The 121,397-nt window shown below is 52.9% G+C and overlaps 10 protein-coding genes and 1 pseudogene across 12 annotated transcripts; 8 read left to right on the forward strand and 3 right to left on the reverse strand.

Moving 5' to 3' along the window:
- The first annotated feature begins 3,463 nt into the window (after positions 1–3,463).
- On the forward strand, positions 3,464–8,370 carry LOC132416407 (sialic acid-binding Ig-like lectin 14). The gene is made up of 8 exons (XM_069540204.1): positions 3,464–3,557; positions 4,476–4,536; positions 4,603–4,986; positions 5,204–5,482; positions 5,685–5,732; positions 6,812–7,063; positions 7,306–7,444; positions 7,559–8,370. The coding sequence occupies exons 1-8, from the start codon at positions 3,537–3,539 to the stop codon at positions 7,599–7,601; spliced, it is 1,227 nt and encodes a 408-aa protein (XP_069396305.1). The 5' UTR covers positions 3,464–3,536; the 3' UTR covers positions 7,602–8,370.
- A 10,468-nt stretch (positions 8,371–18,838) lies between these two features.
- SIGLEC10 (sialic acid binding Ig like lectin 10) lies at positions 18,839–25,508 on the forward strand. The gene is made up of 12 exons (XM_059999830.1): positions 18,839–18,905; positions 19,009–19,133; positions 19,211–19,591; positions 19,761–20,045; positions 20,366–20,413; positions 20,503–20,766; positions 21,910–21,957; positions 22,071–22,328; positions 22,411–22,695; positions 23,015–23,108; positions 23,208–23,355; positions 24,754–25,508. Exons 2-12 carry the CDS (start codon positions 19,097–19,099, stop codon positions 25,018–25,020), a joined length of 2,115 nt encoding a protein of 704 aa, XP_059855813.1. The 5' UTR covers positions 18,839–18,905; positions 19,009–19,096; the 3' UTR covers positions 25,021–25,508.
- C20H19orf84 (chromosome 20 C19orf84 homolog) lies at positions 22,858–33,038 on the forward strand. The gene is made up of 3 exons (XM_059999819.1): positions 22,858–23,108; positions 31,061–31,167; positions 31,830–33,038. Exons 2-3 carry the CDS (start codon positions 31,136–31,138, stop codon positions 32,341–32,343), a joined length of 546 nt encoding a protein of 181 aa, XP_059855802.1. The 5' UTR covers positions 22,858–23,108; positions 31,061–31,135; the 3' UTR covers positions 32,344–33,038.
- An 881-nt stretch (positions 33,039–33,919) lies between these two features.
- On the forward strand, positions 33,920–39,434 carry LIM2 (lens intrinsic membrane protein 2). The gene is made up of 4 exons (XM_059999820.1): positions 33,920–34,094; positions 37,793–37,942; positions 39,024–39,158; positions 39,373–39,434. The coding sequence occupies exons 1-4, from the start codon at positions 33,920–33,922 to the stop codon at positions 39,432–39,434; spliced, it is 522 nt and encodes a 173-aa protein (XP_059855803.1).
- Positions 39,435–45,914: 6,480 nt separating this feature from the next.
- Positions 45,915–47,040, forward strand: NKG7 (natural killer cell granule protein 7). Of its 3 annotated transcripts, none has more exons than XM_059999808.1 (4): positions 45,915–46,223; positions 46,297–46,443; positions 46,531–46,665; positions 46,769–47,040. In XM_059999808.1, the coding sequence occupies exons 1-4, from the start codon at positions 46,067–46,069 to the stop codon at positions 46,825–46,827; spliced, it is 498 nt and encodes a 165-aa protein (XP_059855791.1). In that variant the 5' UTR covers positions 45,915–46,066; the 3' UTR covers positions 46,828–47,040. The 3 variants fall into 3 exon arrangements, with proteins under 3 accessions (XP_059855791.1, XP_069396309.1, XP_059855790.1); XM_069540208.1 differs by having other exon boundaries at positions 46,317–46,443; XM_059999807.1 differs by having other exon boundaries at positions 46,297–47,040.
- Positions 47,041–47,434: 394 nt separating this feature from the next.
- CLDND2 (claudin domain containing 2) lies at positions 47,435–50,303 on the forward strand. Its single transcript, XM_059999821.1, has 5 exons — positions 47,435–47,473; positions 48,971–49,152; positions 49,503–49,640; positions 49,858–49,974; positions 50,230–50,303. Exons 2-5 carry the CDS (start codon positions 48,984–48,986, stop codon positions 50,301–50,303), a joined length of 498 nt encoding a protein of 165 aa, XP_059855804.1. The 5' UTR covers positions 47,435–47,473; positions 48,971–48,983.
- Positions 50,304–51,014: 711 nt separating this feature from the next.
- ETFB (electron transfer flavoprotein subunit beta) lies at positions 51,015–63,060 on the forward strand. The gene is made up of 6 exons (XM_059999798.1): positions 51,015–51,165; positions 58,253–58,411; positions 58,573–58,731; positions 59,474–59,536; positions 61,465–61,623; positions 62,843–63,060. Exons 1-6 carry the CDS (start codon positions 51,109–51,111, stop codon positions 63,011–63,013), a joined length of 768 nt encoding a protein of 255 aa, XP_059855781.1. The 5' UTR covers positions 51,015–51,108; the 3' UTR covers positions 63,014–63,060.
- A 2,867-nt stretch (positions 63,061–65,927) lies between these two features.
- Positions 65,928–74,242, forward strand: VSIG10L (V-set and immunoglobulin domain containing 10 like). The gene is made up of 10 exons (XM_060000617.1): positions 65,928–65,967; positions 66,049–66,834; positions 67,257–67,550; positions 67,709–67,993; positions 68,962–69,216; positions 69,636–69,914; positions 70,331–70,624; positions 73,109–73,222; positions 73,447–73,601; positions 74,103–74,242. The coding sequence occupies exons 1-10, from the start codon at positions 65,928–65,930 to the stop codon at positions 74,172–74,174; spliced, it is 2,574 nt and encodes an 857-aa protein (XP_059856600.1). The 3' UTR covers positions 74,175–74,242.
- A 2,387-nt stretch (positions 74,243–76,629) lies between these two features.
- On the reverse strand, positions 76,630–92,895 carry IGLON5 (IgLON family member 5). The gene is made up of 8 exons (XM_059999777.1): positions 92,752–92,895; positions 84,071–84,149; positions 83,170–83,402; positions 81,362–81,481; positions 79,914–80,048; positions 79,568–79,688; positions 78,833–78,987; positions 76,630–78,109 (listed from the first exon to the last, which is right to left on the reverse strand). The coding sequence occupies exons 1-8, from the start codon at positions 92,828–92,830 to the stop codon at positions 78,021–78,023; spliced, it is 1,011 nt and encodes a 336-aa protein (XP_059855760.1). The 5' UTR covers positions 92,831–92,895; the 3' UTR covers positions 76,630–78,020.
- Positions 92,896–107,403: 14,508 nt separating this feature from the next.
- Positions 107,404–109,287, reverse strand: SIGLECL1 (SIGLEC family like 1). The gene is made up of 3 exons (XM_060000618.1): positions 109,251–109,287; positions 107,654–107,935; positions 107,404–107,507 (listed from the first exon to the last, which is right to left on the reverse strand). The coding sequence occupies exons 1-3, from the start codon at positions 109,285–109,287 to the stop codon at positions 107,404–107,406; spliced, it is 423 nt and encodes a 140-aa protein (XP_059856601.1).
- Positions 109,288–115,637: 6,350 nt separating this feature from the next.
- LOC132416436 (UPF0193 protein EVG1 pseudogene) lies at positions 115,638–116,290 on the reverse strand (annotated as a pseudogene).
- Positions 116,291–121,397: the final 5,107 nt, after the last annotated feature.

Raw genomic sequence — 121,397 nt, forward strand, 5'->3', positions numbered from 1 at the left:
CTTCAGCTTGTTACCAGATACCCCAAACCTACATCCCTTTAACCTGAAGTACAACCATTTTGGAGTCTGAACAGCCCAAAGTCCAGTAGGAGGATGCTTCTCTCCTCCATGGGGCCCAGGGTCCCCCATTCCTTATGATTCACCCATATGTTCGGGTCTCAAGATCATGACGCCAGGATATGTGTCTATGTGTAACTGAGTCACTTTGCCGTACACCTGAAACTAACACAACACTGTAAATCAACTAAACTCCAATAAAAATATTTTTAAAAATAAATAAAATTTTTAAAAAGGATCATGACACCAGCCCTACGTTGTCAGGAGACCTTCCTAGGAGGTGATAGGTCTATGTATAGAGCCATCCGAGGAGTTCAGCTCATGGCTACAAACCTATACGTGATTTTTCAGGCCTGATCATAGGCAAATGCAAAAGCTTTCCTTGGCTGGCCTCACGGGCGTGCTGCACTGTAGTCTCTGAAAGGAGTTGCAGCGAAGGACTCAGACTGCCCTGGCCCATCGTGCTGTTCACATTTTTGCATTCCTAGCTCAGATGACTTTATTCTTTGGTCTGTTTATCTGAAGCCTTGGGCAGAGGTCTTCAGGCATCTCCACCGAAGCCTCCTCGTAGAGGAGAAGCAGGAAAAATTGGAGACACTTTTCCCCACTCCGATTCAGGACTCAGTACATTTCCATTCCCAACGCCACCCCCAACCCAGGGTCCTTAGACCCACTAGAGCTTTTTGTTCTGGGTCCCGCGTCCGCGAGACGACCCCCATGTCTGTGCTGGTCACCCTGACCATCGGCAAAGGTTCTCTCCTTGGATAATTTTAGCCAGGCTCTTGAAGCTCTTTTTCAACAAGTTCTTGAGTTCTGCATCTATCTTTGCATCATCCATTTTTTTCCCAAGAATCCTGGTAAGACAGTTTAACCAAAATCCCTTACCCTCAATGTCTGATGGGGTTCCTCACCCTTCACTAGCCCCCAGCTGATATCTGATCACCCTGGCCGACCTTCAGCAAGAAGCCTGGTAGGTCGGTTTAGCCAGAATCCCCCTTTGCCCCTATGTTTCCTCTTAGCAATTTTCCATCCGCTGACCCCTCACCCCGCTCCTTGGCAATAAATTCCCACTTTTCCTCGTTGTATTCAGAATTGAGCCTGATCCCTTTCCCCTGCTGCAAAGCCCCACTGCAGGGGTCCCTGCACCTGTGACAGTGGTCCTGAATAAAGTCGGCTTCACTGTTCTATAACAAGTAAGTGATTAAAGGCTTAATTGTTATTTTCATGTTGACTCATCGCTTTAATCAGGTACTTGACACTAGCAGCTCAGGCTCTCTCTCCCCGCTTGGCTAAGCTCCTGGTCCCATCAGGCTTGGCATCCTCTGTGGGGGGTGGTTAGGACACCTGGGTCCCTGAGGAGGGACCCAGCTGCAGAGCCTGTGGGACCTGATGTGTGGCCAGAAGCCCGGCCTGAGAACGGAGAAGAAAGCACAACCGTCCCCACCTCGCCACCCTTTTGTGGATCCAACCAAAGAAGTTAAGCCACCGTATCTTCCCATGATGGAAGTAGAAAATATTTTCTTTCTCTATCCCGAATGCTCCCAGAACCTGGCTTTTGGCCCCATCCAAGGAAATGGCACAGGTAGGAAGGAAGCTCTCCTCTGTGGCACTGACGGAGGTGGCAACTAGGAGAGGGCTAAAGGCGGTCAGTGCAACGCCTCCCGTTCGCATCACCGCTCTGCTCCCGGCCATCTGGCTGCCGCCCTCTCCCACCCCTGCCCGGCAAAACTCTCACCTGGGTCACCAGTAACCACCTTGTTCTCTTCCTATCTCCCCGGCCGGGCTATCTCAGTCACAACTACCACCTCCCCGTCCAACCCGCAATTAAGCTTAAGCCCGTGCGCACCGCGCCTGAGAGCGTGCGTGTTCTCACGACTCCGCCCAGGGCCCTCTCCTCCCCCTCGGTGAATGTGTCCACGTGTCCACCTCCAGGGACAACTCTGCTCTCTTCTCAACCCCTGTCGTCCCAGCCCAGACCCGCACATGTATACCGCAAGCTGTTAACTCAAATATTCATTACGTAGCATACTTGATAATTTTTTAATTTATTTTATTTATTTATTTTGCGGGGCGACGGATCTTCGTTGCTGAAAAGAGCATGGGCTCAGACAGATAACTTCCATGCCATTGTTCATAGCAGCAAGATTCCCAGCAGTGGTGGAACCAGTCCCAGCGCCCAGCAACTGAATGGATGAACCAAATGTGGTAACACAATCAAGTATCATTCAGCCTTTCAAAGCAGCGCAAATTCTGACACACGCTGCAACGCCGGTGACTCTGGAAAACAGTGTGCTACCTGAAAGGAGCAGACACAAAGGGACAGATATCGTTTGATTCTACTTATACGAGCTCCCTACGAGGCACATTCACCGAAACAGAAAGTAGAATGGCGTTGCTTGCAGCTAGGGGATGGGGATGTCGAGAAGTTATTGCGTAACTGCAGCAGAGTTTCTGTTTGGGATGATGAGAACATGCTGGAGATAGAGGGATGACGGTTGCACTAACGTTGTGTATGTACTTAGTGCCATTGAATCGTACCGTATACAATGTTTCAAATTGTGTTTTGTTTTATGGTGATTTTAGAAACGAGAAGTACTTCTGTCCTCATGGGGATGTCGTTATGCGGACAAGAACTTTTCAAAGAAATGATAAGTAAAATGAGAGCATGTCAGCTCTTGACAGGTTTGGAGGAAAATCACACGAGGACAGGAGCATGTGACATATTGGTGTGGGGAGGCAAAGGGATTGGGGGGAAGATGGGAGGATGCTGCGGACCCCGTGCAAGGCGACTGCAGGCCAATGCAGGATTCTGGAAGCCTTTGAGGAGAGCGGACATAGGATTAGACCCTCATTGAGGTAGGATCCTCAGGCTGTTGTGTTCAGAATCAGCCAGAGTGGGTCCAGGGCAGCAAGAAAGAGATGTGGCAGGACCCTGCTGGGGACTCCAGGCAGGAGGTGATGGTGCAGTGGACCGAGGAGATCGTGTAGATAGAGAGGATATGTTTTGAATATGTTGTGAAGGTCAAGCTAACAGAATTTTCTAATGGATGTGGTAGGTGAGGGGAAATGAGGATCAAATATGATGCAGAAATGTATGTAGAGAGCTGGATATGAAAGTCTGGGGATCAGAGGAGGGGTCCAGGGTAGAGACCTTAAATTGTAGAGTTAGTGTAAGATGACAGTGGATGAGCTTAAAAAAAGTGGGTGGGGTGGGATGATAAGAGTATGATACTTCCTCAAAAACTTAAATATAGAATTAACACATGATCCTGACTTTCACTTCTGGATATCTCTCAAAGGGAACCGAGAGCAGGGACTCCAGGAGACATCTGCACACTCGTGTTCCTAGTAGCGTTATTCACTATAGCCAAGTGATGGAAGCGACCCAGCTTGCCCTCAACAGATGAGGGATAAGGAAAACCATGGAATATTATTCAGCCTGAAAAAGGAGGGAATTTCTGACACTTGCTACCACACGGATGAACTCTGAGGACATTACGGTAAGTTCAACAACCTAGTGAAAAAAAGACGAACACTACGTGATTACGCTTATATGGGGTAGACACAGGAGTCAAATTCCTCGAGAGAGAACATAGAACTGTGGTTGCCAGGAGCTGGCAGGAAGAAGGAAGAAGGATTGGTTGTTTAGTAGGTACAGAATTTCAAGGTTTTCAACTTGAAAAGAGTTCTTTTTTTACTAGATTAAAAATAAGTCATACTCATTAAAAGAAAATACCCAGTATGCTGCCGGACACTCGGCAATCTCACCACTGATGCAGCTCTAAAGCCCGACAGTGCTGCCTGTTTGGGGAGGAAGTGATGGGCCCGGGTGGGAGCATCTCCTGGGCAGGGACCGGGCCAGCCGTAGCCCTTCCGGTCTCCAGGTCACCAGCCCAAGATGCTCAGTGTTGGGGGAAGGAGTGAAGGCATGATTGGCGGCTGCCTTCACGTCACCCAGGAGCCCCTTCTTGTCTTCTGCCCCAGACGCTCACACAGACCCTAAAGAACCCGACATCTTGCGGGACCGACCACCCGAGGGTCTAGGTGAGACTGGGACCCTCCAGGTCGAGACAGGAGCTGAGCGGCTCCCTGGTGTAGACAGCGGTGCTCAGACGGGAGGACCTTAGGAGGCTCACCGTGTCCTACGCCTCCGTGTCCTCAGAGGCTCTGGTGCTGGAAGGACCCACCCGAGATGGGGGGCAGGGCAGGGCTCTCCTCCTTGCCTGCTCCTCTCAGGGCAGGTCTCCAGGGTCTCTGGACTGAGGGGTGTCCGTCCGCTCTGTGCGGAGGGGGGCCGAGCTCTGGCTCTGCAGTTCCTCTTCTGTGAACACCTGGGTCTCGTGTTCCTCCCCGGCTTCCCGTGGGTCTCCCCGCAGCCTTACCTCCCTCTCTCCTTCCCCTTCTCTTTTCACACACAGGACGCCCAGAAGCCCTCCGTCTCAGAGATGCTGCCGCTGCTGCTGTCCCTGCTGTGGGCAGGTGGGTGGGCTGCGGGGAGAGGGCTGGGCAGGGCAGGGGCTGTGGCTGACCCTCGTTTCCCCGCAGGGTCCCTGGCTCAGGACAGAGAATACCGGCTGGAAGTGCAGGAGTCCGTGACGGTGCAGGAGGGCCTGTGTGTCCACGTGCCCTGCTTCTTCCACCATCCCTGGGTCTACTGGCACGACTCTGTCCCATCTTTCGGCTACTGGTTCCAGGAAGGGGCCAGAACCCACCAGGATCGTCTAGTGGCCACAAACGACCCAGGTCGTGGGGTGCTGATGGACACCCAGGGCCGATTCCACCTCCTTGGAGACCCCCGGACCTACAGCTGCTCCCTGGACATCAGAGATGCACGGCAGACAGACACGGGGACATACTTCTTTAGGGTGGAGAGAGGGCCTTTGGTGAAATATAGTTATTTAGAGAACAAGCTCCACCTGCATGTAACAGGTAAGGATGGTGTCAAGGAGAGGACACACAGACACAGGGGCCCTGAGGGCCCCCAGGGCAGGGCTGGGAGGGGACCCCCTGTCTTCTCATCCTGGGAGGGGCCCAAGGGGACCTAGGAGGACAGGCCGCTGCGGCTGGCCTGGGGCAGAGACAGCTCTGAGGGGCACACTCGGGGCCCCCCATCCAGGGCCTGGGTCTGTTTCTCTCTCCTCTTCAGCTCTGACACAGACACCCGACATCCACGTCCAGGGGACCCTAGAATCTGGCCTCCCCAGGAATATCACCTGTGCAGTGCCATGGGCCTGTGAGAGGGGGACACCCCACACCTTCTCCTGGACCGGGGTTGCCCTCCCTTCCCTGCACCCCAAGGGCCCCCACTCCTCGGTGCTCACGCTCACCCTGGGGCCCCAGGACCACGGCACCAACCTCACCTGTCGAGTGACCTTCCCCGGAGCTGGCGTGAGCACAGACAGAACCATCAGGCTCAACGTGTCCTGTGAGCGCGGGGCCGGGACGCCGGGGCCCTGAGGGTGGAGGGCGTTGGGGACGGGAGGCCTGGGTGGGATACTTGGGGACTCTTCTTGGAGGCAGGCTGGGAGGAGAACGAGGAGAATGCTGAGACCCCCCCCCCCATGGTGTCATGTTACTCATGACACCTCATCATGCTGCAGGAGGACATTTCTTTCTTTCTGTTCCAGATGCTCCACAGAACCTGGACATTCGTGTCTTCCGGGGAAATAGCACAGGTGGGAGAAAAGTACCTGGGTGGAATGGAGGTCAGATGCAGGGATGTTGTGAAGATGGACAGAATCAAGCCCATCACTCATCCCCTCTCTGCTCCTACGTCTGCCCTCTGCCTCCCAACCCTGTCCCCTGGCAGGACTCACTTTAGGGCCACTGTGGATTCCTAGTGACAACTCACTGTCACCTCCGCTTGCCCCCTCCCTTCCCACCTCTTCTCCCTCCTCACTTTCCCAGGACATCCCTTCGCGGATTCCCTGCCTCCTCCCTGTCTCCGTCTCTCCCGCAAGGAGACTGAGTTCCCAAGCTGGGTTCTGCAGGATTCCAAGGGGAAGCTCGTCTACTCCGGGGTTCCAATCCTACCTCTGCCCTGAAGACTCTCCCAAACCTCTGTCCTGAGTGCCCTCCACTCCCCCGGCAAGGGACCCTCCGATATGAGTAACCCGAGCCTGGATCTCGGCAATTCCTTTAGGCTCCGTGTCTCACCCAATCGTCCCCGGGACTCAGGGAGTTTTGCGACGTTGACTTTCTGAGAATGACTCACGTCAGTCCCCTCGTCCATCCCCGTGACCGCAGCTCCAACTCAGGCCTCCATCCTCTCTCTGGCCTGGATCCGGACCAGCCTCCCCTCTGGCCTGTCAGCCTCTAGTCTTGGCCCTGTCCAGCCTGCAAGAATGGGGACCCCAAAGGGATCTCTACATGCCCCAGATCTGACCCTACGACTTTCTTGCTCAGAACCCTCCCATGGCTCCCTGGGGCTCTCATCACCTGCGTGCAGGCCTCCAAGTGGCCAGACCCACGGATGTCAGTGCCCTGCACAGTTTCACACATCAAGGGCCACGTCCTGGGATGTTCTCTCCCAGGCCTAGATCTGGCCGACTCTTCCTCAAGCGTCCACAGCCCCCTGTCCTGGGATCAGCAGGTTGCCTCTCCTTCCCCCGCCTCACCTCATAGACTGCCCCCCGTCCTTGGCCTTGCCTGCAGTGCCTGTCTCAGAGCCGCTGTTCCCGTGTCTGGGAGGACAGAGGGAGAGAAGGGCCTCTCAGCCTTGCCCTTCTAGCTCTCTCTGTCTCTCTAATCCCAGAGATCCTGGGCAACGCCACCTCCCTTCGAGTCGTGGAGGGCCAGTCCCTGCGCCTGGTCTGTGTTGTCGACAGCAACCCACCCACCAGGATAAGCTGGGCCCGTGGGTGCCTGACAGTGAGCCCCTCACAGCCTTTGGACCCTGGGGTCCTGGAGCTGCCCCACGTGGTCTTAGGGGATGGAGGAGAATTAACCTGCCAAGCTCAGCACCCCAGGGGCTCCCTCCGTGTCTCCCTGAACCTAGTTGTACAAGGTGAGTATAAGCAAGGATGCCTGAGTTCTGAGCTAGGGTGGAAAGCAGGGTTAAGGTGTGGACTTACAGGGACTTCCCTGGTGGTCCAGTGGTTAAGACTCCATGCTTCCAATGCAGAGGACGTGGGTTTGATCCCTGGTCGCAGAACTAAAATCCCATATGGCAAGCAGCGTGGCCAAAATAAAAATAATGGTGTGGACTTACACCTATCATCCACCTTCCTCTCTCTTTTCGTCCTCCAGGTGTCTCTTCTTCCTTCCCCCAAGTCTCTGGGGAGCAGAGAGAGGGCTCCTGGCCCCTGGTCCTCACGTTGCTCAGGGGGGCCCTGATGGGGGCTGGTTTCCTTCTCACCTATGGCCTCACCTGGATCTACTATACCAGGTGAGAAGCCCTTCTTAAGGTGTCCCTGATTTGGGGACACCTCCGTCTTGTCCTTTCCAGAGCAGACCTTCCACGAAACTGGTCCCTTGTTTCAGAACTGTGTTTCCCTTACAGGTGCAGAAACTCACAAGGGAATAGGGTTGAGAGGTGCGACTGAGTTCCCTTCTTCACAGCGGTGCTTCAGAGGTCTATGAACAAGGAGGTCCCGGATGACTTGAACCTGCTTCCTTTCCAGAAATAACATCTCTTCACATCTGGCCTCCAGGTTTCTTCCTGATAGTTCTACATGAGTGGTTGTGAGGGCAAGGAGGAAATAGATATTTTTATTATTAAATTGAACTATGCTCCATGTAACATGTTTTCTTCTCTGTGCTTATACCTTAGCATGGTTTTGATATGCCCATAGCGCGACCCATAATATATTGTTCTAAATCCCATGATATGGTATTTTTTAAAGTTAATTTTAAAGAGATTTTTTTAATTAGAAAAATGAACTATTTTGTATTTATCCACATATGAACCATTTCAATTGCTCTTCATCCCTTTGTTGTAAAAATAAAATCCCCTAAGGAAAAGTAAAAATAAGAGGGATTCCCTGTGGAAAGAACATATTTAGAAAATGGACCTGGTGTGGCTAACAGGTACCCCCAATAAAATGGAGCCAGGCAATCGTGACAGACCTAGGGTTCAGTCACGTACTCTGAGTTCTTAGAAAAACCACGAACGAAAACTATAAGGACTTCTGATTGTGCTAAGGGTCCTACCTGAAAAACCCCTAAGGAGATGCTCCAGTGACAGCCATCATTGGAAACTTCTGGTCAGGCTGCAGTGACTTGCGGTCAGGCTGCAAGGGCCATCCAGTCCCCTTTTATAAGTCTCCCAACTGTGGCTTCTTCGGCTTGTGCTTTCAAACACCCCTCACCCCTTCACCTCCAAGGAACGTACTTTTGGTTACAGCCAAAGGCTTCTTATCCCTGGTTTGCAAACCTTGCAAACAATAAAGCTGTCCTTTTGCATTAAGATAACGCTGCCTCTTTTCTCAGATTTATTTCTAATTTAAGATGACAGTATAGTTTCTCTAGAGTATCATTTTCCTTTTACCTGAAGATCTTTTCATATATTTTTGTAGTGTAGGTATGCTGGTGATGAATTCTCTCAGCCACAGTTTGTCTGGAAAAGTTTCCATGTACATTAGCTTTGGAAGGATATTTTTGTTGGATTAGGAATTCTAGGTTAAACTTTTCCCCGTTCTGTTGTTTAAATTCTTTTGGCTTGCCTAGTTTCGCCTTATTTTCATCTTTCTTTCTTTGTAGTTTATATTTTTCTGTAGCTGGTTTTAATATTTTCTCTTTTTCACTGGGTTTTAATAATCGAATAATATGTGTCTTGGCGTGTAAATGTGTGTGTGTGACAGAGACAGAGAGACAGAGAGAGAGACAGAGATTATCCTACTTGGAGGGTGTTGAGTATCTTGAATCTGAAATTTTATAGTAGTGATCAAATTTAAAAAAATTGAAGCCAGTGTTTATATATATATATGTATTTTTTTTTTCTATTCCCCTCTGGGTCTCCAATTTTACATATGTGATAATGCCCAGTATTATCTCATTATCAGCTCTGAGCATCTGTTCACCATTTCCAACCTTTTTTCTCTATATTCTTCAGTTTGAATAGGATCTGATGCTACATCTTCAAGTTTACTGATTATTCTTCCACAATATTGAATCTGCTGTTAGTCTCATTCAGTGAAATTCTCACTTCAGATAATTTATTTTTTTCTCTAGAAGTTAATTTCCTTGGTTTTTAATCTTACGTTTCTTCTTTTATTATGTTGATGTTTTCCTTTACATCCTCGAGTATATGGATAATGTTTGTAATCAATGTTTTCATGTTTTTGTCTGCTAGGTCTGTCTCCTCTGTCATGTCTAGGCCTGACTCCACTGAAGGATTTTTCTCTCACCGAGTGTCACATGTTCCTGCTTCTTTATGTGTCTAGTAATGTTTCACTGACTGCTGAACGTTGTCAATTTTTTGTGGCTGATGACTTGGTCTTGTCTTTCTTTAAATAATACTGGTCTTTTTCTTTTTCTTTTTTTTTTTTTAATACTGGTCTTTTTCTTGACGGTAGTTATTTGTGTGTTGGGTCAATACTTTAAAGGTTCTTTGATTTTTATTGAAGTAGTGTTGGTGTACGATACTGTGTTAGTTTCAGGTGTACTACGTAGTGAGCTGACATTTGTATACATTATGAACTGATCACCATGATAAGTCTAGTAACCATTTGTCCCAACACAGAGCTATTAGAATATCACTGACCGTTATTCCTTCTGCTGTATATTACTTCCCTATGGCTTATTTATTTTATAACTGGTGATTTACACTCCTTAATCCCCTTCACCTATTTTGCCCACCACCCCCTCCCCACTGGCAACCACCCATTTGTTCTCTGTATCTGTGGGTCTGTTTTCATTTTGTTTTGTTTGTAGGCGTTCTTTTTTTAATTTATTTTTAAATATTTTTTTATTCTTTTATTTTTTGCGGTACGCGGACCTCTCACTGTTGTGGCCTCTCCCGTTGCGGAGCACAGGCTCCGGACGCGCAGGCTCAGCGGCCGTGGCTCACGGGCCCAGCCACTCTGCAGCATGTGGGATCCTCCCAGACCGGGGCATGAACCCGTGTCCCCTGCATCGGCAGGCGGACTCTCAACCACTGCGCCACCAGGGAAGCCCCGTTCTTTTTTTTAGATTCCACGTATGAGATCATATGGTATTTGTCTCTCTGTCTGACTTATTTCACTTAGCATAATACTCTCTAAATTCATCCATGTTGTCAAAAATGGCAAGATTTCATTTTTTATTGTCTGAGTAATATCATATATTATATATTCATTCATCTATCATGGACAATTAGGTAGATTTCATATCTTGACTATTGTAAATAATGCTGCAGTGAACATTGGTGTGCATATACCTTTTGTTTTCTGTTTTTTGTGGGTTTTTTTTGCGGTACACGGGCCTCTCACTGTTGTGGCCTCTCCCGTTGCGGAGCACAGGCTCTGGACGCGCAGGCTCAGCAGCCATGGCTCACGGGCCCAGCCGCTCCGCGGCATGTGGGATCTTCCCAGACCGGGGCACGAACCCGTGTCGCCTGCATGGGCAGGCGGACTCTCAACCACTGCGCCACCAGGGAAGCCCCCCCCCCCTTTTTTATATATATAAATGTATTTATTTATTTTTATTTATTTTTGGCTGCGTTGGGTCTTTGTTGCTATGCACGGGCTTTCTCTGGTTGTGGCGAGCGGGGGCTACTCTTTGTTTCGGTGCGCGGGCTTCTCATTGCGGTGGCTTCTCTTGTTGCGGAGCACGGGCTCCAGGTGCGCAGGCTACAGTAGTTGTGGTGCGCGGGCTCAGTAGCTGTGGCTCGCGGGCTCTAGAGCGCAGGCTCAGTAGTTGTGGTGCATAGACTTAGTTGCTCTGTGGCATGTGCGATCTTCCCAGACCAGGGCTCGAACCTGTGTCCCTGTGTTGGCAGGCGGGTTCTCAGCCACTGCGCCACCAGGGAAGCCCCCATATATCTTTTCAAATTAGTGTTTTTGTTTTCTTTGAGTAAATACCCAAAAGTGAAATTGCTGGATCATATGGCAATTCTATTTTAAATTTTTTGAGGAACCTCTGTACCGTTTTCCACAGTGGCTGCACCAATTTACAATCCCACCAAAGGTGCACGAGGGTTCCCTTTTATCCACATCCTCGCCGACACTTGTTATGTGTTGTCTTTTTTATCATAGCCATTCTGACAGGTGTGAGGTGCTATCTCATTGTGGTTTTGAGGTGCATTTCTCTGAAGATTAGCGATATTGAGCATCATTTCTTGTGTCTGTTGGCCATCTGTTTGCCTTCTTTGGAAAAATGTCTATTCAGGTCCCCTGCCCATTTTTAGTCAGGTTGTTTGGTGTTTTTGATGTTGGGTTGCATGAGTGTTTTGTATATTTTGAATATTAACACCTTATCGGATATACTGTTTGCAAATATTTTCTCCCACTTAGTAGGCTGTGTTTCTGTTTCGTTGATGGTTTCCTTCACTGTGCAAAAGCTTTTTAATTTTTTGTAGTTCCATTTATTTATTTTTGCTTTTGTCTCCCTTGCCTGAGGAGACAAAAAGATGTTGTGAAGACCAGTGTCAAAGAGCACACTGCCTATGTTTTCTTCTAAGAGTTTTATGGTTTCAGGTCTTACATTTGGTCTGTCTAGTATAGCAGCCGGAACAGACTGAGACACCACAGGAACATTTTCTTATGAGGACAGCGCATGTTTGGTGTGCCTGGGTAGACGTCATTTATTTGAGAATGACACTGTGAGAGATATTGAGGTGTTTTAAATTTCAGGAAAGGTGGGTTTGCAGTGAGGGAAGCGGATGGTTGTGGGGACTTAGTGTTTGCTTTGATATGCTCTCCCCCGGCAGAGACTCAGTTGTACTGAGGTGCAGTGAAAAGAGCAGAATCATTATTTGTAGGTTCAGTGAGAATGGATGCAGCCTTTTTGGATGAGCAACGTTTGCAAATGTGTCCAGAGCCTGAGAAATATTCCCTAAAGAGCTGCAGTTCTTCAGGACTCTGGACAGCAGAGATCCTGGTGACTGGGGCTCAAGGGTCAGTGTGTGCCAGGGAAAATGGAGCGCCCTCTGGGGGCAGCATCCTGAACTGCAGCACAAGCAGTATGGGCGGGAACTGGGACAGGTGTATCTGAATGACACAAAGATGCTAGCCAGGGGGTGTCTGAGATACTCCCTTCCCCCCAACAAAGGCTCCTTAGCACCCTCAGGGCCTCAACTACAGCCAGACCCAGACTCTTCATTCACCACTGGAATGCTTCCCTACATCTCCTTCATTCATCCCTCCTAATAAGTCCAGTCCTCAGGCCCACACCCAGCACCCTTCTAGGGCAGAATCCTGAACTACCTACCTACCTACCTCTCTTCCCCCTCCTCAGCTGCTCCCACCCCATACCTACCCACCCACCCCCAATCTCACTTCCTCTCAATATCTATCTTTGTCCCCGTTGTGACCTCAGGAACAGACAAAGCAGGTGTTCAACATCTGTTGAATTAGAGCAGGAAACCAGAGGCTTGTAGAGTTTTTTTCTTAAGGAATAGGCTCAGAGAAAAATCTGAACATTCTTAGGCAGAGAAGGCAGATAGGAGGATGACCGATAAAGATTCTTGTGGACTCAGGTAGCCCCTAGTCTGTGGTCTAGCCAAGGGTTGGGAGGGGGGAAGGCTGGCTTGGATGAGAAGGCAATTGCAAAGGGGGGAGGTGCTCTGGTCACACTGAGAAAAGGTGGAAAGTTCAGAGGAGGTCAAAGAAATGACCAAAAATCTGGAAAAGTGTACGGGTGGGGAAATGTTGGGGCAGGTTGGTTGTAAGGTCAGGAACAGCATTTCCGAAGAGATGGCCTTTGAGCAGAGAACAGTGAAAAGGGGGGCAGCCACGGGCAGCAGCTAGTGTCATGTTCTTGAGGCAGAAATGAATTTGGTAAATGTGAGAAACAGAGTGGGGATCGCCGGCGGGAGTGCAGAAGTAAAGTGGAGTGCGCTCCAAGTGAGTTTGCAGGGGTCACTGGGGGTTACCTCAGGTCGAGTTCTATAGGATATGGTGATGAGTTTGGGTTTTCTCCTACATATGGTAAGATGCCATTGAAATGTTTGGGCAAGAGGGTGACTTGATCTGATCTATGTTTTAAAAATAACTCTGGTTGTTGTGTTGAAACTGCCTTACGGAAGGGGCAAAAGTAGAAGCAGGGAACTGTATTCAGTAGTCTGGGACAGAGTCTGAAAAAGAATGGAAAAGAGTCTGAAAAAGAATGTCTATGTATGTATCACTGACTCACTTTGCTGTACAGCAGAAATTAACATAACAATGTAAGTCCACTATACTTCAATAAAATAATTTTTTTAATAAAGAAGCAGGAAGAATCATCAAGAGGTTTTTTTTTGGTTTTTTGGGGTTTTTTTTTGCGGTACGCGGGCCTCTCACTGTTGTGGCCTCTCCTGTTGCGGAGCACAGGCTCTGGACGCACAGGCTCAGCGGCCATGGCTCACGGGCCCAGCCGCTCCGCGGCATGTGGGATCTTCCCAGACCGGGGCACGAACCCGCGTCCCCTGCATCGGCAGGCGGACTGTCAACCACTGCGCCACCAGGGAAGCCCCTGGAGACATTTTTAATTGTCACAACTGTGATGGGGGGAGGGAGGCAAGTGGCATCTAGTGGGTGGAGGCCAGGGACGGTGCTCAACATCCTACAAAGCTCGGGGCGGCTTCTACTCCCCAAGAATTATCTGACTCAAAATGTCAATAGTGCTGAGATTGAGAAATCTTGGACTAGGGTAATGAATGGTAGTGGGGGTGGGCATAAGTGGATAGATTTTTTTTTTTTAATATTTAAAAATTTGAACTGACAGGTCTTGCAGGGACTGAGGCAAAGGAAGACATCAGAATGATGCTAGGATGTGGGCAGATGTTGGTACCACAAAACAATAACATTTAGACAACTGAAAAGGAGAGGGTTTGAGATGAGAAATAAGAGTGCTGTGTGAAAATTTAGATCCTAAGTTTGAGATGCCCATTATGTCTTCCTGAGTCCATGTCAGGTAGACAGGGAAGGATTGAAATATATACTTTAGGAGTCATCAGCGTGTTTCTTTATTGTTGTTGTTGTGTGTCTTGTGATCATTTATTTTAGTTTGTAGTTTAACTTCATTTGGAAGCAACCAGAGACTCACAGGAGGTTGCAGAGAAACGTACAGTGATGTGTCATGCATTCCAGTTACCCCCAGTGTTAACACCTTACACAACTGGAGGACAATATGAAAATCAAAAAATTGATATTGGTAGTACAATTCTGATTACCGATTTCAAAGTGTGGGCCCGGGGGGAAGCTCCCCACACCACCAGGCAATTCTCCACGCTAGCTGGGCATCCTACAACTCAACGCAACTCTGACACCACCTACCTGGAGATAGTGTCAGATCCCACGGGTTAAGGGCTCAGTCCCATAAGACTGCCCCCCCCCCCCCCGCTTCAGATGCCAATCACAAGTCCATGTTGTCACTCGTGCTTCTGACTGATGGAGTATAGATCGGAGGTTCTCATGACCCATTTCTTGGGTTCAGTTAATTTGCTAGAGTGGCACACACAACACAGAGAAACAGTCTACTTCTGAGATTACTGGCTTATTATAAAAGGATATAACTCAGGAACAGCCAGATGGAAATGAGGTGTAGGACAAAGTATGGGGAGAGGGCTTGGGGCTTCCATGCCCTCTCTTTGGGGAGGTGCACCACTCTCCCCAAATCTTCACATGTTCTCCAACCTGGAAACTCTCTGAACCCCATACTTCTGGTTTTTATGGAGGCTTCATTCCATAGGCATGTCTGATTAAATCATTGGCCATGGGCGACTGACTCAGCCTCTAGCCCCTCACCCCTTCTGGGAGGTCCGGGACTGGACTGAAATTTCCTACCTCCTAATCACATGGTTCGTTCCCCTGGCAACTAGCCCCCATCCTTATGTGCTTTCCAAAAGTCACCTCATTAACAAAAACTCAGGTGTGGTGGAAAGGGGTTTGTTATGAATAGCAAGACACTCATTTCTGGCTCTGACGTGTTTTCAGGAACTGAGGACAAGAGACCAATATTAGAACAAAAGATGCTCCCACTGCTCTTATCACTCAGGAAATTCCAAGGGTTTTGGGTGCTGTGAGCCAGGAACCATGAGCAAAGACCAAAATATATACTTACTCTAAATCACAATATCACATGTAGCATGCTTTTTTTTTTTTTTTTTTTTTTTTTTGCGGTACGCAAGCATGTGGGATCTTCCCGGACTGGGGCACGAACCCGTGTCCCTGCATCAGCAGGCGGACTCTCAATCACTGCGCCACCAGGGAAGCCCGTAGCATGCATTTTTAAAGTCATGGATGAAATAGGACATCTAGGGAGAGTGATCCTGATGCATTCTAAGATTTAGGAGTCAAGGGCAGAGGCGGAACCATGAAAGATGAAGACGAGTGTCTAGAAAGGTAGAAGGAAAAACCAAGGAAGTAATGGTGTCCTCTGTACGCTATGGGCAGCCCGACTCCGGCAGGTACCTTCGAGATGGCAGTTCTAGGTGACAGGGGAAGCCAGACTGAAGTGTTTCAAGAAGGAAGGGGTGGGGCTTCCCTGGTAGCGCAGTGGTTAAGCATCTGCCTGCCAGTGCAGGGGACACGGGTTCCAGCCCTGGTCCGGGAAGATCCCACATGCCGCGTGCCGCGGACCAGCCGGAGAAAGAGGATTTCACCGCCCAGGGTCAGAAGGGAAGGGGTAAGGAACTGAAGTAGCACCGACAAATGGGGTCAGAGGACCAAGACAACTGAGAGTTGCAAGGCAAATTTTATTATGCTACGGTTGCAAATTATGTAGACTAGAAAAAGGGAGGTTACCAGATGGTGGTTTACGTTATCTACAGACTGTCTCGGCTTCAAGGTTAACTTCCCTGGGAGAAAACCCATAAACCCAGAATCATCAAAAATAACCTGCACGTGCAGGGGGGAGACAGCTTTGCTTGTCTCATTTTGCATTCTTTCTGATCTCTGGGCCCTGGTGATTTATCTCCCATGGAATGGAACAAGGAGGGGAACAAGTAGGCACAGTCCCTTCGAGCGGCGGCGGCATGCCTGGCATGTCCGTAGCCTGCTCTCAAGGCTGACTGCTTCTCACAGCCGCGGAGCAACTAAGCCCGTGCGCCGCAACTAGTGAGCCTGTGCGCCGCAACTGCTGAGCCCGCATGCCACAACTACTGAAGCCCGCGTGCCTAGCGCCTGTGCTCTGCAACAAGAAGCCACCGCAATGAGAAGCGCATGCAACGCGACAAAGAGTAGCCCCCGCTCGCCGCAACTAGAGAAAGCCCGTGTGCAGCAACGAAGACCCAGTGCAGCCAAAAAATAAATAAACAAATAAATTTATAAAAAGAAAAAAGAAGGAAGGGGTGACTGAGCACACCAAATGCTGTGGAGCAGGCGGCATCCAAATGAGATGAGAATAGAAATTACCTATGGGTTTTAGCCATTTGAGATCTTTGGTGACCCTGACAAGAAGAGGTTGAGGGATGGAGGGATGGAGGCGAGACTGGACTCGGGTGAGCAGGGTGGACAGTAGACAAAGGGCAGTTCCTGTGACCTGAAGAACCTTTCCTGTGAAGAGAAGAGCGAACCCTCCGGGTTTCCGGGAACGCAGAGGAGGGGAGCTGGTGGTCTCAGGACCACCTCCAGGAACCTTGTGGCAGCTGCCTCCAGAAGGGGATGGGTTGGTCCACAAGTGGGGTTACTGGCTCCACTCTGTTTCCACCTCTCCCTGGCCGCTTGGCTATAGATATGAAGCTGCCCAACTGACCTCACCTGGTACAGGAGACCTCCTCACCTCCACATCTCAGGGATCAGCTCTGAGCTTTGAAGGCATATCTCACCCTGAGGGTGGCCCACATTCGTCGGTGGGGCGTATGAGACCTCTGGGTTGGCCTGGAGGAGCTGGGGAGTCACGGATTGGTATCCTTCAGCCCCAGGGTAGCAGACGGTCCTCTCTCCCTTTTCTGTCTGATGGAGTAGCACGGAATAGTGTGGAGACACCCACGGAAGGCCTGAGATGTTGCCACTGTCCTGGTTCCCACTCCCATTAGCCCCATGGAGGCATGGAGGTGCTCCAAGGCAGAGGTGAGGCTGGATCTAAGCTTTGGGGGTGGGGAACCTCAGTTCTCAGCTCCTTCAGGGCAAGCCCTCAGCAGGACCCAGACATCCTTCCCTCCCTCTCACTCCTCCCTCTGAGAGGCCCTTTCTCTGTGAACTTGACGGAAGGAAGGGTGTGATGTCCCTGGATGCAAGGGCTCCCCTGGGAGAAGGGAAACTGCTTCCCCCAGAGAAAGCCTAGGTTGGGCAGTGGGGACCCGGCAGCAGAGTGAATAGGAGGGTGGATGTTACGGGTTGAATTGCACTCCCTCTGCCCCCAAGTTCATATGTTGAAGTCTTAACCCCCAGTATCTCAGAATGTATATTTGTAGATAGAGTCTTTAAAGAGGCAATTCAGTTGAAATGAGGTCATAGGGCAGAGTCCCAGTCCAGTATGACTGGTGTCCTTGTGAAGAACACACGTACACACAAGGAAGACCAGGTGAAGACTGGAGGAGAAGACGGCCATCTCCAGGCCGAGGAAAAGAGACCTCAGAAGAAACAAAGCCTGCCGACACGTTGATCTTGAACTTGTAGCCTCCAGAGCTGTGAGGAGATACATTTCTGTTGTTTAAGCCGCTCATTCTGTGCTCTTTTATTATGGCAGCCTGAGCAGACTACTAGAGTGGATTCGAGGACAGGGATAGTTATGTGTCGCTTCCTCTGGGAAGCCCCTCTTGACTTTGCCAGGAAGTAGTGACCACCCTTTCCCCAGGGCCCAGCGTGAATGTCTGTCCCAGCATGTGGGGGGCAGGGCATTGATGAACACTTCAGTGCTCTTCTGTTTCTAAGGATCTTCGTTTACCAAGCTGGGTTCCCTTGAGGTCAGACACTGTCTCATTTACCTATGTGTGTCCGCCTCCCCCATATACAGCATGACACCTGCCACACGCAAGCTTCCAGAGCATGGAGGTCATATAGGCAAGCACAGTGTCTCCACGTGACCAAAACAGAGTCATCTCAAGGTGAGGGGAACGACAGTCCACATCTGGGGGAGTTTACCTGACTCAGTCCACAAATGCCACGCCCCTTACATTGCCTAAGTCTCCCAGCATCAGCATCGCCCCTGGGGGTCTGTGTTCTTATCACAGCAGGTGTTACAAATGTATGTCGTTCAGCTGTGTGGCAGAAGGGGAGACTGGGGAGCAGACAAAGACCTTGGCGTGGGTGCTCCTGGGGGACCGGGAGTCAGTGAGCCCATCAGGGAGGGTGAAGGGGTAGAGGCACTGAGACCAGCCTACGGTTGCCAGATTTAGCCAATAAAAAGGCAAAGTGCCCAGTTCAAGTTGAATTTCAGATCTCAGCAACGAATGATTTCAGTAGAAGTATATATATCACATGCGATCTCTGGGACATACTTCTACTAAAACAATTCATTTTTCGTCTGAAAGCCAGTTTTAACCGGGCATCCTGACTTTTTATCTGGCAAGACTAACCCTGCACTCCCACTCCTACCCTCTGCCCCAGAAATCCACCCTGCCCAGCACCCATCACCATCACCAGAGGCCCCTGTAAGAAGGGCTTACTGGGAACTTTCACTTCTGCTTCCCTAACGGCTCAGGGTCCAGCGGGAGAGTCCCCGGCCTCCACCCACCCAAAGCCAGGCCCCAAGTCTAGACACATGTCCTCCACTCCCTCCCCCAGAGATGACGCGGGAAGGTGACCAGCTCAGGGAGCCCAGACGCCAGGCGAGCCCCCCGGGAAAGAGTGAGTTCAAGTGGGTGACATGGGGGCGGGGAGAGTCCAGAAGAGGAAAATGAGTCGTGTGGGTCTGAGCATCAGAAGCTCATTTCATGCATCAATCCACCAGGGCTCAGCTTCCGCCTTCTGCCCTCACCCAGTGCGAGTCACAGTGTCTGGGGAATGAGCGTGTCCCAGGGCAGTTCCAAGTGCCTGAGATGCTCTTGCCGCTGCTCTTAGCCGTGCTGTGGGCCGGTGAGTGAACGAGGTGGGGGGCCAGGAGGGGCCCGGGACTGGGGGTGCAGCCTGAGCCTCTCTCTGTCTCCCCATAGGGTCATGGGCTCAGAATCCAGCTTTCCAGCTGCAGGTGCAGGAGTTGGTGAGGGTGCAGGAAGGCCTGTGCGTGGTCGTGCCCTGCTCCGTCTCCTATCCCGTAATAGGTTGGGTTCCCTCCACCCCAGCTTACGGCTTCTGGTTCAAAGACCCGACCGCCACAGACAGTGGTCTGCCAGTGGCCACAAACAAGCCGGATCGAGACGTGCAAACAGACACCCAAGGCCGATTCCAGCTCCTGGGCGATCCGAGACAGAATTGCTCTTTGCTCATCAGAGATGTACACATGGAGGACAGTGCATCGTACTTCTTTCGGTTGGAGAGAGGCTATTACGTGCGATATAATTTCGTGGAATACAAGTTCCGTCTGGAGGTGACAGGTACGGAACTGGCTCGAGCTGGAATGGGGTGGGACCCCCCGGGTGGGACCCCCCTCCCCTCCTCCCCCCTTCTCATACTGGGGAGGGGCTATGGGGAACGGACCATGGGGGACCCCCGGGAGTACCCCCATCAGGGTCTAGCATCCCACCCTCTCTCCCTCCATCCCAGCCCTGACTCAGAAGCCAGAGATCTACGTCCCAGAGACTCTGAAGCCTGGGCACCAGGTGACGCTCATCTGTATGTTTCACTGGACCTTTGAGGAATGTCCAGCCCCTACTCTCTCCTGGAGGGGGGCCACCGTCTCCTCCCACGAGGCCAGACCAAGAACTTCCTACCTCTCAGCCCTCACCTTCACACCCAGACCGCAGGACCACGGCACTGAGCTCACCTGTCGAGTGGACGTCTCCAGAAGGGGACTGAGCACAGAGGACACCGTCCTGCTGAGCGTGGCCTGTGAGTTTGGTGGCGGGAAGGACATCAGGGCGCGCAAACAGGCACGGGGGACGCGGAGGTGGAGAGAGGCAGCCGGGCAATGATGGTCAGCTCTCTGCGGATGCGTGGGTAGGAAGGCGTGGAGTCTAGCGACGCTTGCCTCGGCCCAGGGAGGGGGATGGGGATGCCGTCTGGACCTGCGTCCATAAGCGCATCTTTGGCACTCATCTGTCACTTGTCTTCCCAGAGGAAAGTCACACTTTCTTCTCCCCGAGGGGGTTCTCTCTGGCGGTGGGGAATCTCTCATTCCTACTCAAAGCCAGCACCCAATCCTGTTACAGATGCCCCCAAAGACGTGGTGATCAGCATTTCCCAGACCGATGTATCAGGTACTGAGGGCCACTTGGGGGTGTCAGGAGCGCGGGGGAGTGGTGTTCCCCCTTGCAGTCCTTCTCTTGCGCGCTCTCTCTCTCTGCAGCCCTGGAGCCGCAGGGAAACAGCCCCCATCTGGAAGTCCAGAAAGGCCAGTTCCTGCGGCTACTCTGTACAGCCGACAGCGTGCCGCTGGCCACACTGAGCTGGGCCCTGCAGGACAGAATCCTCTCTTGGTCCCACCCCTCGGGCTCCAAAACCCTGGAGCTGGTGCTGCCCCGGGTGAAGGCCGAGGACGCGGGTCGCTACACCTGCCGAGCTGAGAACGGGCTTGGCTCTCAGAGCCGCAGCCTGGAACTCTCCGTGCAGTGTGAGTGTGACCAGCGGGGGCCTGGGTTGGGGGGGGGGGGGGCGGGGAGGAGGGAGGGGGCTGAGGGCAGGGTCGCAGAGCTCTAAGGTGACCCGGAACCCCAGGCCTATGGGGCTGGGATTCTGCTTCCAGCTCCGACTGCGGTGGGCGCGGGGGCGGGGGATTTCCCCACGCCACCGAGCAGTTCTCCAGCATCAGTGGCGTGTGCTACAATTCAACTCAATTCTGACGCTATCTACCCGGAGATAGCGTCAGATCCCACAGGTTAAGGGATCAGTTTCTGGAAAGGGGCCCCGCCCCCGCTTCAGCCACCAATCACAAGTCCAGGTTGTCCCCTGTGCTTCTGACCGGCCAACGATAGATTGGAGGTTCCCATGACCTCCTCCTTGGGTTCAGTTAATTTGCTAGAGCTGCTCAGAGAAATATTTTACTCACTAGATGACCGGTTTATTATAAAAGAATATAACTCAGGAACAGCCCGATGGAAGCGATGCATAGGGCAAGGTATGGGGAAAGGAGCAGCTAACTTCCATGCCCTCTTCCTGGGCACAACTCTCCCCAAATCTCCAAGTGTTCACCAACCTGGAAGCTCTCCCAACCCCATTTGGTGGGGGGGGGCGTGTTATGGAGTCCTCCTTACATAGGCACGATTGATTAAATCATTGGCCATTGGTGACTGAACTCAATCTCCAGTCCCCTTTCCCTTCCTCAGAGGTCAGGGGGGTGGGACTGAAAGTTCTAACCCTCTGATCCGTGGTTGGTTCCCCCGGCAACAAGCCCTCATCCTCGGGCGCTTCTAAAAGTGACTTCATTAACATAAACTCAGGAGTGGTGGAAAGGGGTTTGTTACAAATAACAAGGCACGTTTATCACGCTTACCTAGCATTCAGGAAATCCAAGAGTTTTAGAAGCTCTGTGCCAGGAATAGGAACAAAGATCAAATACCTATTTCTGTTATAAATCACAGTATCTTAGGGACCTGCCCTTCTTACCAGTCTATTCCCTTGGGTCATTCATCTGCGAATCACTCAGTGGGTGATTCAACCCCCTCCGCCTCCCAGCCCTTCACCCCTAGGGACGTTCACTTTGCCCAGAAGGAAACCCCTGGCTTGTTTAGCGTCAAGTACCCTGTCTCTGTTTCAGATGCCCCAGAGAACCTGAAAGTGATGGTCTCCCAGGGAAATAGGACAGGTAGGAAAGGGGATCAGAGGAACCGAACTGGGAGCCCGGACGTCTGGAATGTCAGCAGGAAGAGGGTCCCTGTGCCCTCAGCTGTTCATCCCTCCTGGCCGTTCCCTCTCTAGTCCTGGAAAACTTCAGAGATGGCACATCTCTTCCGGTCCTGGAAGGCCAAAGCCTGCGTCTGCTCTGTGTCGCTCACAGCAACCCCCCGGCCCGGCTGAGCTGGGCCCGAGGGGGACAGACTCTGAGCCCCTCCCAGCCCTCAGATCCTGGGGTCCTGGAGCTGCCGCAGATACAAACAGAGCATGAAGGAGAATTCACCTGCCGAGCTCAGAACCCTCTGGGCTCCCAGAATACGTCTCTGAGCCTCTCGGTGGTCTGTGAGTGCGGGGACCCCTGGGGGCAGGACACCTGGGCCCACGTGAGGGGAGAGGCACCGCTGACTCTCCTCCCTCTGTACAGACCCCCCGCAGCTGCTGGGACCCTCCTGCTCCCAGGAGGAGGAGGGTCTGCACTGCGACTGTTCCTCCCGAGCCCAGCCGGCCCCCTCCCTGCGCTTGCGGCTGGGGGAGGGGCTGCTGGAGGGGAATTTCAGCAACGCCTCCTTCAAGGTCACCTCCAGCTCGGCTGGGCCCTGGGTCAACAGCTCCCTGAGCCTCCGCGAGGGGCTCAGCTCTGGCCTCAGACTCGGCTGCGAGGCCCAGAACGTCCACGGGGCCCAGAGCGCCACTGTCCTGCTGCTGCCAGGTCAGGGGCCAACTGGACGCCCCCTGGAGGCGGGGGCTGAGAACGACAGCGACAGGGTCCTGTGGTTGGGTCAGGAGCTGGGGAGCGGGGACACGGGGGCGCCTGTGGCTGGGGATGCGGAGGGGGAAATTAAGTCGGAGAGCCTGACGCTTGGGCCTGGGGTGTAGCGGTTTCCAAGAAGTCGATGGGAAGGGGCTCGAGGTAAAAACCTCTGGAAAAACCACTAGGCTCCGGAAGCCTGAGCGTCTAGTGGCGGGTGGACGTGAGGACGCACGGGGATGGGAAGGGCTCAGAGATGGCTGACCGTTTCCTCGTGCAGATGAGAAGGGATTCGCCTCCAAAGCGTTCTCCAGCGGAATATTTCTAGGAATCGGCCTCATGACCCTCCTTGTCCTCTGCTTCATCCTGATCGTGTGAGTTAGCAGGACCAGCGATGGAGGGAGCGTGGGATCTGGGACCCGTGGAGAGGGGGGCGGGGCCAGGGCGCACACCAAGGCGGGGTGTTCCCTCAGCGCGAGGGCTCTGAGGAAGAAGTGGACCCAAGCAGAGGTTCCGGCCCCGGCCCCGGCCCCGGCCCCGGGAGAGACTCCGAGGTCCAGGGTCTCACGGAGGAGCACGCTCCTGGATTACATCAACGTGGTCCCTAAAACTGGCCCCCTGGTGAGTGGTCCCAATCAGCTGTCTCTTCTTCCCCTTCTCTGACTCCTGTATACCCTCCTCCCCAGCCCCGCCCTCACCCTTTGCCCGAGAGACATCGCAGTGGAAGAGGCCCGGGCGCTGGATTCAAATCCTGATTCTGGCACGTAACCTCTATGAGACCTTGACCAAATCGCTCCCTCCACTGCGCCTCTATTGCTTCCTCCTTGAGAGTCGGTTTGAGGATTACAGCACATGTTATTGCCTAATAGGTAGCAGCTATTCCATTATTACTACTACCAACAACATTACTAAGCAAAATTAATGATGTCACCAATGATTAATATCACCGAGAGACGGCATGTCCTAGTGATGGTTAAGGGTAGGGCTCTGAAGCCAGCCTGCTTGGGTTCCTGTCCGCTTTCTTCACTGTGTGTTCTGGGATGAGTCACTTCACTTTTCTGTGCCTCGATTTCTTTAACTGTAAAATGGGGATAATAGTAGTGCCGACCACGTAGGCTCACTCTGGGTATTCAATATGCTCATTTTCTACTTGTAAAGCATTTACAACAGTACCAGGCGCCTAGTAAGTGTTGGGTAAATGCTGGATCTTTTCAGGAGAGAACATCTATATGCGGATGATTCCACAATTTACATTTCCCAGACTCATCCCTGAACTCTAGACTCATAGCCAACTATCTAGGCAGCATCTCCACGTGGATGTCTAATAGGCATCTCAAACTTAGCCTGTCCAAAACCAAACTCGTGACTAAGCACCACTTAAAACCCTTCTCCTCCATCCTCTGCATCTCAGCAAACAGCACCACATTTGCCCAGCTCCTCAAGCCTAGAGACTTTAAGTCATTTCTTACTCCTCTCTTTTTTATCGCCCCCACTATCAATCCATCTGCAAATCTCCTCCCAAATCCATCCAAACCACTTCTCCCCCCTCGGTTGGATAGAGCTTAGGGACGAAGAAAAAAAAAAGTGAAAAGTGCCAATTTCAGATGGTCACATACACAGGATTCCGTGTATATAACACTCTCAAATGATAAGATTGTAGAGACAGAGGGCAGGTTAGTAGTTGCGAGGGGTTCGGGATGGGAGGATGATGAGAAGGACAGCAGGAGGGAGACGTTTGTGATGATGGAGCAGTTCGACGTCTTGTGGTGATGGTTACACCAATGTATCTGCGTTAGTTTGCCAGGGCGGCCATAGCAGAGAACCACAGGCTGGGAGGCTTAACCACAGACTTGTCTTTATTGTGTGTTCCTGTCGCGAGATGGAAGGCGAGCTCAGCGAAGGCAGGGTCTTTGTTTTACTGCCTGATGTAACCCCAGTTCCTCAATCGGTGCCTAGCACGTGGTAGGGGCTCGAGTATCTGTTGAATGAATGAATGAAGGATGGTCATTTTTCCCTTAGGCTCAGAAACAGAAAACCAAACCAAGCAGTCCTTCCTGGGCCACTGTTCCAGATGCTCACCCCCCGGAACCCAGAAAGAACCAGAAGGAGCTCTATCTTGTTTCCCACAATTGCCCAGGACCCAAATCATCTCCTCAAGCCCCAGAATCAGAGAACAACCAGGAGGAGACCCATTATGCTGTCCTCAACTTCCCAGGCCTCAGACCATGGGACACCCAGAGGCCCAAGGGTACTCACTCAGAGTATGCTGAAATCCAGTTCCACTGAGCGTCTGTCTGCTGGGTTGGAGGACTTGGACCCAGGCCGGGGAGAAAGGCAGAACGATTGGGAAGAGGAGAACAGAGTGTAGTCTGTCTGTCTTTCTGTCTCCCTCTCTCTCTCATTTCATCGTCCAAGGATGGGATGATCCCATCCCAGATCCTAGCATCTTGGAACAGCCTGGTGAATGTCTCCAGAGCAGCCTTCTCCAAATACACTATTCTAAGCAAGGTAAAGCTTCTCCTCTGACACACCTAGGCACCACCCTGGCTGAATACTCAACAGTCTCAGTTTCTCAGCGGTGGGAGGGCCTTGAAAGATGACCGAGCGCTCATCTTCGCCGACCTCACAGGTCAAGTCTGGGCCGCTGCCTAGTTTGCTGCCACCTGTGAGCCAAGAGTGTGTTTTACATTTTAAATGGTTAAGGGGAAAATCAAAAGAAGGATGCTTTATGATGCGTGGAAATGACTTGAGATTCCAATTTCAGTGTCCATAAATAAAACTTTATTGGAATGCAGCCATGCCCATTTTTTTCTGGATCGCCTATGGCTGGTTTCAGGCAGAGTGGAGTCGTTGCCCTGCTAAGCCTAAGATAGCTAGCCTTCGGTTTAGGAAGAGTTGGTGGAATTTTCGTGTAATGTAAACTCACCCACTTATTTGTACAGAAGAGCTAACAGAAGCGGAGGTCCAGAGAGAGTTCAGGAGTAGCCAAGGTGACACTGACTAGCTCTGTGACTAGATGGAAGGTTTCTAGGGTGAGGACTTGTAGGGCGAGGAGACTTGAGTGGCAGTTTAATAGTGAGAGGGAGGAAATTAATATTTTTGAATACCTGCTGTGTATCACATTGTGAGCCAACTGTGGTGTAAGATTTAAGAGTATCTCCATTGGGAAGATATCTGAGACTCAGAGAGGTGAATTAACTTATCTAAAGACACACAGGAGAAATCGGCAATATCAGGGGTCCCACCCATGGCTGACTCCAAAACCACTGCTCTCCCCGCTTTTTCATAATCCCTCCTGAAGTGGCGCTCTCGAGTGAAAAGGACTCAAAACTCAGGGCAGAATGTGAGGATGGTCAATCATCTCAGATATAAAGAGAGGCTAGCTGGTCACCTCATCTCAGCAGGAAGTAGTGGTCAGGCTGTGTCCATGAAGCTGGCCTCTGTTGATCTTTCTTTTCCTTTCTAAGACCATGGTGGGGGAGTGGGGGTGCAGGGGATGTCTTTACTCCTTAGAAGGATAAATGCAATTAGATAAAGAGGGAAAGAAAAGAAAGAAAAAGATTTTGAGTTGGAATTTTCCAAGGGTTCCTTTATACAGATATTATCTCTATTATACAGTTGGGCAAACTGAGTCATGAAAAGGTTACAGACACATCCAAAGCCACAGGATTAGTAAGATTTGATTCCAGAGCCCAGGCTCTTGGTCATGACCTTATATTGGCCTCTTGGTGGCTTGTTGAGCAGAGGGGACCTGATAAGGAGGGGTGGCAGGTGCAGTATATAGAAAGGACAAAGGACCCAGATTCTACTACTTACTAATCAGAATAAGTGTAGGCAAGTGACTTTCTCTCTCTGAGCCTCATGTATTAAAATGAAGGTAACACCCTTACTTGGAAGGTTTGTTACAATGATTGAATAAGAGAGTACAGATGAGGGGGGTGGGGCAGTATAGGGGTAGGGGATTAAGAGATACAAACTCTTAGGTATAAGATAAGCTACAAGTACATATTGTACAACAGGGAATACAGCCAACATTTTACCTTGTGTAAGGTATTAACTGACTAGCCCAGTGGGCTGAGCCATGGAGCGCCAGTCTGCAGGTGGGATGCAAATAGCTTTGGAGAAGAAGGTAGCAAAAAAGAGCGCTGTGCTCACTGTGTCCTAAGTGCTCTCTGTCTTTCCTCCATAGTCACCCCCGGAGCCCGGATTTGGTAGTTACTGCATATGATGATATGGTAAGGAGGGCCACGCTGACATACTTTGCCTCCTAACTGTGCCAGTGCCTCTGTGTACTGAATAAAATAAAAAACTGAACTAGCTGCAAGCACTGAAGTTGGCCACCAGAAGCCAGTATACCCAGAGTAATTGAATTACCCATGGAGTAGGATCAACCAATGCAACTGCCTCATTTTTTTAAACTTTTTTTAAGAAATTGAGGTATAGTTGATGTACAGTATTATGTTTCAGGTGTAAACATAGTGATTCACAGATTTTAAAGGTTATACTCCGTTTACAGTTATTATAAAATATTGGCTTTATTTCCTGTGTTGTAAAACACATCCTTATAGCTTTTTTATTTTATACATGGTAGTTTGTACAACTGCCTCATTTTATAGGGGCTTCGAGAGGGACAGGTTCACACAACAAAATAGCAGAAGTGACATTGAAGCTCAGACAGGTCCTAAAAGGGATGACCACTGCAGGTCCTGAATTTGTTTTAATAAACTTAGAGGGGGCAGAATGCTGGAGGGGCCTCTGTTTCCCTCTCTCTGCCCCCAAATCCTGCCAAAGGACCCTTCAAAATTTGTTTGACCTGGGAAATTGCAAGATTATGTTGCTAGGACAACTGGTTTGACCAGGGGTCAGTAACTTTTTTTAAATTTATTTATTTTTGGCTGCATTGGGTCTTCTTTGCTGCGCGTGGACTTTCTCTAGTTGTGGCGAGGGGGGGTCTACTCTTCTTTGCGGTGCACGGGCTTCTCACGCTCAGACGCTCAGACGCGCTCAGAAACGTAGCCAATCAAAAAGCGAGGGTGCTAGCCCCGCCTCCCCCGGATTTGACGGACAGAGGGAGGAGACGCGGAAGTAACGTGATCATACCCGCCAATCAGAGCTGAGGATTACGTCTCGCGCTGTTCCAAGTAACAAGGAGTGGGAGGAGCTCAAACCTATTGCAGCAAGCGTTCCCCAACAAATCGGAACCTTCGTTCCGTCCCGACTCAGGAATTGATTGGTCGCTTTTCAGAACTTGCCTGTCAATTTTGAAAGCTGGGTAAAGGGCATTTTCTTAGAGGCGCAAGAACGCGCCTCCGCTCTCCCAGCTCGGGGAGGAGGGCCTTAAAGGGCCAGGTACATGGTAAGTGGCGAGGTCGGACCCTGACGGCAGAAACCGGAGGAACAGTAACAGAACAAAACACGAAGCAGTGCCGTTACGCTGGAATTGAGTTTTATGTCGCAAAAACCCAGAGACTTAGCTTACTTTAGGTCAAGAGCTAGTAAGAAGCGGAACGAGGATTCGAACCCTTATTTCGGAGCCCTGTTTGACATAAGCTTCCTAACCGGATGGATGAGACCTGCATGCTACTCATAGTCGCCAGAAAAGGAAAACCAGCCTTTTTGGTAAAAATCTTTAGATTCCAACCACCTAGGCTTTGCTCGCGCCGTTTCTTCTACATCAACTATCCATTCACCCTAGACCTAGCCCAAAGGCCACCTCCTCTAAAACAAAACAAAACAAAACACCAAAAAACCCAAAAACCTCTCCGACCTTCTCCCCCACGCCTTGCAAGCGAGCAACAATGTTTTCCTGGACCCCGACCTCCCTCTCCCCCTTGCCTCCAGGCAACGTTTAATCCGCTTCCGGCTCTCACTGTCCTGTTCCTCCCTGTGTCCCGGCTCCCATCACCCCAGAATGTTATTGTCCATCTCTGTGTCTGTCCCCCACCTCTCAAGACTGAGAGCCCTTCGAGAGCAGGTTCTGGTTCTGCGTCATCTCGGCGTCACCAGTATCATCCAGCACAGAACTCGAAAGCTAGTCTCGGATTTCTCATCCTTAAAGTGGGATGTTGTGAACTTCTTGTAAAAAAATTCATACTCAAAGGCGCCGCCCAGGTTGAGAACTTTGCATCATCCTTGATTCCCCATTACTCGTGTCCAGCAGCCCTGCAGCAAACCCCGATGGCTCTCCCTCCAAAACACATCTTAAATCTATTCACATCTTCCCATCCCCACTACCCCCACCCTCCTTGGAGCCGTCACCACCCGTGCCCGGAGGATGGCAGCATTCTCCCTAGGCGTCCTGCTTCCACTCTTGCGTTCCACCACAATCCACTCTCTAAACTGCAGGCACAGTGCTCTTCTTAAAACATAAATTATGTCACACTTCTGCTTACAAATGTTCAAAGTCATCTCAATGTTCCAGAATTAAAAAAAAAAAATTCCAAAGTCAGCCTAGAAGGTACTATACAGTCTGCCTCCTACTTGTGTCTCCATTAAGCACAGACTCTGGAGTCAGGGTTCAAATCCCAGTTGTGCTACTGACGAGCTCCGTGACCTTGAGTAACTTACTTAGCCTCTCTGAGGCACAGTTTGAACCTCTGTGAAATGAAGACTAAATAAATTGGAATTATTCATTAAAATAGACCTCTAGTTTGTTAAAAAGAAGAAACTGACCAGTAGTCCTCAAAGCTGTCAAAGTTGTGAAAAACAAGGAAAGACTGAGAGACTGCTGCAGAACAGAGGCGACTGAGGGGATGTGATGACTCAGTGGGATCCTGCCTTGGATTCTGGAACAGAAAAAAGAGGACATTCGGGTAAAAAGTGGCAAAATCCAAATGAAGTCTGGAGTTTAGTGAAGAGTCTTAAGAGTCATGTTGGTTTCTTAGTTGTGACAAATGTTCCACGATAATGTAAGAAGATAGCAAGAGGGGAATCGGGGTGAGTTACAAAGTTATCTTCGTAACTTTTCTGTAAATATGAAGGTATTCCAAAATTTTAAATATATATATATTTAAAAAATAGACCTGTCCCTCTCCTCCTAGCTTATTGCTTCCCAGTCCCTCAAACACTATGTTTGTTTCACCCTGAGGGACCTTTGCACCTGCTTGTCCCTCTGCTGGGAATAATCAACTCCCAGGTCAGCTGGCTGCATCCCACAGTATCCTTCTCTAACCCTCTTATCTAAAATAAGCCCATGGGGGACTTCCCTGGAAGTCCAGTGGTTAAGACTCTGAGCTTCCACTACAGGGGAACGCAGGTTCCATCCCTGGTCGGGGAACTAAGATCCCACATGCCCGGTGGCGTGGCCAAAAAATAAAATAACCCTCTGCCCCCTGTGCCTCTATATCACTTGTCCTGTCTTTACACCTTCACAGCCCTCCTGCATATAGAAACTGTACTGTGTCTTGTGTGTTTCTCTCCCAACATGTAAAGTTTCAGTAGCGTGCATGTATTTTGTCCCGGGCTAAATCCCAAGCCCCCAACCTGGAGCGTAGCATATAGCAGGCACTGAATAATATTTCTTAAATAAATAGATATGAGAATGACTATTGCTTCTCAATAAAATACTACCACGACCACCAGCAATAACAATAAGAAACTCTCATTGGTTGAGACTTATTGTAGTCCAGATCATGTGTGGACTACTTTACACACGTGATACATCCTTTAAACCTCACGAGGTCCTAGAAGGTAATGTTAGCCCAGAGCTTAGAGTGAAATCCAGCCTCTAAGGTTCCAGTCCATCTACTAACCCCTCTGCCCCCAGGAGTACCCAATGTCCAGATTTCCCTAAACGTCCCTTTAGTCCTAAAGAACACCATCGGGTCCCCTAAGGACACGGCCCAGGAATACAGGTGGAGAGAGGAGGGGGGTAGGGACTCCTGCGTCTGAGGGGGGAGGGGCTGGGGGCCTGGACTCCTGGGTCTGAGGGGGGAGGGGCCGGGGGCCTGGACTCCTACGTCTGAGGGGGGAGGGGCTGGGGGCCTGGACTCCTGGGTCTGAGGGGGGAGGGGCTGGGGGCCTGGACCCCTGGGTCTGAGGGAGGAGGGATTAGGGGCGGGGACTCCTGGGTCTGAAGGAGGAGGGGCCGGGGGCCTGGATCCTGGGTCTGAGGGAGGAGGGGCCGGGGCCTGGATCCTGGATCTGAGGGAGGAGCTGGCTCGAGCGCCCGGCTCCTGGGTCTCCGGAAGGCGGGGTCTGCGACCTGAGATACGTGGGGTTGACGCACTGGAACCCCGCGAACTCAGCCCTGCACGCTTTCCTGCAACTCTGCACGCCCCGCAAACCACGCCCCCTTTCTGACAAAGTCCCACCCATCTTCTTCCAGACGCTTCCCCGCTCACAGGGCCGTGGAGAAGTCGTGGCGAGGGTCCTAGAAAAGACTTGAAAGACCCCGGTGAAGATGGAACAGAAGGAAGGGACTGGGCCAGAGGGGTGAGAGACGCGAGACTTCCTGCGGGGAGCACAGACTCCCAGAAAGAGGGAGGGTAGAGAAAATCAGAGAGTTGAACAGACCCAGAGAGTATCAGGAAAAAAAAAAAAAAAAGTCTTGGGTATCATCACACAGAAACAGAATCTTCGACAATCTTGGTGACAGAGAGAGTTGAGCGAGATGCTTAGAAATAGGGAGAGAGCTAGAAACATATTTGTGGAACAGAGAAATTTCGAGAAGGAACCAGAATTGAAGATGCCAGACCCAGCCGTAGGGCTGGAGAAATAATAATTGTCCACATTTATTGAACACTTCCCAGACCCAGCCCTTTAATAAGCACCTTTGATACCGGCAGAAGCTATCTCTTGGTATGAAAACGTAAGGTTCGGAATGGGAAAATGATTTGCCCAAACACAACGCGAGGGACGCAGCCTGGAATGGGAGCCGCGTTCTGTGGGATGCTGGAGCTCCGGCAGAGCTGTCTGTCTGTCTGTCAAGAAAACGGGAAGAAACAGAGAGAAAGGGGCCTGGAAGTCAGAGGCGAGCTCAGTCCTGAGGATGGGGAGAAATGGACTCCTGGGAGAAGCCGGGAAGCAGAAAGGCTGCATCAGGGAAGGCGTATGCAGATGGGGAGACCCACTGACCTGTCCTTTTGTTATTCTAGGAACGACCTGCCTTCCCCAGGGACTGAGGCGTGGCCGCCTGCACCTTTCCCAGCCCTGTTCCCTTCTCTCCTGGGCACCCCAGATCCAGCCCACCTGGGGCTCCCTGAGAGCCTGGCCGCTGTCACTGTCCCCATCCGTCTGGATGCTCTCTCCTACCTCCTGCACAGCGCCCTGATGGGAGCCTACACGCTTCAGCAGTCCTTGCCCTCCTGCCCCTGCGCCCCACAGGCGTGCTGCACCCAGCCGGGCACCGCCAAGAGGCCGCCCAGGGGACGAGGGGGCAGGGACGCCCGACGCAGGCCAGGCCGGGGTCAGGGCCAGCGGCAGTGGGGACTTGGGAGGGCTGAGCAGGCAGAGAGTGGCTGGGTGGGGAACCCTGGGGCTGGCCCCAAGACCCCGCCGATGACGCTGCCATCACCAGCACCACCTGCCCAGGATGGGAGGAAGGACGCCCAGGGTCCGGAGCCGCCCCTGGAGACGCCGCCTGCTGATGACTGGGAGGCCGAGTACTAGGACCCTGAGGACCCTGCACCCTGGACTCCGGAGGGGGCCCTTGAGGGTCACCAGGAGGGTGTTCCTGGAGCCCAGGGTGACCTCAGCCCTGCCGGAGATACCCAAGAAACATCCTGCTCCCATCCCTCTTCCTCTCAAACCACAGCCTCAGGAGAGGATCCTGCGAGTCACCTGGTGAAACCCAGACCTGACATAGGATCCCAAGCCAGGGAAACAGCCCTGAACCTCATGCCCAAACCCAAGCCTCTTCCCATTTCTCACACTGTTCCCAGCTACAGCGACAACACTCACCTCGCTCTCAGTGCCCAGGGCTCCTCCAGCCATGCCCAGGCCCATTCCTAACCCCAAAGCCATTCCCACTTGCCTCTGCCAGCCCCATCCCACGGCCACACTGAATCCCACATCCCGCAGCCGTTCACCCCCATTCCATTCTCCATCTCCGCCCTGACCCATCCTCATTCCCATCCACCTGAAGGCCAACCAATCCTCATCCCTGATTTCTCCTGCACTCCAGCCCTGTCTTCAACCCCAGCCAGCCCCGCCTCGCCCTCAACCTCCTTCCTGTCCCAGCCCCAAACGTGACATGCCCTGTGACCCCACCTGCAAAGAACCCCATTGGCCCAACATATCCAGACACCTGCAGCCCCACCCCATCTCCTGCCTTTGGGGGAGCGGGGCGGGTTGAACAATAAATGGCTGAGTGACCCTACGTCTTGTGTCTGTGTGTGCTTACACAGCTTGGGCTAACCCCGAGGGTGCCGTGGAACGAGGCCCGTGACAGGGTGCTAGGGCGGCTGGGAGGGTCACAGAGAGAGGCCGGTGGGACCAGGGGCTGCGGGGAGGGAGGGCCTGGATTCCTGCTTCAGCGAATTCCATCTGGGGCGTCTGCCACCACTGCACTTCTGCCTGCTGGAAGCTGCTGGGCCATGGGGCCATTGTATGGGGAGGCTTAAGGGATTTGGGAGACCCTGGGAGCAGAGAGGCCAGCGACCTGACCGGGCTCAGTCTGCACAGAGGGTCCGAGGCAGACGGAGGGTTCAGGGCAGGCTCTGCCCCTCAGGTAGGGACCAGGTGTGGGAGCCATGGGCCCCTCCTCCCCCTAAATCTGGCGGCCAGGCCTCCTTTCTCTCGCAGGGACGTGGTAGGGTCCTAGCCCTAGCCCCCTCCTCACCTCGAACCTGGGAGTCCAGGGCCCCGGCCCCCTCCATCCCCCAAAGACTTGGTGTCCCACTGGCCAGCCCCTTCCTGGCTTAGGACCTGGAAGTCTAGGTCCCCAGCCCCTTTCTCCCCCCAGGACCCAAGGGTCTAGGTTCTCAGCCTCTCCTCCCCCAGACTCAGGAGTCCAGATCCCGAGCTCCCTCTGCCCCCCCAGACCCAGGGATCCAGGTGTCCAGTTCCTTCCTCTCCTTGGGACCTAATGTCCCAGCCCCCCAGCTCCCTCCTCACCTAGGATCTGGAAGTCTAGGGCCCCAGCTTCTCGTCCCTCAGACTAGGAATCTCGAGCCCCGGTCCCTTCTCCCTCAGGACATGGGAATCCAGCTCCCGACCCCGTCTCTCCTTTTACCCACAGATCACCATGTACAGCTTCATGGGCGGCGGCCTCTTCTGCGCCTGGGTGGGGACCATCCTCCTGGTGGCGGCCACGGCGACAGACCACTGGATGCAGTATCGGCTGTCGGGGGCCTTCGCCCACCAGGGCCTCTGGCGATACTGCCTGGGCAGCAAGTGCTACCTGCAGACGGAGAGCATCGGTGAGGCCCCGGGGCAGGGTCTGGGCTGTGCCTGGGGTCAGAGCCTCACGCGGGGCAGAACCTTACGGTGGAAAGGCCACCTGTTTGCAGGTGGAGAACCTTGTGGCTCGGGGAGGGAAAGCGTCCGGCCCAAGGTCACTCAGCGTGGAAGGGGCAGAACTGGGATTTCAGTATTTTTTTCTAGGACAATTACAGGATGTACCGATTTAGAGGTTAAGTAGAGAGGTGACATTTCCTGGCATGAAATAGAGGTCAGGTATAGCAGTTGGGGCTGGGGTTATCAGAAGAGCATTTTCTAAATATCTACTAGGTGTCAAGAACTATATTAGGTACCAGGAGGATACAGAAGCAATACGGACCGTCAGTTTGCTAACACTGGATGGGGTACTTTTTAATACTTGCTGTGAGGCAAGCCATGTAACATATGTGTATATGTATATATGTGTGTGTGTGTATATGTGTATATAGATATATACGTGTATATATTACACTATATATTGTAAACATGGAGATAAAAATAGTACTTACAGTATAGGATTCCTGCAATCTATATCATATAATACACATTATTATAATATACTATGTACCTCTACGTGCCTCTTTCCATATACATATATATTTGTATATATGCACAGTCTTCCCTCAGTCCCTCAGTAGCCACAGAGAATTGGTTCCAGGACCCGCCGTGGATACCAAAGCCTCCGGATGCTCGAGCCATGTAGTCGGCCCTCCGTATCCGCGGTTCCGTATCCACGGTGGTTCTGCATCTGGGGATTAAACCAACCGCGGATAGTGTAGTGCTGTATGTATTTATTGAAAACAATTCTCATGTAAGTGGACCTGCACAGTTCAAACCTGTGCCGTTCAAGGGTCAAATGTATATGCATGCATATATATGGAAAGAGAGACGCATAGAGATGTATAGTATATTGCATAATATATATTATACAATATACATTATATAATATATTAATAATACATAGTATATCACATGTTCTATATTATCTGTATCCAATCATAGTGTAGTAATAATAATAACAATAACTGGCATGTACTGTTACTGTGTCCTACCTGCTACTCTAAGCGCTTTGCCTGGATTAACTCCCTTCGGTGTCCCAACAACACTAAGAGGGCTGTTCCGTTGTGTCCGTGAATTAAGACACGATACTTGACCTCAAAAAGTCAATTCTTCTGGGGAGGGGGTTGGGAAGAGGAGCCAACCCTCACTGAGCCCTGTGAGATGACAGGCTTGTGGCAGATTTCACCTACCCCATCTTACCAAACCTACCCATTTGCTGGAGGGATAAACTGAGACAGGGAGAAGTGGAAAGGTTTGCCCTGGGCTACCAGTCTCAGAGCCCCATCTGGCTGACTTCGTACATCCTTTTCATTTCTGGCTGTGTCCTTTGTCACACTTCTACCATTCCTCCTGCTTCAGACTGGGAACACCACCAGACACTCTGAGTTCCCTCTGCTGGGGATGGGAGAGAGGGAGGCTGGATGGAGGTCTTCAGCTTCATTTGATATCTTCATGACCACAAGACTGAGAGCCTCAGGGACATACCTCACCCCGATTGATTCTTGGGTATTTGTCCAAACAGCAGGTTTAATTTGTTCATCCCTCGTATAGCTGACGTAATCCGATCACCAAAATTAGAGCAGGAGTCCTGGGTTTGCTTCCCAGAGGCCAAACCCAACCCAGGACGCGTATGCATAGCATTTTTAAAGTTTCCAGAGTCATTACCAGTATTTTAAAAATCTGGAGATTTTTACATTAAAATCTGGACTTGCAGCTCTTCTTGAATAATCCAGCTTTGCCTGTCTTTTCCAGGCCCGTGGTCAGCTGGTTATGAGAAGCAAATGCCCCCTTCAAATGGGGTACACCAGTCAGGGGCCCCTCAGGAGACAGAAACCACACTGTGATTCGAATAGGGAAGGTTTTATCTAAAGATGAAGCTGATCATTGATCGCTGGTACATACGTGTTCCCCATGCAGCCTGCTGTCTCCTGCCTTTATTCACAGCTGCAGCGAAGCCTCAGAGGCATCTGTGTTTTCCACCCCTGCATTAGCCCAACCATGGGAAAGAAATAGGCTATAACATCCCCCATAAGTCCTCCAGACTTTTAAATACCCAGAGGCACGTGTATTCCTTTTCTAAGGCTGCCGTAACAAAGTACCACAAACTGGGTGGCTTAACAGAAATCTATCGCCTCACAGATCTGGAGGCTGGAAGTCCAAAATCGAGGTCTCTGCAAGGTTGGTTCCTTCTGAGGGCTGTGAGGAAGAATCTGTTCCCTGCCTCTCTCTTAGCTTCTGGTGGCTGCCCGGCAATCTCTGGTTTTCCTCGGCTTGTAAGTGCACCAGCCCATCTCTGCCTTCATTTTTGCGTGATGCTCCCCTGGGTGTGTGCCTGTCTGTACCTGTCTCCAAATGTCCCCATTTTATGAGGACACCAATCATATTGCATTAGAAATCCACTCTACTCTGGTATGACCTCATCTTAACTACTTACAGCTGCAAAGACCCTATTTCCAAATAAGGTCATATTCCGAGGCAGTGGGGGGAGGGGGGAGCAGTTAGAACTTCAACATATGAACTTGAAAGGGGAGACACAACGCAACCCAGCAGCCCGTACCAACATCCGTGGAGAAGTATCCAGGAATTGTTCTCCCCTAGACTTTCACAAGACAAAAGACTGCATTTTGCAAAGATCTAAGGCTTTTTCAGTGGCAGGATCCCAGTTCTGCCCGGGGTGATAATTGTCAAGGGTTCTTGGAGAGACAGAATAACAACGCGGTTAAGACGGAGGGCGTGGAGCTTGGCTTTCAACTCCAGTCCTTTTGCGAATTACGGGACCTTGAGCAAATCGCTTCGCCTCTCTGAGCCTCCGTTCCTTCACTTGAAAAATGGTCATGAAAATGTTACTTAGAGCATAGGGCTCTTGGAAAGAATAGATAGGATCATATATGGGAAGAGAGCCTGGCGCGTACTTGAGAGTTGCCAAATGGGAGATGAGATCATGATGAGTGTTCCCAGGGCATCTCCATTCATTCAACATGTTTCTTGAACACCTATTACGGGCCAGGCACTAGGTGCTGGGGATACAGCAGTGAGTGAGAAAGCCGGGCCCTTGCCCTCGCAGAGCTGAGAACTCAGCGGAGAGAGATAGACATCATAAACAAGTTAGAAATAAATTAATGGGACATTTCTAAATATGGGTAAGTGGTAGGAAGGAAGGGAAAGGGAGCATGGGAGAGAGGATAGAGAGAGAGTAGCAGGAGGATATGGGAAATCGGCATTCACTCACTCATTCATTCATTGAACAAGCATTTCTCCAGGCCCATGTGCAAATCAAACCTCTGCTGGTGTCTGTGGTGTAGAGTCGACCAGGTCCCTGTCCTCAGGGAGCAATCAGGCTGGAGAGGGAAACAGGCAAAGAGAGTCTCAACCCAGAGCAGGGAGTGAGGATGGTGCCTTGAGGGGAGAAGGGATGCTTCCCAGAGGAGGGGATCTGGGAGCCGGGCTTTGGAGGATGAATAGGAGTCTGCCAGGTGAAGAGGAAGGGTTTTTCAGAGAGGTGAAGGAGGAGCTAGGTCAGGAATACAGAGAGGGGTGAGGCATTCCTGCCCTCAGAGGTAGCAGCCTTCACCACTGAGGGCAAGGAAGGCACAGGAGTGACTGTGGGGTGCTCCCACAGCATACTGGAATGCCACCCGGGCCTTCATGATCCTGTCCTCCCTGTGCGCCACCTCTGGCATCATCATGGGCATCATGGCGTTCGCTCAGCAGCCCACTTTCACCCGCTTCTCGCGGCCCTTCTCTGCGGGCATCGTGTTTTTCGCCTCCAGTGAGTGACTCACCCCCTACACCTGCCCCCTCCCAGCTCCCTCTCCAGCTCTACCCCCAACACCACTTCCATTCCCCACTGTTCCTCACTCCACTCCACCCGCACCCAAATCCCCCCTCCACCTTCGACGACAACTTCAGGACTATTTCTAATGCCGGTCAGTTCTGACACCAGCTCTGTGTACCGCCATTCAATTGTGGCACTAACCACAGGAGCTGGCATCAGACCCCACAGGTTTAAAGGCACGGTTCCCAACCAGACTGCCCCTACTTCAGCTGCAAGTGGGGTCCCCAGCTCACCTGTACTCTTGACCAATCGGCTACAGATTCAGGGGTTCCCGGGACCTGCTCAGGTTCAGAAATGTGCTAGAATAACTCACAGAACTCAGGAAAGAACAATACTTACAGTTTTATTATAAAGAGTACAACTCAAGACCGGCCAACTAAAGAGATGCATAGCGTGAAGCCGGAGAGGGGTCCTGAACATGGAGTTGCCATGCACTCTCCCTGCAGAATTAGGGCTCGTCAGCCCATCCGTGCATTCACCAAACAGGGAGCTCCAGTGACCGCCAGCATCCAGCATTTCTACTGGAGTTTCATTACAAGGGCATGAATCAGTGGCCATGGGATTGAACTCTTAACTCCAGCTCCCCTTTCCTCCCCAGAGGTTGGACTGATCCCAAGCGGCTCAAAGCCCCAACCCTCTATTCCCACGGCTGGTCTTTCTGCTGACCAGCTGCTATCCCTGAGTCATCTCTGATCATCAACATAAACTCAGGTGTGATCCAAGAACAACAAAGACACTCCTAGTACTCAGAAAATTCCAAGGATTTAGAGTTTCCCTCCCAGGAACCAGAGACAAAGACCAGTCAGATTCTTTATGACGCAACACAACCCCACACCATTCCCACCCTAACCCTACCCCTCATTCATTTTTACTCCCACTTTCAACTCAACCCCCATCCTCACCCTTATCCCTACCTGCACCCATACCCCCTTCTCAATTTATTCATTCCCACCCCCATCTCCAAACCCGCCCCCATCCCCATTCCCCCACCCCCACCCCCGACCTCTCTCTCCAGCATTTTTCGTCCTGCTGGCCTTGGCCATTTACACTGGAGTCACCGTCAGCTTCCTCGGTCGCCGCTTCGGGGATTGGCGCTTTTCCTGGTCCTACATCCTGGGCTGGGTAGCCCTGCTCATGACCTTCTTTGCAGGTACTGGGTTTGGGCGTGGAAAGGCCAGTGTCCGGGTGAGATGATGGGGGCGGTCCCACACAGGCGCCCCCGGCACTGAACCAGAAGGCAGACTCCAAGCCCTGTGGACACCAGGGAGAAAGGGGATGCTGTGTCGGTGTCTTGGGCTGGGAGCAGGGGCTGGGAGGGCTGATGGGGGGCTGGGCGGGGTCAACCGGGATCTCTTCTCGCGCAGGAATTTTCTACATGTGTGCCTACCGGATGAATGAATGTCGGCGCCTGTCCACTCCCCGCTGAACCCAAATGTGTGCCCCGACTTCATCTGGATGTCAAAGTCAGGTCACTGAAGAGGAGGCGGTGGGTCTAGAGGCCTGAAATCCTGGTTCCTGGGGCCTGGTGGAGGCAGTTGAGGAGACCCAAGGCCCCAGCCACCAGGGGGGTTGTTAGAGAAACGGAATATCCATTAGAGAGACTTTTTGGAGTTTAATAAAACTGACGGAAACTACTGAAGTGTGGTCCCTCAGGCGTTCGAGTGGAGAGAAAGAGGGGTGAAGTGTGGTGAATGGGCAGGGGTGGTGGCCTTATAGTAGGCCTGCCTGCTCAGTTCCTGTAGGAGAGATGGGCACAGAGATAAATTGCACAGTCCCCACCCTACTAGATTCAACTTTTTTTTTTTTGGCGGCACCCCTCGATGTGTGGGATCTTAGTTCTCCCACTAGGGATCGAACCTGGGCCCCCTGCAATAGAAGTGCAGAGTCCTAACCACTGGACCGTCAGGAAAGTCCCTGGGTTCAACTGCTAGAAAACCAACGTGTAGGTCCAATTCTGATGGGTGTGTTTCTTCCCCACACCACCAAGCGAATAACTCAATTCTGACACGATCTACCTAGAGAAAGTGTCAGATCACACAAGTTAAAGACACAGCCCTGGAAGACCGCGCCTCCCACTTCAGATGCCAATCACAAGCCCAGGTTGTCACTTGTGCTTCTGAGCAACCAGCAATAGACTAGAGGTCCCAACAACCCCCTCCTTGGGTTCCATTAATTTGCTAGAGCAGCTCACAGAACTCGGGGAAACATTTTACTTACTAGATCACCAGTTTTTTATAAAAGGATATAACTCAAAACAACCAGATGGGGCTTCCCTGGTGGCGCAGTGGTTGAGAGTCCGCCTACCGATGCAGGGGACATGGGTTCGTGCCCTGGTCCGGGAAGATCCCACATGCCGCGGAGAGGCTGGGCCCGTGAGCCATGGCCACTGAGCCTGCGCGTCCGGAGCCTGTGCTCTGCAAGGGGAGAGGCCGCAACAGTGAGAGGCCCGCGTATCGCAAAAAAACCCAACCAACCAAACAAACAAAAACCAGCCAGATGGAAGAGATTCACAGGTCAAGGTAAGTGAGAAGAGGTGTGGAGCGTCCATGCTCTCTCCAAGTAGGTCACTCTCCCCCAGAAAGCACGTGTTCACCAGCCCGGAAGCTCTCTGAATCCTCTCCTTCTGGGTTTTTCTGGAGACTTCATTACATAGTTATGATTGATTAAATCATTGGCCATTTGTGGTTGAACTCAATCTCCAATTTCTCTCCCCTCCCAGGAGGTCAAGGGGTGGGACTGCAATTTCTGACCCTCTAATCATGTGGTTGGTTCCCCTTCCTCTCACAACTTAGGAAATTCCAAGAGTTTTAGGATCCCTATGCCAGAAGTGGGGACAAAGACCCAATATATATTTATTATAAAACATAATATCACAGTAGGATAACACGATAAATGAAAAGATCTGTGGACCTTCCCCAGTGGTCCAGTGGTTAAGACTCCACACTCCCAATGCCGGGGGCATGGGTTCTATCCCTGGTCATGATAGGGACAGAATAAAGGGACAAAGTAGGTAATTAAATAGGGGATTAGTTAAATAGAAGATTTACTTACACTAGGGGACTGTAAGTAAAGAAAAAGTATGGGAGACCCCTATAAGTTAATGATCACTTAAGAAAGCAGGTTTGCTTAACCACAAAACCAAGCAGGTTTGCTTAGCAACAAAACCGTGCGACAGAAGCATGAGCCATGCCCCAAACAATAAAACAATGGTGGCGTGAGACCCACATCCTGCCCAGTGAGCTCAGTAACCCCCATGACATTCTCTCTGCACACATACAAGACAATAATTTATGGAAAGGTGATATTTCAAAGTGAAAGACCCTCATTGTACTGAGACCTGAAATAATTTTTCCGTAGTGCCATGACAGTCCTGGCTTGACCATGTAGGGACAAAAACACTCCCCTGCCCAACCTGGAGGCGGAGCTGACGATGGAAGCATGACGTCTACTCAAGAATGAGGAAGGAGGTGGTCCTCTCCCCCTCCCCACTTTTCCTTTGATTATAAAACAGGAGCCCCCTAAGTTCTGGGGGCGGCACCCTCTCGCCCACCCACCTGTAAGCCTCACAAGCGTCCTCTTCTCATAATCTAATAAATCGCTTCTTATCTCATCACTTTGCCTCTCACTGAATTCTTCCTGTGCTGAGACAACCAGAGCTCCTCGGAGCCCTCCAGAACGCCACTGAGCGAATTCAGCCTGGGAACTCAGATCCCACATGCTAACTGCCCAGCGCAGCCAAAAAAAAAAAAAAAAAAGGAACAACTGTGGAAAAACAACCTCCTTGCCCACTCGCGCCATCTCCAGTTGGCTCTCCCAACCTCCTGGCCCCTCCCTGGATGGACCCTTCCAAGGAGAAACACCAGAAGTCTGATCTGCACCTCGTCCTGCACTGCCTCTTCATCCATCATTCGTGACTTTGATCTTCTCTTCACTCACTCATTCATTAGTGCATTCAACAAACTCGTGCCAACTGCCATGAGATTTACTAAAGCTTATCATGAAATGATAAGGCTATTTAGGGAGGCTAATTCCAACAATAAGAATATTTATTACAGCCTAGGCTAGGAACTGTTATATTGATAGAGGCTTACTCCCTAGAAATATTTATTGGGACCTCCTCGAATAACCAAAATACTATATTTATAGAGGCTTCCTCTAGTAATAATAGCAACGGAAGCCTTCTTCTCTAATTATAATTTATTGAGGCCTATTTAAGTAGAAATATTTCCTGAGACTTATTCCAGGAATCATATTTATAGGGGCTGACTCTAGCAATAATAATGATGTTATAACTGCAGACTCGTATCTCCAACTACTTACTCAACATTTCCACCTGAAAAGAAGAGGCATCTCAGTTTTCACATATCTGAAGTTGAGCTCCTGAACTCTCTCACACCTCTCATCTGCTCCTCCCATGGTCTCCCCCAACTTAGTAAATGACAAGTCCATTTTTGTTTTAAATTTTTTTAAGGTCTTTTTTCTTTTTTTAAAAAAAATTAATTTATTTTATTTATTTTTGCTGTGTTGGGTCTTCGTTTCTGTGCGAGGGCTTTCTCTAGTTGTGGCAAGCGGGGGCCACTCTTCATCGCAGTGCGTGGGCCTCTCTTGTTGTGGAGCACAGGCTCCAGACATGCGGGCTCAGTAGTTGTGGCTCACGGGCCTAGTTGCTCCACGGCATGTGGGATCCTCCCAGACCAGGGCTCGAACCTGTGTCCCCTGCATCAGCAGGCAGATTCTCAACCACTGCGCCACCAGGGAAGCCCGACAAGTCCATTTTTATCTAGCTGCTCAAGCCAGAAACATTGGGATCACCCTCCATAGCTTTCCTTCTGTTACGTCTCACATCTGATTCATCAGCACATCGTTTTGGCTCCACCTTAAAAATGTATTCGGAATTGGACCCCTTCTTGGTCAACCATGGTTACCCCCTGATCCCAGCCACCATCATGTCTCACCTGGCTTATTGCCACAGACTTCTAACCAGCTCAGCCTCAACCCTTACCCACACCCCACCCAATCCCTGCCCCCGCAGTCCATTCTCTACACAGTATCTAAAGGATTTTTTTTTCATTTTTTCTTTTTCAAATTTAATTTTATATTGGAGTATAGTTGATTTACAATGTTCTGTTAGTTTCAGGTGTACAGCTAAGTGATTCAGTTATACATATACATATATCCATTCTTTTTCAGATTCTTTTCCCATATAGGTTATTACAGAATATTGAGTTCCCTGTGCTACACAGTACGTTCTTTTTTTTTCTTTTTGCGGTACGCGGGCCTCTCACTGTTGTGGCCTCTTCCATTTCCATTGCGGGGCACAGGCTCCGGACGCGCAGGCTCAGCGGCCATGGCTCACGGGCCCAGCCGGTCCGTGGCATGTGGGATCTTCCTGGACCGGGGCACGAACCCGTGTCCCCTGTATCGGCAGGCGGACTCTCAACCACTGCGCCACCAGGGAAGCGGGTTCTTTAGGTTTTTTTTTAGTTTTAGTTTTTTTTAGTTTTTTTCTTTTAGTTTTTTAAGGAACCTCCATGCTGTTCTCCATAGTGGTTGTACCAATTTACATACCCGCCAACAGTGTAGGAGGATTCCCTTTTCTCCACACCCTCCCCAGCATTTATTGTTTTTAGACTTTAAAGGAATTTTTATTAAAACATGATTCAAATCATGTCCCCCGCTCTGCTCTCAGTCCTCCAGTGGCTTGGACCTGGAGGTTGGATGAAGATAAAAAATGGAGGGGGTGTGCTGGGATTGAGGTAAGAATTACAGGGTCGGGGAGAAGTATGAAGAAGGAAGTGGGGGTGGGACTGGGGCTGGAGTTGAGACTGGAAATGCCATCTGGTGTGGGGATGGATGTGAGGAGAGGGTTAAGCGTCTGGGTGAGGATGGGTTTGGGTTTGGGGATGGGGTTGAGTTTGGAGTTGGGTTTGGGAATAAGAATGGGGTTAGGTGAGAAGATAGGGATGGGGTTAAATTCAGGGATGGAGTTGGGGTTGAGAAATGGGTTGTGTTTTGGGGTTAGGTTTGGCGTTTTTTTTGTTTTTGTTTTTTTTGTGGTACGCGGGCCTCTCACTGTTGTGGCCTCTCCCGTTGCGGAGCACAGGCTCCAGACGCGCAGGCTCAGCGGCCATGGCTCACGGGCCCAGCCGCTCCGCGGCATGTGGGATCTTCCCGGACCGGGGCACGAACCCGCGTCCCCTGCATCGGCAGGCGGACTCTCAACCACTGCGCCACCAGGGAAGCCCCTAGGTTTGGGGATTGGGATGGGTTGAATTTGGGGTTGGAGCTGGAGTTTGGAATTGGAACTGGGGTTAAGGATGAGACTGAGGGAATTCCCTGGCTGTCCAGTGGTTAGGACTCAGCGCTTTCACTGCTGGGGCTGGGGTTCAATCCCTGGTCAGGGAACTAAGACCCCGCACGCCATGCGGTGTGGCACACACACACACCCCAATAAATAAAATAAATAAAAGGATGGGATTGAATTTGTTGTTAGGAATGAGAATGGGGCTGGGTTGGAGGGTAGGGATGGGGCTAAGGATGGGATTGGAGCTGCCTGCGGTCAGGATGGTGTTGGGTTTGGGATGGGGTCAAGATGACAGATGGGGGGAATCCCCTGGCGGTCCAGTGGCTAGGACTCCGTTCTTTCGCTGCCGAGGGCCCGGGATCAATCCCTGGTTGGGGAACGAAGATCCCACAAGCCATGTAGTGAGGCCAGAAAAGAAAAAGAGAGAGAAAAAGATCTCAGATGGGTTCTGTGCGTGTGATCACCACGTGCCCTCAGCTGAGACTTCCCGAAGCTGGTCCGGCAGCTAATCACAGGAGCCGTTTTGGGAGTGGCACCCCAGCTGCTCAGGACCTGGATCCCCTTCTGGGAGCCTGTCCTCAGGAGCGGCCAGTTACCCCACTGGTGAGCATCTGGGAGAAGGATGGGGGCCTGCAAACTAGAGTCTCCAACCAAGGAAGAGGACAGAGCCTCCTGGGTCACTCTGGTTCTCCCCTTCGCCAGCTGTCCTGGGACTGTTAGCTCAGTTCATCTGCGGGACAGAAGTCCTCTCCCAGGTCATTCCTGCTTCGTAGAGGTCAAGTTTGTCTGGGCCTTCCACCTGGGCTGTGGTACCTTCACCTTCTATTTGAGGTGGGGCCCAGGACCTGATGCTGCTGTGAGGGGAGGGCCAGAAAGTCCTGCACTGACATCCTTGACCCCCAACTCCCACTCCCCGACCACAGAAACCCAGATCCCGTTGATGAAGCACACCAGACGGAAAGCCTTGCTCGAAACAGCACTAAGTGTGAACTCATGTATCAGATGAGGATGTGGGCGTGTCTTCCCGCCACAAACTTTCAGAATTGCCATCGCTGTTTACCTGCCCTGGGCATAAGCTCTAAGTAAGGAGCCGGGAGTCTGTGTCCCCACGCTCAGGACCTGGAGTCTAGGCTTCCTAGCAGCTTCCTCCTTCAGCCCCAAGCATCCTAGCCTCCTTCCCCCTCCTTTTATGGAGACCCTAGAATTGGGGCCCCCGTCTGCCAGAACGGAAGGTTGCAGAACCCACAGGAAAGAATGATGCATCCCCCAACGGTCCCCTCTGGCTACACCTCCCCCTCCCATTGAACTCACACCCTGGCCTCACTCACCACACCCCACCTCTGGGCCTCCCAAGCCTCTCTCTCACCTCTTACAGGAAGCCCCCTCTGGTGTGGAGGGCTCCGAGGGCAGGAGGTATGGAAACGTCTGTAGAGACACACTCTACCCACCCAAACCACTGACAATGTGACACCTCCAAGGCCCTCCCCCCACCATATACTGTGAGGAGAACCTCGAGGGGTGGGGGGCGGGTGCCGATGCAAGCCGGGAAGAGAGGATGTGTGACGAGTCAGCCGCCACGAACTGGGTGAGACCAAACTAGTCTGATCTGAAGGACCACAGGTCCCCCAGCTGCCCCAACTGCTTGACTCTCCCAGGAGTCCGGGGGGCAGAACTTCCTCCTTTCTCAGAGACCCAGGAATCTGGATCACCAGGCTTTTCATCACCCGGGACCCAGAAACCCAGCCTTCGCCCCCATGGAGCCCTGCCGGTCCCTGGCCCTGCTCACTAGCTCCCTGGGCCTGTTGTCTCTCTTGGTGGCTCTGAGCACGAATTTCTGGTTTGTGGCTGAGGGGCCCAGCTCCTCGTCTCACTCGGGCCTCTGGCCAAGGGGAGATCAGGGCTCAGTAGAAGGTAAGGGGGAGCGTGGGGAAGGGTGGGGAAGGGCCTGAGGGGACGGGCACTTAGCGGTCCCGTCTCTGAGCAGGCTATATCCGCGTGACACAGAGCTTCTGCATTCTGGCTGTCCTGTGGGGCCTGATCTCTGTGAGCTTTCTGGTCATGTCCTGCATCCCTTCACTGTCTGCCGCTGGACGCGGCCCCATTGTCTCGACCTTCATAGCCTTTGCCGCAGGTAAGGACTCCGGGCTGCGCTTGGGGCGCTGGGACCTGGTGAGTTTTCGCGGAGGGCCTGAGCCATCCTTCTTGTCTCCGTCCCCAGCCCTCTCCCTGCTAGTGGCCACGGTGGTCTACACTATCGAGCGGTGGAAGCAGCCTGGACACCCCCAGATCGACTCCTTCTTCTCCTGGTCCTTCTACCTGGGCTGGGTTTCAACTGTCCTCTTTCTCTGTGCAGGTGACTGCTGCCCTGGGGAGTTCCAGGGGTGGATAGGGGCCCAGCTGGGGGCTCTGAGGGAGCAGGGCAGGAGCCAGGGTTTAACTTCTCTCTGCCAACCCAGGTGGCCTGAGTCTGGGAGCTCACTACAGGGCCCACCGGCCTGGCTATGAGGCCGTGTGAACCACAGGACGGCTTTGGCGCTCCATTCTCTGAAGGCGTCATCAGGAACCATGAAGACAGCTGGCTCTCCTTCTTGCCCTGACTCCCAGCGTCTGCAAGCTCTTTCCTTTGTGTCTTCATTCATTCAATAAAAATTTGCTGGGATCTGGTTATTCTGAGGTTAATGCTACCACAACAGAAGCCAGCGACACTGCAGCTCCACGGCGGATGACACTGGGCACCCAGAGAGGAGTCAATCCTGCTACCTGCCCTGCCCTAGAGATGCTCCCACCAGAGTGGGAACCAGTGTGGGCTCGGGCCTGGCCCCAGGGCCCTTGTCTCTCCATCCTCTATCTCTTTTCTTCCCTTTGTCTTTCTCCCTTTAGCTCTTTTCTTTTGCCCCTTCTGATTTTGTCACCCTTAGCGCGCCTTCCTCATTTCATTAATAAATTCACTCTTGGGACTTCCCTGGTGGTCCAGAGGTTAAGAATCCGTGCTTCCACTGCAGGGGACACGGGTTCAATCCCTGGTCAGGGAACTAAGAACCCGCAAGCCGCGGGGTGCAGCCAAAAAATAAATAAAGAAAGAAAAAGAACAAATTCACTCTTTCAGCTGGCTTTTCCTGAGTGCATCCTTTCTGCTGGGCCTCCCACTGGGGACGCTGAAGGTGAGTCAGATCAGGCCCTGCCCGCCAGGGGCTCCAAGTCCGGTGGGGGCAGGCAGAGCCCAGGGCGGGTGTGGCAGGAAGACTGGCTGTGTCTGGAGGAGGGGTGTGGTGTGGAGGTGAGCTTTCTGGGGAGACTGTGTTTAGGGAACACCTAAATACCGAGGGAAGGTAATGCAGGCAGAGGGACCCTAAGGTGAAGGCGTGGAGAGGCTGGGAGTTCTCAGGGGATGGAGAATAGTGCTTTGTGGTCCACTGTAGAAGGTGAGCGGGAGGGGAAATGAGGATGGAGAGGCGGGTAGGAGGCAGCACCTCTAGCCCAGCAGTTGACTGTCTCTTGAGGGTGATGGAGAGCTAAGGGTGTGAGCAGGGGAGGGACAGCGTCTGGCCTGGGTGCCAGAAAGCTCCTTCTGGGGCCCATGGGGGAGGCTTGAAGGGGAGAGAAGAGCTTGGCAATCCAACAGGTGGGACATGAGACAGGACAAGGGTGCACTGGGGCCAGGGCATGAGAGGGAAAGGAGGAAAGGAGCCAGAAAGTTTCAGGGGGTGGGAGGAACTGGACTCAGGGATCCAAGGGCTTTGTAGGGTGAGGGGCAGGAAGAGGGCGAGGATAGTGCCCAGGGGTGTGGTCCAACTAGCTGGATGGGGTGATGGTGTCTTCCCTGGTTTGGTGGAAGATGCTGAGATCAGTGGGGATGTGGTTGGGTGTCAGGGTCTGGGAGGTGGTCAGAAGCAGGTGAGGACCTGGGCTGGAGATGCAGTGTGGGGTGCTCTCAGAGCATCAGTGGTCACTGGAGCTCACCTGGCAAGAAGATGCAGAATGGAGTTCTCCAGGAGAACCGGCCTTGAGAAGTGGAGGGAGGGGCAGGAGGCTGCATGGGGGCCTGGGAGGGCACAGAGAGCTGGGGACCAGGAGAGCTTATGGGGTCAAGGGAAGAGCAGCTTCTAGGACACGGGCTACCATGTCATGGCCCTCAGGGTCCCCCAGACTTGCCACCTGACTCTGAGCTGTCAGTTTGCCAGAAGAGCTGCTTCTGTGTGTGTGTGTGTGTGTGTGTGTGTGTGTGTGTGTGTGTGTATGGGTGGGTGGGTGGTTATCTCTTTAAATGGCCACTAGAGAAGGGGGTTCTGGAACTCCTGCTGCCTCACAGAGACCCAGTCTCCCTTCCCCCACCCTCTGGGCTCTGTCTGAGAAGCCCTGGGAGCTGTGGGTGAGTCATTTAGGTGGGTGTGTGGTGGGGAAGGCAAGGGACAGGCCAAAGTCACGTCTACTGGGGGATGGAGGTCTCTGGAAGGCAGAGGTTCCTAAGCAGTGATGCCTGAGGGGGCAGGTGGTCTTGGGTCTGGGAGGGGCCTGAGGGGGGTGGTCCCAGAAGTAGGGGCACCAGGCAGGGGTGCAGGGGTAGCCATCTGGGATATGGAGGGACATGCAGGAGGGGGTCTCAGGGACCTGGGGGTGGGAGGAGCGTTGGCCAATCCTGCATGTGTGGTCCTCGGCAGCAGCCTCCCTGGCATGGGGGTGAAGCGGAGCCTTCAAAGCGGGGGCACCTTGCTGGGCTTCTTGGCCAACATCCTCACCATTCTGTCCATGGCCACCAACTACTGGATCCGCTACTCTGGGGGCCACAGTGGCCTGTGGCAGGAGTGCAGCGGGGGCACCTGCTCCAACATCTCCTGCCAGAGTGAGGCCCCGCCGCCCAGCTGTCAGACCCTCCCCCCCTACTGGACAGACAGCCCCCCAGCACTGACCACAGCTGGCCCCCTCTCCTGACACTACAGCCGGGCACATCCTGCGGTGCCCCCGCCCCCAGGCCTTCCACTTCAGCCTAAGATCCAGCTGTCCCTCCGTGACCAGGCCACCAGGAACCCCAACTCGGGGACCTGCCTCCCTGTTGCAACATTAACCGCCGCTCACGATGTAACTTCCAAGTCCCCATCCAAAACCCTGACTCTGCTCCCAGCTCGGAGCCGGCGGATGGGGGTGGTGGCCAGGAGCGGCGCCAGCGGGGTTGATGCGGCCCGCTGTCCCCAGCCATGCTGGCGGTGACCGGGGCGTGCATGGTGCTGGCGGCGGGCTGCAGCATCGTGGGCTTGGTGATGGGGCTGCGGATTCTGTGCCAGGAGGGCGACTCGCGGGGCCGGACCACGAGTGCCATCTTCTTCCTCTGCGGTGAGATGGCATAGGGTGGGCCTGGTAGCTGGAGGAGGTAGGGGCCCCGAGGGGGAGAAGCTAAAGAGGCGGGGTCATGAGCGGGGCCAGGGAGAGGGGGTAGAGCAGGGACGGGAGGGCGGGCAAGAAGGGCGTGGTCTGAGGCGGTGGGCGCGGTCAGGGTGAGGCTGGGTGCAGCCCCCTGGCCACCCTCACCTGGCGGGTGGGCGGGGCCCAGGCCTGCTGCAGCTGATCGCCCTGACAGGCTACACAGTGAAGAATGCAGGGAAAAACGTCTTCTTCTCCTGGTCCTGTTTTTCGGGGTGGCTGGCTTTACCCTTCTCTGTTCTCGCGGGTAACCTGGATAACGGAAGAGGGTGGAGAGGAGACTGCCCCGAGGACCCCCCCCCTCCCTGCAGAGACTCCCCAGCTGTCCTCCCAAGAAACACCACAATGACCTCCCAGGGACTCCTGAACACACTCCACTCTGGGCTCCCGTGGACCCGACAGAAACGCCCTTGGAGCCCCAAACCCCAGTCCCCGGGGCCCTCCCGACCATCCGCCCTAGGACTCACCCTCCTCCACCCGCCCTCCGTTCCCTTCCCGCCAGGCTTCTGCTTTCTGCTGGCGGACATGATCATGCAGAGCACGGATGCCATCAGTGGATTCCCCGTGTGCTTATGACCGCAGCTGCCTGGGGCAGAATAAAGGAACTGCTTCCATTGCCGCGGCTCCACGTGCCTTTCTGGGGGACCTGAGGACGCGGACACGGGGGTACCTGGAGGCTCAGGGAGGAAGTAAGGACACGAACCTATAGGGAACGTGGAGACATGGGGGGACACGGGAACGGAGATTCGGTCATGGACAGGACAAGAGTTTTGATGGGAACAGGGACAGGGGGTAGTGGGGTCAGGAGGGGACAAGGGCTCGTGGAGAGGATGTAGGGACACAGACATGGAGGAAAAGTGGAGACAGGGACGGGGGAGGACGGATATGGGGGAACGTAGAGGCACGATCATAGAGGGGATGACGAACACGGGCATGGAGAGAATGGGGGGACTCGGACACATAGGCACCGCGACTCGGAGAGGCGAGTAAGAGGGGTGGAACTAGGGGAGAGGGCTAATCCTAGGGCACTGGGAAAAGCTTAGGACTACTCGTTGAAACTCCTCCCTGGCCGCGCTTCCCTCCCCCGCAAGACCTTTCCCCTAGTTCTCGGCCACGCCCCCTTCACAAAGCAGTTTTTCCCTTCCCCTCCGGGTTCCGCCTCCCTCCCCAGGATCCTCTCCCCATTGGCCCGCATCCGCTTGCCGCACCGCCCTCCCCTCAGGCCTCCTGATTGGTCCTCTGTCGGGGCGCGGAGGCGGGCACCGCAGCGGTTGACTGGCTGGTGGCGCGGGGCGCCGGCGCAGAGAAGGACAGGGGGCGGGGCGTCCGGACCGTGAGGCCGAGGGTGAGGACTGACCCGGCGGGTCGCCGCGGAGGGAAGATGGCGGAGCTGCGCGCGCTTGTGGCTGTCAAGAGGGTCATCGACTTCGCCGTGAAGGTGACCGGGCCCCCCTCTCCCTCCTCCCTGAGCCCCGCGGCCGTATACTTCCGGGGTCAAGAGCGCACACTGTATGAGGGTCTTCTGGTACCTCTGATCCTCTGCAGCTCTTCCCTCAAACGTCAAAGTCACACCTGAGGGCAAAGGTCAAGAACTGAGAGGTTCTGACGCCCGATCCCTCTTCATTCAAACCCAGCCCTTCTGGGTCATGACCCCGTTCCCCTTCCGCCAGTTCTGTACTCACTGTCTTGAGAACTGTGTGCAGGGCGAGTTACCTTCTCTTTTTCTTACCTGCTGGAGGAGCCGTGGTTCCTGTTTGACACACGCAGAAACTGAGGCGCAGAGGGGTCACTCAGCTGGGAAGGGGCACAGCCGGGATTCCGATCCAGGTCCCTCTGACTCCTCATCCCAGCTAGTGCTTTGCACACAATCCAGGCTTTCACCCACTCGGCTGCACTGCACACTCAGTTGACTGTTGAGCACAGAAAAAGTGCTGTCATGGAGGTCCTATGGGAACCCAGAAGCTATCACAGCCCCAGGGCAAGTGAGGAGACGCTGGGAAGGGAGAAGTGTGTTTGCTAGAGATGAAAACCAGTCTGACAAGTTGGTGGTATAGCTTATGGTAAGCTCCATGAGAGCATACCCTCCATGAGAGGGGTGGAGGGCAAGGTCTCTGAGGGCCTGACTTGTCCCCAGACAGAAGATGGTCCAGACAGAGATAAATCAGAGACAGTCCCTCAAGCCACTTTGTCTCAGTAGTTGGCCTAAACCAGACTGAAGGCAGTGACTGTCCATCCGTGTATGTCCCCACCCCGCAATGCCCATCAGACCAGGTGTCCACCTCTGTGTCCCCAGCATTGCCCAGTACGGGGCCTGGAGGCCTGACCCTCGCATGAAAACTTAAGCATCATTAACAACCCACATTTAGTGGGTCCTTACTGTGCACTAGGCAGCGTTCCGGGTCCTTGATGGAGATGAGCCTATTCAGTCCTTTCAATACCGTCTAGATTTTTATTTTATTTTTTTTGGTCATGCTGCGTGCCTTGTGGGATCTTAGTTCCCCAACTAGAGATTGAATCCTGGCCACGGCAGTGAAAGTGCAGAGTCTTAACCACTGGACCGCCAGGGAATTCCCCTGTTCAGATATTGTTAATCCTGTTGGACAGGTGAGGACACGCCTGTGGAGGTGCTGTTGGCTGCCGGATCACCCGGCTAGGCAGCTGTAGCCGCCGTCAGGTCAGAATGCAACCAAGTCCTGCTCTCACTCAGCAGCCACTTGGCCTAATGACAGCTCTGGCAGTGTGTGGCAGGGGGGTTGCTTGTTTGGGGGACAGGCTCGTCTTGGGGTCCTGGGACCCAATTCTTCTGGTTTCCTTCCCATTCTGACTGTCCCTTTGGGCTCCCATTGCCCCCCTCTGCCGTAGCCCTGGGCCCTGGCCTGAGATGTCTGGGGTCATATCTGTCTCCCCCGCCAGACAGGCTCACATGTGACTCAGCTCTGGGTCCCAGCATTGCGCCGCCCAGGACCTGGCCCATGGGTGCTTCTGGTGTTTGTGCCAAATGGGGAAGTGTGAACTCCTCCTGACATGAGCTCCTGTCCTTTTTCGCAGTGTTGGCAGGGCCGCCCCTCCCACGGTGCCCCAGGGCATCTCCCTGGATGTGTCTGAAACGAGTGATTCAAACGCTGCTAACTACCTTAATCACCAACCAGACGCCACCCCAGCCCTCCTTCCCTCGTCTCCCATAGCCTGTCGTTTCTCAGCCCCGTCCCCCCTGCCCTCTCCATCTCTCTGCCCTGCTCCCTCTTCTGCAGCAGTTCAGGCTTCATCTTCTTCTACCTGAACCCTCACCGCTGTCTCCTCCTGTTTCCCCAGTCTCTCCCCTCCAGTCCATCCCCTCCCAGCCTGCGTGTGGGGGGCTTCCTGCCCCCAGGGCTGACCATGGCCCCCTCCGCTCATCCCGCCACTCCCAGCACCCTGAGGACAAAGTCCCAGCCCCTCCGCCACGTGCTCGAGCCCCTTCGTGGTCCAGCCCTGGCCCCCTGGCCCTCCATCACCCCTTTGTGCCTCCCAGCTGCTCATACTTTCCTGACAAACCCGGCTGCTGCTTGCCTTGGGCCTTTGCCCCTGCTGTGCCTTCTGCCTGGGTGCCCTTACAGCTCCCCGCTTCCCCCCTCTGCTTCTCATCCCTCCTTTGTCCTGCCTAACTCTGATCCCACTGATTGTAATAGGGTGTAGGGATTACCTGGCATCGCCACGTCCAGGAAGCCGCCGCCCCCCCATCCCCTCAGGCTACCCTGATGTGTCCTTGGGCGCTCCTGCAGCCCCCTGGGCTTGCATCTCAGCCCTTCCCACACTGGATTGAGATCCTCTGTTTGCCCAGTTGTCACCCCCTGCCCCCAGACTGGCCGCTCCTTTCGGGAGGGGGTGGTGGTGGTGTGCAAGGTCTGACCCAACTCTGTGTTCCCAGCATTGCTGCCTCACTCCCTTCCAGACTTTCCTCAGAAGTCACCTTGTCGGGCTTCCCTGGTGGCGCAGTGGTTGAGAGTCCGCCTGCCGATGCAGGGGACACGGGTTCGTGCCCCGGTCCGGGAGGATCCCACATGCCGCGGAGCGGCTGGGCCCGTGAGCCATGGCCGCTGAGCCGGCGCGTCCGGAGCCTGTGCTCCGCAATGGGAGGGGCCACAACAGTGAGAGGCCCACGTACCGCAAAAAAAAAAAAAGTCACCTTGTCTATGAGGCCTTCCATGGTCACCTGCTTGGCCTCTCTGTGCCTGAGTTGACCCATCTAGCAAATGAGGGTGGCGGTGGCAGTCACCCACCTCCTGGGCTGTCCGGACGGTTAGATGAGTGACACCTGTAAAGCCCTTGGAGGTTGCCTGCCTCCTGTTTCTGGCTGTTTCTTTCTTTCCTTCTTTCGTTTTTTCTTTCGGCAGCGCTCTGTGGCACGCGGCCAGCCCGGGGTTGAAGCCATGCTCCGCCATCCCCCAGCCCTGGAAGCGCGGAGTCTTAACCAGCGGACCACCAGGGAGGTCCCCTCTGGCTGTTTCTGTTGAGAGTTAATTTGTTACACCTTTAGAGGGAAAGCCTGGAAGCTTCACTGAATCATCTCCCTCAATTTATAAAACATCGTTATTAAAAAAAAAAAAAAAAGGATCATCACTGATTTTTCAGGCCAACCATGGTTTCCCGACTTACGTAATTTAACTAAACAGTGTTTTTGAAGCTTGAAATCAACTCAGGCTTCAAAGGTCTTCCCCGGAGAAGGTGAGCTGGCACGGGCCCTGGTGCTGGAGAGCTCGCAACCCTTCCTCCTTGGGGGTCAGGAGTCTGGGGCTGAGAGTCCTGCCAGGGCCGGAGCAGGCTTGAGGCCCTCTCTTGGGCCCCCTGGCTTCCCAGTGAGCCCTTATACTGATGGGCTGCTTTCCTATTTATAAAGGGGAAACTCCCATCTTGGATTTTATTTTTTTTCATGAAAGACAGGGCTTTGGCCTGTTAGTTTCCATGCTGTTTAGTAAGTGTTTGATGAACGGACAGGTGCAGGATGTAATGCATTACTCTTGTGAGCAAATTCTCATTCATGCATCCGACAAATATTTCCAGTGCATCCACCACATGCCAGGCACCGCTCTAGACCTTGGGGATGTGGTCATGACCAAAATACCCATAAATCCCTGTCCTCATGGAGTTGACGTTCTGCTGGGGAGAAGACAGCTAATCAGTACAGCATATGTCATATGGCAGGCCTGCTCCAGAAAGAAACAGAGGAAGGGGGCGGGAAGAGTTAGGAGGGATGCAGTTTGAGGAAGATGACCAGGGAAGGAGGTGAGGGATGGAGCCAGGGGCGTGTCTGGGAAATTCTGGGGAAATCCTGGGTGACATGCCCAGCCCAGGTTCTAGTGAAAAAAAAAAAACATGGACTCAGTGCATGGTGTTTGCTCCATGGCTGTTTCTGTAAAGTGCATTTATTAAGTTCTGGGGTTTGAGCCTTACTGTTGGTGCTAAGGTGACTTTTTCAAAATGAAGTAACAGTGATAGAAAGTGGGAGTTGTCCTTCTCCTCGTTCTCTTCCTCCTTTTAATGTTACCGGTCCCTGAGGTGCAGCCAGACTGGGGGACCCCTGCCTGAATCCCACATTCCCATCTCAGTTCTGTCCCGTGGATGGGAGGAACAACCACATCCTTCAGCCCCAGAGAAACAGGTGCAGGGAAATAGTCGCAGAGAGAGAGAGTCCCTGCTGTCAGCCCAGGTCTGCTCCAGCCAAGGAGAAGAAAGAGGTGAGGTCCTGAGCCAGGCAGGCTCCCAAGCCAGGCTTCTCTGACAGTCTCTCTCGCAGGCTAGAGCCTAGTTCAGCATCCTCCCCCGCTGGACTGATGTACCCACCAGAAACCCGAGAGTCCTGCTAGACTCTTCCCTCTCCTGCCCCCAGCACCCTGTCAGTTTCACCTCCACAGACCTCTCCAGTCCATCCACTTCCACATGTGGCTGGATTGTCCGAGCCACTGTCATCTCTTATTTCGGTGACCAACAGCTGCCCAGCTGTCTCCCCACTTCCGCTCTTGCCATTTTTCCAGTTTTCTACACCGAGATACAGAACGACCTTGTACAAACTTAAGTTGGATCCACTCACCTCTTTACCTTTCCTTGTTGTTCTTTGGATCAAGACCCAGCTCCCCGGCATGGCCTGCTGGGCCCTGCGCAGTTGAATTCGTGTCCTGTTGCTGCGGTAACTAGTTACCATAAACTCAGTGGCTCACAGCAACACAGATTTATTCTCTTACAGTTCTGGAGGTCAGAAGTCTGAAATGAGTCTACTGGGCTAAGATCAAGGTGTCAGCAGAGCTGCATGGCTTCCAGAGGCTCAAGAAGAGAATCCGTTTCCTGGCCTTCTCCAGCTTCTGGAGGCCACCTGCGTCCCTTGGCTTGTGGCCCCTTCTTATGTCTTCGATCAGCAGTCTAGCGTTTGCTCTCTTGGACCCTGACGCTCTCTCACCTCCCTCTTTCACTTGTAAGGACCCTTGTGATTACTTTGGGCCCACCTGGATAATCCAGGGTAATCTCCCTCTCTCAAATCCTAAACTTAAATCACTTTTGCAAAGTCCCTTTTGCCATGTAGGTGACAGTCACGGGTTCCAGGGATTAGGATATGGGCGCCCTGAGGATCTGTTATTGTGCCTGTCACCCTGGTTCAGCCCCTGCCAGCTTCGCTGACAGCGCACTGTGTTCCCCTGGCCACACCAGCCTCCTGGGACTCCTCAAACCTCAGGGCTTTTGCACATGCTCCTCCCACACCCCCAGCACATTCCCTTACACTTCACCTACTCGATGCCAGTTCCTCTTTCAGGTTCAGCTCAAGTGCCACTGCCTCAGGGAAGCCTTACCTGATAGCCTCCAACATCAGACTGGGTCGGGCCCCGATCGTGCTGTCTCACAGCTCCTGGACCCCCCTTCAGGAATTGTCAGGTGGTGCAGAGGGGGCTCGAGTGCTTGGGGCGCAGAGCACTGCTGACTGGCCGTGTGGCTTTGGGACAGGTGCTTCTACTCGGAGCGTCAGTTTCCTCGTCTGCCCGCAGGGACAGCGACGGGTCCTCTTTCACGGGGCTGTTGCCAGGATTGGTGGGTTAGGATGTCATTGCTTAGAACAGGACTCCTGCGGGATGCTCCTGCAGTGGCCAATGCTGTCATCCCTGTTTGCTACCAAGAGGATTGTGGGCGGAACAGTGGCCCCCCTGGGCTATGAAGTTTCTCATCCGTGGAACCTGTGACTGTTACCTTCTTTGGAGATAGAGTCTTTGCAGATGTGATTGAGTTAAGGATTTTTTTGTTATTGTTGGCTGCACCGTGTGGGTTGTGGGATCTTAGTTCCCCAACCAGGGACCAAACCCAGGGCCCTGGCAGTGGAAGCGTGGAGTCCTAACCACTGGACCGCCAGGGAAGTCCCGACTGACTTAAGGATCTTGAGATGGGGAGGTTCTCCTCGATTCCCCAGGTGGGCCCTAAATGCCATCTCAAGAGTCCTTATAAGAGAGGAGTCGAGTTTCGTCACACACACACACACACACACACACACACACACACACACACAGAGAAGGCTGCACGGAGATGGAGCACAGAGCTGAGGGTGAAGTGACACCACCCCAAGCCAAGGAATGCTGGCAGCCCCTCCAAGTTGAAGAAGCCGAGGAATAGATTCTCCCCTCGAGCCTCCCGAGGGACCGCAGCCCTGCTGACACCTTTATTTCACGGCAAAACCTATTTTGGCCTTCTGGCCTCCAGAACTGTGAGACGGTAAGCCACCAAGTTTGTGGTCATTCGTCACGGCAGCCTCGGGAAACTAACAGAAGCAGTAGTTGGTTGTTCCTGCCATGCCCCGCTGTGCCAGACCGGGAGCTCCCGGGCCAGCAGACCTGTCTGCCTCGCACACGGCGGCGCCTAGGAATGCAGCGCAGGGCCAGTGTTCAGTGAAGACTCACCGTGGGAGGAAAGCAATAGACGAGGTTTGCTTGCCCTTGACCTTAGCCTGTTTGGCAGAGAGAGGTTTTCAATGCTAGTGTTTCTCAGACTCGATCTTAACCATGTGTCGGTCAGGAAAACCATGTGGCAGGCTGGCAGTTTAAAAAAAAAGAACAGAAAATGTCAGGGTATGGTGTATAATGGAAGGGTTAGCATCGATCACCGAACCTTACATTGCCTTGGTATTTACATTAATGTGTAAATGTGTGTCGTGCATTTATAATACACTTGGGGATGTTGTAACATGCACCTCTCGCAGTGGGTTATGGTAAAGAAAAATTTGAGAGACACTCTTTCAGGCCCGAGGAACAGCCACAGAGTAGGACGAGCATGGCAGACGCCCCTGGCGCTCAGCGAATGTCTGAGTGAGAAGGTGACCTCCACCCGTCTGTGAGTTCTAACCCTCTCTGTCCCTGGAGCTGTGGGACCCTGGACAAGGCCCTGCCCCTTTCCAGGTCCCTGTGGTCCCCGTCCAGCCTGCGCGAGGCTTGGTGTCTCGGCCACCGCCCCCTCCCGACCCCCGCCTTCTCGCCCGCTTCCCCCTGACCCTGCCACCTCCCCTCCTGGCTGAGCAGATACGGGTGAAGTCCGACGGGACGGGTGTGGTCACGGATGGCGTGAAGCACTCCATGAACCCCTTCTGCGAGATCGCCGTGGAGGAGGCCGTACGGCTCAAGGAGAAGAAGCTGGTGAAGGAAGTCATTGCCGTCAGCTGCGGGCCTACCCAGTGCCAGGTGCTCGGGGGCCTGGGGAGGGGCTGGGACCCCAAGTCCCGGGTCTAAGGGAGGAGGGACTGGGGCCTGGACTCCTGGGTCTGAGGGAGGAGGGCTGGAGACTGGGCTCCTGGGTCCCCCTAGGGCTAGAAGCCAAGTCAAGCCCCTTCTCCGCTCCGCAGGAGACCATCCGCACCGCTCTGGCCATGGGTGCAGACCGAGGCATCCACGTGGAGGTGCCGGCTGCCGAGGTGGATCGCCTGGGTCCCCTGCAGGTGGCCCGGGTCCTGGCCAAGCTGGCAGAGAAGGAGAAGGTGGACCTGGTGCTGCTGGGCAAGCAGGTAGGTGACAGAATCGTGAAGCCAAACAGCAAGCTCATTAGGTTAGGTAACAAGCTTCAGGCGCAGCTGGATCCAGTCCCACGTGCTCCACACCCCCTCCTCTGTCTTGGCGTCACTCTGTGTATCTCCAGGCTCACATCCCACCAGCCTAACAAACCCAAGAGAAAATAAGAATCTCTCCCAAGGACTCCAGCAGAACTTCTAGAGCTGGTACTTCATTGGTCCAGCTGGAGTCACGTGTCCATCCCTGAACCAATCGCTGGGGTCAGGGATAAAACGTTCTCATTGGCCCAGGTGCCATTCATCTAGTTCCCTAGTGTGACTGGCGTAGGGTTTGGCTAGAGGGAGGCCTCTGGCTTATTTAAACAGCGGGCAAAGATTTGGCATCTGGGATGCCAGGTGCCCTCATGTACTCCTGGACGAGTGACTGCCTATCTCGGGGCCCAAGTGAGGGCATGGGATCATTCTAGACCAGGAGTCAGCAAACTGTGGTCCATGGCCACCACTGATTTTATAAATAAAGTTTTGTTGAAATGCTACTGCGTTTGTTTACATAGACACTTATTGTCTGTGTCTGCTCGCGCACTGTAGCAGCAGAGCTGAGTGATTGTGACAGAGACCTTATGATATTTACTACCTGGCCCATTAGAGAAAACACCTGCCAGCCTGCATTCTAGAGAAAGGCCCAGATGGTACGTGAGAAGCTCCATCAGTGTACAGTCTTCTCTCTTTCCCCACTCAGGCCATCGATGATGATTGTAACCAGACAGGGCAGATGACAGCCGGATTTCTGGACTGGCCACAGGTGAGGCCGGAGTGGGGAGCATCTGCTGAAGGCCAGGCCTGGGGGCTCAGAACACAGCCACCCCTGTCCTTGCCCTTCTGGAGGGAGGCAGGTGTAAAGCAGGATGGCTACTCCAGTGGGCAGGAAGGAGGGGCGCACAGCCAGGACACCAGGCCACGTGGTGTGGGCCTTCACATGCCGCTTCCCCAGCCTGCTGCTCCTCAACCACACCACTCATCCCTGCCTCAGGGCCTTTGCACTGACTGTTCCCTCAGTCTGGAACAGAGTTCTCTCAGATCTCCTCAGGGCTTTTCACTCCCCACCAGGTCTCTCCTCAGATATCACCTCTTCGGAGAGGCCTGCCTTGCCCACTGTCTATGAAAGTACTCACGCCCCCTCCCCAACCCCACATTTCCCATTCCAGTCCAATAGAAATGCAAGCGATGTGGGTCATTTAAAGCTTTTCACAGCTACATTAAAAAAGTAAAAAAGGCCAAATTCATTTTAATCCTATATTATTTCACATAATAGATCGATAATATTATTTCAACATGTCATCAATAGAAAAAATATTGAGCTGGGAATTCCCTGGCGGTCCAGTGGTTAAGACTCTGCTTTCACTACCAAGGGCCCAGGTTCAATCCTGGTTGGGGAACTAAGATCCCACAAGCCGTGTGGTGTGGCCGAAAAAGAAAAAATGAAAAAAAAATATTGAGTTATTTTACATTCTTTTGGCTTTTGGTACGAGGTCGTCGAAAACCAGTGTTGTATTTTATATTTACAGCACATCTCAATTCACACGCTCAACTTCCATAAGAAATACTTAGATTCCTAATACTCATTGTTGAAAAAGTGGATTCACGAATCCAACTTGTTCCAAACAGACTTAAACGTTTTCCGATAACTGCATCAAGTATCCTTTTTTTTTAACAGCTTTATTGAGATAAAACTGACCTGTACAATAAACTGCACACGTGTAATGTGTACAGTTAGGTAAGCTTTGACACGTGTTACACACCCATGAAACCATCACCACAATCATGATAATGGATCTTGCTTATTGGTTTTAAAATGTAAATTAATGAAATAAAATGAAAAATTCCATCCCTCCCTCGATGGAACTAACCACATTTCACATGCTCAGAAGCCACATGTGGCCAGTGGCCACTGTGTATTTACTTGATTACCGGTGATCTTCATTGCAGGATAAATGCCCCCCAAAGCCGGGTCCTTGTCGGTTGTGTTCATGGTGCATCCCCAGAGCCGGGCTCATGGGACATTCCAACTAAGACCTGAAAGATTTGTCCAGTGAATAAGTGAACGGAGAGAACAGGTTGGTTAGACAGAGAGGGTGTAGGTCACGTCGGGAAATGGTGGTTCAGGACCGAAGGGCAGAGGAGCCTTGGGCCAGAGAGTGGGTGCTGAGGGGGCCCCAGTGGATGTTTCGAGGATCAAGGTACACAGAAGGCTCTGTTGTTGGCTCAGCAGAGGGACCTCAAAGGGAGCTCTTGGGGACAGAAAGGTGGAACCAGGCTGGACACATTTTTGAGCCTCTCTCTGCCTCAGTTTTCCTCATCTGTAAAATGGGGATAATAGCACTTACCTCAAAGAGTTCCTGTGAGGATCTGATGACTTAATACAGTCGCTTAGAACAGTGCCCCAAACTCCATACATGTTCATTATCATTAAGGAAGGGTGATCCAACGGGCAGGTTCAGGACATTAGGACCTACACCCTGGGTCCCAGGAAAGACCCTCCCCTGGAGTTTTGAGTTCCCTTCTTGTGGCTTCCTCCTGTTTTTAAGCTTGATGTCTGTAGGTCACCTTGCGGGACTCCCACTTCTGTTCTCATTCATTGGCCCTCCGTGTGCTGTGCACTCAGCAGTGGCCTGCTCTGTGCCTGCACTGGGTTGACCTCACCTGTGCTCCCCCAACGCTGTCCCTCCCCAGGGCACATTTGCCTCCCAGGTGACGCTGGAAGGGGACAAGGTGAAAGTGGAACGGGAGGTCGATGGGGGCCTGGAGACCCTGCGCCTGAAGCTGCCTGCCGTGGTGACCGCTGACTTGCGGCTCAATGAGCCCCGCTACGCCACGTTGCCCAACATCATGGTGAGTGCTTGGCAGGTGGGCCACTGGGGGCCTGGGGACGGGTGAGTGCGGCAGGCCCAGTGCCTCCCTGGTGGTCAGGTGGGAGGAGAGAGGACCCAAGAGACGTCTCCTCCAAAGGAAGGGGTCACCCGGTCACTAACGGAGCGGGTTCACTGAATCATTTCTGCCAATAGTGAGAGTTCGAGGTTGCGGGGCAGTGGCTGTTTTGGCGAACAGGGAGGGTTTGCTGGTTACCTCAGCCAATAGAAAGGCTTCACTGGACTCTAGGAAGGGTTCCCCTGTCATTCCAACCAATGGGAAAAGTTCACTGTGTGCTCTTAGCCAAATAAGGAGGATTCATTAAGTCATCTTGGTTTTGTCAGGGAAGGTTCCCCCGGTAATCATTACCAACAGGAAGGCATCATTTAGGCCATCATGGCTAACAGGAAGAGTTCACTGTTCATCATGGCTCTAGAATGGGTTCATTGGGTCATCTCAGCCAATAGGAAGAGTTCAATGTATCATCTCAGGCAATACGGAGGGTTTAGTGTGTCATCTCAGCCAATAGCGTTTAATGTGTCATCTCAGCCAGTAGGGTGAGTCCAGTGTGTCATCTCAGCCAATAGCGTTTAACGTGTCATCTCAGCCAATAGGGTGAGTCCAGTGTGTCATCTCAGCCAATAGCGTTTAATGTGTCATCTCAGCCAAAATGGAGAGTTCGGTGTGTCATCTCAACTGACAGGGGGCGTTCAGTATGTCATTCCATCCAACAAGGAGGGTTCATTGAGTCGTCTCAGCCAGTAGGTGAGTTCAAGTGAGTCATCTCAGCCAGTAGGAAGGTTTCCGTGTGTCCTCCTAGGCAATAGGGAGGGTTCAGTGAGTCATCATCTCAGCCAACAGGGAGAGTACAATTGGTCATCTTGGCCAAAAGTCTATTGAGTTATTATTGCGAGAAGAATGACTTTGCCAGTCCGTTCCAGCCGGCGAAGGACTTCCCACGGCGGTTGACTAAAGGTGGTCTCCCGCGATAGGAGGGCTCCCCAGGGCATCCCAGGCAGCAGGAATTGTCCACACCAGGTGTGGCCCTGTAAGAGGTCACGTGTGCCCTGGCCAGTGGGCAGGTCCAGAAGGGTTCAGCCAATGGGAGTGGTTCTGCAGACGTGGCACCCGTGGAAGGGGGCTGCAGGAGTGTGGGCAGGGGCTTGGGCAGCCCTGTGAACCGTGAGCCTCCCATGTGCAGAAAGCCAAGAAGAAGAAGATCGAAGTGATCAAGGCTGGGGACCTGGGCGTGGACCTGACCTCCAAGCTCTCCGTGATTAGCGTGGAAGACCCACCCCAGCGCACAGCCGGTGTCAAGGTGGAGACCACAGAGGACCTGGTGGCCAAGCTGAAGGAGATTGGGCGCATTTGAGCCCTTTCCCTGAAACCCGGCAATAAAACCATGACTCTTGCGGCGTCTGTCTTTGTTAACTCATTCCCCAGAAACCCATTCTTTGATTCATTCAACAAACATTTACTTAAGTCTCCTGTGTGCCAGGTCCTGTGCTGGGTGACGCTGGGGAGCCAGGGCAGTCACATCCGGCCCCTGCCTGTGAGGAGCTTCCATGGTGAAGGGGGCACAGACAATGGTGCCAGGCCCTTGTTGAGACTTGGGACGCAAGAGGGAATGAGGCCGGAAGGTCTGGTCCTGGTTGGGGAGACAGACAAGCAACAGACAGTCAAAACCTAGTGTGAGGATGAAGAGCGGGGGCCTGGAGCCAGACATAGTGATTTTAGACCCTCACCCTCACACTTAGCAGCTGTGAGATCTTGAGTGAGTTACTTCCTGTCTCTGATCTTCAGTTTCCTCATGTGGACGATCGAAATAGTAAGAGCTTGGTGTAGTGGTTGGGGGCCTGGGGTCTAGAGCCCAAGGCCCTGGGTTCAGCTCCCAGCCTGGCCAGTCGCTGGCTCTGAGAGGACCTTTGGCAGGTTCCTATTCTCTGAGCTTGGCTTTCTTCCTCCATCAGGTGGAGTTAGTGATAATACCCATCTTCTGGTTGTGTGTCATGGCATGACAGACCTCTCCACAACCTGGTGGCTTAAACCAAAACTCATTTTGCTTGTAAATCTGAAATTTGGGCAGGGCTTGGCGAGGACAGCTTGCCTCTGCTCCATGTAGCATCAGTCTGGGTGGCTCAAATGGCGTGTCCAAGATGCCTCAGTCATGTGCCTGGCAAGCTGGCTGGGGATGTTGACTTGAGCTGGCTGTTGGCCAGGGACCATGATTCCTCTCCATTGGGATGATTGAGCTTCCTCACATCATGGCAGCTGCGTCCCAGCGGGAGTATTCTATAATGTGGGAAGTGGAGTATGCCAGTCTCTCAAGGCCTAGATGCAGAAACTAGCACAGGGCCACTTGTGCTGTACTCTCTTGCTCTGACAGTCACAGAGCCTACCTAGATCCAAGGGAGGGGGAGATAGACCCTATTTCTTAGTAGGAGGAGGGTTGGATTTGTAACTTTTTTTTTTTTTTTTTTATCGGAGCCTGTGCTCAGCGGCCATGGCTCACGGGCCCAGCCGCTCCGCGGCATGTGGGACCTTCCCGGACCGGGGCACGAACCCGTGTCCCCTGCATTGGCAGGCGGACTCTCAACCACTGCGCCACCAGGGAAACCCTGTAACCATTTTAAAGCTACAAAACCTACCCCATGGGGTTTTTTTTGTTTTTTTTAAAAATATCTATTTATTTGTTTGGCTGCGCAGGTCTTAGTTGTGGCTCACGGGATCTAGTTCCCTGACCAGGGATCGAACCTGGGCCCCCTGCACTGGGGGCGCGGAGTCAACCACTGGACCACCAGGGAAGTCCTCCCATGGGGTTTTGAAGGGTAATTAATGTAGCATTTTCACAACCATATCCGACATGCAGAAAATGCTTACTCTGTATTTTAACCATTATTAGCATGGGGTGGTAGGGAAAGCTTTCAGGAGGAGTGAGCAGCCTGACCATTGTGGACCAAGCTCTTCCCTCTGGCTGTGCAACCTCCGGCAGGTCCCATGATGTCTCTGAGCCTAGTATCCTTGTTTGTAAACACCCAGCTCAGAGCATTCGGAAGGGGAATGCTTCCCCTTCCTAATGCCCGGGAAGGGGAAGAATTTCGCGCAGTTCCTGGACCACAGCAAATGGGTAATTATTATTTTGGTTCTTGATAAGGTGAGACTTGAAGGACAAGTTGTGGTTAAGCCAGGTTGGAGGGGGTGGGGGAGTGAGCCAGAGCTTTCAGGCAAAGGAAACTGTCCCGGCCAAGGCTGGGAGGGGAGAGAGGGCCTAAGAATGGCAGGGTGTTCAAAGAGGAAGTGCTGGAGGGGGAAAGGAGTGGGTGGGTCTGGGCCACGCAGGGCCTGGAAGTTCTGATGAGGAACTTGGTTGTCTTCCAAGGCCAGGTGCTGGGGAGCCACAGGAGGGCTGTGAGGGAGGGGGCCACTCGGGGGGGTAGAAAGACTCAAGGACCATCTGGGGGGCCACGGACTGGAGGGAGGAGGCTAGGCAAGCGGACGGAGGAAGTCAAGGCCTGTGCTGGGGTCTGGCTGGTAGAAAGAAAGGGATGGAGCAGAGAGATTCAGGGGGCAGGAGGGGTGGGATCCAGAGACTGACAGCCGTGAGGGGAAGGAACAAGGGAGGAAGGCTCCCAGCATCCCTCTAGATGGCGGCGCCACACTGGAGATGGAGAGTGCAGGAGGGTGGGGTTAGAGGGAAGACTCTACGTTTAGTGGGACATGGGGCATGTTAAGACCTGGGGGTTGAGGAGACACAGTTCCGGCTCTCAGGAGAGAGAACTGGGTGGAAGATAACCCTTTGAGACTCGGCCCTGAGGGCAACAGGGGACCATGGAGAGCAGAGGGGGAGCAGGGTCAGACATGGGTATTTGAAGATGTAGGCAGGACAGAGTGGACCAGACGCCAGGAGGCTGGGGGCGGGGTGCTCTCTCAAAGGGCACCTGACCCTCCTCCAGGAAGTCTTCCTGACGTCACCCCCCCACCCCCCTCCACAAATTTGTTACTAAGTTTCCAGCTGGGACTCCAGTCTCACCGTCTGCCCCCAGGGTGTGGGGAGTGCAGGGGTTACGCTGGGCCTCCCCTCAGTCGGGACTAGCTGATGAGGACAAGTGGGGTGGGGTGGGTGTCTCAGTCATATTATCTGGGTGGGGGATCCTGGCACCTCCCACTGGATCTGGCTCCCTTCCCCGCCCAGGAAGCTATCCGTCCTGTTGGACTCGTCTAGCCCGGGAGGAATGGGTGCAGGCCCTGGGTCTTGCCCCGGTTTCCTCGCGGGTGCAGCTGGCACCATGGGCACCTCACGGGCTCTGCTACTCTTCCTGCTGCTGGGTAAGCCCCCCACCCAGCCCCTTGCCCACCATTTCCCTTTTCTGCAGCCCAACAACTCCCTCCCTTCTTTTTCCTCTGCAGCCTCGGGAGTAAGGGTCCTCGCCTTCAAAGCCTCTTCAGGAATTCAGAGAACCAATCTCTCCTCGGACTCAGAAAGATCTTCCCAGGGCCCGGGTTTGAAAGTTCCCTCCATCAAACCCCCCAGCTGGAAATTTCCAGATCAGTCTCCAGGTTCAAAAGCTGATATCCCTCATTCTGAACGGTCTCCTGAGGTGCTGAATTTGAAGGACGTGCCCGGGTCCTTCCGGTCCACTGTTTCTGCTGAGGGCAAAAAGCTGAAGCTGGACCCCTTCTCTGGAAAACCTGGTTCCAAAGTAGTTCCTCATGCCTCGGGTTCTCGAGTTCCTGCCCCAAACCCGGAGCCTTCCTCCTCTGTTAAGACCCCAGCTTCCAACAGGCAAGTCCCCAATACGAACATCTCTGTGGAGACCCCAGTTTCAAAATTCTCCCCTGAGGATGCGGATCCCAAAGTTGCCTCAAGCTTATCCCCGCAAGTGGGGGGCCCTCTTGCGGTGCTGGTGGGGACCACAATCCAGCTGCCTCTGCTTCCAGTTCCTGGCCTTGGTCCCCCTTCCCCTCTGGTGGTTTGGCGCCAAGGTTCCAAGGTGCTGGCAGCTGGGGCCCTGGGGCCAGGGTCCCCTCTCATCAGCCTGGACCCCACGTACAAAGGCCGCCTACGATTTAACCAGACCCAAGCGAGTCTGGAACTCTCCTCTGCCCAGCTAGAGGATGCTGGGGTCTACACAGCTGAGGTCATCCGGGCCGGGATCTCCCGGCAGATGTGGGAGTTCATTGTGCGTGTATATGGTAAGTGGGCCCTGAGGTCCAGAGTGCTGGCTGCAGGGGCTGCTGTGGGCAAATTACTGCTCTTCTGAGGATGTGTTTCCTGCCCCAGAGGAAGGGGTTCCTAGACAGGGGAGAGAGGACTTCTGGGCTGGAGGGAGGGAGAAGAGGAGCTGGGGGTCAAGACAGGTGCTTGAGGGAAATTGGACCTGGGGACCAAAACTCCTGGGAGCCCGGACTCCCAAGTCCCAGAGAGGGGAGAGCTGGGGACTCAGACTCATGGGTCTGTGAGAAGAAGAGGACTCTTGGGGCTAAGAGGAGGGCTAAGAGGGGGCCTCGGCTGGGGCGAAGTCCTGGGTGTAAGAGGTGGAGGGGGCTGGGGCTCCCTGGTCCTAAGGGACGAGGGGGCTGAGAACCGAGTCCTGAGTCCGTTCCCCCTCTCCCAGAGCCCGTGTCCAACGTGTCGGTGAAGCCTGAGGCCCCGGAAACCGAGGAGGGGGCGGCGGAGCTCCGGCTGCGCTGTGTGGGGTGGAGGCCGGGTCGCGGGGAGCTGAGCTGGACCCGGGACGGACGCGTCCTGGAGGCAGGGGACCCTGCGGGAGTGAAGCCACCCCGGATCCGCGTAGAGGGCGACCAGCTGCTCATCGCGCGCCCTACGCGCAGCGACCACGCCCGGTACACCTGCCGCGTCCACAGCCCCTTCGGCCACGCGGAGGCCGCGACCAACGTCAGTGTTTTCTGTGAGTGCGGCGGTACCTCCGGTCGGGGACAGGGATCTGAGGGCTCAGGCTCCTGGAGTCCCTGGGGAGGAGAGGGCTGGAGGTCCAGTCTCCGGAAATCCTGGAGGAGTCCCAGTTGACCCCGACTCTCGCGGTTCCGACCCCCTTCCTCCGCCTAGACGGCCCGGATCTGCCGGTCATCACTGTCTCCTCCGACCGCGACGCCGACCCCGCCCTCTTTGTCACCGTGGGCAGCAACGTGACCCTGCACTGCACCGCCGCCTCGCGGCCACCGGCCGACATCACATGGAGCCTGGCCGACCCGGCCGAGGCCGCGGTGCCCGCCGGCCCGCGCCTCCTTCTGCCCTCGGTCCGGATCGGCCACGGCGGCGCCTATGCCTGTCTCGCTGCGAACCCGCGCACCGATCACCGCCGCCGCTCGCTGCTCAGACTCCTTGTGGCGGGTGAGAGCCGCGGGGTGGATGGAGGGGCGGGGCCAGCCAGGAAAGGCGGAGATGCCCGGGAGAACGGGCGGAACCAGCAAGGGGCTGGGATACCCGGGGGGGGATGGGCGGGGGGAAAGAGCATGGTGGGGCGTGACCGGCAGGGAGGGGCGGAGATCCCAGTAGAAGGAACGGGGGGGGGATGCACAAGAGAAGGGGAGGAGCAAGGATGCCCAGGAGAGGGGGCAGGGCCAGCACCGAGAGGGCGGAGCTTCCTGGGGATGAAGGAGTAGTCAAGGAAAGGGACTAAGTTGCTTGGGCCAGTAAGTGGGATCAGCAAGAGAAAGAAGTTACCTGGGAAAGGGGGCAGGGTCACGAGAGAAAGGGGTGGAATCATTCTAGATGTCCAGAAAAGGGGAGGGTTCAGTAGGAAGAGGCGACTCGTGGAGTAATCAAAGAGGGGGGCCAGGGCTTCCCTGGTGGCGCAGTGGTTGAGAGTCCGCCTGCCGATGCAGGGGACACGGGTTCGTGCCCTGGTCCGGGAAGATCCCACATGCCACGGAGCGGCTGGGCCCGTGAGCCATGGCCGCTGAGCCTGTGCGTCCGGAGCCTGTGCTCCGCAACGGGAGAGGCCACAACAGTGAGAGGCCCGCGTACCGCAAAAAAAAAAAAAAAGAGGGGGGCCAAAGTAACCTAGTAGAAGGGGTGGAGCTAGAGAAAAGGTCGGGGTTACGTTTGGAAGGACAGGGATCAGTGTGGGAGGATGAAGTTTCCTTCGGAAAGGGGGGCAGTCAGTGGGGCTGCGACTGCCCACTTAGCCCAGGAGTTGCCGGGGAAAGGGAGCGGGGTCTGCAAGAGAACGGGGCAGGGTCAGTGCCTACAGGGCGGGGCCAGGTGAAGAAGGAGTGCAGTGAACGCGCGAGAGGCGGGGCTCGAGGGGAGCTGGGAGAGAGCTGACTGACCCCTTGAGCTCTCCCTCCCCTCTACAGATCTGCCCCCCGGGTCCCCACAGTGCTCAGTCGAAGGGGGTCCTGGGGATCGCGTCCTCCTCTTCCGCTGCTCGTGGCCCGGCGGGGTCCCTGCCGCCTCCCTGCAGTTCCAGGGTCTCCCCAAAGGCGTCCAGGCGGAACCGGTGTCCTCGGTGCTCCTGGAGGCTGTCCCCGCCCACCCCCGGCTCAGCGGCGTCCCCGTCACCTGCCTTGCTCGCCACCTGATGACCACGCGTACCTGCACTGTCACCCCGGGTGAGAGCTTCTTTCCTGTTTCCCGAGGAGGAGGGGCTATTTCTTTGCTCCATTAGAACCTGAGAAAAGGGGACTTCCCAACTACAGGAAGAGAGATTTCCTCTATCTAACCCTACAGAAGGTCGGAGGTTTTCCTATACCTAAAGTAGGGGCGGGGCCAAAATTTCTTTCCTGGACGGAGAGGGCTGACACTTTCCCACGTGTTCAGAGCAATACATGGTTGAGAATAATATGAGTTTCCCAGGCCAGGACCTGGCCTGTCTCACGTACTTCCTAAGTCCTTGTTAAGGAAATCAGATGAATGAATGAGGGAGGGAGTGAAAGGGCAGATCTTCCTCTTTTGGCTAAGGTGCCCTATTAGATTCATCAAAGGGCACAGGACCTGTTCTCTTCCTTGATTGGGTTTGTTCCACCCACAGAGGCCCCTCGAGAGGTGCTGCTGCATCCGGTGGTCGAGGAGACACAGTCAGGGAAGGTGGAGGTGGCGCTGCAGGCCTCTGGCTGTGGCCCCCCTTCTCGAGCATCTTGGTTCCGGGAAGGGCGGCCCCTGGCCTCCAGAGGCCGCGGGCACCTGCTGCTCAGCCAGGATGGGCAGAGGCTCCTGATCGGCAACTTCAGCCTGAACTGGGACTTGGGAAATTACTCCGTGATGTGCAGTGGGCCGCTGGGTGCTGGGACCGACAGGATCACCCTCACTGGTGAGCCCCATCCTTTCCCGGAACCCAGGTCCTCCAGCCCTCTCTTCTCTCAAACCCAGGAGACTGGGATTCCAGCCTGTTCCTCCCTCAGACCAAGGAGCCCAGGCCCTCAGTTCCCTCCTCCCTCAGACACAGAAATCTTGGTCCCTGGCCTCCGCCGACCCCAGACCCTAGAACTCCCACCCCCAGATCCCTGACCCGTCAGGGAATCCTGGACCCCAGTCACTTTTTCCATGAAACCCTCAGACCCAAGAGTTTGGGCCCCCAGTCCCTTCCTTTCTTAGACCCAGGAGTTGGGGTCTCCAGACCCTCTGCGCCTGGGACCTAGGAGTCCAGGCCTGTGGCCCCCTTTCCTCTCCCTGCTAGGACCCATGAATCCAACCCCCACCTTGATTCCACCCCCGCCCCCTCCCCAGGACCTTCTATCTCCTCATGGAGGCTGCAGAGAACCCGGCATGCAGCAGTGCTGACTTGGGATGTGGAGCGAGGGGCCCTGATTAGCAGTTTCCAGATCCAGGCCCAGGAGAGCCCTGACCTGAGCAGAGCCACCATGTCCAAGGACTGGACCTCCCTGCTCACCCTCGGACCTCGGGATCGCTCAGCTGTGGTGCCCCTCCTTCCTCAGAAGCCCCAGGTCTGGGTCTTTCGTATCCTGCCCACGCTGGGGCTCCAGCCAGGGACCCCATCCGACAGCCGGGTCTGCTGTGCCGGTGAGTTGGAGCCGCTGGGCTTCGTCCTGGGCTGAGAAGCCCTTGTCGTGGGCTCCCTCCTGTCAGTCTGTTTTGTTGGATCTTCCTTCTTTCTCTGTGTTAGTTTCCTGGGGTTGCTGTAATAAGGTACCATGAAGTGTGTGGCTGGAAACAACAGAAGTGTATCTCTCCTAACTCTGGAGGCCAGGAGTCTGAAATCAGGGTGTCTGCAGGGCCGTGCTTTCTCCGAGACTCTGCGTAGCCTTCTTGCTTGCCTCCTTCTAGCTTCTGATGGTGACGGTCAATCCTTGGCACCACTCCAGTCTCTGCCCTCAGCTTCCCACAGCCTCCTCCTCCCTGTGTGTGCCTCTGTCTTCTTTTTTTAAAATATAAATTTATTTATTTATTTGTTTTTATTTTTGGCTGTATTGGACCTTCATTGCGGTGCACGGGCTTCTCATTGCGGTGGCCTCTCTTGTTGCGGAGCACGGGCTCTAGGCGCGTGGGCTTCGGTAGTTGTGGCGCGCAGGCTTAGCTTCGGTAGTTGTGGCGCGCAGGCTTAGCTGCTCCGCGGCATGTGGGACCTTCCTGGCCCAGGGCTTGAACCCGTGTCCCCTGCATTGGCAGGCGGATTCTTAACCACTGCGCCACCAGGGAAGCCCCGCCTCTGTCTTCTTGTAAGGACACAAGTCTTATCAGATTAGGGCCCACCCTCATGATCTCATCTCGACTTGATTGGTTGAATTGTGTCTCCCCCCAGAGACACTGTAGTCCCCTTTTATCCTCGGTTTTGATTTCTGAGGTTTCAGTTACCAGGGGTCAACCGTGGTCTGAAAATATTCCATGGAAAATTTCAGAAATCGGCGATTCGTAAGTTTTAAATTGCGTGCCTGAGCAGCGTGGTGGACTGTCACGCTGGCCCCCTCCATCCCACCTGGGATGTGAATCACACCTCTGTCCGGAGTATTCTGCCTGTTTGAAACTGTCTCAGTTATCAGCTCAACTGTCACGCTACGTCAGTGCTTTCGTTCAGGTAACCCTTATTTTAGTAATGGCCCCAAAGCGCAAGAGTAGTGATGCTGGAAAAAGCATAGAATACGTAGGGTTTTGTACTATCCGTGGTTTCAGGCATCCACTGAGGGTCTTGGAATGTATCCCCTGAAGATAAGGGCAGGGGGAACTACTGTATACTGAGACGTCCTGACCCTCAGTACCCGTGAACGTGACCTTCTTTGGAAAAGAAGTCTCTGCATATTATCTGGATTACATCTGCAAAGACTCTATTTCCAAAGGTCACATTCACAGGTACTGAGGGTTACGATATCACTGTATCTTTTTTGGGGAGACAGTTCAACCAGCAACACTCCCCAACTTCTAAGTATTGGATGTGTCAGCCCTCAGCCCTCTTCTCCACCTATATTTCTCCCCAGTGTGGCCTGTCCACTCTCATCACCTTATATATCATTAATACTCAGATGACTCTCAAATGTCTGATCTCCAGCCCAGACCTCTGAACTCCAGACTTGACATCTTCACTTTGGATGTCCAGCTGGCATTTCAGACTTTACATGTCCAAAATAGATCTCTTGAGGTTTTTTTCTCCCAAACTACACCCTCCCCCCCAACCCCCACCAACTCTCCAGTCTTCCCATCCTGGGACAGGGCACCACCCAAGTGCTGACATCACCTTCAACATCCCAAATACCAGCAGGGTCCCATCGCTTCCTTCTGAAATGCTTTCCCAATCCGTCCACTTCTTTCCATTACACTCTGGTCAGACACCACCATCCTCTCTTGCCTGGACTGCAGCAGCCGTTTACCTGCTCTCTCTATGCCCCCTCTTGCCCTCTTACAATCCATTCTCCAGGTAGAAGCCGAAGTTATGCAAATCTGATCACGTTGTTGCCGCCTTGCTGAAAAGCCTTTCGTGCCTAGGCTCTGGCCCCTGTTAATCCCTCTAACTTCATCCTTTACCTCTTCCACCTTCATTCTGTGTCATCCACCCACAGTTTTCATTGAACGCAGAAAACTCTTTCCTACCTCTGAGTCTTTGCATGTTCCGTTCCTCCTGCTTGGAACACCCTTCCCCCTGTTTAGCATGCCCGGCTCCTTACTCCCCAGGTCTCTGCTCAGATGTTCCTCAAGGACCTTCCTTCACCCACTTTTCTAAATGTCACCTCCCCTTCCATATTTTCTATCATAGCCCATTGATTTTTTCTTCTGAGCACAATCTGAAATTATGTTATTTATTTGCACATTCGTTTCTGATTTCCTCCTAAAATGAACCCTCGCGATAGCAGGTATCTTCGTTTGCTCACCAACGGAGCTTCACCACCTGGCAGAATGCCAGGCACACCACATTCACTAAGGAAATGTTAAATGAATTGAGAGTGCTGGGGTCCCAGATTCCTGGGTTCTGACGGGGGGGCTGAGGCAGGGGGCTCAGGAAACAGGTCCAGATTTGGCCCCCGCTCTCCTTATCCTCCTTCTCTTGGTCTCTTCCAGGCCCCATCCTGAGCCCCGGGGCCATCGCTGGCATCGTCCTGGGCTCCCTACTGGGCCTGGGACTCCTGGCAGCACTTCTCATCCTGGGCATCTGCTATCTGTGCCGCTTTCAAGGTGAGTGAGTGACCGAGTCGTAGGTTCCCTACAAAGAGTCCCATTGGTTCAGCATCTGAACCAATCAGCAGCAGTTACCTCATCCAACCTGCCTGCCTACCTCCATATCAGCCAATCAGCGTAAGGCTCCACCTCTCAGCCCAGTTTCCCTTGCCGTTGACTGCGTGGGGGTGTCAGAGCAGCCAATCAACTGCTTCTATTTCTCTTCCTCCTCCCTTTCCCAGGAAAGACTCCTAACAGAAAGAAGCGTACGCCCAGGTTGACCCCTGTATTCGCCGTACCGGAAAATAAGATGCAGAGCGTGACCCCAGAGCAGACCCCACAGCCTCTGCCCCTCGAAGTTCCTCTGGAGGACCCTAGCCCAACCAGGGCCCACCCAGTGAGTGTGGGTGCCCCAGTGTCCTGGAATGGGGGTGGAACTTTTTGTGTTTTAGTCAGAGGAGATGGTTTGAATTCTCTTCCTCCAGCTTTTCTTATTGGTTTACAAAATTGGTAGATTTTCCCTGTCTTTTTTTTTTTTTAATATATAAAAGTTGGACAGGACTTCCCATCCAATTTTTATATATATTAAAAGAAGTGCGAAATTCCAATTCCCCCCCCCCCCCCGCCAAATGAAGGAAAACGCCTTCATTCTTTTCCATAAAAATTGGCAAAACTTCCATTTTCTCTCCGAAGTGGGATAGAACGTCTTCTTCCCCATAAAATTTGGGTTGTTGCATGTCTTATCTCTCCCAAGGGTGGCTAGACACTTTTTCCTCCTTGCAAACGGAGGGAACTCAGCTAATTTTGGAATGGTGCGAGCTAGCTCTAGAAAAGGGTGAGTTATGTCACATCCAGGGCAACCCCTGAAGTTGTCCCCCTTCCCTCCCTTCGCTTCCAGGCCTCTGGTCCGAGGACAGTCAGCTTTCCACGTGGGGACCCCAAGATTGCTCGGACAGCCACGCACGTGTGACCAGGGCTAGTGGCCTGCTCTGCGCAGGACTTTTGGGGCGGGACTTCCTGTTTCACTCCAGCAGCAGTAGGGGACCTCCTGTCCTGTTGTGACTGAAGGTTGGACCCGTAAGGTGGGACTTCCTGTCTCCCTCTCTCAGCGCAGAAGACTCGCCTTGTATTTGTGCAGCTAAGGAGATGGGACTTCTGGGCTAGGAGAGACTCCTGCTGACCTAACAGTGTGGCCTGCACAACCTCCAAGCAGTCAAGGACCTGTGGCCGACTGGGAGGGCTTGCTGTGCTGCCCCGAGCTGGAGAGGGCGGCCTGCCTCCATTCTCTAGAAAGGTCTTCCTATGTCAATGTTTGCCTGCTTCAGGCCACACTCCATCCAGCTCCCGGGGTCTTCATCTTGGATCAGATCGCGTTCCTCTTCTCTTTAAGCCCTTCTATGGCTGCCCGTTGCCCTTCAGATATTGTCCAAACTCCTCATCATGACCTTTAAAGTCTTGTGGTTTGGCCTTTGTCAGCCTCTCTGACCTTCCCTTCCAGAAGTTTCACCCCTGCTTCTCTCCACCATACTTAAGTTTGCCTCCAGGCCTTTGCTCCCAGAGTGTACTGTGCCTGGAGCAACATTCTTTGCTCTATGTCATTCATTTTTTTTGTGGTACGCGGGCCTCTCAGTGTTGTGGCCTCTTCCATTGCGGAGCACAGGCTCACGCATAGGCTCAGTGGCCATGGCTCACGGGCCCAGCTGCTCTGCCGCATGTGGGATCCTCCCGGACCGGGGCACGAACCCGCGTCCCCTGCATCGGCAGGCGGACTCTCAACCACTGCGCCACCAGGGAAGCCCTATGTCATTCATTTTTCAAGTGTAAAGGTAACTGTTACCATCTTAGAGGACCCTTCCCTAACCCATGACCCTAACGTGCCTCAGTCACGGGTTTAGGTCCCAGAGGCCCTGAACCACCTGCTCCTCGTAGTTAAACACATAACTATTTGTTTAGCCTCCGACCCCCTCTTAACCGGGAGCTCCACGAAGGTGGAGACCGTGTCGTTATCCTCAGCGCTTAACACAGAGTTTGGTGCACAGCAGGCCATCCATATTTGTTGACTGATCAAGTATTTGGGGCCAGTGAAGGACCGGGCTTGCCGCTACCATCCCCAGCAGGATGGCCTCCTTTTCCACCTGGGTTTCTCATTGGAAATTTAAGGAGTGCATCAGTGAAGATTCTTTCGGCTGTAAGTAACAACATAAATGATGGCAAGGGATGGAGGTAGGTGGTTTCAGGCTGACTCAGCAACTTAGTGACCCCATCAAGTACCTGGGTACTTTGTGTCCTTCTGCTCTGCCACCCTCAGTGGGTCAGCATATTGCCTCACGTAGCAAAATGGCTGCTGCAGCTCAGATCTTCACGCAACTGTATCTGACGACAAAAGGAAGGGAGCAGCGTTCCTCTCCTCTCATGAGTGGGGGAAAAAATTTCCTGGAAGCCTAACAGTAAACTTCCCTTATGTCTCATTGAGCAAAAACTGGCCACATCACTGCAAGGGAGGCTGGGCAACCAAATATCTCAGCCTGTATCGTGGGAGGTGGGCAAAGAGGAAAGTGGCAACAACTAAAGTATAGGCAACCAGCGTCTGTCTCAAGGAAGGAAAGGATTCTGGTTAAAGATTGGGGTGGAAGAGGCCTTTAGGAAATACAGTCCTTGGATCTTTTTAAAAAGGTGGTGGCTGGGGTCCTGGATACCTGGACTCTCTACATCTGTATCAGCTAGAATTTTCATTTCCTTTTTAATCACTAGAAACAGAAAACCTAACATGAGTTGGCTTAAACATACATGGGATGTTATTGCTTATGTAAGTGAATGTGGGCATCAGGTTAGGTTTTGATCCACTTGCTCCAGTGATGTCATATGGACCCAGTTTCTCTAGACCTTCCACTCTGCATTCCATAGTGTTTCTATCATTCTCAGGCTCCACGTGTTGTCTTCCCCACCGTGGCTATCCCCATAGACCCAAGATCTCTCCATGCGATGGGAAAAGGAGCCCTGCAGATCCAGACTTCACGCCATTGAGCCGCGTGATGCAGCAGAAGAGCGTCTCTTCTTAGGAAATCCACACAGCTCTGCTGTTCACTCTCTCAGTGGGCTGGCTGGGCCACGTGCCCACCTCTGAACCAGTCACAGTGGGAAGCGGGCTATGCTGAGTGGCTTAAGCCAATCGTGCCACCTCTGCAAATGGGTCAGTTGCAAATCTACCAGAGAGAAAAGGGAGGGCAGAAGTGACGCTGGGGAGGCACCACCCATGACCACAACTCTGCCCTCCACTCACCCATATCCTTAATGACATTGACACCTGCAGGCGGAGGCTTTGGAAAAAGGCGTTTATTGGTGTGGTGGTCTCAACACTCCCCATGACTTGGAACACACGGCCCCCAGGGCCCCCCGCCCCCCTCCCTTGCACCCCTCCCCCTGCCCGCCCTGTCCCCCGGACCCTGGGAATGGAAGACAATGTGGGATGGGGTCCACGCCCCCGTCTGAGGTACAGTCACTGCCCCTTGCCCCTCTGCCCCTGCTCTGCCCTCTCTCCCCGTCCCAAGCTCTGGGTGGTGTAGTTCAGGGTGGGTGTTTATAGAGGGTCTCCCGGGAGTTGGAGCTGGTGACTTGGCATCTTGGTCTGGGCTCAGGATGTCTGATGCCTCTCTCTCCCCCACCTTGTGTGATGTGGTGTGCCAGGGCGGGGTGTTCCTACAATCACAGCCCCTTCCTGATAACAGTTGCCCATCCTGGGGGGAACTACAGCTGGTCACCAGCTACAGGACAGCTGGAGCCGGGGGGCTATTGCTGGTCACAGTCGCTGGTGTGTGTGTGTGTGTGTGTGTGTGTCTGAGTGTGTGTGAGGGTGGTCAGGTCAGCCTTTAGGAGGTGCAGCCGGTGGAGAGGCCAGGGAGTGGCAGCCCAGCAAGCCCACACCTGTGGGCCAGCTGCAGCTGGTTGGCGCTGCAGGTGGTCGAGGGGAGTGGGGGCAGGGTAGGGCAAAGCACTGAGACACACAGGTGACAACAGGCACCAGCCTGACATTTGGATGGAAGCACCGATTGGCCCAGGAGGGGGCCAGAAAGTCCAGGGTGGGGAGGGACAGGAAAAGTGGGAAGGTCTCAGGCCGCTGAGCCAGTGATGGGGCCTCCGGCTCCAGGCAGCCAGCCGGCTGACAGCAGGGAGGCCCAGAGCCAAGATGGAGATCGTGCACCTGCTCACAGAGGCTGAGTGACAGCTTGGCAGGCAAGCGTGATGGCCCTGCCTACTCCCAACCTGCCCAGGAGACAGCCTATCAACAGGGTGGGGAGCGGGTGGTGTGAATGCATATATTGGGAAAGCAGGGAGCCTGGAAAACCTCTCCTCACAGCTTCCGGCACGAAGCCCCCATACCTACCTCTAGCCAGAGGTGAGAGACAGCAAGGTTGGGGGCAGTGGATGTGCGGGGTGTCGAAGAGGGAAGAGTGCTGAGCTCCCTTTCCCACCCATTCATACACACACACACACACGCACACACGCGCGTGCAGGCTCACGCTCACACCCACTACACACACGCGATCCAGTTGACAGCCTGAGCTAAGAGACGGGTGTGGGGTGGCCGGGGATGGGTCACAATCGGAAAGGTGAACAGTGGCGAGAATGGCTGTAGAAAGATGCATAATTTTGCGTTATCCCTCACAGTGATGGGTTCTGTAAAGATCTTTCCTCCTTCTCTTCCTTTTCCTCTTAGAGCTCCTCTGCCCCCTCGAGACCCGCGGCGCTTGTTCCCCCTTCTCCTCTTGCTCTCGGCCTCAGACCGCCCGCGGGGGGACTCCAGGGCACTGGGTTCTTCCTACATCCTCCACCACAGCCAGCCCAGGGCGGAGAGGAGGGTCAGAGGCCCTGGGGGCCTTGGGGCCGAGTTCTCCAGGGATCCTGGGCCTGGGGAAAGAGAGAGGGTCAGGGGAGGAGGCCCAGAGTGGGGAGACCCCATGTGTGTCTCTCCCGAGCGTCTTGTCTCTGCTCTGAGGGTGTGGTCTGAGGATGCCTCCTGGGGACCTTTCTGGGCTTTCTTTCACTCAGTGTGCCTGTCCTCTGACTGTTTTAGTCTAAGCATCTGGCTGATGACTGTCTTCTCCACCTGCAAAGCTCTCCCCACAGATCTTGGCCGGGCTGGCTTCTCCCGACCACTCAGGTCTCAGTTCAAATGTTACCCCCTCCAGGAAGCTTTCTCTGATGAGCTTATCCAATGCTACCATCCCCAATTCTATTATTTATTTTCTTTGTAGCCCTTATTGATATGCAAGATTTTTTTTTTGCTTATTTATGTGTGTATGTATTCGTTGGCTTTTCATTTTACTTATGTGTCTACTTGTTTATTGCGTTTCTACTACTGCTAGACTGTAAGCTGTGCAAGTCCCTAGACCTTGGCTCCTTTGTGCATTGCTGTGTCCCGAGCACCCAATGCCTGGCCCTTAGTGGGCGCCCAATGAATGTGTCTGTAGAAGGGATCGGTTTCTTGCTCAGTCGAGGGTGCGTCTCTTTCCTAAGTTCGGGGACAGTCTGGGGTCGGCCCGGCATCTCCACCTCTCTGGCCCCGCCCACTCAGCCCCGGCCCCACCCACGCCGCTCCGGCCCCGCCCCTCCTGCCGCTCAGGGACGCACGCAGGAGCCGCATGGAGGCGCTGGACATTCCCAGCCGGTTGGCTGCGCGACACGTGTAGTTGCCGTAATGCCGGGCGCTCACGTTGGCGAAGAGAAGCATCGAGCGGGTGCGCTCCGTCTGCACCTTCAGGCCCTCGGCCGTGCCACTGCTCAGCCTGCCGGGGATCCGGGTGAGGGACCAGGCCGCAGGACCCCGGCCCGGGGCCCTCTCCAGGCGGAAAGCCCAACCCCCTGACTGTCAGGCTCCCCGATTCCCTGGAGACCCTACATTCTGTTCCCTACCCCAGCGACCCCTAGCCTCGGGTTCTAGCGCCACTACCTCGGGCCACTCCCGCCGACGCCCCTCTCCAGAAAGCCTAGCCCCTCAGGGACACTGGACTCTCTCAGTGTGTACCTCCGACCACTAGGGGCACCCAGGCCCCGCTAGACCCCAGATGTAATGGTCCCCTAACCCTAAAACTTCTCTGCCGGATCCTCAGTATCGACCCCATCCCAGACCTTCTTCCTGAAGAGCTGGAGGAGACCAGGCTCCAGCATTCATCATTCTGGGACCCAAATTTCCAGTAAGCCACCACAGTTTTCCTGGGGCTCAGAGGACCCCAACACCTAGAAGCCGGACCCTCAAGTTCTCAGGAACCAGTACTCTGCTCCCTCTGCCCCCCTCCCCGCGGTCCAAAGGACCAAGGGCCCCCCCCCCCCCATCACCACCACGGCCGGCCCCGGTGCCGTCCTCACAGTCTGTCATCCTTGTACCACTGGAAATCCGCGGGGGGCACGGCCATAGCTTCGCAGCGCAGGAGGGCGGCCCGGCCCACGGCTGTGCGGGCGCTGGTCACGTCCGTGATGGTCGGAGGATCTGGTGAGGGACCAGGGTCAGCGAATTCTCCTAGCCGGGTGCGGACGAAGGGGTCCCACCCCCAGCCCGCTCCTCTCTCCTTACCAGGAGTCCAGGTCTCCAGCATCCCCCCCCACAAAGACTCCTTCCTCGCGCAGACTCACCCCCTTCCTCCTCCCTCACACCCTTCATCCCCAGGGACCCAGGACCCGCCCCGCTTTCGTGCCCAGTGCCAGGGGGGCTCACAGTTGACTGTGACCAGCACGCGGCGGCTGTCAGGTGCAGAGTTAACCCCGTTGTGAGTCACGCACTCGTATTCCCCGGCCTGGCCCCGCTGGATGTCGTAAATCTCAAGGATCTCACCTTCCGAGGTGAAGCCATCTGTGGGGGGAGGGGAGGGGAGGGGGCGGGGCCAGACACAAACACTTAACACGGGACAACACGGGCACAACACGGACACACATCAGCGGGGCGGACAGCGCAGGGCCTGGAGTGCCCGGGTCAGTGGGAATGGGGAGGGGCTTGCCGGGCCTGGGATCTCCTGCTAGGGGTGGGGCACAGAATGAGAATCTGGGGCTTAGTAACTAGAACCCAGTGGGGAGGGTCCTAGAATTGGGGGCGTTCAGGGGATACAGCGATCTGGGAGTCCATAACTCAGATCGTGTAGCTCACAGGACCCAGTGGGGAGGATCCAGAGTTCTGGGATCTAGCCCTCGGGGCCCAAGGAATCAGGATCTGGTGACTGGGGTCAGCAATCCAGATATCTGGGGTCTCGTGACAGAGCGCTGGCTCAGGAGACCCTTTGGGACTCAGAGCATCCGGGGATCCAGAGACTCGAGCCCCGGACTGTGGGGCTCAGGTGAACCACTAGGGGAGGATCCAAGGACCTGAGACCTAGTTACTGGGTTCTGGGGTCCCAAGGGATCTACCGATCGGCACAACTGGTCTCCAAAGACCCCGTGAGTAAGGATCTAGGGATCTGGGAAATGGTAGTAGAGATCTAGGTAGAAGGGGAGTGGGTGATGTCTGGGACCTGGAATGTCCCTTTCAGGCCCCTTGGCTCTCTGTTTGGGGGCAGCCATGGTTCTTAGCCCTAGCACTGGAATCCCTTGAAGGGCTTGTTCAGACAGATTGTGGTGGTGATGTGGGGAGGGGTGGTTCTGACTCATGAGCTCTGAGGTGGGCCAAAGAGTGTGCATTTCTGTCAAGTTTCCAGGTGATGCCAATGCTGCCAGTCTGGGGCCCACACTCTGAGAACCACAGGCCTAAGGCATCTGGTAGAAATGTAGTGATGCGAGCAGGAGACGGGAGCGTGGGCCAGGGCCGTGGCTGGAACCTGGCTCTGGCCATCTAGTGCTAGGGGTCTGAATCCAGGAGAATCCTGTGAGCTGGGGGGAAAGAGACTGAGGCTGCTGGGGTCGGGGATGTGGGGCAAGCTGGGATCTAGGAGGTGATTTGGAGGAAACGCCCAGGCCTGGGATGGCACGTGGGGAAGGCTCCAAGGCTCTGGGGTCTTCCAGTGAAATAGCAGGGCCAGGGTAGGAGGGGGAAATCCAGTCATCACAAGGGTTCCGGGGGAATCAAGGGAGGGGGGTCATGGGAGATCCTGGGTATCTAGCTAGGGATATGGGGAATTGAGGGGCCCAGACTGCGGAGTGGGGGAAGGGGCTTTCGGCCAGGGGTGGGGTCCTCACCTCGGAGCTGCCTCCAGGTGACCGTGGGCTCCGGCCGCCCCACGGCCAGGCAGAGCAGGTTCACATTGCTCCCCTCGTTCACGGTCACGGGCGAAGAGATATTCACGATGCGGGCAGGGACTGCAGGCCGGAGGGAAGGTCAGTGAGAGGCCAGATGTGGGCTCCCAAGACCCAGGATCCAGGCCTGGCCCCTCCTCCTTCAGACCCAGGGGTCTGGGCCCCCAGCCCCTACTCCCTCAGACCCAGGGGTCTGGGCCCCCAGCCCCTCCTCCCTCAGACCCAGGAGTCCAGACCCCTGGCCCCTCCCCCCTCAGACCCAGGATCCAGGCCCCTGGCCCCTCCCCCCTCAGACCCAGAGTCCAGACCCCCAGCCCCTCCTCCCTCAGACCCAGGAGTCCCCGCCCCTAATCCCTCCCCCCTCAGACCCAGGATCCAGGCCCCCAGCCCCTCCCGCCTCAGACCCAGGATCCAGGCCCCCGGCCCCTCCTCCCTCAGACCCAGGATCCAGGCCCCCGGCCCCGCCCCCCTCAGACCCAGGATCCAGGCCCCCGGCCCCTCCCCCCTCAGACCCAGGGGTCCAGCTGACACTCCTCTTTCTGGAAGCAATCCTGTGTGTTCCATTCCCTCTGGGTCTGGCTGCTTCCCCAGCTGCTGGTCTTGTCTCCATCACTCCTTCTCAGTCTCTCTCCACCTTCCTCCTAACTTGGTTTCTATTTTCTATCTTCTGGCCTGAATTCCTCCTTCCCCATCTCTATTTTTATTGATTAGTATTACTATTAAAAAAATTATTTAACGAATGCTCGTATGGTGCTTCCTGTGTGTAAGTTTACAGTGTTCTAAGTGTTTGGCAAAAATTAACCCATTAAACCCTCACTACTGCCTTCTGGGGTAGATGTTGCGCTACTCATCAATTCTAACACCCAGGGGCGTTTCCCACCTCCACCCACCCGTGTGCGCATTTCTCCAGTCAGGATGGTTTTATGGCGTAGGACGCCAGTGTTTCACTGGGAGGGGTTTTTTGTTTTGTTTTTTTCCCCATTTCTAGCCAGGCATAAAATAAAGGTGCCCCTTCCAGCTGACGATGTTTTGGACTTGATACATGACAGCGTCATCCCTGTTTTGCAGATGCGGAGTCTGAGACCGCCCGGCTCGCTCTGGGTCCCTCAGCCCCTGGGTGGTGGCGGTGAGCTTGGAACCTGGAGGAATCTGGCTTCAAGTCGGGGCTTGTCCACGGCCCCGCTGGGCTGTCCCTGTGGTCCTGTCTCTGCAAGTGCTCCCTGCACTCCAGACCACCTCTGATGCCACGTGAGGCAGCCTCCTGCCCTCTCCGTGGATTTCTCCAGCCCCACCTCTCCCACTCTGCGCATCCAGCCCCCGCACGTGCTGTTCTTTTTCCGGGACCAGGCCTGCACCCACCTGAAGGTCTCAGCTCAGACGTTATGTCTGGGAAGCTGCCTCTCCTTGGAAAGTCACCTGCAAAGGGGCAGGGACAGCCTGCCTGGCTCCTCCTCTGTCCCCAGCCCGCGGAGCAATGCTTGCAGGTAGCAGGTGCTCCGTAAACAGGGCTGAGTGAATGAATGCGGTCTTCCTCCGAGTCCACGCTCAGCCCTGTAGCTCTCCTGCCCTAGAAGTTGCCTGTGACTTTCCCTCCCTCTGCTTGGCTGGAATTCGTGAGGGCAGGGTGTGTGTCTGCCTTCCCACGGCGGTGTCCCAGGGATCAGCGAGGACATGAGGGTCCCCTGTCCCCTGTGCCCGCCACCCGGGCCCCTCCCGCCCACCCCCACCCAGGGCCGCAGCTGAGGGCTCACCGTGGACGATGAGGTAGACCTGAGTGGTGTACGGCTGGCGGCGCGTCTGGAAGGAGCAGGTGTAGAGGCCCTCGTCGCCCAGCCCCACCTGGGTGATGAGGATGGAGAACTCCTCGGGCGTGTTGGTGAGCAGCCGCACTCTCGGGTCACTGGTCCAGCGGTCGTTGCCCGCGTACAGGATGTTGGAGCGGTTCAGCCAGGCCACTCGGGTCACATGCTCGTCGATGAAGCAGCTGGCGGGGAGGACGAGGGCAGGGTGGTTTTCTTCTCTCTCACACCCCACCCCCCGGCCCTCCAGGGTCCCCCGTCACGGGGGCTTGGTGGTGGGGGGAGGAAGGCCCACTGCATCTCCAGTTCCCACTGCAGTCCTTGGAGGCAGGTGTGACTGCACCCACTTCACAGGTAGGCAAACTGAGCCTCAGAGAGGGAGAGCTGTGAGCCCAAGTGCAGAACAGAATGACAGCTGATGCTTCTTGAGTGATCGTTGTGTGTCAGAGACCCAAAAAGAGGGGGGAAAGACACACTGGGGGAGAGGGACCCAGAGATAGAAGGACAGAGACCCAGAGAGAGGGGCTCAGAGACTCAGAGAGAGGGGGACAGGGATCCAGAGAGAGGGGGACAGACCCAGACTGGGGAGGCAGAGAGCAGGCACAGTGTGCCAGGCTCTCTAAGCTCAGGGCGTGTGTACAGACTCTTGAATCCTCACAACAACGCAGGTGGTGGTCACCATTCCTCCACCCATTTGACAGATGGGGACACTGAGGCCCAGGGGTGGGCCTGGGCCCAGAGGCTGGGCCCCAGTGACCTCTCTCTTGACAGGGGAGGTGTGGGCTGTGCCTGGAGATCAGGACCATTTCCCCCCAAGGAAGGTGAAGGGGCAGCACCCTCCGGGTCTCCCTACCTTAGCGTGGCGTTGTCACCTTCGCACACTGTGTAGTTGTCCGCAGGGGAGCTGAACTCCAGGCTCTGGGACAGCAGCCCTGTGGAGGGGAGGGCAGCTCAGCTCGGCGGGACTGTACACATCTGTATACACACACACACACACACACACACACACACACACACACACACACCCCCGCAGATACAGACACCTCCCACACCCACCGGCATACACGTTCACTGTTGTTTTCAGAGACACACATGGCAGACACACTCAGAGCAGACACACGCAACACCTTCCCACAAGCCCACACTGACCCAGACAGACTGGGACACACAAACCTATGTACCTCCAGAGACAGCACACAATCACAGCACACAAACACACATGCATGTGCACACAGACACACAGACACCGATACATAGACACACTCAGAGATGCTGTGTACAGACGTGCACACACACAGACATATGCACAGATTCACAATTACAGAACTGCATATGTGCAGATACAAAGAGATACGCACAGATGTGCACACAGGTACGTATACAAGCACAGATACACATGTACACAGACACACGTGCAGACATGGCACAAGGCACACACACATGTTCACAGTGTACAGACACACATACACACAGATTCAAGAACCCACACATACATACACAGATATCCGTGTACACAGGCACACATGCACATATTCACAGACTCACGGGTACATAGATACACATATACACAGATACATATACGGATGTAACAGACACATGCACACGGATACACACAGTTACACACATTAATTCAGAAACACGTGGGAAGACACGCTGCAGGGAGACCCTCGACACCCACATAAGTGCACAGACGTCCAGACATGCAAGTGCAAACACGCACACAAACGCGGACGGACACGAATATCCACGCGGACACACGTCTAGCACAGACGCCCAGGACGCGCTGAGGCGTGCTACAGAGAGCCTCGCGTCTACAGACTCCCCCGTGTGCCCGTGCCCGGTGGGGCACGCTCTTGAGGGCGCATGCCCACGCCCGCCTGCGCGCTGCAGCGCCTCCCCCCGCCCCCGTCATTCATCTCTCTGTGGACCGTGGCCAGCGGCTGGACCGGGGCCAGGGAGTGGGAGCTGGGCACGCGGAGGCGGCGGATGGAGACAGCACCAGGAGGGGAAAGGAGGCGGCCGGATGACCTTGGACGCCAGGGCGCACGGGTCTACACAGGGCTGCCCTGGCCCCCACCCCAGGATGAGGACCTAATTAATCTAATGAGTTAATTGCCCGTGCCCCACCAACGACTCCCAGAGGCCCTCGGGGCTGGGCCAGAGCCAGTGCAGTGGGCTCGCCAGGCCCTGGGGGTTTGCAGCCCCTCACCCTGGGCTCGCCTGGGCCAGAGTCGCTCCTGTAATCTGAAGGGCCCTGGAGGGAGGGAAGGGACTTGCCCGTCCTGAGCTGTGCAGAGAGGATGCTGCCACGTAGAACCCTAGGAAGGAGGGGGCGGCCAGGGGACAGACAGACACACACACAGTCACCGGGGTCCAGGAAGGATGCGCAGAGCCAGCCCCGGGGCCAGGAGACAGTCCCACGCATGGCAATGGGTCCTGCTCAGCGGGACAGAGACCTAGATACTCACGCTGACGCACGCAGCCCGGGACACACACCCAGCAGAAGGTCAGTTAGAAAAGGCAGCTCTCTCCCAGAAGCACGCCTCTCCGCCACCGGAGGGACATGGTACCCTGACCCGCCCCACCATACACAACCGGCCCCACACGGGTACGCTGACACCAGCGGGCCCTCACACGCAGGTGCAAAGTCTACACGGTTACAGCCCTACCTGGAGGGCTGTCTCTCTCTCTCTCTCTCTCTCTCTCTCTCACACACACACACACACACACACACACACACACACAGGCTGAATCGGTCACAGTGACACTACCAGCCGGAGGGCTGTGCTCATGCCCACGCCCTACCCTGGAAAGTCGTGCATGAAGATACGGCCTGTGCAGTGAAACAGCCACACAGTTGTAGCCTCTCAAATACAAAGGGGCTGCCCTGGGCCAAGAATCGGGCGCATGCACTCCCGCTGTCACCTCTGATCAGATCACACACGGCCCTATCCGCACACCCGCCACCCCCGGTCACACACATCCTAGACCAAGGTTTCTCCATCTCGGCACCGTTGACACTGGGGGCTGGGTGATCATTGTGGGGCCGTCCTGTGCGGTGTAGGATGTTCCGCAGCTCCCCTGGCCTCGACCCCCTAGATGCCAGTAGCTGCCCTGCCCCAACCAAAATTACATTGCCAGATACCTCCCAGGGGCAAAATCACCCCACCTGCCCCCCTCCCCCCAGCCCTGTGACAGCCACTGTCCAGGGTTCAAGGAGGACAACCCCAGTCTGGGGGTTGCCGAGGAAGCTGTCTAAGGTGCCCCACTTCAGGGAAGAACCCGGGGCTCCCGGGGTGGGGAGTGGACCTCACAGAGGTGGGCAGGATCTTGATCATATGTACAGCAGACAGAAAGACAGACAGACGCACACTCCTTGCCAGAGGGATCTTTCCAACACTCGGCATGGCCCCCTGGAGTCCGGGGCCCCGGCATCACGCTCCTGCTTCCTCTCCCCTAGCGTAGCCCAGCTCTGCATTTCCCACTTTTTCTCCCCTCTCCCTCCTTCCCACTGTTTCCCATCAAAACGCTTCTCCTTCTCCAGGGACCTAGTACATGGGGGCCTCTCCTAGGAGAGATGGCCCATCCAAGCCCATGCGAGCGCCCGCTCTGCTCCCACGGCTCCGTGGATCCGAGGTCTCTGCCTCCCCCAGCTGCCTCTCCAGGGCAGGGCCTGGCTCAGACCATCTGTTTCCCCAGCATGCCCAGCTGGGCCCTGGCTGCGGGCAGTCTTGGGAGATGAGTGATGAAGTTACCTCAAGTGGGTCTTCGGTTCCTGGTCTGTGTGTCTATAACTTTGGATGTTGTGGGTCTGCATGTCTGTCTCATGCAGTTCCCAGACTCCAGGCTCAGGAGGACCCTCCATGCTGTGTGACCTTGGGTAAGTCCCTTCCCCTCTCTGGGCTTTGGTAAATGGGGGTGGGGGTCAGGTTAGCCATTCCACCACCCTGTCACTGGGCCCAGCCCCTCCCTCTGTCTCAGTCCCAGTCACCCTGCACTGTTTTCAGGTCTGCTTTCCTCACCAGACGGGAGCCTCTTAGGGCAGGGCCTGGGTCTCCCCACCTCCAGCATCACCCAGCTCAGCGCCTGGTCCACAGGAGGCCTCAAGAGATGTTTAATATAAAAATAAACAAGCTAGTGCACATGAGGTCCCCTCTGCAGGAATTCTGCTTGGGAAACTCTGACTCCCTACTCCCTCCAGCCCTAGTCTGTGTTCCCACAATGCCTGGACTACCTCCCTTACAGCTGTGGTGACTGTATCTGTCTCCCCCAGCAGACTATAAGTTTCTTTTTTGTTTTTTGAGCATACCACGTGGCATGTGGGATCTTTGTTCCCTGACCAGGGATTGAACACGTGCCCCCTGCAGTGGAAGTGTGGAGTCCTAACTCCTGGACCGCCAGGGAAGTCCCAGCTATAAGCTTCTTGAGGGCAGAGCCTGGGTCTGACTCAGGTCTGTATCCCCAACATCTTCCAGCACAGGGCCTGGCCTGGAAAGCCTTGGGAAATATTTGTTGAATGAGTGAATATAAATGGATTCCTACAACATGCTTTGCCACCTCTTGGACTCTTACACATGCTTCAAAACCTCAACTCAAATGCCCCCTCCTCCAGAAGGACCTCCCTGACTGTTCAAGGCAGAGAGTCTCCACTCTCTCTACTGCGTACCCTCTGACTCAGCTGGGACAGTGTCCAGGGGTGTCTTCCCTACCTGGCCGGGAGCCCCCTGAGGGCCTGAATCTTGGTTGTGTCCCCCAGAGCTGGGCTTAGCTCTGAGCAGGGAACTGTTTGTAGAGGGGATGGATGGTCTCTAGAGACTCGCTAAGAAAGCCGTAAGGAGTCTGGGCTGATAGAGCAAATGTCTGTCCCCCCGTTTCTTGGCTGGGTGACCCCCGGCCAGTCTGAGCCTCAGTTTCCCCAACTGTAGAAAGGAGAAAAACAGTAGTGCGTCCCTCGGAGGGTTTTTTGTCAGGGATTCCATGAGAACATGCAAGCAAAATGTTTAGCTCAGCACTTAGCAAGCAAAAAGGGCCCAAGAAATGCTAGCTGTTCCTAACAGCACCTTCTTTTTAAAGAAACATCTATTGTTATCCCCCGGTTCGGTGTCGGTCCCCCGGGAGTGGAGGGAGGGGGGCAGAGCAGGTCTGGCCTGTAGGTTGCTCTATGCCCAGCGCCCACCCCTGAGTCGGCGACGCATGTACAGACGCGCTGTCAGCATCTGCTCTGCCACGACCATGCCAGCATGACCAGGCGGCTATAAGAACGGACCGGGGAGCCGGGCTGCCAGGGTTGAAATTCCAGCTGTGCCACTGGGTTGCACAAGTTACTTCCCCTCCCTGAGACTCAGTTTCCCCACCTGTAAGTGGGGACGATCGTCGTGCCTCCCTCATTGGGTTGTGGGGGAGAGGATGAGAGGAGGTCACCCAAGCAACGGGCTCAATACAGTGCCTGCTAGTTAAGTGCTTGCAAACAGCTCTATGCGTGTTGGCTGATGGGATGCTTATGGGGCAGGTGCCAGCCTGGCGGGAGATCCAGTGGTGATGGGACGGACCACACGGGTCTCTGCCAGTCCAGACCAGTGGCTCTCATACCCGTTTGATAAACCAAGGGATGAAGGTTGCAGTGGGTGAATTCCCTTCTCTTGAGAGAAGGGGATTTCTGGGACTTCCCTGGTGGTGCAGTGGTTAAGAATCTGCCTGCCAATGCAGGGGACACGGCTTTGAGCCCTGGTCCGGGAAGATCCCACGTGTCGTGGAGCAACAAAGCCCACGAGCCACAACTACTGAGCCTGCGCTCTAGAGCCCTCGAGCCACAACTACTGAGCCCGCGGGCCGCAACTGCTGAAGCCTGTATGCCTAGAGCCCGTGCTCCGCAACAAGAGAAGCTTGTTGAAGAGTAGCCCCCGCTCGCCACAACTAGAGAAAGCCTGCGTGCAGCAACAAAGACCCAACGGAGCCAAACAACAAAAAAAAAACAGAAAAAAAAAAAAAAGAGAAGGGGATTTCTAACAAGCTGAGTGACCTTGAGTTGGAGATAAGAACCACCTGCCGCCCCTCAAAGGAACTTAGGTGGAAATGGGACCCTCCAATGCAGGGGATGCTTAGATTCCAGCATCCCAGAACTCACAGATGGGGAACCCGAGGCCCAGGGGTGTGTGTGAACTTGTGGCGGGCGTCTGGGGAGCTGGTGGCAGAAGCCCGGCTGGAGGGAGGGGTGGGGGCCATGTGAGTGCGGGTCCGTGTGGCTTTGGCAGGGAAGAGCCGTGAGAAGGGGCTGGGCCTGGTCTAACGGCCACTGAGGAGCCCCCAGAGCCCTCTTCCTCTTTGCTGATCTCCCAAGTCCTTCTTATCACTGATGCCCGCAGTCTGGTTGCAGAGCCAAGACCCCGGGAACCTTCCACATGCTGCCTGTTCCTTTCCGCTGGTTCTCACCGCAGGGCCCTTGCCTCTGCCGTTCCCTCGGGATCTTTCCAAGGCTGGTTTCTCCCGTCCTTTCAGTCTGAACTCCCCTCAGCTGCTCAGACACCACCTGAGGTCACAAGGCCAACTTGTCTGCCGAGTCATTCTTTTTTTTTTTTTTTTCTCGGTACGCAGACCTCTCAGTGCCGTGGCCTCTCCCGTTGCGGAGCACAGGCTCCGGACGCGCAGGCTCAGCGGCCATGGCTCACGGGCCCAGCCGCTCCGCGGCATGTGGGATCTTCCCGGACCGGGGCACGAACCCGTGTCCCCTGCATCGGCAGGCGGACTCTCAACCACTGCGCCACCAGGGAAGCCCTGCCGAGTCATTCTTATTTTCTCTACGTGAATCGTCACATTCTGAAATTAGCTGTTTACTTCTGAGGTTTTTTTTAGTTTGTGGAGCTCTCTCCATCCCACTAGGATGTAAGCTCTGCGAGGGCAGGGACTTCACTGCTCTGTTTATAGATTCCCAGTGCTTAGAACAGCGACTGTGTGCTCAGTAAATACCTGTTAAATGAGCCGATGAGGCGGCGCCCCCAGTCCAGACAAACCGGGGGGGCCTGGGGGGTCACCCACGCCCAGGTTCACCCTGTCCCCACTCCGTGTAATATGGCAGAAGAATTGACCCCATATCTCCTGCAGCATCTGCTTTTGTAAGTGGATGTGTGTGTGTGTGTTGGCATAAAGAATTTAAGGGGAAAAAAAAAAAAGGAACGATAGAATAATATCTACAGATGTTGGGGAGGTAGAGTTAAGTGGGGAAAAAAGCCAGTTTTGCAGAGAAATGGCTTTATTTTGTTTCTATCTGGGGAAAAACATCAACAAACTAACCAATCCCTTACAGATGCTGAACTGCGTGTCTGACGGTGTAGGCGGGAGAAGGCTGGGGACGCCGGTTCCCTCTCGAGAGTGGGTTTGGGGAGGGTGGGGGAGCGGGACACAGTGGGGTTTGCTCTTATGCAGATTTGTAGTGGATGCTTTCCTCCCGTAATCTGGAAACCATCCAATGAATAAAAGAGAGGAGGAGATGCAGTATCTTCCACTGGCTTTTGCTCAGCCCCAACGGTCAGAGGGTGGGTGAGGGGGGCTCTCTCTCTGCCTCCCTAATCCCATCTCAGCTCATCCCCCACCCCGCCCTATCCCCCTTGCTTGCAGTTCTCTGATGGGGGACAAAAGGCTCAGAGATGGGACTGGACTTGACCTAGGTCACAGACCACCTCCTGGCTCCACTAAGATCCCAGCCCAGCACCTGTGAACAGCAGTGATTTCTAGGGTTCTGAAGAGTAGAAGTAGAAGGAAATGGGAAGTTACTTGAGAGTGAAGGAAGAGAGACAGAGAGAGAGCTAACGGGAGACAGCCAGAGACAGTGAAAGGACAGGGAGGAAAATGAGTGGGCGAGATGAGACGTGAGCTCCCAGAAGTGAATGGGGACCAAGGTACATCTCAGGGGCCAGAAAGAGGCAGAGAGACACACGTGCTGTGACATGGAGACGCAGTTCCAGAGGCGGGGAGGGACACATGTGAAATTGTGCTGAGCCCAGCAGGGATGGAGAGAAGGGGACCCAGAGACAGAGACAAACGGAATGTCACCCAGAGCCAGGGAGCCTCCGGAAATGGCCGAGACGTGAGAGAGACCTAAAGAGCCAAGTGACAGAGACAGAGACACAGACAGGCAGGGATGCAGACGGGTCAAGTGGGAGGGGCACTCAGACGGTCTGCACCAGGGAGGGAGTGACCCTCCGGCTCAGCATCCTGTGTCCTGTGTGTGCAGGGCCGGGTCTATGTGACCCTGGGTGTCTGCAGGTGCGGCTCCGGGTCAGACCAGGGGGATGGGTGTCTCTGTGGCTGTGCGAGCTCGGTGTGTGTGGGCGGGTGGCTGAGAGCCGCTGTCGCTGTCTCGCTGAGACTGTTGGGGGTTCTAGGGTGTTCCCGATTGTGTGTCCCTGACTCTGTGATCCTGGCTTGGGGCAGGGCCTGGGGGAATGCTCTGGAAGCACAGAATTAACCCTGTCCCCTGCCCCCTGCCTCCTTGCTCTCCCCTCCTCTCCTCAGGGGGCATCTCCTGGACCATCCCCAGGTTGCCAGCCCGCTGGGGAGACCCGAGATCCAGCTACATGTCCTCTAAACAGAGACTGCCAAGTTCACTCCCCAGTACCCCCCTCCCCACTTTCCATTCTCCCCTTCCTGCTCTACGAAAGACCAGCCCCAGTCCCCCTCCCCCACTGGGAGGGCTGAGTTTAACCCTTTGACCCCGTGTTAACCCTTCCCTTCCCTCCCTCCTCAATCTGCCCGTCTCTTAGGCTCCGTCCTGCCCCGAACCCAAATATCCAGCCAGAGCTTTCCACATCTGAGTCCCCAGCCCAGCACCCCAACTTCTTGGATCTCCAGCTCCATTGCCCCCCACATAACGGCAACCGTCCAACTACTAATACTTTCTCCCAACCTAGACCACCCAGCTGGGGGATTTCAGCCGCTTCCCAGCTGGGAGACCAGACCCCACCCCCTTCTTTTCCCGGCCCTGGGACGGAGGTCTATAGACACCCCTGCCCCCTCCTCTTACTGACCCTGGGAAGACACCATCCCCCCAACCTTTCCCCAGAAACGCCTACCCCAGCCCTCAGGCAGGAACCCCCTGCGGGACCCTCTCCAGGCAGAGATGAAGACCCCCGACGGGGCATCCCCCTTCCTACCCTCCTCCCACCCCCACCAACTCAGTTCAGACATTCTGCCCGGGGACCCTTACTTAGCTTCTGATCTCCCTCCCCGATCCCGAGCCGCAGACTCCCGCCCCCAGGCCGGGACCAGGTGTCCGAGACCCTCTCGCCGGCCCGGAGAAGCACACCTCCGCCCCTAGGCCCAGGCTCGGGCCCCAGGACGCGGACCCCCGCCTCCGGGCATGGATCCAGACGTCCGAGGACCCCTTTCCCAGCCAGAGGATGCAGCCCCCGCCCCCGGGCCCAGACCTCCGCGTCCGGGGGCCTCCTCTTCCCTGCTCAGGGTTGCGCCCTCCCCAGCCCCCAATCCCCGCCCGGGACCCTGGAGTCCCGGCCGAGCCCCCCGCCCCCGGCGCTGCGGTACCTCGACTGATGACGGCCAGGCCGGCCAGGGCGGCGGCGGCGAGAAGCCGGAGCCGGGCCCCGGGCGCAGGGGGGGGCATCGCGGCAGCAGCGGCGCGAAGGGGGAGGGGAAAGGGGGGGCCGGTCCGGGGCGCACGAGGCCTGGGGGGAGAGGGGGAGGGGGAGGGGGACCCCGCCTGCGGCTGCACCGGCCCGGGGGGCGGCGGGGGCGGGGGGAGGGGGCTGGGGGGGCGCGACGAGGCGGCCGGAGCTGCTGCAGACCCGGGGAGGGGGCGGTGCTGACGGGCAGGAAGGCCGACCAATCAGGGGAGGCGGGGGGCCAGGGAGGCGGGGCCGAGGAGGGTTGCTCTTTGGAGGGAGAGGCCTTTGTTACTGCGGCCCGGCCCCTACCCCCTCCCGCCCCCTCGATCCACAGGGCTTCCCACCTCGGCTCCCTAGAACCCCGGGTCTGGGACACTTTTCCTGGAGCCCACCTCCCTCCTGCTTCAGGTCCCAATCTCATCCTCCCTCAGACCCAGAAATTCCGGCCCCCCAACCCCAGGAGTCCGGCCCCCAGCCCCCTCAGGCCCAGGAGTCTGCTCCCCAAGTCCCCACCTCCCCCAGACCCAGGAATCAGAACTCCCAGCCCCCTCTTCCTGTGGGACATAGTTCCGCTTCTCCATCTACTTTCATGAATAACACTGACTTTGGGGTGAAATTTCCTTCTTCCGTCCATCCCAACCCTCGTCCCCAGGATAATAGGGGAATGGGGAGAGACGGGGGGGGGGGGGGGACCTGACCTTGGGAGATGGTAATCCAGGGTTCAGGTATGGAGAATCCCCACTGCTCATTCTTTCAGTCACTTGGCTGCGGGCGAGACCTTGGACAAGTCACTTCTTTCCCCAGAATCTCAGTGTCTTCCCTGCAAGATGGAATCATCTCTATTTCTCAAGGTTATTGAGAAGAATAACGGAGATTCTGGGGAGGGTGCTAACTCAGCCCAGTGCCCTAACAACCTGAAGTTAGCTCTTCCTCCTGGTCCCACTATACATCCATTTACCGGGTATAGTCCTCCCTCCTGGCCCACCAGGTGAGGCATCCCTGTCCCCTGTGCCCCCATCTAGCCTCTGAGGCAAGAGAGCAATCCCTGAGCCTACTCCATGTCTGGGGCACTTGGAGGCAGAAGGTTCTGAAGTCACCCCCTAGGGGCTGTTTACCTGCAAAAGCACAGCCATCCTCTATTCCTCCCCCCAACCCCCAAATCCAATCTGTCTGCAAGAGAAGCTAGCTCGGCCTCCACCTTCAAAACAGATCTCTACTCTGTCCTCTTCTTCCCACTCCACCCTTCCCTGAGCTGTCACGTCTCCCCTGGATGACTGCTCTGAAGGCAGCAGCCAATGCCCTGGTCTCTAGGCCTCCACCTTCAGATCCACAAGCACTGAACTCATAGACCAGCTGATGCTACTGCACTGCCTCACTCACTCAACTCCAGCTGCTGTGGCCTTCATTGGGCTCCTTGAACAAGCCCAACTTGTTCCAACCTCAGGGCCTTTGCACTTGTTGTTACCTCTGCCGGAATGCTCTTCTCACCAGATTGGCACAAGACTCTTATCATTCAGGTCTCACCTTTCAGAAGCCTTTGTTGGGACTTCCCTGGTGGTCCAGTGGTAAAGAATCTGCCTTACAATGCAGGGGACGTGGGTTCGATCCCTGGTCAGGGAACTAAGATCCCACATGCCTCGGGACAAGCCCGCATGCCACAGCTACTGAGCTCGCGCACCTCAACTAGAGAGCCTTTGAGCCACAACTGCCTTGCACACATGCCCTGGAGCCCACGCGCCACAACTAGAGAAGAGAAAATCCACCACCACAACCAGAGAGAAGCCCACGCACCACAGTGAAGAGACGGCGTGCCGCAACTAAGACCTGACACAGCCAAAAATAAAGAAATTGAATAAAAAAAAATAAATCTTAAAAAATAAGCCTTTGTTGATCATGCTATCCAAAGTAACCCCCACTCGCAATGCAACAGCTCTCTGTGACATCGGTTTTGTTTTCTCCATAGCCTTTACCGTTCCCTTATTTCACTGTTCACTTGTTTGTTTCCAGTCACTTCCCTTCCCCTCCATCTCCCGCTTCCAGAATGTAAGCTTTGCTAAGGCAGGGTTTTGTGCTTTTGATTGTTTGTTTAATTGAGGTATAGTTGATTTGCAATATTATATTAGTTTCAGGTGTACAATATAGTGATTCAAAATTTTTATAGATTATACTCCATTTAAAGTTATAAAATATTGGTTATATTCCCTGTGCTATACAATATAATCCTATAGTTTCTTTCTTTTTTTTTTTTTTTTTGTGGTACTCGGGCCTCTCACTGCCGTGGCCTCTCCCGTTGCAGAGCACAGCCTCCGGACGCGCAAGCTCAGCGGCCATGGGTCACGGGCCCAGCCGCTCCGCGGCATGTGGGATCTTCCCGGACCGGGGCACGAACCCGCGTCCCCTGCATCGGCAGGCAGACTCTCAACCACTGTGCCACAAGGGAAGCCCCAGTTTATTTCTTTTATACGTAGTAGTTTGTACCTCTTAATCCTCCACCCCATCTTGCCCCTCCCCCCTTCCCTCTCCCCACTGGTAACCACTAGTTTGTTCTCTACATCTGTCAGTCTGTTTCTGTTTTGTTATACTCATCCGTTTGTTTTATGTTTTAGATTCCACATATAAGTGATAACATACGGTATTTGCCTGTCTGACTTATTTTACTAAGCATAATACCCTCCGGGTTCATCCATGTTGTTGCAAAAGGCAAAATTTCATTCTTTTTTCTTTCAGCTGAGTAGTATTCGTATATATACATATATGAATATTTATTCATTTATCTGTTGATGGACACTTAGGTTGCTACCATGTCTTGGCTATTGTAAATAATGCTGCTATGAACACTGGGGTGCATGTGTCTTTTCAAATTAGTGTTTTTCATTTTCTTTGCATATATGCCCAGGAGTAGAATTGCTGGATCATACGGTTGTATATTTTATTTTTTTGAGGAACCTCCATACTGTTTTCCACAGTGGCTGCACCCATTTACATTCTCCCCAACAGTGGAGAAGAGTCCTCTTTTCTCCACATCCTCTCCAGCATTTGTTATTTGTGCTTTTTGCTGATAGCCATCCTGACAGGCGTGAGGTGACAGCTCAGTGTGGTTTTGATGTTCATTTCTCTGGTGATTAGCAATGTCGAGCATCTAGGACAGGTGTTTTGTTTGTTTGTTTTTGTCTGCTTTTGTTCAAGGCTTATCTCCAGAGCTTAGCCCAGTGACTGACACCTCGTAGGTACTCAGAGAGAACGAAGATCCAGAGAGGGAAAGGGACCCACCTACGGTAACACAGCCAGGTGGCGTAAGAGCTGGTGGTGTGCCACACTGATTTGTGAGAACTGATGGTTAAGTTTTCAGGAATTTTCAAAATGGATGTTAAACCACGGTTAGCCTGAAATTGGACATGATGGAAGTATTTACACGGTGGCAACTGGCAAACACTACAAATCAGCACTTTTTGTCTGAGAGCCATTGTACCAACACACCCCTGTACAAAATCCATTGGGGTCCTGGCAAAAGGTCATTTATGGCTTCACTATGATGAGGCTTAGGTTGAGGACAGGGTTCTCTCTTCCTGGAATGACCCATCCCAGTCCTGACGACAATATGAGCGCTTCCTACACGCAGGCACCTTTCTGAGCACATTTTTACATTCTCCTTGAAGCCTTACGATGTCCCTGGGGGTGTGTCTTATCTTTACCTCTGTTTCACAGATGAGGAAACAGACATAGAGAAGTAAAAGCAGAGAAGTAAAAAAGTAAAGGAATTCCTCAAAGCTGTAGACACAGCTGAAGACATTTGCCATATGTGTATCTGATAACGCACTTATAGCCAGACTATATCAATGTAAAGAGCTCCCACAAATCAACAACAAAAGAGACCACTCAATTTTTAAATGGGCAAAAGACTTGGACAAATACTTCACCGAAAGAGGATTTCTAATAAGCACCTGAAAAAAATACCCAACACCATTAGTCATCAGGGGAATCAAATCAGGGCCACTCACTAGAATGGCTAAAAGGATTGATAGTAGTAAGTGTTGGCAAGGATGTGGAGCACCTGGAACTCTCATACCCTGCAAGCTTACTTGCCCTTTGACCTCAAGGGGGGTCTGGCCAAAGGGAGGCACAGGCAGAACACTGAAGGGTGGCTGGAGAATGCTCTGGTCCTTGCCCGCTGCCCTACGTTGGGGCCTGTCAGGTGGCCCCTTGGCCACGGCTCCGGTTCTCAATAAGGCCTCAGAGACACCATTTCTCTCCTAGTTCCTCAAGGACACAGCAGAACCTGGAAGGAATCTTTCCCTTTTGTTCCTGGTTCCTAGGAGCCTTACCATCCCTGTATCCCTAACCCCGCTCGCACCTCTGTGAATGGTACCTTTATCACAAAGTCTATTTAGGAATCCCACTGGAGGTGGCTGTCTCTTTCCGGCCAGGACCCCTGCTGTCCTAACACTGTTGGGGTTTCACAGTCGAGGCCCAAAGCCCCCTGAAGATGATGTTTAGAAGGTTCAGGAGTGTGGAAGACACTTCATTTCATACCTAACAAGTGAAATAAAGACTCTGATGGCCACAGATACTATTTTTTCATACACTGGATAGGCAAAGTTCAAAGGACCCAGAAACACACCAGGTTGGCGATAGCAGTTGTCGACAAGAGTGAAATCGGTTCCCTTTCTGTGAAGGTCACGTTGGCATCATCCCTGGAAACTATGTACCTCACCCTTAACCTTGAAAGTCCATATCCAGAATTTTCTCCTGCAGGTGTATTCTCATTCATGCCCAACGGCTGAATGTAGCATTGTCTGCAGTGCTCAGAGGACAAACTACCTAAATACTCAACAAAGGACTGGTTTGATACATTGTATGCATTGATAGGCAGCTGGTAAAGAGTGAGGTGAATGATACAGACGGTGTGGTGTTCTGTGAGTGAAAGGAAGCAAAGTACATCATGCAAATGTATAACACACACATGTGCTTGTAGGTCCATCCTATTCCTCTAGAACAGGCTTTCTCAGTCTTGGCATCGCTGACATCTGGGGCTGGGTGATTCTTTATGGTGGGGGCTGCCCCGTGCGTTGAAGGGTGTTAAGCAGCATCCCAGGACTCCACGCACTAGATGTCGTGACAACCCAGACGGTCCCCTGGGAAGGGCAGCATGGATCCTGGTTGAGACCCACCTGTCTGGGAGGAAACACTAGGCACCAGAACGTGTTCGTCTCTGGGGAGGAGGACCAAGCTCCAGCCTGTCTCGGAGATGCGGAGAAGTGGCCCTAATGGGCCCAGCTCCTAGGAGCAGCCAGGAGACGGCAGTGCACCCGAATGGACTTGGCTTTGCCTCTCAGGCTGTGAGCCCCTGGGAAGGAGCCTCCCCTTTCTGAAGCTCAGCGTCCTCATCCTCGAGGGCCTAGCTCCCATCTCACAAGTTTGCAGTGTGACCATAGGGAGGCTTCTGGGCCTCAGTTTCCTCCTCTGTGAAAGGGTCACAATGACCAGACCGCAGGGCCGCTGGGTTAAGTGAATAAGGGCTGAGGGCTTGGGTCACTCAGTCCTGGCCAGTGCCATGATCATGGCTGTTGCCATCACCTCCTGAAGGGACAGAGGAGGTTTATACAAATCTGTCTTCCCGTGATCTCCTCTTCCTCTCCCTCTGTGCATCTCCCCTTCATCCTTCTTTCTCTCTGGTTTATGTCCCTGTCTCCGCCTCCTTGTCATTCTCCACCTCAGTTGCCATCTGTCTCTTTCCGTCTCTGTCTCCACCTTTCTGTCTCTCCCTCACTGTTTCTCATTCCTTCCTTCTGTTGCTCATGTAGCAAATGTTTCCCCGAGCCCCCCGGGTGCCACACTCCGTGCTGAGCACTGCATGGATGCAGAGGTGAGACGGGCCTCCCCCTGTCCAGACTGGGACCCAGGTCAACCCAGGGGTGTAGGAGGGGCAGGGAAGGGCCCTGTGAGTGGGAAATGCCAAGGCTAAGAGGTCGGCACTAAACTGCCTAAACCACCGAGTCCCATCATCTCTCAGAGGAGGATACTCTTGTCCTCATCTAGGCTGACTCATCTGCATCTCCTGCACTTCCAACTGGCCTCAGACAGGTGTGCAGTGAAGGGTTGACTCAGCAGGCCTGGGTTGTCCAAACCCTGCCCATTTTAAACAGAGGACTGGCCCCTGGGAGGGAACCTCTAAGCCCTTGGAATGTCCTGATAAGGGTGTCTTTGTTTATCTGGGGACCTGGGGCCACACCAGATAGTCTATGCTAACAGTATGATTTATGGGAGATGCCTTGAGTCATGTGGTATCAGCTTGATATCCTGGTGGGCGGTGGCCCTGGAAACTAAGAGCTACATAACCAGCCTCCAATAAAACCCTGGACGTCGAGGCTCAGGTGAGCACCCCTTGTCGACAACACTCTGTGTCTTGTCACACGTTGCTGCTGGGAGATCACGCAGACTCCCCGCTCCGCTGGGACAGGACCACTGGAGGCTCCTGGCCTCTCTGGGACTCTGCCCTGCGTGCTCTTCCCATGGCTAGCTCTTTTTTTCAAAGTAAATTTTTAAAATTTATTTATTTTTGGCTGCCTTGGGTCTTCGTTGCTGTGCGCAGGCTTTTCTCTGGTTGTGGCGAGCGGGGGCTACTCTTCGTTGTGGTGCGAGGGCTTCTCATTGCGGTGGCTTCTCTTGCTGCGGAGCACGGGCTCTAGGTGCGCAGGCTTCAGTAGATGTGGGGCAGGCGGGCTTAGTTGCTTCATGGCATGTGGGATCTTCCTGGACCAGGGCTTGAACCCGTGTCCCCTGTATTGGCAGGCGGATTCTTAGAACCACGCGCCACCAGGGAAGCCCCCATGGCTAGTTTTAATCTCTATCCTTTTGCTGCAATAAATCGTGAGTATGAGAGCTTTGCGGAGTTCTGTGAGTCCTTCCCGTGAATTGTTGAAAAACAGTGGACATCAGCAAATGTCTGCTCAGAAGGGGTGAGCTGTAGGCTCCTGGGGGCCCTCTGCGTGGGGCCCCCCCCCGTGCACGACTACATTTCAAGCATTTGATTCTTACCCTGGTGCAGAGAGTCTGTGCCTGGCCCCATGTCACACAGCCTGGGGTTGGAGCCGTGCCTGACCCCTTAGCGCCCTCTAGTGTCTCTCTCTTGACTCTGGAGGAAAAGGTTAGCCCTGGAACCGCTTCTAGGAAGAGGATCCACTTTCCAACCTCATCTTTATTCATGGACCTGCTGCTGGCTCCCTGCTGTCCCCACCCTGCCGCCCACTCAGGAGGAAAATGAAAAATTCATTTTTCCTGAATTCCGTCTCCGTGACTCCACGAGGCCCTAACTGATGGAGTTTGGGGTCTTTGAAGTGGAACTCAAGGATGTTGCCACGTGTGTTCTTACAATGAGAAAAACAACTTTTGAGGAAAATGCCTTTGTTTTTCCCACTTGTGTCTAGGTGTTTTATAGTGTGATAACTCTGCTCACACCCGGAGTCTGAACATTAGATAAGGACTTGAGTGTAGGATGCTCGCCATAAGTTCACGCTTTGTTTTTCCCAAGACACCTTTTAATATAACCACTTGGGGGCTTCCCTGGTGGCACAGTGGTTAAGAGTCTACCTGCCAATGCAGGGGACACGGGTTCGAGCTCTGGTCCGGGAAGATCCCACATGCCTCGGAGCAACTAAGCCCGTGCGCCACAACTACTGAGCCTGAGCTCTAGAGCCCTCGAGCCACAACTACTGAGCCCGCGTGCTGCAACTACTGAAGCCCGCATGCCTAGAGTCCATGCTCCGCAACAAGAGAAGCCACCGCAATGAGAAGCCCGCGCACCGCAATAAAGAGTAGCCCCCGCTCACCGCAACTAGAGAAAGCCTGCGCGCAGCAACGAAGACCCAACGCAGCCAAATATAATAAATAAATAAATTTATAAAAATAAAAAAAAATAACCACTTAGAGTTAAGCCTGTGAACAGTTAGTAACCTGGCCCCAACCACCTTACAAGTAATAGGTGCTGCTACCCTGCGATCTCGGGCTTGCCAGTGCCCCGGGATGGAGGACTGCCCTTCCCCGGCTCAACCGCGCCCTCTTGCGTCTAGGATCTGTAAGTCACCAAAATCCTGTGACGCTACTCAGCATTGTGCGGGTGCTGTTGAAACCGCACCTTCCCCAAAGCGGGAGTTGGACGCTGAGGGAGCCATGTGCCAGCCCCGTACGGGTGGCTTCTGCCTCCCCAGTTAGCAGGTCATAAGCTCATAAGCTGCATATATATAATTTTTTTTTTAATGCAATACCCCAGCTCTGGCTTCTCCACCCGGTTCGTCCTGGAGGGTGGGGGGAGCCGGCCAGGCACAGCCCTCCTTGATTCGCCTGAGAGTGGCTTGGGTGAAGGTTGAGGGCTGTTTGCAGGGAGCCTCATCCAGGCCCAGCCAGTGGCACCTTTCCTGGCTTGTTTCTCCCTGTCGTCTGCCCCCTGCCAAGACACTCTGCTTGCCCTGCCCTGGCTGGAGCGCTCCAAGCCCCCTGGCTTTGATCCTGTGTCTTACTGTGCCTGGACTGCCAGCACCCCTCCCAGCTCAGGTGGCAACGCTCCAGCTCCCCAGGTGAGGTCAAGCCCCCCTTCCCCAGTGCCGGCCCCCCGCCCTCCCAGAGGCTCCCTGTACACAGCCCCTGGCCACGCAGGCTGTGACAACCTGTATTCGTTGCGGGCAAGGACCTGGATCCGACTCATCGCCGTGCCCTCACTCCGGGGCCTGGCACACAGGAGGCCTCCGGGGACGTTTGTGGCAACACGACTGAGTGACTTCCTGGATCTTCCCTCTCCACCGGTAATTCGTTCTCATCCTCGCAGCCCTGAGCCCGGGGTTCTGTTTGCGCTTGGCCTGAGGTGTTTGAATTCTGAATAAGGACACCTCCTGTTGGCAGGGGTTGGGTTGAGATCAAGGGAGACCCCTCTGCGTCTGTGCTTCTGATGAGATTTGCAAATGAGAGGCCCACATATGGCTTTTCCTGGGACCATGCTGTTCTTTAAAAAACACGGTCTCGATTACCAACATGTTTGAATCCAGAAATTTCCCACGGAAATCTGGATCTCTGGGGAAAACCCCCCCCGCAGATCCGGCCATAGAGATCCTACAGCTGCTCGGGGCGGGTGGGTGGTGGAAGGCGTGGGAGTGGAGACGGCGGCTGCGGGGCGGCCCCTTCAGGTGGGGCACCTGCTCTCAGGTGGATGCGGTCCCCCCAGGCTGCCTGGCTCCTGTGGGCTTGAGTTTGCAGCCTCTGCACTGGAGGCTTATAAGGTCAGGAGAAAATGATCAGGGACCCGGACAGCTGTTCCAGGGACCCAGGGGTCCTGAGCAGGGCAAGGTCTTGCTGTGTGGCCTGGGGCGCAGTGAGCCTCAGTTTCCCCGTTTGCCATGTGGGAATGGGGAGTATCCCCAGAGTCCCTGCAGAGGGACCTATAGGGTCTCATTTCCCTTCTACGGGTCTCAGTTTCTCTCCCTGTAGAATGCTGGGGCTGGACGTGGTTGGTGGTCACTGTCACTCTGGTTCACAGGGCCCCATGGGGCCTCTGCCATGGTAACAGTCCATAGCCTAGTACTGCCCCCTACAGGGTTCTTGTATTTCACCTGTGCTCCTGGGTGACTCAGGCCGGTCCAGACCTCGCTCCTCCAGGGCAGGGAGCAGGTGTGTGGGCTGACAGGAGGCCTAGGGGGGTGTCTGCCCAGTGGATGGGTGAGTGCTGAGCAGGGCCTCTGGCCTTAGCTTCTGAACGGTAGCCGCCGCTCCTGCCCTGCCGGTCTACGCAGGTCTTCCCCGGGCCACTGGATCTAGGTGGCTGTGAGCCACGCGCTGGGCTTGATCTGTCCTGGAGTTCACGTGTCTGCGGTCTTCTTTCGCTCTCAAGAGCCCTAGACTGTGGGAGACACAGATCCTGGCGTCCCTCTGCCGTGGGCAAGCCCCTCCCCTTTAAGGGTCTCCCACAAACGGAGGGATCCCATTAGCTCCTTGAAGCCTCTGTCATGGGCTGAATTGTGTCCCTTCCCGCCTCACCCCATCTGTACGTTGAAGCCCTAGACCCCAGCACCTCAGAATGTGACTCTGTTTGGAGACAGGGCCTTTAAAGAGATGAGGTGAAATGAGGTCACGTGGGTGGGCCCTAATCCAATAGGATTGGTGCCCTCATAAGGAGGAGATTAGGACACAGACATGCACCGAAGGATGACCACGTGAGGACACAAGAGGAAGATGACTGTCTGCGAGCCAAGGGGAGAGGCCTCAGAAGGAATGAACCCCGCCCACACCCTGATCTTGGACTTGTAGTTTCCAGAATAGTGAAAAACTAAATTTCTGTTGTTTAAGCTCCCAAGTCTGTGGTGCTTTCTTTTGGCAGCACAAGCGGACTCATAAGCCCCTTTCTAGATGTTGCTCTCCTTTCCTGGTGGGGCAAGGGCTGCCTGTGGGAGGGGCAGCAGGTGGGGCTGGGACCCCTCAGGGTCGTCACCATCTGGGGCACAGGGGGCTTGGCTACTGGAATGGGGCCTCGGCTTGAAGAAGCGGACAGATGCTCTGCTAAGGCTGAGCCCTGGTTCTCCCGGCCGGTTGCCAGGTACCCGGGGGCTCTGGGAATCTTTGTGTCTAACGAGTGCCCTCTGGTGGCCTCAGCTGTGCAGCAGCCCAGCCCAGGGACTTAACCTGTAACAGAAGCAGGTGAGGTTTCAGCTTCAGACTCCTTGGGTGTTTCTGGCTCCTCCAGCAGCTCTGGTTTCTTGAAGATCAGGGCCTCATTGGCCATGGGAATATGACTCTCCTCCCACCACTTACGCATCTTCATTCTAAGGCAATGAGCCCCGTGGTTAACGCTGTGCTCAGTTCCCCCTGGTTCCCAGCAGGAGCCCTGGGCTGGGGGCCAGAAGACCCAATTTCCCTCCGTTTGCTGGTTCTGTGAGCAGCATCGCCTCCCCTCAAATGGGGATACAAGTCCCTACTCTCTTGGCCTGGACCCTCTTCCCAGCATCCTGTTCACAGCCCTCCCATGGCTCCCCGGTGTCCCCTGGCATAAAGTCCCCCAGCCCTCCAGCCTGGCGGCCCTTCATGACTGTGCCTTCCCTCTGCTTCTCTCCTGCCCCCCTAAAGTCTCGATATGTATGCAATTTTTTTTATAGACAAATCTTTTTTTTTTTAATTAAAAAAATATTTTTTTGGCTGTGCTGCACAGCTTGTGGGATTCCCCGACCAGGGATCGAACCCACACCCTCGGCAGTGAAAGCACGGAGTCCTAACCACTGGACCGTCAGGGCATTCCTTAGAGAAATCTCTTCTGCATCCCTTTTCTTTCTCAATATTCCTGGCATATTTGTGCATATCAGTGTACAGAGAGTCCCCTTAGTCTTTTCACAGTTGTAAGTTTTTGGCCTTCCTCCCACGGAGAGGTGGGGTTTATTTCCTCTCCCCTTGAATCTTGACTAGCTTACGACTTTTTGTAAAAGAATATGGCAGAAAGGACACTGTCAATTCCAGGTCTAGCCCTAAAGGGGACTGGCAACTTACGCCTTGGAAGAGACCACCATGAGAGGCCCTGAGACTCCTTGGAAAGGGGGAGGGGCCCAGCAATCTTCTGACTGTCCCCATCAAAATGCCACAGCCCAGCCCAGCTGCTAGCTAACTACCACCACGTGACCTCAGTAGATGCCACAGGAGGGCAGAAAAATCACCCAGTTGGGTCCCACCCACATTCCTGATCCATGAAATTGTAAGACACGCTAAAACGATCATGGCTTAAAATCATGGCTTAAGCAGTAGGGCCGGGGGATTATGACAACAAAGCAACCAGAACTGTTGTCGAGTTCTCTTGAACGCGTTGAGTTCAGCTCTTGTCACCCACAACTGGAAGAGTTCTGACTACTGCGACTTATCTCCCTTAGTAACCACCAAGCTTCCGTTATCCTCCAAAGTTTTCCACCTGTGAAAATATGAACCCCAATGCCCCATGCTCTCCCTGGTTCTACTCTATCAGCTTTCCTGTGCTTTCATTCCAATCTCATGTTCCTCTTCTTTGATCCCACAGGTGGAAACTTCAAGGCCAAGACACCATGTTCTCTAGCACCTGTGAAGACCCTCTTGGTTTCCCTTCCTTCCCAACCCCACAGGGTACAACTGGTTGCCCACTTGAAGTGCTCTCTCCCTCCAGCCTCCCTGCCTCCGTTTCCCCCACCCCATCAGCCTTCCATGGACCCTGCCTGCAAAGACCCAAACCTAGATCAATGCCACCATCTACTCTTTCTTTCCGATGACCACTGGTGGGAGGAAACATCACAGGGCAATGCCGCTTACTGCCACTAACAATTAATAATCTCCAAAAAAAATTAATAATCTCCAGTCACTGCTGGGCCTTTGCTGCTGCTCACCAAGTGTTGTCCTTGTCCTTGTACAGATCCCAGTGATTCTCCTCAGTGGCTATCCTAACCACGCCTAACACTGTCCGTCTTCTTCATTCTCTACCCCTCACCCCTGCTCCCACCCACATCACTTTCAGCAGATGGCTTTGCCGTATTTCTTCTCTCCGGAGAGGAGCCACTGGGTAGGAGCCAATCACAAATGGCCACCCAGTGATAAATGTCACTTAAAGGTGAACCAGAAAAAGAACATCTGCTATTGGATTTTGAGAATAAGGATGACTGGTTGGTTTAGACAATGTCATTTCAGGGGCACGGAGCTGGAGAGCATATTGACGTGGACTGGAGAATGTGAGGGTGATGAGAATCAGAAAGTGGATGTCAGCTCTCTCTCTCTCTCAAAAAAAAAAAAAAACCCAAACACTGGATGGTACATAGAAGGAGTTTGTGGGGCTGAAGTGGGAGAGATTTGGACATACTTATATAATTCAGAGAAAGAGCCAGTGAAGAGAGGGTGATTGATAATTTAAGAGACAGGAGGAATGATTAATGAAGTGTGGACAAGATGGATTCCCAAGCAAAGGAGGTAGGGCTAACCTTGGACGGGAAGAGGGATGCCTCTTTCTCTGAAAAGGGCAAGGCGTAAATCTTCAGTGCCAATGGGAAATAACTTTGTAGGTTTGGGGAGCTGCTTTTTTCCTGCGAAGTAGGGAAACCTTACTGCTAAGAGTGAGAGGGGAGGAGATAAGAGAGTTGGGGGGAAAAGGAAAATATTTGTAGTACTGACAGAGTGCTATGTTGGGAGGGGCTGACTAGAGGTAGGCTGAGGGATTTCTGGGCAGTATTGATGCTTGCTCCCAAGGGAGAAGGAGATACCGAAGGGGTAAATTTCCCTTAGTATCTTCCTTGTGCCGGCCTCTGACACAGCACTTGTTTACTTGTCTATGTCCTTGGAAAATACAGGAGACAAGGTTAGAGGGAAAAAAAAAAGAGAAAGAAGGTTTGACAAATATTAACTGAGAATCCCATAGTGAAAGGAAAGGGCAGAGACATATATGAAAGAATGTTTGAGACTTTTCCAGGACTGATAAAAGACAGCAAAGCAGAGATTAAAGAGGCCAAACAAATATAACAACAGACAAAAAAAGATATCCACACTTAGTCACATCAGAGTGAAACCTTTAGTGCTAATACCCCAAGGCCCAGATGGCTATGAGGGCCCTGAAAAGGCACCCAGCCCGGGTACCGGGGAAGGTTTCCTGGAGCCCATGATGGAAGAGCTGTGAGCTGAGTCCTAAGCAATGAGTAAACGTCAGCCAGGTAAGAGAGGGGTTCAGGGATGGGAGATGAAGTGTAGGGAAGGGCACCAGGCAGAAGTCACTGTACAGCTCGAGCAGATTTAAACAACATGACTAATAAATTTGGTTTAAAGGATATATATATATACACATATATACACGTACATATATATAATATTTATATAAAACACTGCATTCCACAAGCGTAGAATGCATAGTCTTTTCAAGCCCACATTGGAATATTTATTTATATAAACTAAACAAAAATTTTGTCACGAAGAAATAAAGAACTGAAATCATGCATAGCATATTCTTTGACCTTATTGGATTTAAATAGAAATAAAGAAAAGAGGATTATTAGAAAATATTGATGCCGCTAAAAAAACTTCTATGGGTCAAAAAATAATAACGGAAATTAGCGATATTTAAACCAAAAGATAATAAAAGACTTTATAGTAAAACTTGTGAGACTCAGCTACAGTCATGCTTACAGGGAAATTTATAGCCTTAAATGGAAAACTGGAAAAGAAGAATGGCTGAAATGTAATGATGTAAGCGTCTGTATCAAGAAAACTGACAGAGCTGAATTAACTGGAAGAATCATAAGGAAGGAAATAAAGAATGTAAATAAATGTGGTAGGCTTTGGGGAAGGCTTGCTGTTGATTTTTTTTTTTTTTTTTTTTTTTTGCGGTACGCGGGCCTCTCACTGCTGTGGCCTCTCCCGTTGCGGAGCACAGGCTCCGGATGCGCAGGCTCAGCGGCCATGGCTCACGGGCCCAGCCGCTCCACGGCATGTGGGATCTTCCCGGACCAGGGCACGAACCCGCGTCCCCTGCATCGGCAGGTGGATTCTCAACCACTGCGCCACCAGGGAAGGGAAGGCCCCTTGCTGTTGAATTTTAACTTGATACTCACGCAAGGAGAACAAGGAAGGAGAATAGTGCTGATGCAATGGGTCCATACACGACGCCCTGGATCAGCCCTTTCACGAACGCATTGGAAACTGAATTCTTATCTGGAATCAGAGGGAAGTGGGAGTAGTTTTTCTCCTAAGGCTGTAAATTCTGAGCCAATACTCTTTCCTCTGGCTCTGTACCCAACCTCATCCTGGTCCCTAGGTGGTGTCGTTCTAGCCCAGCAACTAGACCCCTGTATACTTACCTGGTATGAGGAAGATGCTTGAAGTATGGATGCCATATCGGTCCTTCCCCTCACAGTGGAGGCCCATGGTTATTTCAGGCTCGCCGAGGAGGGTGATGGTGCTGTTGGCCCAAGGGGCAATTATGCTAAAAGTCACCTGGAAGATGTTATTCATGTTGTTCAGACCCATGGGAGCACCTCCCATCAACCACTGCAGGGAGGGCGTGGGGAGCCCATGGAAGGAACCGCTGCACTGCAGAGTCTTCTCCAAGGAACAAGAAGAATAAAGCAGACTGGTGGGGGCTGTAGGGAAGCAACGTCAAGGGTCAGCAAGCATCCTGACTTCTCTGCTTCCTCCAGGATGAACACCAAGGTCTGGTGAGTTTCCCATACTTTGTTGCTGGGAGAGGAGGGGCGCTGTCCACTGGGAGATGACAACTGGAAACGGGTGTCTGGTCTCTCCTAGGTCCTGCCCTGTGTGCTCTTCCCTCTGCTGATTTTAGTCTCTGTTCTTTTGTTATAATAAATCGTAACCAGGGGAGACTTCCCTGGTGGTGCAGTGGTTAAGAGTCTGCCTGTCAATGCAGGGGACATGGGTTCGAGCCCTGGTCCGGGAAGATCCCACATGCCGCGGAGCAACTCAGCCCGTGCGCCACAACTACGGAGCCTGTGCTCTAGAGCCTGCGAGCCACAACTACTGAGCCTACTTGCCACAACTACTGAAGCCCGCGCACCTAGAGCCTGTGCTCTGCAACAAGAGAAGCCACTGCAATGAGAAGCCCGTGCACCACAACGAAGAGTAGCCCCTGTTTGCTGCAACTAGAGAAAGCCTGTGCGCAGCAATGAAGACCCAACGCAGCCAAAAATAAATAAAGAAAAAAATATATTTATAAATAAATAAATAAATTGTAACCAGGAATAGAATAGTTCTGCTGAATTCTGTGAGTCCTTGTGAGTTACTGAACCTGAGGGTGGTCTTGAAGACTCCCAAACTGCACCAGCCCAACCTGGTCTGCTGGGTATTTTTTAGTTCTCTTGTTGTTGGTAGTAACTGTATCTTGTAACCTTGGTCATGTTGCATCATTTCTGTATCGTAGTTTCTCAAATCAGAAAAATGGGTACAGGGACTTCCCTGGTGGTTCAGTGGTTAAGAATCCTCCACCAATGCAGGGGACACGGGTTGGATCCCTGGTCCGGGAAGATCCCACATGCCGCAGAGCAACTAAGCCCGTGCACCACAACTACTGAGACTGCACTCTAGAGTCCGTGAGCCACAACTACTGAGCCTGTGCTGTAGGGCCCACGAGACACAGCTACGGAGCCCGTGCACCACAACTCCTGAAGCCCGCGTGCCTAGAGCCTGTGCTCCGCAGCAACAGAAGCCACCGCAAGGAGAAGCCCGTGCAGTGCAACGAAGAGCAGCCCCGCCTCGCCACAACTAGAGAAAGCCCGCGCGCGCACCAACAAAGACCCAACGTAGCCTAAAATAAATAAATTTATTTTTTTTAAAAAAAGAGAGAGAGATTAAGGACCCTGCCTGAGGTCATAGAGAAAAGAGTAACAGCATGAGGCTGGACCCTGGCTTCCCACACGTGAAGTCCAGTCCCCAGCTCGTCACATTGGGGATCTCGAGACACTTGGTTCTGGGTCACCATGCTTTTTGTCTTCTCCAAGACTTAACAGCACCCACAGCACAGGTGATGGTGTTGAGAGAGCAGATGTGGATACATTGATCATTTGGGTTCTACAGTGCCTGGGCACAGCATGAAAATGGAACTAGGAGTCAGAAGAGCTGAGCACTCCACTAGCTAAATTTCTAGTGACTTTGGCCAAGTTGCTTAACCTCCCAAAGACTGTTTCCTCATCTGTGAAATGGGGACTGTAATTCCTCAGGGAGTTGTTGGGTAGAGAAAATGGGACACAGGGTGGGTCACAATGGCAAGCACAGAAAATGCACATGGAAGACGTCTATTACGTATTATTTATCATTCTTTAGGTCATCACCTCTTCACCTGACCTCAGCCCAGCCCAGCTTCCACCCCCGCAGCCACACCCATCCCAGCACTTCCTTGGCTTCCTCAACCACCTCCTACCCGGCCTCTCGTTCCACTTACCCAACCGTAACAGTGGTAGTACCATCAGCACCAACAGGTTCTCAGGGACAAGAGAGGATCAGGACCTATTATGCTGCTGACTCTTGATCTCAGATCCACATGTCCTGGAGGGCAGGATTTGGAATGCATCAGGAGAGGAGAAGCAGTTAGAAGCAGAAGGTGGAGGTAGAAATAAATTCACTGTTTACTGGGTATTCTTTTTTTTTTTTTTTTTTTGCGGTGCATGGGTCTCTCACTGTTGTGGCCTCTCCCGTTGCGGAGCACAGGCTCCGGACGCGCAGGCTCAGCGGCCATGGCTCACGGGCCCAGCCGCTCCGCGGCATGTGGGATCTTCCCAGACCGGGGCACGAACCCGCGTCCCCTGCATCGGCAGGCGGACTCTCAACCACTGCGCCACCAGGGGAGCCCTGTTTACTGGGTATTCTTATCTCTGCAATCACCCTTAAGGTCCCTCCACCTGTGAATTAGGAGCCTCATGGGACCAGAGGCTGAGCAGCTTCAGGAACAGGGACAGGGAAGGTTCCCCGTGACTCTCTGTGGAGTCTCAAGACCATGTCTTCTTTCTTCTCTTTCCTCTAGTCTTCACTCCCAGCCCCTTCTCCCTTTAAAGGGTCTCAAATGCCAGGCCGAGGAGCTTGGGCTTTTTCGCAAGTCAATGGGGAAGTCGTGGAAATCATGGAAAGTTTTGAACCATGGTGGGGGGGCAGGCAACAGGTGTGGATGTTATCAAGGTCTCTATGGTCTGCATTGAGGAGGAAGCAATAGTTCAAGAGAATGAGGATGTGGTCTGAGCTGGCCCAGTGGCTATGGGGGATGGAGAGGATGGGGTATATTTAAGAGACATTTGAGTGATAAAAGACATTTCTACGGCTGGCAAGATAAATTCCACACTCCCTTGCCTTGCATCAAGGCTGTCCATGATTTGGGCTCACACTTGCCCTGTCCCTACTGCTCCCCTTTCTGCCATTCTTTGCAAGCTTAAGAGAAACAAGTAGTATACATATATACCACATCTACTCCGTGCATTCCTACCTCTGTATGTTTACTTGGGCCACCGCCTTTTTCATGGCATCCTTCTGCAACTCTCCCCGCTGCCCACATTCAAATCATACCTCTCTTTCTAGCCCAGGTCAAATGTAACTTCCTCCTGGTAGCCTTCCTGGATCCTCACAACCACAAAAAAGCCTCCTTTCTCAGACTTTCTTCAGCACTTATATATATTCTTCTCTTTTAGAGCAATGTCTCAGGCAGAACCCAAGAGTTGCCTGATATCTACCGTCTTGTATGTTCTTATTATTTCAAATTTGTTCAGGTGGTGATGTTATCAGTTTAAAAAAAAAACCCTATTTCCCTTCCTCTTTTACATCTAGGGCTGGCCACGTGACAGAGTTCTGGCCAATGAAGCAAGTACAAGAAAGATGCTATTAAATTATTATCACCAAATAGAAGTCCATTCAGCCGTTACCCCATTTTTTGCCATCACAATTGAGCTCTGAAGGTCTGTTTTTTGCATATAATACTAGCTAATGAAATTTGAGAGCTCTATTTTTTTAAAAATAAGTGTTCACGATAAAGGAAATGTGTCTCAGAAAGAATTGAAGATGTTCCCTTCCCCTGCAGCTATAAATCAAAAGATACGGTTTTGTGTCATAAAAAGGTTCAGGGAATCTGATTTGATATTGTGCAAAACCGCGAATGTTTATAAGAACATAATTTATGTTCTCCTCTGCAATATACAGTTTCATATGAATATTCAAGACTGGTACTGATTTGTTCTGTTCTCTGTTGATATAAGTCCGCCCTTAGAAGAACAATTCAAACAAAGCAGTCTTACGATACTCCAAAGACATTAGAAATTATTCCATGTCTTATGAAAATGATATCCCAATAAAATGGAATTCTGACCAGTGGTCTTACTTGATAATTTTTTGCTCTGGTAACAGTAACATTGTAATTGACATCTCTGTTTCTTAAATTGTATACCTATCTGTAGGACGGTACTGTTCTCTTCTCCCACGTGAACAATGCAAAAATAAAAACCACAGACTCTGCTGTTAGATTTATTGTTACGCAAATATCTTGAGAGACTTGCCTACTTGAAATACCAAATGTCTGAGGCTATCTGCTGGAGTCTTTTGGGGAGTTCTGGTTTTCTCATATTAGCACCGCTACTTTCTTCTTGTTGCTTTTCTTCTTCTTTTTCCCTGGAATATACATGCGATACGGGAAGCGGAGCAGCCATCTGGCGACCGTGAGGAACCATGTAGATCAAAGCCACAGACTGAGGAAATTATTGACAACAGTATAGGGATCCTTGTTCCCTGACAGCCTTGTGGAGCCGCTACACAAACTTGCACAGTCTACTGCACGCTTCTTCATTTGGTTACTGCTTTCATTGGGAAACTGATGAAATACCCTACCAGGGAATCTATCCAAGAGTCAGCTCCTTGAGAAAAGGCCCTACATCAAGTACATCTTTGTGTCCTTCCCAGTGCTTAGAAAGGTTCTCTTCTGAAAAATATATTCCTTATTATCCTTGTAATGTCTTTAGGATCTGTAGTTATAACTACTCTTTCATTCTTGGTATTCAAAATTTGTGTCATCTCTCTTTTTCTCAGTCAGTTTCCTTAAGGTCTATCAATTTTATTGAGTTTTTTTTTTTTTAAAGAATAAGCTTTTGGTTTCAACCGATTTTTCTGTATCACTTCTGTTTTCTTTTTTAATGAAAAAGCCACTTTATTGAAAATTTAGTTGTTTCCAATTCTGGAAGGTTAATTTTTTTTAACATCTTTATTGGAGTATAGTTGCTTTACAATGGTGTGTTAGTTTCTGCTTTATAACAAAGTGAATCATTATACATATACATATGTCTCCATATCTCTTCCCTCTTGCATCTCCTTCCCTTCCACCCTCCCTATCCCACCCCTCTAGGTGGTCACAAAGCACCTAGTTGATCTCCCTGTGTTATGCGGCTGCTTCCCACTAGCTATCTGTTTTACGTTTGGTAGTGTATATATGTCCATGCCACTCTCTCACTTTGTCCCAGCTTACCCTTCCCCCTCCCTGTGTCCTCAAGTCCATTCTCTAGTAGGTCTGCATCTTTATTCCTGTCTTGCCCCTAGGTTCTTCATGACCTTTTTTTTTTTTTTAGATTCCATATATATGTGTTAGCATATGGTATTTGTTTTTCTCTTTCTGACTTACTTCACTCTGAATGACAGTCTCTAGGTCCATCCATCTCACTCCAAATAACTCAGTTTCATTACTTTTTATGGCTGAGTAATATTCCATTGTATATATGTGTCACGTCTTCTTTATCCAATCATCTGTTGATGGACACTTAGGTTGCTTCCATGTCCTGGCTATTGTAAATAGAGCTGCAATGAACATTTTGGTACATGACTCTTTTTGAATTATGGTTTTCTCAGGGTATATGCCCAGTAGTGGGATTTCTGGGTCGTACGGTAGTTCTATTTTTAGTTTTTTAAGGAAACTCCATACTGTTCTCCATAGTGGCTGTATCAATTTACATTCCTACCAACAGTGCAAGAGGGTTCCCTTTCCTCTACACCCTCTCCAGCATTTATTGTTTGTAGATTTTTTGATGATGCCCATTCTGACCGGTGTGAGATGATACCTCATTGTAGTTTTGATTTGCATTTCTCTAATGATTAATGATGGTGAACATTCTTTCATGTGTTTGTTGGCAATCTGTAGTATATTTTCTTTGGAGAAATGTCTATTTAGGTCTTCTGCCCATTTTTGGACTGGGTTGTTAGTTTTTTTGATATTGAGCTGCATGAGCTGCTTGTAAATTTTGGAGATTAATCCTTTGTCAGCTGCTTCATTTGCAAATATTTTCTCCCATTCTGAGGGTTGTCTTTTGGTCTTGTTTATGGTTTCCTTTGCTGTGCAAAAGCTTTGAAGTTTCATTAGGTCCCATTTGTTTATTTTTGTTTTTATTTCCATTTCTCTAGGAGGTGGGTCAAAAAGGATCTTGCTGTGATTTATGTCATAGAGTGTTCTGCCTGTGTTTTCCTCTAAGAGTTTGATGGTGTCCGGCCTTACATTTAGGTCTTTAATCCATCTTGAGTTTATTTTTGTGTATGGTGTTAGAGAGTGTTCTAATTTCATTCTTTTACATGTAGCTGTCCATTTTTCCTAGCACCACTTATTGAAGAGGCTGTCTTTTCTCCACTGTATATTCTTGCCTCTGTTATCAAAGATAAGGTGACCATATGTGTGTGGGTTTATCTCTGGGCTTTCTATCCTGTTCCATTGATCTAATTTCTGTTTTGTGCCAGTACCATACTGTCTTGATTACTGTAGCTTTGTAGTATAGCCTGAAGTCCCAGAGCCTGATTCCTCCAGCTCCATTTTTCTTTCTCAAGATTGCTTTGGCTATCCGGGGTCTTTTGTGTTCCCATACAAATTGTGAAATTTTTGGCTCTAGTTCTGTGAAAAATGCCAGTGGTAGTTTGATAGGGATTGCATTGAATCTGTAGATTGCTTTGAGTAGTAGAGTCATTTTCACAATGTTGATTCTTCCAATCCAAGAACATGGTATATCTCTCCATCTATTTATATCATCTTTAATCTCTTTCATCAGTGTCTCATAATTTTCTGCATACAGGTCTTTTGTCTCCTTTGGTAGGTTTATTCCTAGATATTTTATTCTTTTTGTTGCAGTGATAAATGGGAGTGTTTTCTCAGTGGAAATGGTTTCAGTTTTTCACCATTGAGGATGAGCCTTTTAATGTGCTGTTGGATTCTGTTTGCTAGTATTTTGTTGAGGATTTTTGCATCTATGTTCATCAGTGATATTGGCCTGTAGTTTTCTTTCTTTGTGACATCTTTGTCTGGTTTTGGTATCAGAGTGATGGTGGCCTCATAGAATGAGTTTGGGAGTATTCCTCCCTCTGCTATATTTTGGAAGAGTTTGAGAAGGATAGGTGTTAGCTCTTCTCTAAGTGTTTGATAGAATTCGCCTGTGAAGCCATCTGGCCCTGGGCTTTTGTTTGTTGGAAGATTTTTAATTGCAGTTTCAATTTCAGTGCTTGTGATTGGTCTGTTCATATTTTCTATTTCTTCCTGGTTCAGTCTTGGAAGGTTGTGCATTTCTAAGAACTTGTCCATTTCTTCCAGGTTGTCCATTTTATTGGCATAGAGTTGCTTGTAGTAATCTCTCATGATCCTTTGTATTTCTGCAGTGTCAGTTGCTTCTGTTTTTAATTTAATTGATGTCTGCTTTCTCTTATTTCTTTCCTTCTGCTTGCTTCAGGTTTAATTTGCCCTCCTCCTCCTCCTTTTCTTTTCTTCTTCTTTTTTTTTCACGTTAAATATGTTTTATTAGCCAGTTGATCATACTGGTTAAATATTTGCCCAAAACTGTAAGAAATCAAATAAGTAGGTCCTAAGACAGGTAGGAAGAAAAGAATCATATTCATTACTAAGTTCAGGAAACCTAATGTGCTGGACGCAGGGACACGCAGTCGGGGAGGCGGAGGGAAGGGGGCCCAGTGGATGCCCTTAGACACACACCCAAGATGGTGAGACTTGGATCCTTTCTTTCACTGTGTGTGTGGCTCTTTCCCCAAGAAAAGAGTCACTGTGTGTGTGTATGTGTCTGTATTTGTGACTGGTCTCAGAGGCTCAGCTGACTGAGGATTCCTGGGCAGAGTCTCAAGGAGAATCAGCTCATTTTCTGAGACACGGTCCATTTTCTAGGGTGCTATCTATGTCCAGGGTACCCTAGGTGGGGGCAGTGCTATACAACCATTTACATGGCTGAAGGCTGGGGTGGGTGGGCTGACCTGGGGATGACCCTGCTTGGCAAGGGGGTGGGCTCCAGTGGTGGAGGTTGGGTTCCCCCGCCCCCCTCCGGAGGCAGATTAAGTGGTGGCAAGAGCCTTCCTAAGTTCCTCACTCCTCTTGTGGTCAAGGTCTTCCATTTCCTGTAGTTTCTGGGAGATTTCAGTAAGGATGAGCCCTCGGTACTGTCTGCGCTGCCCTAGGGCCTCCATGTCAGCCAGGAATTCTTTCCTCTCCTGGATTTCCTTCACCAATTCTTCACACCGGTCCAGCTCAGGGGCTGGGCCCTCCTGTCGCATAGGAGGGGCTTTCTTTTCCATTCCTCTGGCTCTTTCCTGGTGGCAAAAATATTTCGGAGTCTGCGCTTCTCCTTCTCCACATCTCGGGTGGCTTGAGGCTTCAGCTGCTCCCGGCTGTAGGCCCCGTTGTCTTGGCACACGCTGGCAGTCCGGAGGTGGGACCGGGCAGCCAGGATGGGAGGCAAGCAGATGGCTGAGGCCGGCGGCTTGGAAGGCAAGACCCTCTAGCTGGAAGTTGGGCTGCACTGTAGGGGGAGAGTGTCTCCTCGTTTCATGGTGTCCATGATGTGGCGCTGTTGGAAGTTTGTCAGTTTGGATTCCTTCAACATCACTCTGAGCAGCTCGCAGGTCCCTGGGATGTAAGTGGCTGGCTTGGGGCAGCGCCAGAACCCAGTTCCTTTGGTCACTGTCTCCATCCTCTCCTGGGAAGCCATGGGAGGGCTCCTAAGTGTTTCAGATTCTTCCTGGAAGTAGACAAGGAGTCAGAAAGCCTAATCTTTGTCTCCCGCTTCTGGAAGATTCTGGGTAAGTCAGTTCCATCACTCTTGGTCTTTGTATCAGAGGTTGCAAACTGGTGGTACCCAAGCTGGATTTGACCCATAAATAGATTTTGTTTGGCCTCCTAAAAGCTTAATTTATTAAATCAACTTTTTTTCTTGTCGGGGGGATAACATTTAAAAATCAGGCTATTTCACACAAAAAAGTGGCAGTCCAGTGGTTAGGACTCTGTGCTCTGTCAAGGGCCTGAGTCTCATGGGGTCGTTCTTAGGATTAAACAAATTACTAGGACAGAGCCTTACATAGTATACACTCAATAAATGTTAGTTACTATTTATTAAATTACCTACTTGGCCTCTCTCAGCATTTGAATTGGGACTACTTTTTTCCACCTCTGTTCTTCTGGTGTTAGAACCAGCTCTCTGCGTTCCTTTTTTTTTTTTTTTTTTTTTTTCCTGGTTCTAGAACCAGAGCTCTGCTTTCCTTTCTTTTTCTTTCTCTCTTTTCTTTTTTCCCCTTATTTTCTTATACTTCAATTTTTTTCTCTCTCTCTTTTTAAATTTTTTTAAATTATTTTTTTTCTGTGTTGGGTCTTTGTTGCTGCGCGTGGGCTTTCTCTAGTCGCGGTGAGTGGGGGGCTACTCTTCGTTGCGGTGCGCGGGCTTCTCATTGTTGGTGGCTTCTCTTGTTGCGGAGAACGGGCTCCAGGCACATGGGCTTCAGTAGTTGTGGCACACGGGCTCAGCAGTTGTGGCTCGCGGGCTCTAGAGTGCAGGCTCAGTAGTAGTGGCGCACGGGCTTAGTTGCTCCTCGGCACGTGGGATCTTCCCGGACCAGGGCTCGAACCCGTGTCCCCTGCATTGGCAGGCGGATTCTTAATCACTGCACCACCAGGGAAGTCCTCTCTTTCTGTTTCCACTGTTTTTCTGGTTTAGGGCCAGATCTCTGCTTTTTTTCTTTTTTTTTCTAACATTTTATTTCCTCTCCCCCACCCCCACCCATTTTCCTGTTCCATATTTCTACATGCTTTACAGGACCCCTTTGAGTGGACTCTGCACCAACCCTTAATCCCCACATGTCAAAACAGATTTCCTTTCTCCTACTTACATAAATAAGATGCTGTCCAGGCTTCCAGGTAGTGAAGTATTTTCTCTTCTTCACACCCCACAACCATTCCCTTTTTGCACTGCCAATTTTTTTTTTTTTCCTTTTCCGTTCTCTGATTTAAAACTGCATTGGGGTGTTGGAACGAGCCCTGTCTGGGTCCTGGCCCAGGCTTAGCCATTAAATCACGGAATCACCTTGGTCAACTATATCCCTCTCTCTGGTTTTCCTTTTATTTCTTCCTCTGTAACATGAGTGGGCTTGATTGTTTGAGATGTGATGGTCAGCCTTGCTCTAAAATTCTGATTTCTTCTTGCTCCTCTGTGCCAGCCTTTAGAGATATATGGGACGAATCCTCATTACCCTCTTTTCTTTCCTGCCCTTCTATTGCCCTTCATCCATCACTTCTCCTCCCAATTTTACCTTTGTTTCTCATTCCAAGGGTTCCAGGAGATTCTTCATCCTCAGCACACCTCCCTCAGCAGAACGTAAGTAATGCAAAGGGCTTTCCAGACTTCCTAAGGGCGGGACTGAATTTTGGATGACCTACTTATGTTGCCTGGGAAACGAGTTTTCTAGAGAAACCAAGGACTAACAGTGAAACTGATTAGCTGGTTTACAACACGCGGGATAACTGTGTGACTAATGACTGAGTGCCTTGCAGGGGGATTAACTTATTAAGAGGCTGATTTACAGGGAGCCTAATTTGACTGATTAACAGGGCAGGCTGTGAAGGGGGCGGATGATCTGATTAGCTGATTAAATGATTTACGAGGGGACTAACTGCTGACTCATCAGGGCGCTAGCCTGATCCTCCATCGACACACCGATTGGTGATCTTACTCATATTGGTGACCCCCTAGTTCCCCTTCAGGCTGACTGGGTGACCCACTTGGTGGCAGGCTGACAAATACAGAGACAGGCTCCCAGTGAACTGGCTGGCTAGTTGGTGAGCTAGCTCTCAGGGAGCCTCCCAATCTGATCCAGAATTGGCCTTTCTGACTAAGGGGCTCTCGGGAGCCTCTCAGGCCGGACAGCCACCTTGGGAGACCTCACTGACGTCGTAGCTGCCTAGCTGCCCAAGGTCCCTCGGACTGACAGAGATGCCCTACTTTCATGGAAGCCCAGTTTGGACAGTCCCAACGCAGGTTCTACACTCAGTAACCGACGGGAAAGCCAACAGGCCCAGCGCGGCCCCGTGAGGCCCCGCGAGACCCCGCGGGGCCTGATGCCCTGGCCTGTCTGCAAGTGGAAGGCTGCAGCTCAGTGCCACGTGGAAACTGCTCTGGATCCAGGCTGTGTGCCTCCTGCGCATGCGCTGTACGCATCTACCCGGCAGCCAATCAGCTACTGCATGGGCCTCTTTCATAGCCAATCAGCGACTGCATGGATTAGTAGTCCACAGCCAATCAATGAGGCAGATGAAGCTTTGGGAGTTGATGCACAGCTGCAAGAGCCAATCAGGAGCTGAAAGCACATGCCCCGCCCCCTTTGTGTGTTGGGGGGCCTGGTGGGGGAAGAGGATCAAGCTTCAGGGCTTGAGCCAATCAGTAGTGTGGGTGGTGCTATGGAAATTTAGGAGCCAATTTTCTTCTCAGAGAAGCCTTTTTTGACCATGTTCATGAAAACCATGGCGGGGGGGGGGGGGGGGGGGGGCGGTGGCAAATTAGGAGTTTGGGATGAGCAGATACACATTACTATATATAAAATAGATAAACAACAAGGACCTACTGTATAGCACAGGGAACTATATTGAATATCTTGTAATAAAGTATAATGGAAAAAAATCTGAAAAAAAAATAGTCACTTTGCTGTACACCTGAAACTAACACAACATTGTAAATCAACTATACTTCAATAAAAAAAATTTCAAAAACAAAAAACACTCTACCCTCACCCTGATGGCTCTCATTCACACACACACACACACACACACATACACCTTCCAGAATTCTGATTGGGATTTCATTGAATTAACAGATGAATTTGGGGACAATTTGACCAGGAACACGGCACAATATTCTTTTTAAAAACTGTGATAGGCCTTTTCTCACCTTCTGAGATGGCCCACACTATGTCTGTGGAGTGTGTTTCTCTCTAAATAAATCCATTTCTTACCTTAAAAAAACATTGTGATAAAATATACACTACATAAAATTTATCATTTTAATCATTTCCTAGTGTATAATCGAGTGTCACTAAGTACATTCACATTGCTGTGCAGCCGTCACCTCTATCCATCTCCAGAAAACTTTCCATCATCCCAAATTTAAACTCTGTAACCATTAAACAGTACCTCCCATTCCTCTCTCCCCTCAACCCCTTGTAATCACCATTCTACTTCCTTTCTCTAGGAATCTGACTAGTCTAAGCACCTCATATAAGTGGGACCACATAATATTTATCCTTTTGTGATTGGCTTATTTCACTTAGCATAATGTTTTCAAGCTTCATCCATGTTGTAGCATGCAACAGGATTTCTCTCCTTTTTAAGGCTGAATAATATTCTGGTGTGTGTGTATGTATATATATATATATATATATATATATATATATATATATATATATGCCACACTTTGTTTATCCATTCATCTGCCAATAGACACTTCGGTTGTTCCACCTTTTGGTTATTGTGATGCTGCTACTATGAACATTGGTTTACAAACACCTGTTTGAGTCCTTGCTTTCCTTTCTTTGGGGCATATACCCAGAAGTGGCATTACTGGGTCATATGGTCGTTCTATGTGTAATTTTTTGAGGATCCTTCAGACTGTTTTCCACAGTGGCTTCAACATTTTGCATTCTCTCCAGCAAGGCACAAGGGTTCCAATTTCTCTGAAACTTCATCAACCTCCCTATTTTTTCTTTCTTTGATAATAACCATCCTAATAGGTACAAAGTAATATCTCATTATTACTTTTATATCTTCTTTGGAGAAACGTCTATTCAAGTCTTTGACATTTTAAAAAATTGGATCATTTGTATTTGTTGAGTTGTAGGAGCTCTTTATATCTTGTAGATGTTAATCCTTTTTCAGAGATATGATTTGCAAATATTTTCTCCCATTCCATGTGTTGCCTTTTCACTATGTTGATAATGTTACTAGATACACAAATGTTTTTAATTTTGGTGAAGTCCAATTTTTTCACTTTTCTTTTGTTGTCTCTGTTTCACTGTCATATCTAAGGAATATTGGTCTGTAGTTTCATTTTCTTGTAGTCTCTTTGTCTGGCTTTGGTATCAGGGCAACGTTGGCCTCAAAGAATGAGTTAGGAAGTGTTCCCTCCTCTTTGATTTCTTGGAAGAGTTTAATAAAGATTGGTGTTAATTCTTCTTTAAATGTTTGGTAGAATTCATTCATGAAGCCATCTGGTCCTGAGCTTTTCTTTGTTGCGAGGTTTTAAATTATTGATTCAATCTTATTACTAGTTATAGGTCTATTCAGATTTTCTATTTCTTCATGATTTAGTCTTAGTAGATTGTGTGTTTCTAGGAGTTTATCCATTCATCTGGGTTACCCAATTTGTTGCTATACAATTGTTAATAGTACTCTCACAATCTTTTTTTTTTTTTAGAATCAGTAATAATATTCTCACTTTCATTTCTGATTTTTGTAATTTGAGTCTTTTCTCTTTCATTCTTAGTTGATCTAGTTAAAAGTTGGTCAGTCTTGCACTTCCCTGGTGGTACAGTGGTTAAGAATCTGGCTGCCAATGCAGGGGACATGGGATTGAGCCTTGGTCGGGGAAGATTCCACATGCTGCAGAGCAACTAAGCCCGTGCACCACAACCATGGAACCTGCGCTCTAGAGCCTGCGAGCCACAACTACTGAGCCCACGTGCCACAACTACTGAAGCCCTCATGCCTAGAGCCCGTGCTCTGCAGCTAGAGAAGCCACCACAATGACAAGCCCACACACTGCAACGAAGAGTAGCCCC

This window comes from Delphinus delphis, chromosome 20 (assembly GCF_949987515.2).
Source record: "Delphinus delphis chromosome 20, mDelDel1.2, whole genome shotgun sequence".
Classification (NCBI taxonomy): Eukaryota; Metazoa; Chordata; class Mammalia; order Artiodactyla; family Delphinidae; genus Delphinus; species Delphinus delphis.

Bases quoted from the DNA above. Each gene is read 5' to 3' on its own strand.
- LOC132416407 (XM_069540204.1), top strand. From the start codon at position 3,537: ATGAACTCTGAGGACATTACG. The intron at 5,733-6,811 runs GTGGGAGAAAAG...CTCTAATCCCAG, and splicing joins CTTCCGGGGAAATAGCACAG to AGATCCTGGGCAACGCCACC. The intron at 7,445-7,558 runs GTGAGAAGCCCT...TTTCCCTTACAG, and splicing joins ACCTGGATCTACTATACCAG to GTGCAGAAACTCACAAGGGA.
- SIGLEC10 (XM_059999830.1), top strand. From the start codon at position 19,097: ATGCTCTTGCCGCTGCTCTTAGCCGTGCTGTGGGCCG. The intron at 19,134-19,210 runs GTGAGTGAACGA...GTCTCCCCATAG, and splicing joins CTTAGCCGTGCTGTGGGCCG to GGTCATGGGCTCAGAATCCA. The intron at 22,329-22,410 runs GTGAGTGCGGGG...CCCTCTGTACAG, and splicing joins TCTGAGCCTCTCGGTGGTCT to ACCCCCCGCAGCTGCTGGGA.
- C20H19orf84 (XM_059999819.1), top strand. From the start codon at position 31,136: ATGGAACAGAAGGAAGGGACTGGGCCAGAGGG. The intron at 31,168-31,829 runs GTGAGAGACGCG...TTGTTATTCTAG, and splicing joins GAAGGGACTGGGCCAGAGGG to GAACGACCTGCCTTCCCCAG.
- LIM2 (XM_059999820.1), top strand. From the start codon at position 33,920: ATGTACAGCTTCATGGGCGGCGGCCTCTTCTGCGCCTGGGTGGGGACC. The intron at 37,943-39,023 runs GTGAGTGACTCA...CTCTCTCTCCAG, and splicing joins CATCGTGTTTTTCGCCTCCA to CATTTTTCGTCCTGCTGGCC. The intron at 39,159-39,372 runs GTACTGGGTTTG...CTTCTCGCGCAG, and splicing joins GCTCATGACCTTCTTTGCAG to GAATTTTCTACATGTGTGCC.
- NKG7 (XM_059999807.1), top strand. From the start codon at position 46,067: ATGGAGCCCTGCCGGTCCCTGGCCCTGCTCACTAGCTCCCTGGGCCTG. The intron at 46,224-46,296 runs GTAAGGGGGAGC...GTCTCTGAGCAG, and splicing joins AGATCAGGGCTCAGTAGAAG to GCTATATCCGCGTGACACAG.
- CLDND2 (XM_059999821.1), top strand. From the start codon at position 48,984: ATGGGGGTGAAGCGGAGCCTTCAAAGCGGGGGCACCTTGCTGGGCTTC. The intron at 49,153-49,502 runs GTGAGGCCCCGC...CGCTGTCCCCAG, and splicing joins CTCCAACATCTCCTGCCAGA to CCATGCTGGCGGTGACCGGG. The intron at 49,641-49,857 runs GTGAGATGGCAT...GGCGGGGCCCAG, and splicing joins TGCCATCTTCTTCCTCTGCG to GCCTGCTGCAGCTGATCGCC.
- ETFB (XM_059999798.1), top strand. From the start codon at position 51,109: ATGGCGGAGCTGCGCGCGCTTGTGGCTGTCAAGAGGGTCATCGACTTC. The intron at 58,732-59,473 runs GTAGGTGACAGA...TTCCCCACTCAG, and splicing joins TGGTGCTGCTGGGCAAGCAG to GCCATCGATGATGATTGTAA. The intron at 61,624-62,842 runs GTGAGTGCTTGG...TCCCATGTGCAG, and splicing joins CCACGTTGCCCAACATCATG to AAAGCCAAGAAGAAGAAGAT.
- VSIG10L (XM_060000617.1), top strand. From the start codon at position 65,928: ATGGGCACCTCACGGGCTCTGCTACTCTTCCTGCTGCTGG. The intron at 67,551-67,708 runs GTGAGTGCGGCG...TCCTCCGCCTAG, and splicing joins GACCAACGTCAGTGTTTTCT to ACGGCCCGGATCTGCCGGTC. The intron at 70,625-73,108 runs GTGAGTTGGAGC...GGTCTCTTCCAG, and splicing joins CAGCCGGGTCTGCTGTGCCG to GCCCCATCCTGAGCCCCGGG.
- IGLON5 (XM_059999777.1), bottom strand. From the start codon at position 92,830: ATGCCCCCCCCTGCGCCCGGGGCCCGGCTCCGGCTTCTCGCCGCCGCC. The intron at 83,403-84,070 runs GTAGGGAGACCC...CCTCCCCGCCAG, and splicing joins GGTGACAACGCCACGCTAAG to CTGCTTCATCGACGAGCATG. The intron at 78,110-78,832 runs GTGCGTCCCTGA...CTCTTTCCCCAG, and splicing joins CGCCTCCATGCGGCTCCTGC to GCCCAGGATCCCTGGAGAAC.
- SIGLECL1 (XM_060000618.1), bottom strand. From the start codon at position 109,287: ATGGTGACCCAGAACCAAGTGTCTCGAGATCCCCAAT. The intron at 107,936-109,250 runs GTGACGAGCTGG...GCTTCCCTACAG, and splicing joins AGTGTCTCGAGATCCCCAAT to CCCCCACCAGTCTGCTTTAT. The intron at 107,508-107,653 runs GTAAGTATACAG...CTCTGATTCCAG, and splicing joins AAGCATCTTCCTCATACCAG to ATAAGAATTCAGTTTCCAAT.